We start from the raw sequence: 144,179 nt of genomic DNA, 5'->3' as shown, positions 1-144,179 counted from the left end.
TGTGACTGGAGATGACCAGTCACCTCCATGCAGCTTACAAGAGGATCCTTACATCCACACCACACGGGCATAAAAATATCACTCATAATAACAAAAAAATGCGTGATCACACCTGCGAAGGCAAAACCTACCAACGGTTAGCAATCCTATAGTAAATGCATGCAAGGTTAGAACAATTGAAAAAGGTAAGCATGCAATGAGTTGTCCTAGCAAGTGAAGCCATTAATTTTAATAATCGAGACACCGTTGCCAGGCGCGCAGATAGGAATCAAGGCTAGATGGGGTTTTAGGAGCAACTAATGCTGGGGGTATAGAGTACGGGAGGTGCGAGTACCCTCTCCCAGAAATTTTTTAAGATAAATGGTTCAAAATGGTGAATTTAGTTATTTTCTGAGGGGTATTTTATTAATCCTTACACTATTCTATTAGTAATATTTATTCAATTAATTGAAATGGATTAAATTTTAAAATTTCTCTGAGTTCTGGGGTGGGGCGGTAATCCCCAAAACCCCCCTCGCTGCGCCACTGGCCGTTGCTATCACTGATAGTACGAGTAAAGAATTACATTTTTAAATCTCTCTGTAATACAGTCTATTTCCTTTATTTCCTTCTCGCCTACTGCAGTACGGCGGTATATGAAGGCTATTTTACACGTAGCCGGAGAAAAACTTTTCCCCGACTTTACAAATTAAATTTAGCCTGTATTTTGCTCTACGTTCCAATAAGGGTTCCCATCAAGTAAAGGTCAAACTTAAAAGTGCATTTTCGCAAACACTGTTGCTAATTATTTTTTACCCATTATTTTATTAACTTGTCTTTGAAAGGGTTTTAGTTGTCGATTATAATCGAATTGTTAATTTTATTACTAAATAATTATTCGCAGGGATTAGCTCGAGAAGTAGGCGTCCAATAAAAAAAGGGAATTTTACGGGTCTCTTTTCAGACTCCAAAAAAACATCGACCTCGTTGGAAGAAGGCCCGCGAAAGACCTGAAAGCCGACATTCACGCAGTGTTTGTGTCACATTTGCTCGAAATTTAAGTAAAGCAAAAACTCAGAAAACATTTGAATGCACTTATTTCGTGTCCTCCACCGGGATAGTTGGATAAAGAGCTCTTTCACGAAACTAAAAACATTGTACGTTTATTACGATGTAGTTTTACTGTTCATTCAACTTATTTAAACGTTTCTAACCCAGAGCTGCTTCTGGGAGAAATAATATTTCAAGACATCTCATTTTAAAAATGTTAACATTTTATACCCAAGCATAATTATTGTGGCAGCCATATATTTCGCCATTAAACTTTGCAGCACAAAAGAACACGTGGTTTAAATATTTCATGAATAGAGCTGAACATGTCCACACATTTGATGTTGCGACTAAGTAAAATTGGGTTATTTATAAGCTTTCGCGGTAGAAGGCGTACCCTAACGGAAGATTACGGCAGGATGAATAATTTTGTCAAAATAGCGCCACGCTGAGTGCATCATGTTGAGATCGTATTCGATTGACGTCATGGATGCGACTTTAAAAAAAGTCTTGGAGGCAAACAACGTATAGTCGGTCGTAAAGGTAAAGAACGTTTTACGTGTTAGTTCTGTCGTGAATTTATCCCCGAAGTCGTTCCGAACGATTTTCGTATTTCAACACGCCTTTGCCCTCTCAGACCAATGGGAGGATCTCAGCATGTTTGGTCCGCCATCTATCTCTTGAAACGTATCAACGGCTTCCGAAATAGATTCAGGCCCCTAGTCCCTAACCGCAAGTCGCTCTATCTCCGCGTGGGGTTCAGTGGATCTTCAAGCCCCCCTTCCAGAAATGTTTCCGAAAAAACCTGGAGCCGCTGTAACCCAGGAAGAGGAGGATGTTGACTCAAGTGCTTTCAAAAGTCTTGTGTTTGTCGAAGAGCCTAGGGAATAATAAACGGACCTCGGGAAGTTTTCTGGACCCCCTATTTTCGAGTAGATTTTTCAGACGTGCGTGTATGAGTGCCCACTCAAATCTCTCTCTCAAGGGGTTCTCAATAGCCTCCTTCCGCGAGCTGCCTTTGAATGTGGATTTTTAGAGGATATTTATCGCATGCGCTACCCACGCATAATCTTACAAGGTCGTCACGCTGTTTCTAAATGAGGTAAATAAATATCGTGATTGGTCTTAATTTAGACTATTCCGCCTGCAAAATGTTCGCGAAGAAAAAGGAGTGGTAAAGAAGCAATTTCCATTCGTATTGGGAGTAAGCTAAAGAGGCTATTAGTATGTCCAGATTTTTTTTGTTGGAAACTACTTTGCTTCTTTATGAAGCAAGACCGAAAGGATTATTTTACCCTCAGTGTCAATTAGGTCTCTAACATAATTTCGCAAATAGGCGTGTTATCACAAATGACAAAACGATTTCGTTTTCTTCCACGGATTTATTTTTTTAGTACGGCAAGTTTCAACCTCAAGAGGTCATTTTCAAGTACCTCTTGCGATTGAAACATGTTGTACCAAGAAAGTAAATCCGTGGAAGAAAACGAAGTCATTTTATTATTTGTGAATTTCAACTTCCACAAAGTTGTGCCGGAAACCATTGAATATAATAGGCGTGTTATATTTTTTTAGCAATTGATGATTAATTACACTGCAATATTTCAATTGGCAGTCCCTCATCCATTTCCGAAATATATATATTGCACTCACTCTATGTAATCCTATGGTACGATTGTTTTACCACAGCCTGCAATCCCCCTTTTTAAGACATGTCCTCAGTTTCCAGATGTTCCTCTTCCTCGTCCTTATATTGTTCCTCCACATTCCCTTTTCTTCACACATTCTTTGGTGGTAATCTCCGTTTTTCATCCTATCCGTCCATTTTAAATTAACATCCCATCAATGTAGTGTATGCAAGAATGACAACGCTACTGACGATTAAGCATTCGCCTTCTCATAAGTTCGAACCATGGTCCACATAATTCGCGTTTAGTGCTGAAATAAATACAATTATTATGGCCTCATACTCAAGAGTGGATTTTGGTGTACCTAAATGATAATTTTGGCTTCTGGACCGGTAGTTATTGGTTGATATTGATAATACCTACCTTTTCATTGAAATCTTTTAAGAGCCTAATTTACTCTTTATCAGATACTTTAACTGCATTACCCACAAGTTATACACTCTCAGTAACTCTAGAATTAGACAACACCCCGAGATTTTCTGATGTCTTAGCCGTTGAACGATTATCATATTTACATATTTAATAGAATGAAAGTGTACAATATAACGTAAGCACTAGGATTTACCCTCTTGAAGTATTTCAGTTAAACCACAAACCTTCTGGTTTTCGATTCCAGCCCGCAAGTTATATTAATTTCCCTTGAGTTTTTTTTTGTTTTGGATAGTGAATTCTAGGAAATGAGTTCCTAATAAAATTCCAATTCATTGAGTCCATTGGCAGTAGGTTTTTATGAGCACACTTCTGTTATGTAAAGAATCCAATCTGTTTTGAATTTTAGTGTATTATGAATTTACACTTTCATCCTTTGCACTTTTTTGGTGAAGCTTTTATTTAATTGCTAATCCACGTCTCTTGGTCGTAAATTTTAAAAATCTGAGCTAATTAAAAATTAAATGTTCCTGGATATCATTTGAATTGTTTGAAAGTCCCAAGGAGAAAGAAAATCTTTGGTCGGTGTGTGTATCATGAAAATAATCGTAGGAGATAGCCAATGCTCTTTTGATTGTCACAAATTTATTCAAGCATCTGCGTATTTCAACTACTTTTGGTGGTAATTTTTTCAGCAAAGCAAGTTTTTTAGAATCAAAATAATTTAGAGTTTTTTGTGGACTTTGATTTATTCTGTTGCTATCTTCAATCACTGGCCGTCGAGCCCAGGAATGAAACATTTTTTCGCTCCCTACCCTTTGGTATTCATCTGTTGATCGTCTGCGTGTTCATACTTCTAAACGCTTAAAAATAACTAGGATATAATAAGATAATATCTTCGAGAAACCATTTTTTTCGAATGCTCTCTCCACTTGTTTACCTTTGATGAAGTTCTCTGTGCCCTACCGCCCGATGATTGAGAGGACCAAAGGAGATACTCGGGAGAAACCCTTCGTGTTTGCTTTGCGCCGGTCGTAAACTTCTAAATAAAATTTGAATATCGCCGACTTTTTTCGTCTCTACGCGAAGCAGAAGTATCCACGTCAAGGACAACGGAAGTTTCCGAGTCTCTCAAATCTTCGAAGTTTGCTTTTCGCGTGCGATACTGGCTGCCAAACTCACCCTTTCCCTCCCGCTGTTTACACCGGAGGAATCATCAAGAGCCTTTATATTGACACACCTTCCTGCGGAAATGCGCAAATCACGAAGGACAAGTAAATATCTGTTGGACGGGAAAAATTCTTCGTGTCGGACGTCTTTTTCTTCACAATGAGGTGGTGAAATATGCGTCACTGTTGTCTTCCACGGTCCAAATTGCTTTACCATAGATATTCCAGCTTCTTCGCAAGCTCTCCACGTGAAAATAACATTGTTAATTTCTCCATTAGGAGAGAAGAGAAGCCTCATGGAAACCTTAATAAGAAGACGGAGCAACCTTATAGGCCACATCTTCAGACATGATGGCTTGATGAAGATAATCGTCGAGGGACAATTGGAGGCAAGAACGGAAAAGGAAGACCTCGAACAAAATATATGGAACAAGTAAAGAAGGATGTGAAAGAGAAGAAATACGTAGGTGTGAAAATATTAGCTGATAGGAGAACTGAGTGGAGAGCCGAGTCAAACCTATCTTAGGATTGTTGACTGGTATTGATGATGGATTTCTCCATGTTTTATGTATAATTTTGCTGTCATGTTTTTAAAGATAGTATCTGTTTCTCTCTCTAGATGAGCTATGATTATTTATATATTATTTATAAAATTATATATTTATTTATAGATTATTTATATAACGCAATGATTATTTTATATAGTTCTTTAACCGCCATGTTTTTGGACTTCTTTAATGGAGTCCCCTTGCAATGATGGCTCAATTAATCGGGCGAAGGGTGGGAAGGGCGTACACTTCGGGATTGGAACACGGCCATAGATCCACCTCTATGCGAAAGCTGTTGAGGAACAGGGAGGTTTAAGCACGCGTGGAGAAGCCTTTTTTTCAATGTGTCACTAGCCGAGGGTTAGAGGGGAATAGGAATATGAGACAGAAAGGAGGTGAGGTTCACAGTACAAGCGGGAATCGAAGAAGGAGAGGGCGGGAAGGATAAGAAGAGAAGCTCGTTCCCGCTCCGTAAAAAGTTGTCCGGGGGTAATTAGCTTTTACCCTTAGGATCATCAGAGATTAAGGATTTCAGTTTTAGTGGGAACCGGAGAGGAATACTTAGGAAGTCAGGAGAAAGGAGAGAAAAAAGGGATGTACTGAGGGGGGAAAAAGTTACCGAAACTTGAGTTACGCCGAGTGAGTAAAGCTCCACTAACAGCAACTTAGGTTGGCGTGACGAGACCTCTAATTGACCACAGCACTTGATGGCACATTAATTTAATCTCAACAATAACTGCAAATTCAGTAGGTAATTTATAATCTAATAGGCGAGGTAAGACGAAGATCGATATCCAGGGGAGGGCAGTATTTCAAATACAAGTATCTAAAAATACGTATTTGAAATTCAATTGTAATTTGTATTTTATATTTTAAATATCGATTTTTGGTATTTTCCCGTCCTAAAAAAATTCATTTTAAAAAAACTATTAAAGTAGCTCTAGTAACACTTCTGTAACATGCTTCAGAGATTACTTCGTTTCCATCAGAATCGTTTTCTTCATGTTTGCAGCTATCCATAACGCTCCAAGGCAAGTTATGTATTTTTAGATGTCTTAGTTTCCATGCAAATGTATTATGTATTTTAGAAGGCATTGAAAATACTATTTTGTAGTTTGTTTTTCAAATATCCAAGTCAAAGGTATTTTGTATTTTGAATTTCAAATAGATTTGGAGCGGTATTTTGTATTTCAAATACTCCTCGACCTGTATTTCGTCCAAACCTGCCTATATCCCACTGGAGGGATTTAAAGAAGCTTTTCTAAAGGATGAAGGTTCAGGACTTTGGTATTCAAAATCAATACTTTTCGCAAAATAACGTTTTGTTTTCATAGAATTCTATCGAGGATAAAAATAAAAACAAGAGGATGCAGGTAATGTGGATAATTTTATCCTTATATTTTTGAGTCTTCACTAAAGGCCGCTATACACAGGGTGAATGGTCATGCGAAGGATCATGATGAATGATGATGCGAATGAAATCATTCGCCGTGTATAACGGAAAATTTCGCGAATGAACCGTCATGCGAATGATCATTCAATGAACATTAGAACTTTTTCTATTTTACTCGCGTGATCCCGTGATTGGTGGTATGATCATTCAGCATGATCATTCGCATGATCATTCACCGTGTATAGCGGCCTTTAAGCTATATTTACGCGATTTTCATGTAACTTACGTGATTCGACTTCAGGAAAATCATAAATTTAATTATTGCTCCAAAAGTCATTCCTAACGAGCCTAATTATAAAGCTCATTTTAAGTCTTAAAGGATAATGAAAACATGATAGTCTTTTTCAAGACGACGTATTTATATTTCAGCATTAATCAACAATATTCCTAAGTGCAAAAGTATAACCAAGTGGCCGCTAAAGTGGATTTACAAACAAAATTTCCAACAAATATAGCACGGATAGCATATTTTTATCGACCGTCCGGCGAAGAAGTAAAATTAAAAGTGTTTATTGAAATTTTTGTTAAGTTCACTTATGCTTTATTTTTCGACCAATACCCTTAAAATGCCACTTGAATGGACTACTTCCTCTTTATCTCTAGCTCTGAGGAAAGCCCGCTTTCCGAAACTTAAAAGTCAATAAAAGGCTAAACAACCTGAATTACTGGAGATCTGGCTATCCGATCGGCGTGGTTGGTAGAGTATTCCTGCCATGTAGGTCCGGGATCCAAACTCGGAAGAGGCGAAAATTTTTCATAGTATGCCCGATGCCAGCTGGAGTTCTTTTGGAGTGCAATTGAAGTACAGCACTCATTTCGTCGTGAGGGACGTTAAAGCCATGATCCCCTTGGCGCCTTTAAGCAAGAGCAGGGTAATGCCGACAACGGGTATGGTGTGGTATTTGGAGCAGGTGACCGACGTTTAAGGTAATTTCCACCATGAGGGAAGTGTATGGTAGGAAGGGTGGAGAGAAACCCGACGTCAGCATTGGCCAACTCCTAACGAAAGGCGCCAATGGGACCACGGCTTAACGTCCCATCCGGCGGACGGCGTACTGCACTTGAATAACCTTCCATAAAGCACTCAAGCAGTGACCTCTGAAAAGTTTTTGGCACCGCCGGGATTTGAATCCGAACCATCTGGATCGTAATTCAGCACTATTTATGCCAACACCGGGTTCCATCCATCCTTATTTACTTTACGCTTCCATCATGGCACAATTTGCCTGAGTGTGGGTCGCCCCTTCCAAATATCGTACTATACCTCACTCAATCCTGCTGAAAGCTCGCATCAGGAGCAATTAGCCTTCAGAGCATCAGGTCTGACTGCACTTCTTCAGCCATTATGTTTGCGGACAATGGGGTGCAGCAGGGCGCAATTTTGTCCCGCATTCCATTAAAGACGCGAGTAAGTGGCAAGGCCCTCTCCACTCATGAATGGGCCATGGGCAGGAAATGGTGGCTTCTGAAGGGGTCTCCGCTATGTACGGCTTCCGAGCACCCACTCGTGGACGGAGTGTCCGATACTTTAGTTGGCCTCGGTGGTAATCATGGCTCATTGAGCGTGCATGTTAATAATTTCCCCAGTATGCCAGGAAAATTCAACGACCTCATTTTTTCCCTAAGAGAGGTTGGAGTGTTTAAGTGGAGCATTATTTCCCAGGGTCTGGTCCCCGTATAAATATTTCAAAAGTCTTAAAAAATAACTTTTTTCAAAAATCTTAAGTATTCCTGGTCATAAAATATTTTAGTATTCTTGCTATAGCATTAACCTTCCGGTGGAAGAATATTTGAATTACTGAGAATGAATTCAGGCGCAATGTGCTTGTTGCGTACACATCTGAAAAAATAATTAACTCCCACACTTGTTAATATAACCGACATTAAAGTGATACTGAGTTATAATTCATTTTTGTAGCCAAAATGTATCATGTGTATGTCAGCCTCTCTCGTATTGTACGTAAGTTTTTAACATTCCGACAGTTACAATTTGTGAATCATTGATGTAGAGTTGGAACGCAATGTGTTTGGTAGGGAAACCTCAGAAAAAATAACCATTCCACCAATACCCATAATCGTAGACATGCGCATTAGGGTGGGCCGAAAAAAGGTTTTTTTTCCTGATCAAATTTGCCCTATGCGGGAAAGTTGCGAAATGATATAAGGATCTCGCACACAAAATTTTTTTCAAATCGGATAATATTAACCACTGCCGCCCGAGCTCTAAAGTTTAAAATTTTGCGAAAAATCAGGCTGATTTCAGAATCAAACGGCTATGAAGACGAATTTTATGAAAATATGGGATAATGGATTATATCAAAGAGTGGATACATGTTTATAGTTTATGAAAATGAAATTTGAAGTTTTTTTGACAAAATCTATGGCTAAAAAAATGTCTATGAATTAACAACAAAATAAGAGTATAGATCACCCGCACAACACAACTCATTTTTGCCTACATTTCTAAAACTCCATTTTGGGTGCTAAAATGCAGGTAAAATAATATTTATTTCGATTGAATTTCATTTCTTATCAAATAAGTCATCATATGGTAGTAAATAATCCCACAAAAAGTAATAATAAGGTAAATTATTTGAAATTAACATCAATCATAATGACGAATAACGTACCTGTGGAGCTATTTTCAACAAGAAATTCAGCCAAGGCTTAGAAAAAACAGAACCTGAACACCAAGCATTTCACTGAGTAGCTCTCTGCTAGTTTCGTAAAGAAACTACCCAGAACTCACCACGAGGAAGAGGCTACCATCGAGTTCCACCCGTGTCCCCCAACCAACCTTCCAAAGGATTACGGGAGGATTGACGCAATGGTTAGAATAGAGGGAAAGCGTACCAGGTGTGGAGTGAAGTGCGTGATATTTGTTGCACCCGAAAATTTCATGGGTAATGATTTGCCTACTTATGAAGAGATGATGAAAATGTCTTTGTACTCTCGGTACATTGAAGAAGAAAGTTAAAATACCATTATTTCTCTGTCGGGAATCGCGGATACAGTGGCCTATGCCATTGAAGGCATTTGGCATAGATCCTCTATCCCAGTTGTTGGATATAGGTAAATTGTATGACAAATTATTCAATATCATGGAAATAATCGGAATATTCTTCTATCTGTCAACAAGAATGCTTTCATTGATCTAAAGCAAGACTTTCTTCGTCACGCACGCCAGCTTTTTGATGTTGCGGCATGTAAATTGCTTTAGTGAGACTGATTCTGTTTGTGATATTCTTTCGAAAATACCTTGTTTAGAATGGGAATTCCCTAAGGACAGAGAATTGGCAGGAAAATGAAGAAAGGCGCCATCGATGTGCAGGAGACCAAAAATAGGAAGACGAGGCTTTGCAGGTTAGAAGGAACAAAGGAACACCCGAATGTTCCACCCTATTTTGTCATAACACTTCTGTTCGGAAGACTCAGGTGATGAAATGACATTGAACGGAGAGTTATGTGATGCAAGTGAAGGAGAGGATTTCATGGAAAAAGGTTAGTGTAAGTAATTTGAAATTGCCAAGATTTGCATCATCCTGTGAATAATTCTGCATGTCAAACCATACCTCTGCAGCACTTGCATCTGCGCACCTAATAGATATCGGGTTGGTTACTCAAGGAGTCAATGTACTTTTTGTTGAAAAGAACAAAGTTAGAAGGGAAAGAGAAAGATTGCGCACGACTCTTCGGAGGAATGTGGGAACTTTTAAACTGCAAGCTCTTTACTTCGACGAGAGGAAAGACATACCTCTTCATGACTTGATAATCCTTAACATGAACATTAGAGCTATCTTGCCCTCCACCACTGACCGTGATACCTGCAACCGATTTCTTTAAACTTCCGAAAGGAGTCTTCATGTGTGCATAGAACCAATTTAATGAGATCAGGTGCAATGTGCCTGCTAGGCACACATCCAAAAAAATAATGAACGCCTAAACTAAAGTTTTGTGAAATATTTCAAAGAGATTTGTTTCGCACCACATAATTTTAATTAAAATTTACACATAGTTTTCCGATCCATACTTCAATGAAAATGCTTTAGGACGAAGTGCATTCGTATAACTCTCTGCGTATGAATAAACAGCAATTTTTCTCGTTGAGTTCGAGACTTAAAATATCACTTTTATACTCCAAGTACTCCAATTAACATTTTTAGTATTTGCGCTGAAGCATAAATCTTCTGTCCAGAGAAATATTTGAATTACAGAGTATAAGATCGGGCGCAATGTGCCTGCTAGGCATTCATCAAAATAATAATTAACTCCTAAACTTGCAAATATATACCACCTTAAAGTAATAAATACCAATGTTAGGATTATGTAACCCTCGTAGGTGAGAGAGCAACTCCGCTGAATATTTATAATTCCGGGTTACGTTTCCGGGTCTTTGAGAACTACTACTAAGTTAAAGTTCACTTTTTGCAGCTTAAATGTCTCTCATGTGTGTCAGCTTCGCCTTTATTCTGTGTGAGTTTTTGGTAATCCGTCAGGTGCAATATTTGAATCGCTGACTAAAGAGTTGAGATGCAATGAGTTCGATAGGGATACGTCAGAAAAATAACCATACGATAATCCTAGGCATGAGCGTTAGGGTGGGCCGAAAAAGGTTTTTTTTCCTGACCAAATTTGCCATGTGCGGGAAAGTTGCGAAATGATATAAGGATCTCGCACACAAATTTTTTTTCAAATCGGATGATATTAACCACCGCCGCCCGAGCACTAAAGTTTAAAATTTTGCGAAAATTTAGGCTGATTTCAGAATCAAACGGGTATGAAGACGAATTTTATGAAAATATGGGATAATGGATAATGGATAATATTAAAGAGTGAATACATATTTACAGTTTATAAAAATGAAATTTTAAGTTTGTTCGACAAAATCTATGGTCCAAACAATGTCTATGAATTAACAACAAAATATAGTACAGACCAACCGCGCAGCACAACTCATGTCTGCCTACGTTTCTAAAATTCCATTTTTGGGACTAAATCGCAGATAAAATAATATTTATTTCGATTGAATTTAAGTTTTTAGCAAATAAGTCATTATATGGCAGTAAATAATCCCACAAAAAGTAATAGTAATGTAAAATATTTTAAATTAGCATCAATCGCAATGACGAATTACGTACCTGTGGAGCTATTTTCAACAAGAAATTCAGCCAAGGCTGAGAAAGAACAGAAGCTGAACACTAAGCATTTCACAAAGTAGCTCTCTGCTAGTTTCCTGAAGAATCTACCCAGAACTCACCACGAGGAAGATAGTATGGTAATAGATAGAATCGATAGAATGGTAATTTTTTTCGACTCCCACTACTGCTGGAATTTTAACCCCCAATTAGCCCCCCCCATGTTCATATCCTGGATCCACCACTGGAGCCACTGTACTGTCATCAATGACCAAAACCATCGATAATTGTTCCGATCAATTTAGTGATAAATGAATCGAAAATCTATGCCCGCACCTTCGGCAACCACCAAAAAATGTAATCATCCAATACCAGAAGTCGTTTCTAATATTCATGCCTTGAAAATATTGCACTCTTGGTACTCTATGAACCGACGCACAGTGGCCGGAACGGTCGGTCTGGCTGGACAAAAGTATGTTGGGCGCTTATTTTGCACGTAGAAGCGCCCAATTTCTTGAAAATATCTTCAATATCAATAACATCACTTGAATGAATGATTAAAATTCATTTTCTCGTGGCCTGGGGCGTAAAGAGAGGGGGGAGGGAATTTCCCAGATTTTTCTTACATCGCTTAAATAATAAATTATGGGGTGAAATTACTATCTCTCCGTGCGAACGAATGCTTAAGCTCTCAAATATTTTATCATTTTCCATCTGTATTAGTTTAATTTTTTCCATCCTTCGCGCTGGAACTTATTGAGGGCTACTTTATGTGTTCAAAGAACCAATTTAGCATGCTGCTTCAACGTGATTTTTAGAGTATTTATCATTGACATTCAATTTATTTTAAAATGCTTACAAAAGGGCTTGTAGAGAATAGGGCGCAGGCATGAGTATTAGAAATCCTTGGCGCTGACGTCGCGACGTCAGCGCCAAGGGAGGAATTGGCCATTGTGTGACCATAAAAATACGATATCAGTACATGCACCTAAAATGAATCGCCCCCTCACCTGGGCGACTCGAAATGGAAAATGGAACGGGTCGGGGTTTGGAATCGTGGGAATAATGAGGGATTCGTGAATAATTGGACGGACGTCGATCGTTCCCCGACTGTCACGCAGCTAAAAAGGAGAACGCTTCAGGGGGTGGTAAATGGAAGGGAATATTACGAGGGACATGCCCTTTTTCCGCCGTTGCAACGGGGCAAAGGGGCTGGGAGGTTAATCGCCATTCAAAGTTTCGGAGTGAATGAAAGGGAGATTTTCGCGCGTCCGTGCGCACTTCCTTCCTCGTATATTCCCCTTTCTGTTTCGCTCGCACGCGACTCTTTTCACGTGCCGCCACCCGCATAGGGTGGAGCGGAACAAAATAAGGTCACGTTAAAAATCCAGGGACTTGCATTTTCAGGGTTTCCTGGCGTAGAAGCCCACGGAACCATAAAAGTGGAAGGATTACGCCGAGACAGTCATCTGTTTTCTCTTTCCATTCCTAGCCTGCTTCGTCCTGTGTGGATCTAACCCTTCTCGATCCCTCAATACAATGGTACTGCATAGAGGTGGGCCAAATCTATCCACTAGAACAGGGGTGCATCCAGGAATTAAGGCTAGGGGGGTTTCAGGGTAACTAATACTTACGGGTGGGAAGGTATTGCATACCCACCAGGGTAAGCAGGAGTTGCGGGGGCCCTCCTAATTTTAAGAATAATGGCTCAAAATGGCTAGTTTTACGGCTTTCTAAGGGATATTTGATAAATCCTAACTCTATTCTATAAGTAATACTGATCCAAATAAGTAAAATGGATTAAACCTAAAAATTTCTCTGAGCTCTGGGGGGGGGAGGGGGTTTATCCCCCAAAATCCCCTCCCCTCGCTGCGCCACTGCACTGCGCGTGTGTACTGCACACTGCAGTACACACGCGCAGTTATATTTACTGTTAAAATTTGACACGCTTGTTTATAAAGCTTCGCGTGTTATCGGCGTAGTATAACGCCACGCAAAATCCTTCGATTTTTGCTGAGGTCGTAATATTACGCCATCCGTCTTTTGAAAAATCGTAGTTTGCCATTTTTTAACAAAGTGGTGCTAGCATTATTTTGTGTGCTATTTTTATTAAGTGGTAATACAAATGGAAAAACAAAAGCAAAATTCATTACTAAAAAGATTTCAAGCACCTATTCCCCGCATCAAAGTGTGGTTGTTAAGAAATAACACAAAGGTATTGAAAGTGATCAGCAATGGGGCACAGATCTACAGTACTAAGGTCAGCACTGTAAGTGATAGAATTATGTGCTCTCCCCTTGGACAAAGTAACTCAATTGAACTGCATTATGTGGGCAGTTCATATTATTATTAGTTTTTAATGGAATGAACTTTAAAAAACAACCCAAAAAGTTCCTTCCACACGACATGTTATCTGATAGCAATTCGATGAAATAGTAATTAAATCATGTTAGAACCAACATAAACAATATTGAGTCGCTTTGAAGGAAAAAAATTCGATACCCATGCATTTAGCCTAAACAAAGTAGCCGGGAAAAAATATTGAGTGACCTCGAAAAACATCTTGTACCATAAATAATGGAAAAAGGTAAAAAATAACATTTGCCATTTTAAGGGAAGAAAAATAAGACGTTGTGGTACGCTTTTTCCGAAAGTCATCTGAGACGGTTTTAAGACGCTTTAACCCTTCCGTGACTGTGCCTAGAAAACTTGCGCGAATGACTGTGCGGGGTATCTCAGGTACCCCATTTACAATGCATAAATTATACGATGTAATTTAGTATTTCCTGTAACTGAACACTATGGCTCTTTTTTAATGATATAACACCTTGTTTTGTATAATTTATTAACAAATTGTAAGCTACATTTAGTTTTTTACATTGATTTTGTGCAAAATGGCAGGAATCTTTCATAATTTGCTATTGTAACTGTAGATTGCTAAAATGCTATGTAAAAACAAGTACAAAAGGTGCCATTAAGCAGAATATTGGCGTTATTGAAGTTATTATGCATTAAAATTTATTGTATTCAACTTTTATACCTACAATCATATAACAAACAAGTTGTTTTCTTCTTTCCAACAGCTGTGCCGGGCAACTCGGTTAACCCACCAATAAAAATTAAAGTTTTCAAAAACAATTTGAATGTTAAAAAAATCATTCGTCGCCTAAATTACGATAAAGTGGTTGAGCTCAAGTGCAAAAAATATCAAAGTACAGAATAAAAAATAAAAGAATTATTCTACATTAACATAATTTGGGGTAACTGAGTTACCCCGCACAGTCACAGAAGAGTTAAGACTGCTCTTTCTTCGTTGCGTACTACTTTTAGGAGACTTAAATTTTTCACAGAATATATTGATATCTAGGGTATCAAATAGAATAAGACTAGATTGTCCATGGCCTGTGTGACCCTTCGCCTTTATCAAAAATTTGAAAATATTGCCTCAGTTTTATTTCAGAAGTAATATTTCAATATTTTTGATATCCTGGTAAATTATAACAAGAGTTTTTATAATATTGAGATTTTAATGTAAGATTTAAACATTTAACACGTCAATAAAATAGAGAAAATACGACCGGATTAGAAGGAATGGTTATTCTTCCTCTTACTAACATGGTTACATATTAGTAAGAGAGTGAATTACATGATTAGTATACAAACGTTACTACATCATGGTTACTCTTTATACCTTACTCCTGTAAGGGGAGTTTTCATTTGATTAGGTCGTTGTAAGCACCACGTAAGCACCTCCATTCCCCCTCATTAAGAAGGAAATATTTACTTAAATATTTAGTAGGGTTGTCATTTCGAGATCAAATTTTCTTTCTACGCAATTCCCTTCCAAAAATCTCTGCTGAAGGTCAGAAATATATTATCCGAGCGAGAAGTCATGCCTGGTTTGATACATTATTGGCATGCCTTTTTGAGAGTTGTTCACTGCCTTATCCAAAAGCGTGTGACCGATACCGAGACAGAATCAATCATGCCGTTGCGATGACGACGCTTTAAATTCCAGGCAAGGCAGCGCGAGAGACTGCTTTCTTCTGCTGAAGGAATAAAAAATTCGATCAAAATGGCTGGGCCGTGGCCTTGTCCCAACTTGGAATAGTTCCCAAGGTCGCTGAGAAAGATCGAGGCGTTAGCACGCACCATCTTTGTTGGGGGGAGCTTGGGAAAATGTTTCTCCTCGTTGTGCCAAATTGCTGTTGCCTCTTTCGGTAAGATGCCGGAAGCGTACTAAAGGGAAAAAAGGCATAATATCAAGATAATTTTATGCACGAATGAAACGTACGCCAGCCATGGGTGAGGCGTTTAAGTTCAAAGGAAGACAGTGAGGTACGTTCTAAGTAAACATTGTAAGACTGAAAGCATGACAGATATGGTGAGAATTGTTGGATGGTTAGTCTATAGTGCATGTGGAATAGAGGTTGTATTTTCGATTTATATTGAAAAATTTTTGCATAAGTATGAAACAGTATGGAGTGAGCATCTAGCAAAATTCGAAGGGTCATCCTTCATCAGCAAGAATGATCATAAGTGCGCAATTAAATTAAGATCCCAAAAATTATTTAAGAAATATTTATTACTCAAAGAAACAATAAAAAATGTAATCGGGTACGCGGAGAGTTGTTTTAACATTTAGCATCTTCCAAATATTCATTCCAAATAAATATTTTAAAATCCAAGCAAAGGCGTTAATGCACACAATTCCTGCAATTTTATCGGTGAGTTTTGAGTGACCGAGTTGATTCATTTTATCGTGTGAGTTTTTCTTTTTATGTGTTTGTGTTTTGGAGACAGTGACTCGCTTTGAAAACATCAATTTTATCTGCTATATGCATCACTTTTTTACATCATTGTGAGTGTTTCATACCCCTAATTCATTCACACGACGCCTTAAGTGCAAACATACTAATAAAGTCATTTAGATGGAAAGAAAGGGATAAGAACACATAATGGAAAATGGACGAGGACAACGGTGCTGTGGAAGATGAAAAACACCAGAAATCCGAGGGTAAAATGCGAAACATAATAATAATATATAATAATAATATACCTTTATTCCACTCATGCGCAACTACATTACAGCAGAAACTCCTGAATACATAGGCGGAATACATAGGTACCCCTTGTGAAATCGTTTTGGGGCTACCATCATACACTGTTTATAAAGGACTGCTGCTCTCAATACCTACATGACAAATAAATTTCTTTCATAGAATGCATTGATATTTTTTCTTATCGTTTGCATACATTTGTGATATTCCAGTAATGCACATGCACACAATACTAATACACATGGTAACTAACTAACATGATATCAGTCCCAGTCTATTTTTACCCTCTTGATTACTGGCTTTTTCCATCTACCACGGCACCGTTGTCCTCGTAATTTTTCCTTTGTATGTTCCTAATTCTTCTTTCCCACCCTATGCTTTTATGTATGTTTGCGCTTAATGCGTTTTGTGATGGTGGGGTGGCCCACCATCCTCAATGAGTGAGACAGGACCTGTCTACTGACCAGGACCTGGACCACTGCAAACAGAATGAAATGTAATGTAAAAGGAACACCCATTAAATATATCCCTCACCATTTTGTCGATTGTCTATGATTTTGCTCATTTGTCGTCACTCATGGTATATTTTGACTTTCAGTTATAGTTTATACAGTATATTTAGTTAGCTTTCAGTTATACCACTACCTTTTTTACATAAAGCAACTCGGGTTTCGATGAGTAATCATCATCATTATCAGGCGTAAAGTATTATGTGTTTATCTTATTATTGTAAATTAATCAGATACAAAACAATATTAATTATACCATAAAGAAAAACAATTAATAAGTTCTTACAATATGATTATCACTCATCGAAACATGGGTCGTTTGATCTATAAAAAAGTAGTGGTATAAGTGAAATTTAACTGACCAAGAAACCCTACAACAGAATACCACACAGTAGAGAGTGAGTGAGTGAATTTTATTTGGACTTGACCTAAAAGTACCACCTGACCTTTATCGTTTCTCACTGATCTTCGGAAATAAAAATTAGAGATTGATGGTCATTGAATTGCCCCTTTCAGGTCTCTGATCTCTTTCGTGGTCTGGAATTCATTTATAAAGCGTCAATTTTGTATTTCACAGCCCGGTTAACTTATATTTTGATTTTATTTCTGCGGAATGCTCGCGAAATTCAAACGGTAAAACATTCAAAGCTATACATAAACATGAAAGAATTAAATTCTCTTTTTGTTTAAAATACCTATAAAATGGAATGTAGGCGCTGGGAATATTTGAAATAACGAACTGGTATTTTCACCGATAAAATTATGAGCGGTGCTCCTCCACTGAAGGAGCGATGGATAGGTTTTCATCGGATCGGGACCAGATGCCCGCTGTGATTATCGCTTGCGCGCATCAGAAATAAAGTTGGGAGAAAATTGTGTACCATTGTTGGTAAAATTTATGCACATATTTAATTCAAATTCGGGGTGTGTGTTCAAAGGTTTTCATGGCTAGTTTTTTTGTGGTTACCTTTACATCGTTACTCTTTCAGTTTTTTTTTTCAAAATATAGCCACGGTAATGTATGAAATATTTTGGACATAATTGAGAATTTTTCTAAGGAATTTATTTTAGCTCATATGGAAAATGATTTTTATTAATGCTTTTCCAAAATTTATTCTTTGATGAGAAATGTTTTCGAAAGGAAGAGGCGTTAAAACGGTGGGATGCATGAAATACGTAATTTTTTCGTTTGGAATGGACACTATTAACATACTGTTTAGCACGCAAAACCGTGGATGCAATGAAAAACAAGGCGCTGATGCCTTTCATCTCCAGAAAGTGGAGTAACGAAATTTACTACTTTAGGTTTGGTATTTTAAAACTCAAAGGCCCAGAGAAGCAGTGTATATTATGTAAAGGCACTGGGAAAATTTAAAACAACTAACTTGTATTTTATGATTGGTCGCTTGACAGAGGATTAATCACGACGGCCGTTAATTATTCCTTAGCAGAATGTGATCTCGATATAACCATAGAGTAAGTATATATAGAGGGCTCACCGCACGTACAAAAATCGTATACGTTTTTGGCGTAGTTCTAGAGCGGTTAACCAGACGTCACTAGAAGAATTTTGGCAATTTTTTTAATTTGCTCGTTCCACAAGTATAAAAATATATTCTGAAGCAGAAAGGGTTGCTACGTTTAGTGGAGACATTTATTCTTCGATTTTGTTTATAACAATTGTTATAAAAAATATTTTCTCGAATTTCGGCTAGTTACTTGACTTTTCCGAGTTTATATTCCTAATCCATTTTCCGGCAGACTGTTCTTAGTATAAAGTTGAAACTTGCAGGAAATGTTTATAGTACATTTTTTTCGATACTGGTAAACTTTAATTTGTTCAAAACTTAGTTACAACTTTGTTATGTGTGTTTATATATCTTTCGGACGAAAAATTTGGAATTTTGCAGGGTAAAAATCAATCGCCTGCTAACTTTCGTATCTTACGATATAGGTCCATATATGCTGCGTATGAAATTTGGACAAAACTATAAATTTATTTTTGGTGAAAGAATTGTAACTTTATCTCGATTACAAGGGGAGTTATGAATTTTTAATGGCCGCGCCTCGTCAGGCTTTCCTTACTGGCCTGGGTCTACGCAGAAAGCTCCCGCCTCCTAAGGAGTTCGTTTTGCCATCAGATAGGTTGGCGAAGTGAGGGTTTTGTTTTGACGAGGAAGAGATTTTCTGCGTGAGGGAAGACCTTTTCGCTTCAAGAGAAAATATAAATCTTATTGATGGTCATCGCATCGCTGAACGATCAACATATCGAATGAAATACATTTCGCGTAGTGTGCTTCAGAACTTCAGTTAGGAAATACCTCACTTTGGTGAAGTGTAAATGCTATTTACAACACCAAGTGCCGGAAAATTACAATAAAAATGAAATGCGAGATTGGATCTCTACACTGAACAGCAATGCACTGTTAGCCTTTCGCTATCGGTCATAGCCTCTTCACCACAGTTGGTAACTAAAGCTTAAAAGTAGTTGGTAAGGAATTCTTAAGCGCGCAGCTGCAAACGAACACAAAGAGGTATGGATCACCAGTAGCATTTTTGGGAATAGGGGTGGTCAGTGACCTTGATTTGTTTGCTCGATAGCGGGATGAGTAATGGCCTATTCTGTTACCACGTCGAATATGGAAAGATATCTTTCGGCTCTACCAGTTTCCTACTTCGGATCTTACGTATGGGGCCGGGGATCATCTAATATATGTTTTTGTCTTACCTTGAGACCTTATTCTGATCGTAGTTATGATAATCGTCGTCTCGTCAATAACAAGACGCATAATCGTTTGAGGAAAGTTTTGTTTTAAGCGTTAGCATTTAGTTGAGGTTCTTAAAAGTAAAACAAATAGCGGCTGCAATTGGGCCCGGGTTCACTCATTGCTTAAATTCTTACCTCATTATATGAATGAATCCCTTCTCCCAGGTGCCGAAAAACTAAGTATGTAAAGATACATTTTACGCGGTGAGTATTTATACAGCAATATCGAATGGAGTATTTTTGGCATATTCCGATTTAAGTTGCTGCGGCACTAGAAAAATATGGCGATTCAAAACTATCCGCCCTCCTCTCTTTCGGAATTAAACCTCCTATTATGCAGTTTTGTGAATCGAAACTGCTAGCAAAGTTTGCTTCGTAGGCCTTATGGGGAATCCTAATCCGTAGGCTAAAATATGTTATCGCGTTAGAATCTTGAGTTATACATTCATTAATTGTTATAAAACATTTGATTCTATGTATACTATGTATAATATATATATTAGATATTGATTGCTTTTCGTACACAATTTAACAACCCAAAACCTATTTTTTTTTGTCTTTGATAACAAGTTATTCATTTAAATACAGATTTTGAACACTACTACAGGATTTGTTATAATCATGCAACATAAAGTAGGTTCGAAGATTTTCGCGGCGTTGATCAGATAATCTCTGCATTCTCTTCGGGTTTCCACCGCGTCCGTTGGCTTTTGTCGAAACTGTTCTCGCCAAAAGGCAACGGACGCGGTGGAAACCCGAAGAGAAGGCAGAGATCATGCAACATAAAGTTTTAAGTCCAAACTTCGAACTGCAACCGACCTATTGACGAGCCTTTCCGGAGATACTTCCTCTGAGTGCCTGAAATGTCATCTATCAATGATTTTCCCGAGGTGTAACCCTCATTTTCCTCCATTGTTGGGGACTTATGTCCCGACGAGTAAAAAGTAGTGATGTGTTTTTAGAAGGTTAAAAAACTTCCATCTGATGTAAAAAAATTTCGACGGAGTCGACGTACAAGTAGCCTTCCGGCGCGAGAATGTAGGAAAACTAAATTGTGCGATACATATAATTATATTACCTTTGCTAATCCAAGTACATCTCACCGTATGAAAGTTAATCAAAACCAAGTTGATTTTGATCAATCAATTAGAAGGTAAACGAAGAAGATTTGATTATTTCCAAAGCAGAAAAAAGGAACTGTGTGCTAACCCGTAATAAGGTATAATGCATCGCCAAATGTGATGATGTGTTGGAGGATACTTCATTCGTGATTCTTCCCCGTGATCCAACGGATAGATTCCAAAAAAGTGTTAAAAAAGCTTTATCTTCCTGCTGTAATTTATAAATTAGCTCCCAAATTAAATATCATCTTTAGGCAATTGCCTGGTTTTTCACCAAAATGTAATATTAATAGCCCCATCATTTTGCCACAGAAACTTCAACACCTCATACGTCACCATCCAACTCCAAGCTAGTTTCTTTTGACGTAAAAAATCTATTTACTTCTGTACCTGTACAAACAACTTTGTTACTTATGAGAGACTTACTGAGAGACCACAACATTAAAAACAGTGAGTCTTGTGAACTTCATTGTCTAATGGAACAGTGTGCCAGCCAAAATTAGTTTTTGCACAATAAGAATATTCATCACCAAACAGACGGCCTTGAGATGTGGTATTCCCTTTCACCTGAAATAGCCGAAACATTTACGGACAATTCAAAACGCCAATTATTTGATTCGGGCATTCTATCTCATCTAACATCTTCTGGTACCGTTATGTTGACTACATCATTTGCCGCTGGACCGGAATTGTCAGACAATAGAGTAGTTTCCTTCATCAAAGAAAACGATAGGCATTGATTGCGATTCGTTACCCACCATTAGTGTATTCGTAATACACAAATTATTTGGTTCTTGAAATACCGGTTTAGACGAATGGCAACCGTCAAATTTTATCCTCATTTGAAAAAGGACAGATTGGCGCCCATGCGATTCCACTCCACGAGACGTCACAGGGACCTAGTTTCTACACGAGAGGATAGGAGTTATACATCGTCTGAGGTTACCAATACATGCATGAGGCACAGAGCTCAGGGAAACATGTCTTAACAATCACCTATTAAAACTGGCTAAGGTCGGAAAGTTTTCTTCGTTTGATAAGGTATTAATAAACCTTTTTTAAGCCAAGCGCTACCAGCCAGCAAGGTACTCAGCTATCCGCTAGCATCCTGCGTCCTATCAGCGCTCAGAGCCTCGATCAAGGTCACTTCACAAGGAGAGAGGGGGAACCAGAAATGCGTCTCACGGACTTTCCTACTTACGCGTAGCGTTTTTGCGCGCTTGAAAATTTTCACTTTTCATTTAATCGCGAAAAATAGATATCGTCATTTAAAAATCTAAAAGCGCGAAATACGTACTCCAGGAGTAATAATCTTTCGATTTAGGCAATAAAAAAATAATAGGAAACCACCCTATTAGATAATTTTCTGAATCTTTTAAATCCTCGACATCCTAATATTACCTTCGTAGTAGAAATAGAATCCAAAAAGCACCTAAACTTTCTCGATCTCTCCATATCCATAGTTGATCACAAACATGAATTTGGTATTTACAGAAACCCTTGTTATGGTGATACAATCATTCAGAGTTACTGATGCCATCCAACCACCCAAAAGTTATCCTCCTTTCATTCTATGTTACATAGATTAATCAATTTACCTTCAAATGCAGTCAATTTTAATTGTGAACTTCCCACAATGAAATCAATTGCAATTTCAAATGGCTACAGCTTAAATACTTAAACTAGAATCCTTCAGAGAAAGTTGAAAACGCGAGCCATTCCCCGAAAATTAATTCAATATTTCTTTCTGCAACCCTTGCACTCTCGGTGAAGTTCTGTGTCGTAACAAAGACAAAATGGAACCCGGCATCCGGAATCAATGCATCATTTACAAAGTTAATTGTAAATCATGCAACTTGCGTTACATTGGTCAAACATGCAGAAGTTTCATTATCAGAATGAAAGAACATAGAAGGTGCAGGACAATTGGGATAAAACGTTACTTCTCGCCAAAAATTTGGTACACACTTTACATTCTTGTCATTTTCAACCAGAATTTTCTCCACCCCTTCAGTAAGCGCACAAGGCTTGATGTTTTAGAGCAATTTGAAATAGTAAAAATTGATACAAATATTCTAATGAATGAACAAGGGTTTGTCACCCACTCTCATCTCCTTAGCAGCCCCTTCCCGAAAACAAATGGTCAAATTCTTTCTTCGCCCACTCCTTAACCAACTCCAACCTCCACATTGTTTTTTTCCGTCCGCCCACCCTCTCTCCCGTATTGTGTTGACCATTTTCATCCGCCTGCAATCCCTTCTTAGTACTCCTGCTAATTCTCACTCCTTTCTCAGCTTCCCTTTGGCTACTCCTCTTCCCCGCTTCTTTCCTGCTTCGCTACTTACTCCCACCACTCCATTTCTAACGAAAGCCGCATAGTGGTCCCAAATCGAAAAAAGCTGGCCAAAAGTCATTTTTTCGACTTTTTACGAGGAAGTTTTGAATTATGCATTCGGATTCCACAGGATATGGCCTATAATATTTCGTACCCGATAGGTCTGTGTGATCATTATGTTGACCTGTGTAACCCGTCAAACATGGGCGTGTTCAGCCAAAAACGCCCGAGGCGTAGAAATAGTCGATTTTAGAGTAATTCAACTTAATACATGACTATTTAAATTCATGGGATTCCACAATGAAATCAATTGCAAACATAACTATTTAAATTCATGGGATTCATCTGTCAATTTTACTACGGTAAGTTTGCATATTTTTTCATAATACTTTGGTATTTTCTGCTCGTTTCAGAATTTATTATAACAATATTAAGTTATTTATAATGTTTGCTATTTTTGGGCCTATTTTTAGTCAAATGTGTCGATATAGTTTTGTGCTCCCGTGCTCCTCAAAGATTCCTATGCTGAATCCTTGGAAAGAGTATGTACAACAAGGTGGAGAAAAAAATCCTGCTTATTCTGGCCTATCCGACATCTAGAGGGTTTTAAGTTGAGCGGTGCACGCTCCGCTGAGGGCGGCTGGCCGGCGGGAGGCAGTGGCATTATCGCTCAAATATACCTATATCGGTGGTCAAACTTGCATGGTGTATACTTAGCATAATTCTACATCCTGTAAGATTACATACATCGAGTGCTTCACGCCTATCGTATGCACACTTCTCGTTTGTGCACTCACCTTCAAATATTCATGAAAACAATGAGGGCCGGTTTTCATTCTCTTAATAAGAAACATATTGAGTGATCAAAAGCGACTACTTACGTCACTATGCGATACTCTTACAGTAACCACAAGATGCTTTTCTCTGCAAAACCTTCCTCATATTTTTAGAGAAGAGATCCCTTACATGCTGTACAGTGTTGTAGGCACGTTATTCTGAAATATGATCTTAGAGGTAAGAGAAATAAATGCTCCCTAATGAATTATTCATAGGATCATTTCAACAGCCCATAGACGTAGATAGGATGAAATTCGGAGGGAGAAATTCGCCTAAACCACCCAAGGAAGCGTGCATCTTGCAAGTGCATTTTTTAATAATAATGGAATGAGGATGACGGCCTCCCTCACCAGAGCCATTGCATGGATGTGGTGAATATTTCCCACTCAGTTTTATTTAATGATTTTCTTAGTGAATAAGTGCTGTGCTCCAAACTGTGTTAACACGGCGAACTCGAGAAACTTCTTCTGTGCAGATAATTAAAGCACTTGATTTGCCACTGTTTGGCATTCAAATTTCAGGATGCGCCGGAAACTCAAAAGCAAGTCTATATAAGCTTGTATATCTTTTATTCAGTATCAACTCATAGTTTCCGGTTTGTTATTGGTTAGAAATAGACAACTTTTATAAATTACATTAATCGTTTCAACCGTAAATACACCTCTTAAATTTGAATTCTGGGTGCCGCCATTTTTTTCGTACCTTGCGGTGTACAATACAAATACAGAGAGAAAAGAATATTCATAAGCAAAGAAGAAGGAATATGTCGTGGAATATTTTTAACTAAGATTTCGACTGAATGAAATCAGGCATGCCAAAAATATTCTGACACGTTTTGTGCGAAGAATGTTTTCTTGAAATAACCGAGAAAGTGGAATAAAAGCTCAGGACAGATGAGCATTTCAAAGAGACGTTCAAAAGCTGGTTGTAGAAAGATATGAAGTACTAAAATGAAGAGATATCGTAAAAATAATGCCAAAATCAGATTCAGACGATCGAAATCACTTTTGATGCAATTTTAGATAAAATTACGCCGTTAATTATTTTGGCCAGCTTTTTTCAATTTGGGACCACTTTGCGCCGCCTCTCTTTTTACCCTAACCCTCTTACTCCTCTCAACCCCCCCGTGGATTTCACGTAACTCTTCACTTGTATCTTTCCTCACTTTCTCCACTCTGTACACCTGTTTCCCACCCCTTCTTCAAGCATGTCAAATCCTCACAAACCCCTTTTCTCAAAGGTAAAAATGTTATGTTTATATGTAAGATACTGTCTTGAGCTAGATGATGGCTCTGTGAGCCGAAACGCGTCGTAGGCATTAAAATGTTTTGGAAGATAGCTACCAGATTTTATTTAAATAAATGTGAATTCTTTTGTGTATTTCTTTTCGCATGTTGTTGTTCGCAAACTTTTACGTTTTATATGTCCTTTATTCCTGAAATAAGAATCTCCAAACCAACAACTCCTATTATCATAAATGTGTCCCCGCTTTTGCAACAAATTTTCAGCGTGGAACTAATTCACGGGTAATATTTCCTTGCCTTATTAAAATGAGTGCAGAAAGTTTCACAAAGTGGCTCAGCATCATGTCTGCCGACAAAATACCATCGGCGATATTATCTCTCAAATTTGCCATTGTTCCATTAACGCATTGCGGACGGCTGTAGCACCTCGTCAAAGGAATCATTCTGTATCACATTGTATTACACTGCTAAATGTAAAACCTGGTAAAACCCCTCCAAAGTCCATTCGATATTCGAGCATATCTCCTCTCACAATTTCATCAACATCTGTGGTGGTTAAGTGAATACTTCCGTAACTCTGTGTAATTGATAGCCTATTCGTTTAGTTTTGCGAATATACATATATTTATAGGGCCTGGGACCCCCTGAAAATTCCCTTTCTCTCCTGCTTGGCTTTCGGACAGCAATCTTTGAAGTGCATGAGACAGTTAAAACACTTATTCACACTGCATGTTGTAAAAGTGTTTTCAGTAGTGATGGGGAAAGCCAAGCAGAGAGAAGAGGGAAGATTCGTGGAAGACGCAGCTCACCAGGCGAAAAAGAAATCCCTCCTGTAGGACCCATACTATTGCCCGATTCCGCTTTCTGGTATACGAGTGAGCCTATCGAGCCTATCCTCTCAGCCCGATGTAAACATCGTCTTCCCTCGATGCTTGGGAGAGTTAGGAAGAGGGGAGGGCGGGAAGGAAAGGAGACAGGCGAGGGAAAGAGAGAGACCTTGAACGCGCTCTCTCTCGCACCTTGTGTGCCCCTCTGATGCCATCTATCTGCTGTGGGAGAATTAAAACTGTCGATACGCTTTCCTCCTATGCCGTGAGCCCTCTATAATATACTTACTCTATGATATAACTTATCGATCTTTTCTTATTAACTAAAAAGCAGTTGAAAGCATAGCTAATGTTTTTCTCGCTGTCTTCTTCAATGACCGTAACCCATTACGGCGTCAAAAATTGCGTTTGTTCCTCTATGACCAACATCTGATGTAACTAAAACTTATTTAACCAGGTTAACTTCTCACCTTATTTTTCAAGCCAATACCTCTCGAGGTTTGGTCATTTCTTCTTTCCCCTTCGATAGTATTCATTTCTGTCAAAACATCAATTTTGTATTTATTCAGAATGAGGACAAGCATACGATTTAAAATTAGTGTTATCTCTCCCTACGATGGTATCCATGGTGGCTGAAATCGCTCTCTTTGAATTTACGAAAGGCGACTTTATGTGTTCAAAGAACCAATTTAGCATGCTGTTTCAACGTGCTTTTTAAGTACTTAATATTTACAATCAATTTATTTTAAAACGTGGAGTGCATCCGTAAAACTCTCCTGTTTAAGAATAAGCAGCAATTTCTCCGTTGATTTCGAGACTTAAAGCGTGTATTTTCTTGCGTCATATACATGGATTTTCATTTTGAACCGATTATTTTCTTCAAGTACATTTCAAACCTGAGAAATAGTCTCTGATTGTGCGCTGTTGATGAGGCATCACAATATTTTATCTTTCAACTCCGCAGTCGAGACTTATAGCGTATATTTTCTTGCGTCAAGCAAGTGGATTTTCAGTTTGAACCGATTTGTTTCTTCAAATACATTTCAAACCTGTGAAATAGTCCCAGGTTATGGGCAGTCGATGAGACATCACAACATTTTATCTTTCAAGTCCGCAGTCGAGACTTATAGCGTCTATTTTCATGCGTCATATACATGGATTTTTATTTTGATCCGATTTGTTCCTTCAAGTGCATTTCAAGCCTAATAAATAGCCTCCGGTAGTGAACAGTTGATGAGGCATCACAACACAAATTTTATTTTTCAAATTCGCAGTTTTCCTCACACCGACTCTTTTATTGACCACCATTCAAGGGAAATGGGAGGATCGTGCTATTTTGTTTATTTCATGCCCTTTACGATCCGAAACTTCACCGATCCGAATCACCTTTCAGGGTCACCGCTCTAGATAACCGAATCTCGTAAATATTGGATCGCAGGTTGTGGAATGCCTTTCTTTCTTCTCCTTATTGACGTTGGGTCTCCAGATTTTTAGTCCGGGGTCACCAGAGACCCGCAATACCTATGCATGCTATGATTGAGGAGAGCGGAGTAGACTGCTAAATATCACCTGGTTCGTGTCATAGACGTATTTAAAGGGGAGTGACACGGGGGATAGCGCCTCCCTCCCCCTCCAGACGCTCAAATAAATAGACAAGATTTTTAGTACGGTTCCGTTATCATTACGTTCGTTTTGGCTTGTGTAATCAGTAATAGAGTTAAATTTAGATAGAATTTGAAAATCTTTTTTTTCACACGAATATTTTCAGGTATCAAAAGCTATATCCCTCGTAAAATAAAAAAAAGAAAGTAGCGATCCAAGATGGTAAGACGCGAAAGTCAGAAAATCACTAAGGCGGCAGAGAGCATGCCATGCAAATACGAAAATAATCCGTACTGATTTATCCGCTATTAAATGATAGTTAATAATGAAAAAAATATGAACTGTCTAAAGGAAACATATTAGAAAAAATTATTTATAATTTATGTAACTTATTAATATTTTCATATTAATTGAATCCGCCCTTGGTTTGTATCAACTTTCCATTTTCAACGTCCCTTACCATATATACAGTCTGATTGTTTTGAAATTCCCCTGAATTTATATGACGAGGCGAGAAACTTTGGACGTGAATTGAGTCTCCATGATCAATCCTGGGGACTTGCCGCTGCAATTTGGCATCTGAATTCTTTTCGATCTGATTTCCCGCAGTTGTTTGCCCCATTGCTCAGAGCGTGGATATGACAAGATAATACATTATCAAAAGCATTTTTTTTTTACTCCTTAGGATCATTATTAGTATGAGTTCAGCCGATTCCGACGTGATATAGTAGATGTTCGATATATTGAAATGAACGGTAGTTTCACTTTTCCAAAATTATTTAATGTTTACGCCGCGTTTCGGCTCATAGGGTCATCATCCGGTACAAGACAGAAATACGGCATACGTATTAAATAATTGAGGAAGATGCTTTTACCTTTCATTTCAACACTTAGAATGTTTTATAATCATGTCGGCCAGCTTTTAGTCGAGCCAAGTGAAGTCGTAAACGTCCAATCAGCGTATGCAATTGCTTTGATTTTTAAATCAATTTTTATGCGTTTTGTAGACAGATAGAGAGGAAAAAACACGCATTTGCAATTTAATATAACGGTAAATGAACATTTACAAGTGGCATTCCGCTATTCCTGGACTGCCGTCATTGATATAACTCTATAAATAATTCATTTAAATATCGATCAATAATTCAATGACTATGATCGACCTTGTTAGTCAGAATAGTAGTAAAGTGTTGTCGGGAATGAATAGGTAACAGCAAAACGCACACTTGAGGACATTAATATCGGTGGAGTTGAAAGTACTTGCGTAATGTGTTGAAAGTACTGTTATGAGAGTCGCTCTTGAGTTCAATTCGTTATGGAAAATCTGCTGATGAAAACCAAGGATATTTGCCCCGAAGGAACACATTTAGAATGCTTATAATCAGGTAAAATAAAATCGGCCTCTTAAAAATTCTTGATAGTACAATCAACGTCCTCATTTGTTATATTAATTAATACGTTTCTTTAAGCTATTTATGCCGAGACTGAGAGAAAAATAACACATATTAGCTGTGTAATGCAATTATTGCATATAGCAGTCCAGTCGTAGGCCCTCTCCATCACAGCTCGATATATTTGTTCACAGCTGTGAATAAATATATTGTGACATACTGACCTTATGTCACGTATTTTCTCTCGTTATGTAATGACCCGAGTAGGGGATGATCACATATGTGTGGATGAGCGTGGGTATGTCTGAGTGTGTGCGTAATAGTGTGTCATGCCCCGGGCATGAGGTAAAAGTGACTCACAAATGTTCAGTGTTTGGTCAGCTCGGACCGGTGATTGCCCCACCCAACAGTGAGGCCCAAGTGCAACCCCTCCTGTCCCAAAAAAACCCATCCCCTGTGTATCATCCCCCTCCAATATCACTATAAAGCGGCGGACGGAGAGAGCCTCCAGGCGAGAAATTCTAGTACGGTCGACGGGCGAGAAACGCTATCCTGATCGACGCAGAAAGGGATTGATGACGTGCCAGATTGGTCGTCATCTATCTGGGTGTGCAGAAAGAGTGCTGTTAGCGGGACGAGATTGTCTACGGAGGTAGCCAGCAGCGGAGAGCAACATTGCAGACGAGCGACAAGCAGGACCAACGCCCAGAGGTCGGGAGGAAAAGTACCCCCGATCCCACGGACATTTGGGGTCCAACGTGTCGCATCATCGACGGCTCCTACTGCTCAAGGCTCCGAGAAACCGTAAGAACGTCGCAGTCAGCGACCCGTCCCCGTGCTCGTTCACCCAGACCCGATTTAATCCCCAAACTGTGTATCCAAATTATTTGGGTATTTTCTCTCCATCCCGGTGCGCCGTATGTAATCACCAAACTGTTGACTCCTTGTCAGAAATCTAATTCAGTGTTACCACGAGAGCAGCCTAAAAACTTAATTTGGGCAAATTGTAAACTCGGCCCACGAATCCTACCAATCACAAATTGTTGCTTTTTTTTGTATTTCTTTTGGAGGGGGGGCAATCGAACCATATCATCTTGTGCACTTGTCGTTCACCCCATTCTCATCAGGGTATTTAATTTCAATAAGTGTGTGTGTATGCTATGTTCAAAGTGGAAAATATATTTTTTTTATGTTTCAAAGTACTCAATAATCGTTCGATCATTCCGTACTCGGGACCATTGATGCCCTCCCCACCCAGTAAAAAAGGTGGCGTTTTCATGTTCCGCCACATATAAATGGCGCCCAACGTGGGGCACGATTGGTAATGCGTATAGTACGCAAAATAAATAAAAGGCGTCTTAACCCTGGCAAGGAACACCTTCACAAGGTTGGCATTGTTTTGTATTTTTAAGGGATATTTTGTTTTATCGAGGTTATTTTTCGCATGCCACTATGGCAGAACTTGGGAATAAAGAATCGGCATTTTCAAAGTATCGGGAGAAGGAAAGCGAAGATGACGAGTCTGATGCGGGCAGCGGTCGGTCGGAAACCAATTGCATAACAACTGGTTTAGCAGGCATGGTGTTGCGTACCCCAAACGAGCGTGAGGTAGCATCATCGACCGCCCGTATTAGTGACCATATGGGGGAGTTATTACCGGAAGATTCGAGGGATGGCACTCTTAAGACCCTCGTGTCCTTGATTCAAGATTTAACCAGTAAAACTAAGTCGATGCATGACGAGTTAACAAGTAAAACTGAGTCGATGCATGATGATTTAACAAGTAAAACTAAGTCGATGCATAATGATTTAACAAGTAAAATTACCGGCATCGAACTTAAAACTGAGTCGATGCATGATGATTTAACAAGTAAAACTAAGTCGATGCATGATGAGCTAAAGGCTGACAATGCTGCGTTACGCGAAGAGTTTAAACTCAATAATGAGAGAATACAAGTCGAGATTCAAACTTGGAAGGAGACTCTCTCTCAGGAGGTGTCTCAAATGAATAGAAATATAGGTGAGGTAGAAACTCGTTGTGAAATAAAAATAGATGAAACCGCCAGGAAGGTGCGCGAACAATGTCGAGAGGTGGTAATTTCCGAAGTAGGGTATGTTAAGGTTCGTACCGAGGTGTTGGAAAAGAACGTTGAGGAAGTGGTAGCGACACAGAAAAGCGAGCAGGATAGTTTCAAAGCACGCGACGAAAAAATTAAATCGCTTGAAAATGAAATTGTCACTCTTAAAGAAAAGGGCATAACCTCGCAGGTAGTTTCTGTGCCTGCCCAGTCTTTCACAAAGCCAAGCTTCTCTGCCCTCAGTCACGAACATCCCATTGCCTTCATAAAGGAAGTTCATGATCACTTCTCGGTGGTAAATATTCCGCACGCATTACAACCGCAAGTTTTCTTTCAAATGTTAGAAGGAGATGCCAAAACGTGGGGGAAGTCCTTATTTCCGCTTCCGGCCACACTTGCGGAATGTAAAGAAAAGTTTTTGTCGAATTTCTGGGATGCCGATACTCAATACAATTTTCGTATGCATGTAATCACAGGCAAGTATGTAAGAACGAAGATGAACACGATGAAACAATTCGCGACGGAGAAAGTAGCGTTAGCGAGATTGTGTTCTCCACCTATGTCTGAAGGGGAAATTATTTATTCATTAATCCGACAATTTCCCATAAATGTGCAAAATATGCTAAAATCTGTAGAACAGCTGACGGTCGATCGGTTAATAATGCTGCTTGGGTTATATGATCAAACGTATCAGTCAAGCGCGCCACCAGTGGGTAATGCTAATCCCCAAGGTTCGCAGCACGGGTCGAGTAACACGAGGCCGTCGACAGCTGATAACGAGTACCGAGTGAACTCAGTCACATTCAAAGGGGGACGCGGGCGAGGCAACTTGCCATCAGAAAAACAATCCTCCCTTCAACCGCATCGTAGTGGGTCCCCATTAAACCAGGAGGAAGGTTTAAACTCGCGCCGGCTGGTCTAGACTCCCTCCGGTGTCCAGCCGACGCGGAAAAAGCGGAGGTTTTATGTCAGATCATCGCGACTTACGAAATTGAGGTAGAAGGCGCAGGGGACGAAAGGAAAGGAATTATTTATGCCGAGAGGCGTTGCTGTCCGATCGTGAATTGTTCCGCGAACAGCGTTCAGAGTAAAGCGCTGTTAGACACGGGCAGCGAAATTTCCGCAATCTCGGAGGAATATTTCAAAGATTTAAATATCAAAACCATGATACCTTGCTTTCCCCTGAACCGATCTTGTATCATATGTGCTGATAGTCGGAAGTCTCCTCCCATCACTCGTCAGGTTTTACTTACGATCACTATAGAATGCATTGAGTTCGAGGTAATTTGCCTGGTTGTAAAGGAATCTAAAGAAGTATTTTTTTCCATTTTTTATTCCAAATTTCTTGTTCTCGTGAGAATTTAATCTGTTCTCCACCTGTGTGATTTATTTTGTTCATCCATGTAACACGAACTCATTTTTCTTTGCGGGGCCCCTTTCATCCCTCGCAATGAAAAATTCCTTCGTGTTGGGGGGCAATTGTGACATACTGACCTTATGTCACGTATTTTCTCTCGTTATGTAATGACCCGAGTAGGGGATGATCACATATGTGTGGATGAGCGTGGGTATGTCTGAGTGTGTGCGTAATAGTGTGTCATGCCCCGGGCATGAGGTAAAAGTGACTCACAAATGTTCAGTGTTTGGTCAGCTCGGACCGGTGATTGCCCCACCCAACAGTGAGGCCCAAGTGCAACCCCTCCTGTCCCAAAAAAACCCATCCCCTGTGTATCATCCCCCTCCAATATCACTATAAAGCGGCGGACGGAGAGAGCCTCCAGGCGAGAAATTCTAGTACGGTCGACGGGCGAGAAACGCTATCCTGATCGACGCAGAAAGGGATTGATGACGTGCCAGATTGGTCGTCATCTATCTGGGTGTGCAGAAAGAGTGCTGTTAGCGGGACGAGATTGTCTACGGAGGTAGCCAGCAGCGGAGAGCAACATTGCAGACGAGCGACAAGCAGGACCAACGCCCAGAGGTCGGGAGGAAAAGTACCCCCGATCCCACGGACATTTGGGGTCCAACGTGTCGCATCATCGACGGCTCCTACTGCTCAAGGCTCCGAGAAACCGTAAGAACGTCGCAGTCAGCGACCCGTCCCCGTGCTCGTTCACCCAGACCCGATTTAATCCCCAAACTGTGTATCCAAATTATTTGGGTATTTTCTCTCCATCCCGGTGCGCCGTATGTAATCACCAAACTGTTGACTCCTTGTCAGAAATCTAATTCAGTGTTACCACGAGAGCAGCCTAAAAACTTAATTTGGGCAAATTGTAAACTCGGCCCACGAATCCTACCAATCACAAATTGTTGCTTTTTTTTGTATTTCTTTTGGAGGGGGGGCAATCGAACCATATCATCTTGTGCACTTGTCGTTCACCCCATTCTCATCAGGGTATTTAATTTCAATAAGTGTGTGTGTATGCTATGTTCAAAGTGGAAAATATATTTTTTTTATGTTTCAAAGTACTCAATAATCGTTCGATCATTCCGTACTCGGGACCATTGATGCCCTCCCCACCCAGTAAAAAAGGTGGCGTTTTCATGTTCCGCCACAATATCGATTAATATTTTTAAGTTAATTTATACCAATTATTTTGAATATAATCATGCCGAGTATCATCTGGAATATATAGCAAGCACATGGTTGAGGAGGTAAGGTCGGCGGAGTTTGAAGTACCCGGTGAGCCGCACGTACGACCACTCTCAGGTTCTGTTTGTTATGAACAACCTCATCAAATAAAAGGATAATTATTCCTGAGGAACATATTTAACATTTTTTATAATCAGGTCGGCCAGCTTCATAAAAAGTCATGAAGATCCAATCAAAGCAATAAGTGCTTCAATTTTTTTTTAATCTATCAGTTTAAGTTTCGTGGAGCGATGCTGATTATACAATTCACATTAGCAGCGTAATGCACTGGTAATTGTACCTAGCAGTCCGGTTTTCATAAATATCTAAATCATAATACACTCCATATATATTGATTCTAGTAAATAGGGAATAGCAAAGGTAATAACAATTCACATTAGGAGCGTAATGCACTGGTAATTGTACCTAGCAGTCCGGTTTTCAAAAATATCTAAATCATAATACACTCCATATATATTGATTCTAGTAAATAGGAAATAGCAAAGGTAATAACTTTTCGGAGTCACCTGCAACACAAAAATATGCGAAATTCCAGTGCTTTAACCAGTTAAGCTACCGAGACGTCAATACCCTCGTAAATCCGAAAGGGATCCGAGTTCGAATCCCGGTCAAGGCGATTGAGTATTTCTATGTGGAATAGGTTGGTTTCCTATTTTTTTTAATTGCCTAAATCGAAAGATTATTACTCCTGGAGAACGTATTTCACGCTTTTAGATTTTTAAATGACGAAATCTATTTTTCGCGATTCAAGGAAAATTAAAAATTTTCAAGCGCGCGAAAACGCGGCGGCTAATTATGAATGCTGGGAAAAGCCCGTGTGACGTCATTCTGGTTCCAGCTGCCACCGTGTGAGTCCACCTTGGTGCAAGGCTATAAGCGACGATACTATGTGGGCTGCTAGCAGGTCGCGCTTGGCTTAAATAAGGATTATTTATACCCTATCAAAGGAAGGAAACTTTCCGACCATAGGCAATTTTAATAAGTGATTATTAAGAAATTTTACCGTGAGCTCTGTGCCACATACATGCATTGGTAATCTCAGACGATGTAAAACTCCTGACTACTCGTATAGATTCTAGGTCCCTGCGACGTCATGTGGAGTGGCATCGCATGGGCGCTAATCCGGCCTTTTCCAAATGAGGTTAAAATTGACCATTAGCATTCGTCTACACTGGATTTTCTAAAACCAAATAATTTGTGTATTATGAATACACTGATGGTGGGTAACGAATCGCAATCAATGCCTTTCGTTTTCTTTGATGAAGGAAACTACCCTATTCCGCACATTTGACCACAAATATTATATAGAAATATCGATCAATATTTCTAGATTATTTTCTACAACGATCGTCATCCTCATTAGTTTGAATAGCAGTCGAGTGTCCTCGGGAATGGATAGGGTATAAGCAAACACGCAGTTGAGGACATTAAGGTCGGCGCGCAGTTGGAAGTACATGGTGAGCCTCACGTACGACCGCTCTTTGAGTTCAATATTGCTCCCTTCCAACCCTTCCACATCCATCGGGCGCAATTGGAAAGAATTGCAGCGTGAGCGCTCTCTCCTCGACCCAGACGGTTTTCAATCGAGACGCAGAGACGGTCGCTGATAATCGAATATACAGTCCGTAATGGGTTTTCTCGTACGTCCTCAAGAGAATTCACCATCGTATACAGAGAGGAGAATCGCGGAGATAAAAATAAGGACAATGTTTTAGGTCATCCTACAATATCTTTGGTCTTCGGTTCGTGATAATGTTTAAATTGAACGGAGTTGAATTCCTTTTTTTCTCTGGTTGCCTTCAGCATCAATCCCACGAGAGCGTGACGAAACGAGTGGAAGGAAATATCCTCTTCTTAACGACGTTTTGCACACAACCTATAACCTATATAAAATAGCTTTGAGTAATCCCATATTCCCGAATTATTTCATGTCTATTACACGACTTTGCGAAATAGGATTACGGAAAATCTATTCAAGAATTTTGAGTTGCACTAAAGGTCTTGGCCATGTTGTTTGCGTTGTCCTTTGATAACTACTGCCAACTACTTCAGAAATTTTCTGGTACCACCATCAGGCGTAGAATCGTCAGGAAAATTTTAATAATCACGAAATCCTATACCCAGTGGAAAACAATGAAGACGGAAATTACTTCACATTCACATAGCACTGTGACAGATTGGAAAATAGAGCGCTTGGACATCCTCCGCCTACGCGAAATCATCTCCACAGTAGGTAGGTATACATATCAATACGCTATCGAAGCTCACTTGAGTTGTGAGATTGCACCTCATAAAGGATATAGGCTCCTTTTCTCTCCCTTTTTCTATGTGTTATTTTTTTGAGCCAATCAAACTGATGTGCTTCAAAGACCTCTAGCCTGTTTCCTACCTCCTTCTAGCCAGTTTTTCTTGGGGCTTAAACCTTCCTCAAACGTACAAATAGTCCTACAAAATTGGATGTATCACATTAATAATGAAAGACACTTCGTTTCTTTCACAGGTTTTCTTCCACAACACCCTTTAATCTAAATTCAAAAAATCTTGTCTCTTTTTTATACTACGCACTTCCCCACCTAGGTAGTATTTAATACTTACATATGGTAAGTACTTCATCGAAGAATATAAAGAAATAGTATAGATCATACATAGTATTTAAAGAATACGTGGATTGGTAATTACGATCTTGAAATAGAAAAGAACTTGTGGAAGAAACAAAGTGTCTTTCATTATTAATATGGATCCCTTCCACTACGTACAAGCTTCTAGTTTCGATTTAATGGATGTATCACTTTAAAAATTAAAATAAATATTATCGATTTTTTTCAATTTACTTCATTGTTAATTAATATACTGCTAAAATGAAGTCGTGAGTAATAGAAACGAGAATCATCTCTTATCCATATTTTTCATTTATAACAATAAGTTTTTATAACAATTTTACGAGTTCAGTGACTGGCGATTTAATTAAGCTTCAAATATTTGCAGAAAGTACTTGGGAGACGCTGTGAGATATATATGATCGAGAGAAAGAATGAATTTTGGTGAAGGCCTATCTGAGACATGTGTATACATTTCCTTGCGTCAACACCATTCAATCTTAATTTTTAAAAACGTGTGTCTCTTTTTTTACGCTGTGCATTTCCCAACCTGGGTAATATTTAATTATTAAATATGGTAAATACTTCATCGAAGAATATCAATAAATAGCATAGAATATCATATTATTAAAGCTAATTATAGCTATTGTAAAGAATACGTGGATTGGTAATTACGATCTTGAAATAAAAAGAGAATTTAATGAATCTTTGAATTTTTCCGTACACAGCTATGCTAAGAAAAAGTATCCAGAATCTTTAAGGTTGCCTTTTGTACGCCCTAATTTGTCTGATCGATTCTTGATAAAGGAATAGTAAACGCCTTAACCTATGGAAAAAAGTCTCTTAGCTTGGTGATTATGGTATGGTAGTTTTCATTCCACGTTTTCTGCAGGTGCAAGTTAGCGATCAACTACCTCTTCGTAGGTTATCTATGAAACAATCATCAGTCGAATAAGACCATGCTCAAGGCTGTGAGTGAGGCAGAAGCCAATAGGTCAGTTCCTAAGAAGGATATAGAGTGACCGACTTGCCTTGCCGCCTCACAGCGTGTCTGCGGACGAAAACAGAAGAAAGTGGTTATGCGACGTTTTCCCCCATTACCGATTTGTCGGAAGTATTCAGAGCAAGTGGCTATAAATGGCCAAACACTTTCTTATGGAAGGAGGCTGGAGAAAAAAACGATCGAATTTCATGTGGGAAACCCAACAAATAGCTCGAAACTCCATTTTCGTTTCGTGCTGCTGTGCAAGACATTTACGAGAGCGAACTATTTTTCCAGCCTTTATATCAACTCACCAACCTGTCTGTTTGTTTGTCTGTTTGTTTGTCTGGTACAAATCTTGTAACTCAAATTTGACTCACTTCCTGTGAAGCAAAAACGCTGAAATTTTGCACACTTCTTCATTTCCGATGACACTACATGAAAATATAACTTTTTCTCTCCAACCCCCCTTTAACCACCCCCCAGTCAACCTATAGCCCCCCAAAACATGTTTTTGATCTAAGAAGTTCCAAATGGTCGATTTTCGTGCATACATTTAATTTGTGAAAACTGTACAACAGCTAATTATGATCTTCATATATTTATTAACAATTGTAAGGTTTTGTAAATGTTTGAATATTGTTTTACCGTTACATAAAACGTACGGGGTGGCATTTTTAACATAGGGGGGTGGCATTTTTAACATAGGGGTAGGCATTTAAAAGCATAGGGGTGGCATTTTGAAACATAGGGGGCTTACCATTCACTGAAAATTTAATAAATATAGTGACTTTTTTAATACGTCACTTTTGGTTTTTCGGGGTCACTGAGTTTTTTTGCTTTGTGTCATATATAAACGTTGCTCATCCCCTGTAATCTAAATATAAAGGCTGGTTTTTAAAAAAAATTTTTTTATAAGAGCTTATTACATACTTAAAAAACCAATATGCCTGACCTTACCTGACACCAATAAAACTACAGGTGTATTTCCATCGAGTGGTGTTCTCTATTTCATCAGTATGACATTATTAGCAAAAAGTGTTTTTGAATGTATGCTTTTGTCTCTGCTATCAATGTTTTCTGCGGGAATATTTTTCAACAAATAGACTACAGAGTTTCTACAGCAATCGCTGCATCATTCAACTTTTCATCAGTACGATGTTAGTAGCAAAATTTTTTGTTAAAGGTACGCTTTTGTCCCTGCTATCAATGAGGTTTTCTGCGGGAAAAGTTGGAAACAAAGGGACTACAGAGTTTCAGACTACCATTATGTCAGTGCCACTAACAGCAATCGCTGCATCCTCTACCAAGTACAGCCGAAAATAATTAACCGTGTTCCAGTGATAGGAGAAGAAAATTTTTACTTGGGAGCAGTATCTATAATTATTGCTTAGATTTCTGTTCATATAATATTAGTAAGCTCTCTAGTAGAGTTGATGTATTAGTAGTCGCCAGACAACATAAATAGTGAGTCAAATACGTCTTGAATTTCCAAAATATTAGCTACACCAACCTATCGTGAGGAGATCTGAGTTTTTTTTTCGCGATTCTTTCGTAAAGATGAATTCTTTTTTTTTGTATCTTTCACAAAACTCGCAGTAATTGCATTATTTTTTATATACTTCATAAGTATAAGTCTACATAATATCCTGCGAGCCACCTCTAGGGTGTTTGGCAGGGGGTGATCAATCACCAGCATGCAACATGCAAGAGGATTCCCACATGCATACCACAAGGACAGAAAAATGTGACGCATACTAACACATTATTCTTCCAAACAAAACATGCCAACTTCCCATCTGAACTACAAGTCATTTAATCTATTTTTAAGTTCTAAAGCTGTCGTTATAGTCTTTTATTGATCGTGGAAAAAGGGAAATCCTGAATCTATCTGTTCTACAGTCTATCTCTTTTATTTTATTTATATTATCTGATTTACTGAAGTAATGTCATATTGATGACTTGGAAGTGTGTTTTGGGGAGTTGACCTTGGCAAAGCAAGAACAACACCCGTACGTTTGTGTTTGAAGACGCATAACTGCTTGATTCTGAAGCAAACCCTCAGAGGATGTTCTCAAAAGAGATGGTTCACATAATCAAAACACCTATTGCATGTACTAACAGAATTTTATAACAGAAATTATTTACGGTACAAAATAATCTCATGTGTTCGTAACATAAATAAATAATTGATCTTCATGGTAGAGCACAAAAGCATAGTACAGTTCTTCAAACTTATGGTGCTGCTTAGTTTCAACGGCTATAGCGTCATTCTCAAGATAAATAATGACGCAATAGCCGTCGACAGCACCATAAGTTTGCAGAACTGTACTCTGTTTTTTTTTTTGTTCTACCATGAATATCGCCTCGTTCCACAAAGTCACGCCAAAATCAGTTGATTTCGTAACTAATTTATCGTAACCATTTAAGTTTCAGATAATATTCACCAACTAATTTAAAAAAGCACGTTTTTATATGGTCTATTTTTAATGAGTACAATTTTTATTTGGTTTATTCGTTTTCAGCGAAGTATTTTGATGAAATTTAACCTAGCTAAAGACGAAGACTTTTTTCAAAATGTTTCACGATAGATAAGTGTAAAATAAATCCAATCTTCATGCATGTTTGAATAACCCGAATAGCAAGCCTTACCGTGTGTAGTATACGCCATAGCCCTTAGAAAGCCTTAATAAAAGAGGCGAAAAAGTGGCTGAAATTGGTGCTAATCGTCCAAATGCTCCATGAAAAATTCTCTCGCTGGGCAAATGTAAATACGCTATGATTATTTTATTCCTTCCCTCAGGTTTGTTAAATAACCTGCGAGCGCGAATAAAATTCAAGAAAGAACTCAAGGTTGCGAAATTATCACTCAACTTGTGTCATCCATTAAAGTTGTTGCGCTGATGGACGAGGGAATTCGCGGCCCCGGAGAAAGAAGAGTCACGTTTAGGTTCTCTGCTGAGTGTTCTCTGAAAAAAATTATATTCAAGGATTTTCTTTTTCCCCTGAAAGCTACATTGGTGAGTGAGTAAGATATGAAACTCTGTAGCCTCAAAGAGAGCCTCTTGTGAAATCTGGGACAGCACCATTTTTTTACGAAATTCTTAATTTGGATTTCACGTCTCTCAAAAAAGCATTGATGTCTATGCTAATTACACGCAAATGTACAACACGTTTTTGACACCTTTGCTTCAAACCATGGCATGCTGTTCAAAGTAAAATATCTATCGATAGTCACTTCAACATACCTCATAGGGAAATAGAGATTCTTTATTTTTTTACCTTGGGGGAATGAATTGATTAATAGGTTTAATGGATGTGATTTTATTTTGCTTAGTCATTTATATGATTTTTGGTTACGAGTTTATTATTCCTACAGTCTCTGTAGATCTCTAGTAATCGCATTTGGTTGGTATTTTTCACTTCTAGGATTTCTGCTGCCAAAAATTGTTTCCTTAAAGGTTTGAGAGGTTATCAGTAAAACTAACTGATCATTCCAATCTTTTCCTCCAAAACCGCGGTTGGCTCAGTTGACTCAGAAGCATCACATCTACAGCTCTATCCATCTATCAACAATGGTTGGGGTCTTATTTTTGTGCCCTGAAAATTTAAAGATGATCCCTTGTATGTTTTAAACAATAAATGTACGGATAAAAATGCAATTTGAGCGGGATTGATGGGGTCTCCTGATTATTTCTTGAGGAATCGAGTAATCCGTGCTTGAGTTAAGGAACCGGGTATTTTTTATCATGGGATTTCACAACGCTTCATGTTTATGTTTCCCGATTTCTTTCCATGTGCACCATACGCTTAATTCATCTTTAATGCATGAATGCGGGTTGATATCGATACATTTTTCAACCAAGACAATGAAATTCTCTCATTAATGCTATAAAATATTCAACTCTTTTCCTTTAGGAATCCCAAAAGATTTGTTGGCTGCGTCCAAACTGATTGTTAAGTTCATTTCCCCTGATATTATGAATTATTTTTAAGAAAGTTATACGTCATTTAGTAATTGAAGAGTCATCTATCTGTAAATCACCCTTATTACCGGACTTAAATATTCTTTTCAAAAATTGAAACCAGAATCCGAAGTGTTTTTTTTTCTTACGGACAAACGAGCAATAGTGACGTCAACAATACAAACGACGGTGATTCATGTATTATAAAACCTGGTATCAAACTCAACTCCATTGTAATAGCATCATATATGTGTAACTTACATCATTATTTTGCATTTATAGTGATTTTTTTCATTTGGATTTCACTTGACTTTGGCTGCTTTTGGTTAATACTTGACAGGAACGATCTACCAGCAAAGCTTCTCGAACCCTACCCAAAAAATATAAATATATTTAATAATAGATTAAAGAAGGATGTTTTTATCATGTAATTATAGGGTATTGTCAACCAGGGCATGGATGTATATTGTTCGTACCATGTTTATCTATGTTACCACCGGGTCAAATGCCTACTAGTAACATATTTGATATAACATATAGGTTATATACAATTACCCTTCACAGAGAATAGTTTTTCCCATTTGAAAGAGTATTCCTCTGGTGAGGTACGTGAAAAAATCGAGCTTAAACTCTTTCGTCGGTTTTAGAAGTTTTTGGGGCCTTTTCCTGTGGCACCGAGATGTTTCCTCAAATGAAAACGAATTGAAGAGTAGCTCGTGTGTGTCTGCTTTCCCCTTAGGCGGAAAACCTCGATGGTCTACGTGTCACTTTAGTGATGTGGGAACGTTTTCAAGGTTGCCCCTGCTGTTTTCCCTTTTCATCTTCAAGACGAGCCGTCCGCCACGTCCATAAGATCACCTTGACTTCTCCCAGGGTCGAACTGACTGACTGTCTCATTGGAGACGCTCTGCCTCGCGTCTGCACCCAAGTGTATGTGCCATATGGCGCCTCGCTTGGTCAAGCTCTTAGCCTGCACCTGCGGGAAGCAGCGACTCTTCAAAAGACACTTTCACCACCACCACCGCGTTCACTTTTCATACGGTCGCGGTATCCCCCCCGTGTTCAAACGGCTGTAATGGGAAGCTCGATGTTTCTCAAGTTTAGATATATTAAAGTGGTCTTCTTCATGATGTTCAGATTAGCGTGAAAATTTGTGTGTTTATTTTGAGGTATCCCTGGATAAAATAAAAAATATTATACTTTGTCCATTTAGTTTTATAGATATTCCACGGAGTACGAACTTGCAGTGTTTTGGATAATGAAATAACTCAATCTATCAATGAATTATGAGCACTCAGATCTTCTCAATGGAGAAAATTACTTGGGATTCCAAACAAATTAAGGAACAAAACCAAAGTTTGTCAGAAAAAGATGGTTTTATATTTTTGCTGGCGTGAGAATAGTATGTCAAACCTTGATTTTAAAGAAGACAAAAATGATAGATAAAATTCTTCGGCGGCTTCCACTGCTCAGAGATCAATATCTTACAAATTCCATTTATCTTCCCTTACATGTTATATGAACCTACTAGTATTTTAAGGACTCGAGTGAGTCTTCGCGAAAATTATGTATTCACATGCTGTGATAAGTGAGGGTGAAAATGAAGCCCTGGCTACTGGAACACCTAATTAAATTAATACAGTTTATAGTTATAGATAGGCTTAAATTATAGTTATAGATAGGCTTGAATTATAGTGCTAGCGGTATAATCGTAAGCTACAAGATGCGGTTCAGGTAAAGGTGGATTATTTTTCTTAATGGTATTTCTACGATCAAATTTACCGACTCGTCAGATTTGATAGCATAAATGACTTTAACATCCAATTGACAAAAAAAGAAATAATGCTTTTGTAGATGATCCATCCAAGTGACGTGTAATAGATATTTACAGTATTTTTTGTGATTATAGTTATAAAAATTGGTATATTAGGTAGCTTTTAAAGCCATCATTCAAAATTATTTTATCGTGTGCGCCGGTGAATGGACCACGAATGTATCGCAGAAGGTAGGAAATACCTTCAAGGTCGGCTACTTCATCCTACGCCACGCTTCCTGCCACAGAAAAAGTTAACGTGATTATAAAACCAGTAGTGACGAAATGAAAAACGTAACGCGTAGCTTCTCACTTATTTTGCTCCAGGAATGGAGTTACAAATAGTGTACGCATTGAATTCGACACATTTCGTCACTGCTGATGCAGAGAAGAATTATCTCTTTGCTCATAGCGGAGGCAAAAACTAGTTATATGTACTGAGTGACCTCGCGCGCTAGATTATCAGGTTTTCGCGAAATATTCTATGACTCGTTGCAGAATAAGTTCCTCATTTCTACCGCCACATTTAGTGGTTTTCCTTCTCGGGTGATTGATTATTGTACGCGTAGCATTTCTGGTCGTGACTAACGAAACGAAATTACAAAATAGGTGGTATAATCGATTATTTAAACCATATGTGCGTAACCCAAAGACTAGGAAAAAAATGTAATATCACGGCGCTAAGTAGGCTAGTATAATGAGTGGGGTATGTTGTATGTTTTTTTTGGCAGAACGCTATGAAATTGTGGAAATTTGCGATGCTGAAAAACTGATGTGAAAAGAGGTATAAGATGAAAAACCAGCGTGTTTTAAATCTCTGCAAGTGACTATTGGCAGTGTGTCCCTTTCAGTTCCAGAGGTACATATATGTACCACTCGGTCTTTTTTCCGTGAACTCAATCCCTTCTTTTGTACATCAAATTGGATTTCAGGGATACATTCCTGATACATATTACTAGCCACCTGGTTAAAATATTCCTCAAAAGAGTGCGCTAGACGAAAGGACTTACAAAAACTTACCGAACCTACTTTAAAAATTTTGGACCGCAAGCACTTTATTTTCAAAATATTACAGTGGATGGAGTATTGAAAAATGTGTTCTACTTTTGACATATTATTAACTTTGCATTAATATTTATTTTCAATAACAAACCCAACCAAAGAAATCCTCCCTAAGAAACGTACACCACTATGAATAAAATGGACAGAATTGTACCGCTAGGACACTGTGGTCATAAACCATCATATTGTCGCGTTGACCTGTTCCCCTGTGATATATTGGAAGAAGCAGGTAAATATGTAACCGCTTATGTACTTCTTTGTTATAATTTATCAGAGCAAAAGTGCCCATATGTACATTCCCCTTATAATTCCGTAAGAACGTTATTTTATTTGACACCATCGTTAGACAAGAAAAAGAAAATGAGTGCATAATTTATTTTTTATTTTTAGTATGCTTCGAGTCTTAAGAAACAAGGAAATTGAGCACATTTTACTCGAAGAATTACCTTCTGACATAGGGGAAGACAGCAATATAGGTATATATTTGTTTCAATATTTGTTTCAAAAAATTTGTTGGTCGTTTTATTATATTTTGCGCGCTGAGACAAGGTTCCTCATAATTATGGGTGTAATTTTGCAGATGTTGATGAATTAGAAACTCCTGAGGCATCAAAAAATTCTGCAATTGAGGATCTTGATGAGGAAACTATTCAGAATGCACCTTATGACGAGGAACCGGATGGGACGCCCTTTCAATGTACTTAAAGTATCCGAGTTTTGGAAAAATCGAAACAGCAGGATATTTATACGCCAAGCAGAAAGGGCATATATTGAAACTGAAACGAAAGGAGCTTATTTCCTTCGAAGGAGTGTATTTCCTCATGGGCTATCACCAACTACCGAGTATAAAACATTTTTGGTCTACTCAGCCTGATGCCTACTGGGCGTCTCTGTCGTAAAACAGACAATGTCAAGAATCAGATTTCAATAAATTTTGAGATATTTACACATAAATGACAATTCAAAGATAACACCACAGTGTAAAAATAAATGTTTCAAATTACGCCCCATTATAGACTCACTCAATGCTACATTTTGTTCAGTTTATAGAGGGACGAGAGAGTGGAGTATGGATGAAAGTATGACCCTTTCCAATGAAACAACACCACCCTAAGAAACCAATCAAAAGGGGATACAAAATTTGGGCAATCAGTGATATGAATGGATGCATAAAAAAACTTTAGGATATATCAAGGGAAAGATGAGGAATTGGAAAAACATTTTAATAACTATGGCCTAGGAGAACAGGTTCCTCTCCTCCTCACGCAAAATATATGGGGTAAAAGATATAAAGTTTTTTTATAGCTATTTTATATCACTGCGTCTTCTTGAACGACTTAGGTTTGAAATGACATTATCATGTGGAACTGTGAGAGTCCACAGCAAAGAATCACGTTGCCTAAAGGGAGACAAAGAGTTAAAAAAGGGGGAAATTTGATTTTTCACTCACTTCCACAGGTCTAGGAGTGTATAAGTGGAAGGGCACTAAATGTGTGCTGTTAGCTTATAATTACCATGTTTCAGAAGAAACAACGGTACAGAGGACTGATCGCACCGGAAGGAAAACTGATGTACCCTGTCCTGCCCTAATTAAATCCTATAATGATCACATGGGATGCGTACATAAAGCTGATCAGTTAAGAACATTATATGCGGTCAATAGGATAGCAAATAAATGGTGGCACAGACTTTTTTGGACATTAATGGATATGTAATTTTTTTATTCATATGTGATATACTGTGAGGTTGTGGAGAAGATTCCCCTCCTAGAATTTCGTGGGGAAGTAACTATTCGAATGATGGGAATGTCTTACGAAAGAGAGATACCATCACCCGATTCTATCAGGATTTCTCAGTGTAAGAAGGCTGAAAAAAGATGTGGAGTTCCCCAGTTGCAAAAATTATTGATTTAGCCAGAAAGAAAATAAGAGCACCAGGAAAATATTCCGTGCCCAAAGGTGTACGAATTACAGGCCTATGAGTCCATTGGCCAGTTCATGACGCAGAAAGGGGTCGTTGTGAGCTGTGTAGTCTTAATAAAAGGCGATCTAAGCCGTACACAAAGTTTTCTCACTGTGCTTTATACTTGTGCCTTAATTCCGCATGAAATTGTTTTTAAAATTACAATATCTAACCACAGCTAATAATTCTAAATTTTACTCAATTTTGTATGAGAGTTCCTAAAAAAACGGAAAATTATTGTTTATCACTATATTTTATATTGAACGAAAAATTGTTGAAATCATAAAATTGTGTTCTTATAAGATTTATGAGTAAAAATTCATAAATAAGGAGTTAAAAAAAAGAAAAATCACTGGTTTATCTTATTTTGGGAATATTAGATGAGAGAAAAGAAGTGCTCTAAAGTCCCAGCTGTACATTTCTGTCCATTATTTAAAAAATTGTGTAAAAAAGTATGTCAGTGTATAAAATAAGATCCTTGAATACTATCCGTGTTACAAAGTGTAAGAAGTCCCGTGTAATGAATTTCAGCGAAATAATTTGAAATTAAAGAAAGGTGGGACTGAAAGGGGTATTTGCAACGAAGAAAATCTAGTGTTCAGCATGCGCTAATTCACAACAACATGAGTCACTTACGTGCTTCCCTGCACGAAGGCGTGATTGTGGACAGTGAGCGTATAAACGGAGTTGGGTGCTACTAGAAGTGATTGATCAGTGACTTAAACGTAATTCTCTTAATACATGGCACGAGGTACAGATCTGTTAGCGATCATTAGCGAGGCACAGATCAATATTCGCAGTCACTGATCAACAGGAGGTACCTCCTGTTACTTGCGATTGTAGTACCCAAAATCAACATTCAAGTCAATAAATTGCGTCATACCTAGGTACAATAGATTTTTGATTGAGTGGTTATTACTAATCTTCTTCATTGAATTTCATCCAAATGGAAACCATCCTTAAAACCATCGAGAAATTACTTTTGCTTATTTTAAGGGAAACTACTACAGCAATTCATCAAAACATGCGGGAAATTAGGACGAAAACCGAAATATATTTTAAAGGTGGAAAAGCGTAATGAAAACGACGAGGGAAATTTTGGGTACTTATGAATGTCGTTATAATATTTGTCCGGCCTATCTTGATGAGCATGCCGAATATTAAAGATATTAATGTCGCTATAAACGCAGGATGAAAAAGTTGAGGTTGCCGTGGAGTAATGATGAGGAGATATTTACTCCGAAGGCCGTGCTTAATTATATTTCATAGCCCAAAACACGTATGATCCCACTACAGTAGTATGTTTAAATGAATGACATATATATTTTCGTAACTAAATATAACAATACTTGACTGAAACGATCTACCAGCAAAGCTTCTCGAACATTTCCCAAAAAATACAAATATATTTAATAATAGGCTGAAGAAGGATGTTTTCATCATTTAATATGAAAAGAGGTATTGAGATGAAAAACCAAGTGAACTTATTTTAAATCTCTACACGTGACTATTGGCTGCAACGAAGAAAATTTAGTGTTACGCGTACGCCAATTCACAACAATATGAGTCACTTATGTGCTTCGCTGCACGAGGGTGGACAGTGGAAGTATAAACGGAGTTGGGTATTTTTAACCAGCGTAAAAATGTATATTGTTCGTGCCATTTTTAAATATGTTATCACCGGACGAATTTCCCACTAGTAACATATTTGATATAATAATAATAATATATTATTTTTATAGCAACGCGCCACAAGACCCATTTAACGCGTTCGTGCCCAGATAATAGGTACAGAGGGCCTTATCATTTCGACTACACTCTGAAGAACTCTTTCTCGGTATTGCATTTGAAGGATGCGACCGACAGCTTAGGTCATTTGCGTCATGAGTGAACGGTAGTTAAGGAAGGGTGGAGAGAAATCCGGCGTCGGAATCAGCCTGCTCTTAACGAAAGGCGCCAAGGGGACCACGGCTCAACGTCTCATCCGACAGACGGAGTGTTGCGCTTGAAATGCCATCCACATATCTACATCTATCTACATCTACATAATACCCCGCAAGCCGCCTAAAAGGCGTGTGGCAGGGGTTGTTAGGACACCAGCCGTTTACAGCTTAAAAAAATGAAGTGCTCTAACGAAGTTGGGACTGTTATTAAAGTCCTGTATGGTTCGGGGGAAAAACGAATTCCCGTATCTATCCGTTCGGCAAAACATCTCTCTTAATTTATCGCTTCTATCGGACCTGGAAATATAGTGTGGCTCTAATATTATGTTCTCTGTGTCGCTCCAAAGATATCCATTCTTAATTGTTCAAGCAATCTAAGCCTAGCGCGCAGCCTCCGAGTCTCCGACGGCTCCCAGCCTAATTCGCTTAACATCTGGGTAACTGTCTGTAGTAGGGATCGGGCAGTCTCTGAAAATTCTCTACCAGCGTCGGGATTTGAACCCGAGTACACGGAGTGGGAAGCCAATACTCAGGCACCACACTAACCCGAAACCCCATTCTCATTCTCTTATTGCCAGTAATCTTCGTTTGATATGGTATTTGGAGGAGGTGACCGACAGGTAAGTTCATTTGCGCAATAAGTACGGTTAGGTAGGAAGGGCGGAGAGAAAGCCAGCTTCGGCATTAGGCTGCTCTCAAGGAAAAGCGCCAAGGGGACCGCTGCTTAACGTCCCATCCGACGGACGGTGTAATTCACTTGAAGTGCTCTCCGCAAAGCACTCAAGCAGGGATCGGGATGTCTCCGAAAAATATCCGCCACCGGCGCGCCGGTATTTGATGACTTGCTCACGGAGTGGGAAACCAACACTTCAGGCACCACGCTCACTCGAACTCCCGTTTTAATATTCTGTTGTTTCAATCGTAAACTAAAGCTATTTTAATTTTTTAAAGCCATATTTTCAGTTGGGTTCGACATTTCTCGAATACCCTTGATTGCATCAATAGGACCTCAACCAGGAATGATTAATTTAGGGAAAGGCATTGATAAATAGACTAGTCATTCTACGTCCTCGGTAAGCTTTCATTATATCTCAAGGTTCCAAATGTGAAGGAGAAAACGACAATTTTTAGTTCAAGAAGGGAGGAAATAATGGATTAAGACACGATATGCGCGCCTTATATATTGATTGATTGGCGTTCGTTGATAAGCTGGAAATTTTTCTGAAATTGAGAGCATATTTGTTATCGTAAGGAAAGAGTGCTGTTCACAATATATGTCTCACTTTACATCCCAGTTTTCGTGTACTTTCATTGGTATTTCTATGGTTAAGAATCCAGTCTTGCAGGCTCATTCACAAAAATTAGTTGAAGTTTTGATAAGTGTTTATTGCGATAAATACTTCATCTTCTATTTGGAGAATTTTTGGACTCAGATGCTTGAAGCATTTATAGCCGAGCAAAAATAATGAACATTTCAAATTGTTGTAAAATATATACAGGCGGAACCACACAAATATTTCACACCCTAAGGACTATGACGGTACTTCATCCGGATAATTACGTCAGAGAGAGCTGTAGAAACGTCGTGAAAGGAGACAAGACCTGTCGGAGTAGAATTCTGAGTGATATTAACCATCGCAAACCGCCGGAATAGTCTTTCCTCAGTTTTCTGCATTCAGAAAAAAGTCTCGATATGGTGTTAATGGGAACTTTGTAAATGGTTCTGAAGTAGACGGGCATACTCTAGTGGAGAAAACTGTCGTAATTTGAGGAATGAGGCATAAGAACAAAGAATGAACAAAAAGAGATTTCTCCTTCCTTACTCTCTTACCGATGTGTTGCCAAAAAGTATGGGTGATCGAATTGATTCGCAGTTCACGATGCCTCGAATTACTTGGATGTATTGCGTCGTGTTCGTTCTTGTATGTACCTCTTGTGAATCATATTTTAACCCTCTAATTCCAGTTGATACTTTAAAGATTCCGACCCCTTTTAATCTTACATTTTCCACTGTAAAGTAGCTTCCTGCCGACCTGCGAGAAGCGTCGATAAGTTGAAATACAATAAAGCAACGGCATCTCAATCTATAATGCTGTTAACTGTTATTAAATACATATATTGTGAGTGAAGTAGAACTGTTATTTTGAAAATGTAAAGTAAAAATGGTCATGAAGCGAGATTATTGAGTATGACTTATGCACATTTCATTCTAATTATTGTAAAAAAACGCTAAGGCATTATTATTCGTGGCAAACATAGGTTTTCCCATTTAAAATTGCGGCCCGCAGACATTACAAGGGACCGATCCCAGTTCTACGACATACTTTTCATTTCTATGTCAAGAAGAAATGTATTTCACAACTATGCATTAAATTCACCAGGCTAAAATTTTGTTAATATAAATCTGTACGGGTCCTCCTCATATGTGCTTTTGTTTTCTATCATTTTTTCCTCTAACTCATCAAATTTCAAATTAAAAATATTCATTAGTTCGAAGCCTCAAATCACCGAGCGGATCCTCGTTATTTATTTTCATTTCAACAATGCAATAATTCCGCCCTCTCAGGATTTTGATGGTTGGAACAAATTTCAAATCCTAATTCGCATATCCTTTTCTTTGGTGTACAAAACACAGATATTTACGGGTAACAGCTATTATTCAGTGATTTGAATAAAATGCGCCAATTTTAATGTTTCTCACTCGTAATTTTGTCCATTTGGATTTGGATTTTTTTAAATTAGAACTTGATAATGCAATAACGGGCGTTAATAAATGCAACTGATAAATTATAAACTTGAAATTTAACTAAATTTCCCTTTATTCTTGAAAAAATCTATGAAATATCTTACCAGTGGCGACTGGAATAGCCAATTCCCAGATATGGTTGCTTCAAAAATGTTTTTTAATGCTTTCCCGACTAATGTTTTCTTCTTTTTAGGCTAGCTACTTATTTCCACACCGAGAGCTATTCCGAGTAATTATATCCTTCTAATGAGGGTGCTAAAAAATCTGTCGAAATGGCTGGGTTGCTACACGTGCAAATGGTAAGGAATGAAATAATGGTAGCTGTCATACCAGTTTTGTACCCTACTTGTGTTAACATCTCTAAAGTGATGCAACAATGCTGTGAGATGGTTATTGGAGGAATGTGGCAGAGGGACTTCTCAAACTTGATCATCGCGAACGAGAAATTCAATCTCGCGAGGGTGGACAAGAACGTAAAAAAACTTTGATGTTACGTAAATACCGTCTTCCAATCCTTTGAGTAGTGTGAATTATCTGTAAAGACGGAACGGATATTAGTTCTAGTCGTTCCTTTTTTCCTATCTATTCAACTACGACACTTTCAGATTTTTTTTCAGAGTATTCGCCCGTTACCACCAAGTTAGAGGGTTATGTTTGGCGATTTCACGATCGAAGGCATTTAAGAAACGGGGAGATAGACAAATCGCTATTCGCGAGGCACCTATGGGAGAGTGACCACAGGAGCGACTTTGTTCCGGAAATTCTCCACATTGATGTAAAGGGAAGAAGGATGGACTGCTTGGAGGAGTTGAAGATTAGGAAGCACAGCAGGAATGGAATTTTGGCAAATGAGAATATTTTTGTCAACTATTCCCCCCTCTTGGAAATTCCCCTGAAGTTGAGTAACGCTCCAGCACTAACACAACCCTCCCCTACCAACGCGTAATAGCAACCAAATAAACAACAGAATAGCTATAAAAATAACCATTTCTGTACCTGAAGATGTCGCCTCAGCGACGAAACCGGTCGTCTTAAATAAATTGTGCGAAAAAGTACCATACCTTTTTATTGTTTACAATGGATTTTCACAAAGTAAAGCCTGAAACAATCGAGTTTACCCACAAATCATACTAAAATACCAAATAAATCATCCATTAAAACGCAGATTTGAAAATATATTGGATATCAAACAACTTTTACGCCATCTAGTTCAGTGAATATAATTATTATCTTTTATACATTTTTAGCTATTCGGATCTAGGTTGTAAAAATATTCGATATTCATGAAGCAAAATATCTCATTTTCAAGGTTGTTTGAGTGCCGGGTTGTGTTTGTATCATTCAGGACAACACTTACAGATCGTATTTATTTTACCTCAATCTTCTATTATTAAACCTCGCTTCGCGGAGATCTCTAATTAACTATACTTTCCATCTTACGTCAGTCAAGGAGAACTAAACGTATATGCAGCGCCAAGGTTGTCATTAGGCAACAGATCACCCATGAGTTAACGGTGTCACGCATATGGCCTGCTGCCTTCCGGAAATGGGCAAGTTGAAGGAATTGCTCGAGAACAGCTGACAGTGGCACGATCTCTCAGTGGTCCATATTCTGATTTTTCACTCGAAGACTTCGCTTTGGAGGTAGCCACGTGACGAGGGCACTGCTAGTTCAATAACACTAATCCAGACCAAAGCAGTCTCAATGAAAGTCGACGTGTGCATTCACACATAGCGACGTAATTCACATAGGGGGATGAGGGAAAAGGGGAAATTGATGACGAAATAGAAAGAGGAAAAGTGAATCTAGGAGCACCTATGACGCCTAATTCTTTACTGAATGAATGAATGAATGGTTTTATTTATGCTCCAGGAAACCCATAAGAGTAAAAAATAATTACACATAAAATTCTGCTCAGAATACAATAATTATGAAATAAGCTTAGCATGAACACAAGAGTAATTGAATACAAATGTTTTTAAAAAATCAAATTAATCAGAACACAGATACTTAAATTTCAAAACAAGAGTGCTGATGTTTTAAATATTCATGCAATTTCCTCTTAAAAGATTCCGGGCTTGAGGAGAATTTTATTGGAGGGGGTGATGAATTCCAAAACTTTGATGCTATAATAGGGAAGGAGGCACTCGTTGGTACGGGCTTAAGGTATGTGGACAAGGCTGAGGTCTACCCGTGTTTTTCTGGCGGAAACAGTAGTTCTGGGGGTGAATAGACTGTAGAGGTATTCAGGAATGTGAGTTTGAAAGATTCACGCATATATTAAGGGATTCGTGAATTCTTTTCTTCGTTTTTCAAAGATATTCTTGAAGGCATCTGAAATTTTCTTATTCCTAGTGATTTAAATCAGCTGAAATGGTGAGATATAATGTCATCCTTACAACATTCTTTGCTTTGCTTTTATGCCTAAATTTTGACATCAAAATGTCACATCGTCATGTTATTTCGTGGAAACCGGATTCCAAGAATATAAAAATATACCTAAGACATTGAGCATGCATGGGATTCATTTTCTAAGTAATTATATGAGGAAAAACCGTATGTATCAAATTCAAACTTCTCCTCATAGTCTTAAGAAATGGTAGGGGAGACCGGGGCACGTTGGCCATAGGGGCAGGATGGCCCAGTCGAGCTAATTCATACAATAGACGCTGAATCGTGCTAGGAATCAATCAGAAGGTTAGTAGCACACTTCCCCTTTCTCCACAACACCATCATGACTGGCGGAGCAGTTTTTGACAAGTTATAGCGATTAATTGTATTTGCGCGTGTTTCAGTAAAATTCTACTCCCAGGTTAAATGTGTGTTATTTAAGTTTTGATCAATTTGGGCCCAATAGTTGAGTACTATAATTAAAAATCATAGTTTAAGGATAACTTCTGTGTGGCATACAATCTAAATTGCAGCAGTGAGTTTTGTAACAAATAGAATTTATTGTAAACATGGCGATGGGGCAGGTTGGCCCAGCGACGACGAGGCACGTTGGCCACCCGGGCCAGCATGCCCTGTCCTATGCAATCCTTCGTCAAAAATGGCCTAATTTTGAATAGACGGTCACTTTCATCATCAAATGAGCTGTCATTCAGATGTAAATGACTTGTTATTGCTTCAAATCGGTTACAATGCATGCTTGCCGACAAGAGTGTGGGGATCGGTGGGGATGTACCTTTTGTTAAGCTTTGTTACCTTTTTGGGCCAACACATACGTTTATTATTGTATTTATCGTAGCATGACATTAGCATTACATGTCATATTGCCTGACTTTATCATGTCATACGTTACTCCTTCTCCAAAGCTAGATTTACATTTTTCTGGTTCGCATGTATGCCATTGTTTATGCAAATGTGCTTAAGCTGTTCTTCCGAGAAAAATGATAAAAAAGTCGAGTGGACTTACGCATTTTATTGCCTCTTCAGTAGGAAGAATTGGAATACAATTTAAAGTGAGCTCGAAAGCTGGATTACCCCTTCCCCACTTACATGAATTATTTTCTGTTACATTGTAGGGTAAGCTTGCATCAATAGGCAACTCCAGAGGTGCCGCTGGGTCTGTTAGCATGGTGTTTCTTCTTTCATTTTCCGTAATCTTAGAGAATATCCTCGATAAATTATTACCGTGCAGTTACAAAATGGTGGATACTGTTTTTCGACAAAGTTTCACATTGAGGTAGAGTTTCAAATAGGTTTTCGGCAAAGTCACGCGGAGTAACTTATATTAGAGCATTCTTTGAAGATTTCTTGAGGTGTTTATGCAGTTATCTTTGAAATAAGTTTGCGTTTAAGTTGAATTAAGGTTAATAAGGTATAATTAAATAAGGTAAATTACCTTTCTGTTGATCACTGTCAGTAGTAAACAGGACTTTATTACGTAAATTCCAGAGTTAAAATCATTAAGGTCATCCTCCTGCCTTTAATTATAATGTTTTTTTTCTGATTTTGTAACTTCTTTTGTCTCTTATTTAATTATACCTTATTAACCTTAATATTACCTTAATTACCTTATTTTCCTATTTTTATCTTAATCTTAATGCGGATATCATTTATTATCGTACAGAGAAGTATAGTCATTTCGAAATTAAGAAAAACGATTGTTTTTAGTTTGCAACACACTGACGGACTGCTGAATCATGAGGTACTAAATCTGCGGAGCAAGAGCGTCGGGTATGAATAACTTAAGAGATGCAAAATATCGCACACATGATATCCATAAATATTCTGTTGGTTTGTCTACGCTGCACTGCCACATACGATTTTTTGAATTGATATTGGATGTATCGTATAGATTGGAATTGAAACAGTGGCATTTGATAATTAAGTTTTAATTTATTTTAGTTTAGAAAGGAATGATAAGAAATTTTCAAGTTAAAATTAGTAATTTAAATTAAAATAACTATTTTGAAAAAGATGTTAAGGGATTTATTCATAAACGTACTTACGGGCACGTGGAAGTTTGAAATTTCTACGTTCCAAAAACCAATTAAAATCACTTTCACAAATTCTGGGCACTCAAAAGAACTTAAATTTCTTTCACAACAGTCAAATTAGAACTATGGGTAAATGAGGGTATGATACACGTTTTAAAAACGCTAGAAGTTTCCGTGGAAATACCCCGTTTAGACGGTCAAAGACTCCGCTCCGCGGTGTCATAAAACGACCGTTTTCGCAGTAGAATCCTGGGGGTCAGGTATCGGAGAGTAAAGGATGTCTAAGGGTCTCAGCTGGTGTCCTTCTGGGAGGTCTTTTTGTATGATTCCCAGAAAAACAACTCACTTTTTCGAGGTTTGTACGCTTTTAATAGACGCATGGTCTTCGATCGTATCCTAAGAAAACGAAATGAACTTCAATGAAACGTGCACTCACCTCGGCTGAAAAACCTCCACTGTCTTCACCATATAACATTTGAGAATTGGTGTCTTGAAGAAAAACATAAAAACGGTGAATGCTGAGCGTTAAAACCCATACAGTTACAATAACCTTACCGCGTCGCGGCTAATCCAACTCCCGACGCACGGAGACGAACCCTGCCGCGCGATCTAAAAATCAATGTAATTTCCGGCGACGCAAACTTATTTCAAAGATAACTGCATAAACACCTCAAGAAATCTTCAAAGAATTCTCTCATATAAGTTACTCCGCGTGACTTTGCCGAAAACCTATTTGAAACTCTACCTCAATGTGAAACTTTGTCGAAAAACAGTATCCGCCATTTTGTAACTGCACGGTAAGAATTTATCGATGATATTCTCTAAGATTACGGAAAATTAAAGAAAATACACCATGCCAACAGATTATGCGGTATTTTATTCTGCGAGAATCCACCTATAACTTCACCTACTACTTACTTTGGAAGATTTTCAGTGAAAATTGAAGGCGGCTGTTTTTATGGAAATTTGCTCACGTTTGAGCCTGTGTATCTCAGAAACGGGTTGGATCTTTGTCAAATTAAGTACATATCCTTCAATTTCAATCATTTTTGAGTATACCTGCGAAGTTTCAAGTTTATAACTCAAAAAAAGTCATTTTGTAATTTTGTTCGGCTTTTTCCGATTCCCGCTGTAACGCCACCTTTGCTATTATCGCTCTCTAGTAGATTTCACTGGAAATATCACGCGCGTATACGAATTGGTTCCAACAACTAAACTTTTAAAATGCTCTTTTATTTGATATATATTCGTAACGCGACACAATCTCTCTCATTTTTCCAGTCAACAACCCACAACAACCACAATACCCGTAGCAACAACTTTATCAATAAACATTAAGTCAATAAACACAAATATGACGGCGTTACAGCCTTCTTCCCCCTTAAGAACTAACTAATTTCAAAGAAGTTCTGTTTAATTTAATCTGAAAGGCAAGTGCCCAAGCCCGACACCGTCTCTACCTCAGTGACGTTTCTCTGAATAGATCTACTTAAGCTATCAGCATTTTGATTATCTCTGCCTTTCCTGTATTCGATACTGTAATTATAGTTTTGTAATGTTAACGCCCATCTCATTAATCTTGGGTTACTACTGGCGGCTGAGTGAAGCCAAGTAATCGGGTTATGATCCGTCTGAATACGAAATTTTTCTTGTCCATCAAAGTTTTGGTGGTGCAATTTGTAGTTATGTACATTCTGGGTTGCTCCATCTAAAGATCTTTCTTCCATGCAGCTAACCTCTTCAACTAGTGCAAGAATTCTGTTCTTAATATTCTTAACCATTTCGCAGTGTTTCAACCTGTAATCTTGCCATGATGCATCTGATTCCCCAGTTCTTTCTGCTATCTTCATGCATTCTCTTTTTTCTAGCTTAAGAGCCTCCCTCTCCTCTTCAAGTTCCGATTTTTTCCTATCTATAACAGATGTCATGGATAAGAGTTCTTTCTTTTGTTGCTCAACTTGACTGATTTCAGTGTTAATTTCACTTACTCTTGTTAGTACAGTTGTTTTCAACTCATCAAGATGGATCCTCTCACTCTGAAGGGAAATACGTTCATCGCTTATACATTTTCTTTCTTCTTCCAATTCTTTGAATTGAATGTCTATTTCATATTCTTTTTCTTTTATTTTCTTCCATGCAGTTTCAAGCATCATCATCTTCTCATCATTAGTTGCCTTAATGATTCCCAGAGCCATTTTCTCCTTTTCTAACTGTATCCATTCATCCTGAACCTCATCTTTCTCCCTGGCAATGCACATTCTTTCCCAATGTGCATCGCATATTAGCCTGGCTTTATACAAATCGTGATGCTCAATCATCAACATTTCCCGCTTTTTCTCCAAGTTCCTTTGCTCTTCTATGATTCCTGAGGTGCGTTTTTCGTCTACCTTCTTCTGTATCTCCTCTCCAACTCTCATCTCTTCCTTGAATATTTCTCTTCTGTTTTCCAACTCTTTCCTTTGAATTTCAATACATTTTATCATTTCTTTTAGCTTTTCTTTGTCCTTTTCCATTGAGGCTCTCTCAGTTTTAATTTTTTCTTTTTCAAGAGTTATATGTTTCCACTCCGCCTCAGCAGTGCGCTTCTCATTTTCTATCTTTGTCAAATCATCTTTATAAAGAATTTCTTTCTGCTCCAGTACCATCTTTGCTGTTGCTATGTTATTTTCAAGCTCATGTAGTTTACATTGGTGCATTTGAATTTTCTTGTATGCTTCTTTAATTTCTATCCACTCTTTGCTTATGTTTTCTACTGCCATTTGACAAGATTCTCTAATTTGATGTCCTACCATTTCTCGGTGTTCCATCCGGTAATTCATTAATAATTTTTCATTCTCTACTGTTTTTTTCCAACTTTCCATGAATTGTTCAAGCTCACTTAACTTTTCCTCGTGCACCAATATAATTTCATCAGCCTTTGCTTCTGCTAACTGTTGCAATTCATCATCCAGTTTTTGTGATGGCAGATCATTTTCATCCATGCCTGTGAATTTTTCATCGTTTTGTTTGTAGGATGACATGTCCTCCTTTTCTTTGTCTGTCTCCAATGATTCATTATCTGTCTTTTCCTCTAAAATTATTTCACTTTCTTTTTTATCGACTGGCATCTTTGCTGTACATTCTTCCTTCTGAATGACTTCTTTCACTGCACCTTGTGTAATCCTGTTCCTGTGAGTTTTCTGAATTCTCTCATTCATTAGTGTCCCATTCACTCTCATCAGCTAATAGATTCCTCAGCTCTAGTTCAATTTTTCTTTTGTCATTTCCCAGCTTGTTCTTTTCATCCTCTAATTGGCACCTTAACTTTTCTAGCTCACTTCTTTCCATTTGAAGTTGGAGCTCTTTTGTATTTAGCTCTTCTTTCTGTTTCATCAGTCCTTCTTTCTCTTCATTTCTTTTCATTGCCCTGGTCTGAACCGCACACACCCACTCTGGCTCTGGCATTCGCTTCCTTGCCTATTCTACAAGCTTTGCCGTTTGGTTTCCCAGCAAATATATGCCGCGATCCAGCTCGCGTCTGACTACAGCTGCCTTCCCAAACACGCGTCCAAATTTACCTACTAGTTCGACTTCCGCCAGGGGAAGTGTAATAGGGTTCTGGGAAAAAGGAGTCATTACACATATTGTCTCGCCAGTCAGCATTTCCGGGGCTACAAAATCTTGAGATATGATGTCTATTGACGAGCCAGTATCTCGTAAAATCGGCATTTTGTATCCATTTACCAAACCTTCAGATATAAAATCTTTCATTAACTCATCACTTTCGAATGTCATTACGCGTCCCACCACCTCTTTTGTTCTCTGCGTGGGGGACCTTAGCTTAGGGCATTCAGCTTTTAGGTGATCAGTCGACCGACAGATTTAACACTTACGAAGGGCTCTTTGTTCAAAAGCATTTTCAATTTCTTTGGAGTATTCTTTGATATTCGGTGAGTTATCTTCTCTATTCCAATTATCTTTCTGTCGGGGAAACCAGCGGTTCTCACTATACTCAAACTTTTTTTTCTGATCTTCTCTAATTGTCTTCCTGCTGAATAATTCACGTACGTTAGCATAATCATCCTGCTTCTTTGCCAAAATATCAGCGTCTTTAAACGAAGACCATTCATCAAGGAAATGGTCTCTCACTTCTGCTGGAACCTTCCTTTTTATTTGTTCCGTCACCATTAAATCACTAAGTTGCTCGAATGTCTTTATTCCCAAACCAGAAATCCAACCATTCCAATAATTCCTCAACTTATACGTAAATTCCTTCCACGATGTTTCAGCTGTCTTCAAATTGTTGAAAAATAGCTGTCTAAATTTTTCTGAACTTAACTTGAACCTCTCCAGCAATAGTGTTTTTACATAATCAAAATCGTTCGCAGCTTCTTCTGGTTCCCTGGCAATTAATTCCGCAATGCCACGCGGCATAAGCCCTATGAGATGCACAACCCATTCCTCTACGGGAACTTGCGCCCTTTTTGCCTGCCTTTCGAAAGTGACCAAATACAGACTAATGTCATTTTCCTTGGAGTCAAAGCATGGCATGACATCTGATAATTTAAACTTTGGTCTAACTGGCATGTTTTGATCTGACACACCATCGCATAGTCCATTATTTTGAATTTTTAGCCTTTCTAACTCAAACTGCGTCTCCTCCCTTCGTCTTCTTTCTTCAATTTCTTCTTTTTGTAACCTTTCTCGAAATTGAAGCCATTCTTTACAGAATTCTTCTTCATAATTGCAGCTGTTAGTTATCAATTTTTTTATCGAAAAAATCTTTGCATCTTCGGGAACTGTTTCTCCCAACTCTTCCGCCAACAACAACAAATCTTTCTTTAAATATCGAGCTAAATAGCTCATCGTAATATTTCAAGATCTAACTAGCACTACACCCGAAAAAAAAATTTTTTTCGTCACTGAGGTAAAACACGCTGCCAATCCAGGCACTTACCTCTGAAATTCTGCGTGGTTACTTCAGTCTTGACTCTTCTTTTTTTTTATATTTTTTTAACTCCCTGCAGCCGAAGTATATCTCCTTCCACCGTTCCGATTTTCCTTCTCTGCAGCCGAAGTATATCTCCTTCCACCGTTCCGGTTTTTTTTTAGGAGACTTTTAATGCCGAGTCGCCGAAGCACCAGTTACGTCGTATCCCACCGTTAAGCCACCAATTTAAATGTCTGTAACGCCACCTTTTCTATTATCGCTCTCTAGTAGATTTCACTGGAAATATCACACGCGTATACGAATTGGTTCCAACAACTAAACTTTTAAAATGCTCTTTTATTTCATATATATTTGTAACGCGACTAGAGCTGTGCGAGAGTCTCGTCTCGACGGTCGAGACGAGAGTTTCATTTCTCGGCATTGTCGGGACGAGACTCTCGGCGCGGCGAGAGTCTCGCCTGGGTCGAGAGTCTTGACGAGAGTCGAGAAGTCTCGCCCCTTCGAGATTTCTCGACACCCGTCGAGACTCCCGGGCAAGGTGAGAATTTCCGATGAATACCGCAATCAGTCGTTAATAGAGATTACTGGGGTATCCCTTACTACTTTTATGGATTTATTCACACTATAAAAATATGTTATTTAATTGACAATTTAAGCATATTTTATTATTTTATCAAGCAAAATTGACTGGTAACCATGAGCATTAGTTACCATAAATAAACATTCCAAAAAGATATATATAATTCTATTGAATTCTATAGAAAAAATAAAATATGCTTAAATTGTCAATGTCGATCTTATATTACAACTATTTTTAGTTTTGGATATATATAATATAAAATTTGAATCATGGAGTGTAGGTCTTTAAATTGAAAAGTAAATTGTGCCGACGTTTCCGTTTATTTACAATCCATTATCCGGGCTTATAATGAAATTGAACAAATAATTTTGATACACAGGCATGTTAAAGGGTTACATCAATGTTAAATATTATAGTAATATAGTAGAAAAGAAACATTCACTTGATAATTAAAAAAGTATAGATCATAGTTTAATTCAATAGATTTTTTTTTAATGTTTATTTATGGTAACTAAGGTTCATGGTTACCAGTCAATTTTGCTTGATTAAATATTAAAATATGCTTAAATTGTCGATGTCGATCTTATATTACAACTATTTTTAGTTTTGGAAATATATATGATGTCTTAAATAATCTTTTTGCTAAATTATTTTCAATGTCTAAAATAGAAATAGTGTTATTTTTTCTGGGAGCCGGGAGTCTCGACGGGTGTCGAGAAATCTCGATGGGGCGAGACTTCTCGACTCTCGTCAAGACTCTCGACCACGGTCTTAGAATATGAGAAGGTCTGGACACTCTCCGTTCAGGCATGGTCATTTAATGAAGCCGTTTCCCGTTGAGGCCGGTAGGGGCGCCACCTATCCTGAAGGGCAAGTTTCCTACGTATCTGTATAAGATACTTCAGTAATTATGAACTAATTTATGGAAAAAATGAATATAAACACATCGACAGTGGTTACTAGTTAACAAGTTCATATGCACTTAACATCTTATAACGAAAAATACCTAGAAATCGTTCTCATACGTGAGTATTAATCAAATGGAAGGCGTTGGATTTCAGCTTCGTCTGCTTCCATACCTTTGTAAAATCAGTTACAGCCATAACGAAAGATTGTCAGCAGTTAAAACCTTATGTAGTGAGGAAAGGTATTTTTAAGGAAATAATTATTTATAGCTATCTTGTGGTAAACGTTAATATAAGTTGTCATAGAAGCTACGTACGCACCATTGCCTCTGAGCCCATCGGCATATGTTTCCACGGCCTTATAAGAATATAGATATAAGAATATAGATATATATGTTTCCTTGCTTTCAAACACTATTAACAAATATAATATCAGAAACTCAAACGGCTTCTTACCAAGGCCGAAGTGAAATACTTCTAATGAAGTGACGTATGTTAATGTTTTTAATCTCCTGAGTCTCGATCAAGTGATAATAATAATGGCAGGGCACAGCAAACCTAAAAAAATGATTCTATCCTACGGACGTTTTGCGGGTATAGAATAGGCATATTTAATCGTTGAACAGGGTGAATAATTTCCGGAAGTACCATTATTACCGTTAAAGGCTATTTTATAACGATGCTTGCCTGCTCACCAAAGGAATAATTTGAGATTTAAGGAAGTAAAATACCATATGAAAGATAAAAACGAAAGAGATTTTGCAAATAATTTCCGAATAAACTTCCACGAAAACAGTGCAATGGATATAATCCGAGGGATTTGCGAATGTCTGATCACTTTCAGGTGCTGGTAAATCTGAAATATTATCCCTCGCCCAAAAATAAGATGAGTAGTACGACAGAAACCACAGGCTAATACTGCTAATACGCGGTAAATTTACTTTTCATGAGAGTTGCACGCACCATCGATAACAGCTGCATTAAAAGAAATCATCGAAAGAGGTATATTAAGAATGAAAACGATTCACATTTTTCCAACTTATATAATGTACACACACATCAAATCTACATTTCCAGAATGATTACACAATGCTATTGAAACTGAGATTATTTATATACAATCAATGCAAGGTAATGTCATGAAAAATAAATTTTAAGTACTCACAATTTAACATTTCTATTAATTCTTTCTATTACTAATTTCTATTTCTAATTACTAATCATTCTAAGAGATTCAATTAAGTAGGAGAGAATGATGAATAGTTGATGAAAGCCGTCGCACATCTTGCATTGTCTCAGTGATACTTCATTCCTCCACTGTGAATGACATTGACCACTGGAACAGCAGAACCTGTAATTTAAAATATGTATAAATTTTGGAGCTTTAGCACACCAAAAAAAGGAATCGTACAGCTATTTCATCGCTTCTCAGGGTCCTTGGGGACTCTAAAAAGCGAAATCCCCGAAGTCTTGTGGCCATAACCAGTGGTGCAACGCGGTACCACACACGTCCACGGCATTTTCCTTTTTTCAGTAAATCCGCGAAATATATCCACGAAATATTAATGTAGAACAATAAGGAAATAATGCAGAAGACTAACATTCGAAAATAAATGAAAACTAAATCTTAATTAATTTCAAAAATGACTATTTCCACTCACCTGTAGTATGCGCTCAACAATACGGAAATTAACTTACCCGCTAATTCTTGCCCTCCAGAATACGTGGCGCCGCCCCGGCAAACGTGCGGCAGGTTGAGGAAACGACTTCAATAAAAGACCATGGGTTTCCAATGGAGTGGGATAGGAAGTGTCATGGGGCTGCTCTCGACCCAGGCGAGACTCTCGCCGTGCCGAGAGTCTCGTCCCGACAATGCCGAGAAATGAAATTCTCGTCTCGACCGTCGAGACTCTCGGGCGTTCGAGAGTCTCGCACAGCCCTAAACGCGACACAATCTCTCTCATTTTTCCAGTCAACAACCCACAACAACCACAATACCCGTAGCAACAACTTTATCAATAAACATAAAGTCAATAAACACAAATATAACGGCGTTACACCGCCCACTGTGCGTCGCCCAGGTTTTGCTTGGGGAGTACTGTCGCCCGGGTGGTTAATTATACTGACGGAAAACGTCAACACAGAATGTCACGATGTCCTACATCATTACGCGGCCATTTCCACCTTTTCCGTCAATACAGACCTTCATTTTTGTAAATAGAAAAAATGTACCTAATTCAGAAAAAAACTAATTAAGAATAGTACTTGAATGATGGTAAAATAATAGCACAATCTGTTTTCTTTTTCTTGAAAAACAATAACGATATAATGACGATTAATGATAGTGCCATTATGAATTGAATTCATAACAATGTAAGTGCATTCGGAGTACCCTTACTTTTACGCAGATGAGTTTTTACTTCGGCATTAGTTTCATTAGCATATGATGAGGTTAAACTGACTTCCCAGTAACGTTTTATTTCGCTTTTCGACATGATTTCATGAAATTTCTGTACTCAAAATGAAATATATTACGCAATAGAGGGATGTATCGATCTTCCTCCGTTTGTTGAAAACAGTTTGCAATTTTGAATTTGAGAATTTAAAACTATAATAACGAATAAGCATATTTTGAGTGATCTCACTTGCGTGTACACGGCCCGATGTTGGTGAAATATATTCCAAACATGTGTGTATCTATACTGCATCTTGTTCGGAGATTATTTTATGAATCGCAAATAAGGCACATTATAACTATAGAGTCACTCATTTATGAAAAACAAGCAAACAAGAAAAAGAAAAAAAAGGTCGAGAGGACAAGAAGAGAAGGTTGTTCCAATGGATATTACACATAAAAATTCAAAGGATTAACTCTTCAATTGAACGTGCATAACATTTTACAACCAGAGGATTTTTACTTGAAACTATAAAATAAGACCATTAAGGAAGGTGAAAAATCAATAATGTCAGTTATTTCTTTTCTCCTAAAAATTAATTTGGACCAGAGTACTTGAATTAAAAAAAACTTGCAAAGGGTTTCAGACAGTTGTAAATGCTTGCCAGCATCTCAAATTCGATGATTTCCCTCATGTCCTTTTATTATTACCCTATGAAATTTTTTTAGCATTTGAATATTCCATCATCTTGAAATTTTCAAAGCATGTAAAGTAGACCGTTTTCCTGAATCCAAAACATTAAAAAATTACATCTGAGGAAATTATAAAAATGTAAGAGGCTAAATTATCAAATTTGAGACGCAGGAAAATTTTGTAATCGGTCAACTTTATATTTCCCGAAATTTTCAAGATGATGGAATAAGTTCTAATTGTAAGTAAGTAATGCGTCATTAAAACTCGTCGGTCGAGCAGGAGGTACACGTCCTGTTAATACCAGGGATGGCAAGTGAAACGTTACGAAAATATTTCGTTTCGACCCGAAAATAGGAGGCCTAGGTTTAGTTTCGTTCCCACACGAAATTAAAATCACCAATGAGGTTAGTTTCGACCCCGGACGAAACTTAACTCCCGGGAACGAAACTAAATTAATCGAAAATCCGCTGCTCATAGTTAAGTTTCGATCCCAGAAGTTCAGCGGATGGTGATAGAGGTATTAGTTTTGACCCGTTTCATGACAAAATATGAATAGGTTAAAACACTGAGCTTAAAAATCGAAAGGAAGTTTGCGTCCACCGTTCTTTTGATTGTGGTAAAAATATGAGTACCCCCTGCGATAGGCCGAACCTCTACTTCATTCAACCATACTTTGTACTCGGTGTGCGGATCGATACTAAACTGTTCAAAGGTGAAGCACTTGGTCCATCCGGTGCGAAACATAATCTGTGTTTCGTTTCGCCCCAGAGGTTTAGTTTAGTTTCGACCCGAAGTAGTTTTGACTCCGATTTATGACTCCGACCATGAGTGTTTCATTCTTTTTCCTCCTCCTCGTGTTTCATTCTTTTTCGTTTCGTTTCTACATTTCGCTCCCGGGAACGAAACTATTGAAATGTTACTGGTTTTGACTTTCGTCCAGTTCCAGATTGCAATCCCAGATCTCGTAAAACCCTCCAGACAAAACGCGGGTGGACTCTTAATTGCTTCGCAATGCTTTACACATTTGTTGATAATGATGATGACACGATAAGCAATATCGCCGAGCAGTCGACGAATACTACAACATCCTGCGACTAAGCCATATCGTATAATCCGCGACTTGATTACGTTTCGCAATACCCGTTGGAGGTCGTTCATCGCCCGGCACACTTGGCACGCGCGACAACAAAAGCCGAAGAGCAGACCTCTGTGAAACCCTCCACCCCACCCTCCTCTCCTCCCCACCTCCGACCACCCCCTCCTCTCGATATTGCAACAGGTTGCCGCGCCGTGGAGGTGGGGAGGAAAGAGAGTGCATGCATGACTGCGGGTGGAATGGGACGCGAGGGGAAGTGCCATTCGACGGAGGAGATGACTGGATCCGTGTCGTTCATGACTGAATCGTTCATCGTGAACGATTCTTTGTCGGAAGCCGAATGAATTTTTATCACGCTGACTAAAACTGATCGTTTTGGGTGAGGTATGGGTGAATCGTTCTATTACAACTAAATTCCTTGGTGATTTTTATATCTTGCGGGAACGAAACTAAACCTGGGCCTCGTATTTTTGTTTCCCTCCGGGTCGAAAGGAAACATTTTCGTTTCGTTTCACTTGCCATCCCTGGTATTAATAGGACGTATAGCTCCTGCTCGACCGGCCGGTTTTGATTACAAACGGCGGCAGATACAGAATGAGCTCAAAAGGGGGACGCAAAATATATTTTGAACTACCTTTACTTTTAACTTAATAAAAAAATAATCAAATCACATGCAAAGTTTAATAACTTTTTATTTAAACTGATTATGCACATATATAAAGCAATGCCATCTTATGATTTAAAAAAAATAAAAATTTTGGCTCTGTAATGTTCGACAATGCGGACGGACCCATAAGAGGGGGAGGGGGTGCACTCCCCCTGCGCCCCCCATGTGTATCCGCCACGTGGTATATGTGATTGTAAATGATAGAGATTTTGTAGGTTTCACTTTAAGAATTTACGACGCGAGTCGACGTTTCCACATGTTCTTGTTGCTGGTGTCATGGGACACGCGAATGATATGAAAGATTCGGAACTCGTCATGCAATGTAAAGAATAGAGTTTGTAAGTAGACCCTGCAAAATCTCTTTAATTATGGTTGAATCACGTTATTGTTGGTCTCGGTGGCGGCGGGGATAAGTTCTCGCCCACCACACCCGAGGTCGCGGGTTCGAGTCCCGCATGGATAGGTTGCCCCTTTTATCTATCTTCCATGGGTAGTAATACCACTTTTATAAAATGCTGAAAAGTCCCCATCGATCCCATGTGTGCAAAAAAATTATTCAAGGTCACAAAAAAGCTATTTTTGTATTTTGTGGGCAAACAGTAAATTTTACGATAAAAATTGCTCAGACTAAAATTGTAGATCAAGAAATTGTCTACAATATTGTCTCTATACTTTTCTCTCTAAGAATGACCATTTCTGAGAAAAAGCCATTCGAAAGTTGGCTTGAGTTGTCCAATAATGTTCGGAGAGCGCAACAATATAGTCATGCGTATTATGGAGAATAATGATCCAGCTAACTTGAATGCATGAAGAGAAGTTGGCCCATGATAATATTTCAAACTAACTGGACCTAATGGGTAGATAAATTAAAAAAAAAGAATCGCACAGAAGAGTGTAAACAACAACGAATAACGCGAGGCCCCTGTAAAAAACTGAGGAGCCTAAGCGGAGAGACAGTCGTGTCGTCATCAACTTATCTCCGAAAGAGTTATGGCCACCGATTTTCCACCAGGAGCAGTAAAACGTGGATATTTCTACCAGGAGCAAAATTCCAAAATTTTGCAAAAAAAACATGGATAACGGGTGCTTAACACTTACTTACAACAAAAAAACTAGGTAGGTACAGAAGAAGAATTGTTGAAAAGGTTATTTAAAGAAATTTTTCATATAAATAAAAATAAAAATTCATTTAAAAAAACAGACATCTGTAATTTAATTAAAATATATCGTCATTTAAAAACAGAAACTGATAATACCTAAAAAATTAACCCCTAGCAAGAAATTTGTAAAAAATTCATTGAGCATAAAAAATAGACCCAATGAAAATCAACTTTGTTTATTTTGCCTTAATCCATGTCCAAAATTAAATGTAAAAGCATTTTCTGAATTGATAATTGACTGTTAACCTTTCCTACTCATGATCATTTTTATTTTACTCCATTTTTATCCCTAATGATGGAAAATTCAATTTTTGAAGCGCCGGCCAATTACCTTTTGTTTCATGATATTTTGTGGGGCTCCCTTGGATACAGGAATACCAGACCCTAACCTCATTGGATCGCGACCCATATCACGACCCTTCCTGGAGAAATGAGAGATAACCCGGACGGCCATCAAAGAGTCAGTTTTCCCCAGCCGATATGACCTGTCGTAGTACATTTTTTACTCTTCTAACTCCAATACTTAAGAGGTAAATAAGTACACTAATCGTACTCCTCACGGTGGAGCGATCAAGTACGTCTTTCGATCGAGATCATCTTTTTTATTTATTTTAGATGTGGATCTAAACGCCCGTACAATGGTGTAACTAGGAATATTCTCTGGGGGTATGCGGGAATCAGGGGGGGGAGGGGTGACCACAACGGGGAGGGGTCCGGGGAAAATTTCTGAAAAATGACATGCCTGGAAATACATTTTACATCATTTTGGCACTTCAAATTTGGTTTTCCCTCGTAATTCCGCGGGAAACAACAGGGAAAACAATAGTATGCTATTAAATTCTCTGAGGCTTTGGGGGGGGATCTATCACCCTCATAGACTATACCTTTTAGATAAATACCTATATAGGCTAAACCTTTTAGATAAATTCAAGAGCAGTGTCTTTTCTGACGAAGTAAACCATATCTTGCGGACGCCAACGTACTACGGAAGATCAGACCATATAAATAAAATAAGAGAGATAGATTGCAGAACAGACAGATTCCGAATGTCATTTTTTCCTCGATCAATAAGAGATTATAACGGCAGCAATAGACCTCGTAAATAGATTGCATGACTTGTAGTGTAGCCTACTAACCTATGTAAAACATAAAGCATGTTTCTGAATTTCTATTCTATATTCTATTTCTAACAGCATATAGTAGTATAGTTTGTTATTATACGGGACGTTTTTTGGACGGTGTGGTGTTCATGTGGGAGTCCAAATGCATGCTGCATGCTGGTGATTGATCACCCCCTGCCAAACACCCTAGAGGTGGCTCGCAGGGTATTATGTAGATGTAGATGTAGATAGCTACGCGACTGGTTATACTTAAAAAAATTGAGTTTCTATCTCAGACGATTTGAAAGAACGATTCATCTGCATGAATCAAATCGCATGAACGAAACACCATAGTGAATCGAAAATCCCGCCTCTATAGAGACCGCGACAGTGGTCGCGGAGGAAGAGGGGTGGGGAAAGAGAGAGGAGGGGTGGGGTAAAGGAGGAAAGTAGGGGTTGATAGGAGTGAGGAGGTCTTTAAACTACGCGCGCGAAGCGAAGGTTACGTACGTATCAAGGGGTTGCGGAGCCTTCCTCTTCTCAACTCGGGGGGCTGACTGTGTGAGTTTACTAGTCGTGCTTCGCTGGGGGGGGGGGGGGGGGGAGGGGGTCAGGAAGGAAAGGTACAAAAACAACGGGCGGTCCCCACGCGGGCATCAGTTCGCGCACAGCCGTGTCGAGGATCGGAGTAGTCTTTTATTACTTCTCACGCGAGGGATATAAGAGAAGACAGATACTACCCGTTCGCGAAAGAGGTTTTGGATCGAACTTGATTCCAGTCCCGTTCAGTTCTGTGTCCCGGTTGCTGCATTTGTTCCAGACTGTGCACCTTTCGAAGGATTTCAGCCCCGTAAAAACCCCTCAGAAGAAGAGTTCAAGTCTTCGGATTTTTTTTTAACGATTGGAGCGCATTGGACTATACTTACGACATGGATGCAGTGATTGCTCAGACGGTGAGTTATGATTGACGACAGTGACCCAAGTTCTCCCCATGACGACGTTGTGTTGATTATTCCCGACTAAGGGTAAATTACGGTTGAAGGGCTGAACGAAACATTCCGTTGTGAGGAGAAATAAATAGTTTCATATGCCTTATCATGTGGAACTTCGGGAGACACTTTGTGAAATCTTTTGCGGCGGAATGGATTGCGTTATTGGCAGTGTTGGTAAAAGTACCGAGAAAACGTAACTGGGATCAATTGCAGTTACTTCGTACAAAAAGTAATCAATTTCCAGTAAAATTACAGATTTTAAAAAGTAATCGGTAAAATTATAGCCACAATTAATTCTTGTAAGATTGTCCACTCCTGAGACCTCCTGCCAAATGTCGAATTGCAGAAAAATGTGGTATGATTGAGTAATAAAAATTATTGGCTAATTGAAATATCACGGGCGATACATACAATTATAACTGGTGTAAAAACGCAACGGGTGTCATATACCCATCATAAGTAGGCTACAAGAGAGGCTGACACTAAACAAGGAAATTATGGTGCTCGGGGACTATAAGTTATCTGTAGGCCTAGATAAATCAGTGAAATGAGTAAAGTAATCCTCGATTAAGAGCAAGGAACGATTACAACGAAATTAACGATTCCACTTTCACTGTAAGGACGAAATAACAGACACATCTTAGGATCGTAACGGCAGAAAATGTAACATTTCCGATCGGGCGAAACACAACGGTAAATGCTGCATAAATTGATCGGTATCCCCGCAAACATGTTCGGATAAATTTTATTTCATATATTCGCGAGTAACCATTTTTCATTTGTGGTAAAAAAAGGAGAAAAATAAATTATTTTCCATGGCCAGTATTTTAGCCAACGTCTACCATTCAGGTGTGACGCTCAAGATATATTACAGATGTGTAGCTATAACCATGGAGATTGGGATCACAGCCAACCATGCGAGATGATTCTTTAGGGAGATAGTTACTTAGATTAACGATAGATCAGACAATTGCGAGATAAATCATTTCGTAAGCATGATGGCTCCCAAATAAAACGAAAAGATTACAGAATTAGAGCCCATGAAGCCTGTTGATTGATCTCAGATAAATTTGAAAATTTAAAACATTGTTGCACCGATAGGTATCGAGCACACCGGCCAGTATGTCTGTACCAAGATCATCCTTCTTCATATTAAGGTTGGGTTTCTTTTTATTTCGAAATCCTTCCCAATGCTTTTATATAGTGCCTGGATGATTTATAGACGCCTAATAGTGAAAATCTGTACTGGAGTTTTTCCTTGTTTGTCAACTGCTATGTCATCCAAAAGTGAGATAGCTAAGTCAGATCGCACTTCCACGGTGTTATTGTCAGAATAGATCTTGATGCATAATCTTCGAATGACTCAAATCACTTGTACATATGTTTTTGTGTACGTTATCTTTGTGTTTGATTTTTTTGTGTTCATTTGTTGTTTTTTTAAAGTTTCATTTTGGTTCTTTAGTGTTGTTTTGGTTGAGTTGGCGTCTTGAAGATAGAAATAAAAATAAAGGGTTGTTGCATGGGAAGATTCATGGAGAAATAAGGAAATTAAGAAAACATAATGTGAGTGAAGAGACATTGAAGTTATTATAATCGCTTTGATACGTTAATCTGTCGATCAGTATCAGTCGTGCTGCTTGCAGTGCTCGATCATACTTGACATACCTGTAGAATTATACTTAAGGAACCGATTTTCCCATGGCAAAGGTGGTTTGATGTAGAGAAATGGACATTCAAGGTTGAAAAGAATTAAAAAACAGTCGTAAAAACAGTTCTTTTCTGACTTAAGTACCTCTAAAGACGGAGAAATCTTTTCACACGTATCCAAGCTCTCCCCACCCTATCCTCAGCCCAATGTGTCCTTCAGAATCGGGCGAGACCACTCTCAAATTCCGAAGGCTTTTTGAAAGCTCAGTGGTCTCCTGGGAAGCACCTTTTTGGAGGTTGGTTTGGGACGGTTTCTCTCAAATCAGTATCAAACACGCAGTAGAATCCATAAGTTTTACTTGTAGACCAACGATTTGTTGCGGATGTAATTAGTTACTTTTCTTTCAAAATTATCGCATCTGAGAGTAAAATCAATTATAGCCTAGTTTACTTATTGGTATCGTGCCAACATTAAGAAAAAAATATATGGCCCACAAACATTTTTATGACGCTTTACCGGTCATTTAATCGAGAAAACAGCTAAAAAAATATGTTCAAAAAGTACTGCTTCCATGGTAACATATGTATTTGAGAGGATGGATAAACAGAGAACGGATAGTGGTAGGTGCTGAGGATGAGGTCTGAAGAGGCCGAAAGTGGTAGTGACATGTGTCTCAAACACCTATCTTAAATCAGTATCAAAACACAGTAGAATCTATAAGTTTTACCGGTAGAGCAACGATTTGTTGTGGATGTAATTAGTTGCTTATTTTTTATTTCAAAATCATCACAACTGAGAGTTAAATTAATTTTTGACGCGAATGTAATTATTGAAAACACGTTGTCCTATCCCACGAATATTTTTTTTTTTTCACACACCACCGAAAACAGCACTGTTCGGCCTTTACATCGGGGTTGATAACATTTAACAATCACAAACATCCATGCCCTGGATAAGGGTAACTTACCCAGGCGAGACTCGAACTCGCGACCTTCGGTTTGGCAGGCGAGGACTTTACCCCGCCGCCACCGAGGCCGGCAAATATATTAATGGCACTCTACCGGTTTCGGCTTCTTCTGCCCATTATATCGGGAATACAGCTTAAAAATTTGTTCGATAAGTACTGCTTCGATAGGAACATGTGTAGGGTAGATATAGTACAATGTGTTGTTATTTGTATTTGCAATTTTCAGTTGTGTTCGTAGATTGGCAACCAAATATATTTTTTATGTACTCTGTGTAACAATACTCTTCTCATCTTATGTTCATTAAATTAAGTGTCGATCAGATTTGAAGTCATATTATTCATTTACGCTTAACCAGTGTCTTATTTAAGTTCACGTCAAGGAACTAAACCATGGAAATAGAGAAAAGATAGTGAGCAGTGTTGAGGATTAGGTCTGAAGAGGCCGAAAGTGGTAGTGGCATAAATAAAAATTTTTAATACAACAGTGTATTTCACATTTAAATTAATTCAGTGAGTCTACTCTTATTTACTGCGTACTGATGTGATGGAAAACGCATCTGACGACTATTCGGAAGTTGATGGTGGAAATTATTGGTATATTACCAATTTATAACTAAAGACGTTCTTTTGGGTCAATTCGACATTTATATGGGAACATTACAATTTATATTTAATTACACTGGTCAACAAAAAAATAAACTTTTTACCCTAGACATTTTTGGGTGATCCTAGAGATGTTTTTCGTGCTAATTCCGAATCTGGGCTCAGATTTTTTTCCGTCGCGTCAAGTTTTCTTACGACGAGCGGATTAAATAAGGGCTCAAGGACGTATCAGCATATAAATCTTCATTTTCAAAAATGTTAAAAAGCGAGAACTTTATTAGGACCTTCTCGCATATTAACATCAAGAGTGAATTTTTAAATTGATATTGCAGCCCATTTTTTGGTACTATTTGGCGAGATCGATGCATGAAAATTTTCGTATTTGGATCCAGCAATTTCCGATCCTTTAATCATGATCTTAAGATTTCACTCTGCGTTTTGGACTGATTTATATCCTGTAATAGATAATTAATTTCATTCGGTGAGAGAAACTACATTTGCATTTAAAACTTAAAGAACAAATCAGATATAATCGGTGATTCTTTGTTGACTGATTTAGGTATTACGAATATTCCGGTAAATCTCGTGAGGACTCCTTTTCATCTTGCGCTGAAAATTTTAATACTCGGGAAGAAATGTTCAGAGATCCATGGCTTCAGGTTAGACTTGCAGTTGAAAGTTACTGATGGGAGTGGATATATCGCCTTGCTCACGAAATAGGTACGAGTTCCGATGAGTATTATCGGCTCATGCCAATAAATATTCTCGGAAAACATCTCGATTCCATCGTCGAATATTCTCCTTATCCAAATTTTAACGTATGATTTTGAAATCAAAGTTTTTGGCAATGGCAAAAGAAGGTGCTTGCCAAAAGGGCTGCTTAGCGCTACTATTTTAGAGAACAAAATATATTGTTCTTCTCACCCAGATGCACTGGGGTTTAGATATCATCATGATATATTGTTGATTAACAATCGTCGCCCGACTGAACGGTATTTTACCGCAAGGCAATGTCTGCCTTGTTAGCTATTATGTAAATAACAGCAAGCCATGTAACATTTCATCGATGATGAACACACTCCCTGACAAACCTGCTCCGGCCATCGAGAGGTAAACGCATAATTTTCCTAAGAAACTAGTTTTCTGCGAGAAAACATTTTGAACCGCACGAAAGTGTCCAGCATACGTACACGATCAATTATCATTCCTGAATGAATTTTTTTCTCGAATTAGCAAACCCATTATCCTTGTGAACTTCCTCAATGAAAACAGATATTGCGTTATCACTCTTGGAGTATTAATGAGGCCGATCGCCTTCTGCCATTTCGCTTACGCATTGGTCAACTGATCGCGATTCATTTGTGGGTTTGAAGCGACAAGCAAGGCAAACAGTTATCGTCACTGCTCTGCCTGATCGATTTCCTACGGTCCAATACGTTTCTCAGGCTTAAAGGCTTAAGAATAATTTTTTAATATTTTGTCTAGATTAGATTTTTTAAACTAATATTTTCGGTTTTTTTATTCGATTCGAAAACATCACGGTATTAAAATAATTAGGAGATAGTATTCTTGGTATTCAGTGACTAAGTACCCGGTAGGTTTTCGGCAACCTATCTCCTGTTACTAACTACTATATCACCTAGCATATAAACGGCTGATACATTCATTATCTACGCACGAGTTACGATTCACCCAGGAAAGTTGGAGGTTTTACTCAGCGGATGGCCACTTCAACATCTTTATCGAAGAATACCAATTCGTACAGGCCAAAGATGAAAGACCTGTTTGTATGTGTGCGTGAATTTGCTACTTTTCACATTTTATAATAGATATATTATCGTCTCCGCCTGATAAACTGAATGGTCAAAAGTAGTCATGCATTTTAGTGAAGTTCATCGTTATCGATTTATAGAGCGTACATTCCAGTCAACACGGTATGAATTCAGGGATTTTTAATGTTATAAATTGATTCTAAATCAAGCTCTGATATTAAATCAAACTCTTGTAAAATAAACTGATTAGATCAAGATGTGATTGCAATTGTACACTTTTTGACAATGCGCTCTTAAATTTTACGTTTTAATAATTCGAATTTAATGACCAAGTGTATCTTTGTATCGAGGTTCTCCATCGATATGTTTATCCTTATTAAATTTATCAACTTTTCCCTCATTGTTTCTCTCATTTTGAAGGTTAATTACTCCGCAAGTCTTAACAAATATTATTCAATATTTATCGCCGAAATTTTGTCCATTTTCAAACTTAATTTAGTGGAATTGCCTTAAGAAATATTTATAAAACCTAAAACTTTTTCAATTCCACAAGACCTGGTCGATCTTGTCGTTTTTTGGAACCCTTGATATCGTAGATATTGCGTGAAAATTATTTTTGTACCTTATGTCTGAGTTGAGCTAGTGTTCAGGTTTGTGCGTACCTACTGTCTAATCTGATGTATCCATTATCAATGTAGGTGCAAAATCTTTTGGAATCTCAAATCGCGGATCTTTCATTACTTAATTTCGTTTTCGAGCCTAGAGACGAATCATTCTTGGAAACTCTAGCGCACCCATGGTTTCTGTGTGAAGCAATAGTGCATTGATCTCTCCCACGCTGAGAACGATACCTTTCAATTTTATTCCGCCGCGCATTCGGAATGTATGGACGGTGTGCGCTTGCGAAATGCGGTCTTCGGTCAGCGGGGGCGGGCGGAGTTTCACTCGGCACATTAAGACGGTTGGGTAAGACGAGAGCGAAAGTTCATCCGCAGCGTGTTTTCGTGATGGCACGCACGGTCCTTCGGCCTTGAATGATGATTACTCTTTCGGACCTCACATTTCGCAGGATGAAATGCCTAATGGATTATACAGTTGCAGTTACTGCAGTACTGAGATCTGCAGCGCGCACTGATTATTATCCTTTGGGAGCCGATATTAATGTAAGGTTAGGTTTGGTAATTCAAAATAAGGACTCGTTTTCGCTCGCCTCCCCAAACATGAATAGGTGGTCGTAAGTGGATTTCATAGTATAGAAACACCTCATGAGATTTTAACTCTTATTTTATATTAATGATTAAATAATTCCTGGAGTATTGGTCATATATGATGCAAAAAGTTGCATATAAATTGTTGTAGTTGTTAGGTACTCTCTTCTCAATTTTTTAAATCTTATTATTGTAAAATAACTTTTTGCAACCTTTACTTGCGTATCAATATTGTATATTATTGTATTTAATTGTACTCTCATTTTTTCATTCATAGCCCTGATGAAGATGTTAAAATAAACCGAAACGTTGGAAAACAACTTTTTGCATTATGCATGACCTATACTCCAGGAATTATTTAATCATATATTAAATGGGGTAAAGATAAGAGAAAAAAGAAAATCTAATTTTATATTAATGTGAAATTAAAAAAAAGATGTACGATAGTACTAGAACACGGAAAGGAAGTACTTCGATATCTCTATCCGGGAAGATGTAGACAGCTTAAGCGATTAAAAATGTCCTAAAATTGGGGGTGGGGGAGAAGAAGGGCGGACTCCTTCTCCCTTTATTCTCGTCCCTGATTGAGATCCATGTATGGCACCGTATTCGCTGAGGAACAAACGCGCTGAAGTATCAAAATTTTTGAGAGCGTGACGTCCCATCTTTGGTCAATCTGAACTCTTTTTTACTTCAAGCTTTGATATTTGCGAATCCTTGATAACAAAATCGCGTAATCGTCGTTGGTACAAACATTTCTTCCTGCATGTAAGTCTTCTAGAAAGCTTGTTTTCGCTGAGAAAAACTGTGTGTTTTTCCGGCATAAGTAAAGAAGAGTCCGGGGGAGCGTTGCAGAGCAAATCTGAACGGCGTAACTTCACTAATCCTTGAGAAATTAGAATTAATAAATCTTGGTGAATCTAATCACGTCTACTTCGATTATTATGTAGTTTATCAGGGGCGAAGATGAGCCACAGTTGAGGCTAATTTTGTTTCGTTTCAGATTCAAATTAAACAAACTGATTAGAATTAGATTCGATTGATTAAACAAACTAATTAGAGCAACATTAAATGGTGAATTTGCGTTTATAGGAAAAACGCTCTGAATTTTATGTTTCATTACATTAAAAAGTTAAGAAAAAATATTTAATACTCATTCCAAGCCTACCAGAGTGTCGCGAGCCGCGAGAGCTTCTGAGTCATTTTAATCTTATACCCATTTAGGACAGGATTCAAGGCGCGAGCCATGCATGAGATTTCCTTTTATAGGAACAGAGTAAGGCGTTTTGCCTTGCAAGCCATAATTCCACTCCCAGCTGGCCACATAACTCGGTTGCACGAGAAGAGCTTTCGCGGCGTGAACTGGATCAGCTGGCAACTCAAATGCTCTCGAAAGGAGTTAAAGGATGCAATTAGTTTATGATATTTTTAATATTATTATTATCGTTTTTATATTATTATTTCTGCTTCTCTTTATTTTAAATTTTTTCAATGATATATTTTGTTGCCCTTACAATATTTTATACTTTGAAATGAAATTTTCATTTTTCTCTGTGCGTGAGCAATTTTTAAACGAAATGTTACCGCTATTGATAACGGACTTCCGGACTTATTGTCTTAGTGCCTTGTGTTCACTAACTTTGTCGTTATAAAAGCTGGAAATCCGTTTAAAATTCCACAATGCTTAAAAAAAAATGCTAGTGATTCTTTTAGAAGAGTCAATTATTGAAAATGCAATATTTGGTTTAAAAACGCTAGTAACGCAATAAGCTGACCGTGGATCCGTGCTGAGGTAGGTTTAAAGGGTCTAGTCCAGTGGCTGGGGTAAAGGACGGGCACACTGTTGAGTTTGGTCCCAAATATGAGGGACGGAAATTCTAGGATGAATCCACCCCAAAAAAGTGCTCCGTACAAAGAGGTTTCAAATATTCTTGTGCTACTCGTAGCTCGGACAAGGTTTTCCTATCGTAGGCGCTGGCAGGAAAGGGTAAAAGGATACAATTAGTTTGTATTTTTTTTTTAATATTACTACTGCCGTTTTTAATTTTATTTCAGTTTCTTCTTCTCATTTTCAATCGCCGCGAAGAATTATGCTCCCACAGAGAACGAGAAGAATTGCGAACTACTCAAAATATTCGATTTACATTTGAGGCATACGTACTTATTTTATGTCCCCCACAAAATGCGAGTTAATTGCACTATGGGGGATGAATCTAATGCGCATTCCAATGCATCTAAAAAACAAATTGAGAATGTATTCTACGTGTGTCTGGAAAGCAAATACTCCTTACAATTTTTTACGTGAGTAATTATTACGCATGGGCATTACGCCCATTCGATTCACCCAGATGATTGAACTCATTAAAAATTAGCACTTTAAATATATTTTAATAATTAAGTCAACATCGAATGCTGATTATGCATTTACAGGCAAAGAGCTCTGCATTTTACGCTAATTCAAAATTTGAAAAAAAAAATTGTGACAGATTACAGTTCGATTTAAAGTTGTTGGCTCTTGAGTGCAAACAATTTTTTCACGAATAGTTTACTTGGGAAATTTCACCCGATAAAATTTGGTGTGGCTGAAAATTGTATATATCATCTATGTCATGGTATACTCATATAACCTCCACTAATGTATGATGAAGCATTTTTCCCGGCTTTTTGCTTTGCAGAAGTTTTCTCGGGCTCCCGTCCGGGTGAAACGAAAAAGTTATCCATCGTCATCAGGGCTTCTGAAACCGGTTGGAGATTCGGGTGATCAGGTATCAAACCGAAGGCGATTGGTCGATCCGTTTTATCCTCGCGGGCCTTAACTTTCCGGCCCTTGAGGCCGTGACCCACGATTTGACATTCATTTATACGTTACCGCGCCGCCGCAGGAGCCATAAAAAAATATGCACAGCGTCCCTAACCGTTGATTGCTCTGCTCTCTCGTTTTGAATGTCAAAACACGCATGCAAATTGCATGACACTTGTGAAAACTGTTTCATTCTCAACTGAATATACATGTGGAAAACCAAAACTTTTCCCTCTAAACTTCGTGGATTTAAAAGCATTTCTTACTTTTCCTGAACATGTTTGAATGGAAAGTTTTGTTTCAATGGTTCTTCTACCGATAATTATATATGATTAATCCATTTTGAGTCAATTTTGTTGCCTTCGTATAGTACGTAAAAGTCAAATGCTTAAGAGGTAATTCTATACGGCCCGAACCCACCGAAATAAGCTTTTACTTTGTAATCGAACCTTCCTAGTGCATCACTTCAATGGAAATTATGTAAAGGGTTATTTTACATACTGTAATCAATATTAGCGTAATTCCGTTAAACTATCCAACGTGGTACTATTTACTCACAGATTTGGGGAGCTAACGACGACACACGCTGCCATAATGATAATGAAGCAGGTCGAATTAATGTGACATAAGGAGAAATATCCATTTCCTGCCATAACTGGCGTCTCTGCCGTTGCCTTTTTGGGGTCCTTGGGAAGTAAAGAGAGAAAGAATGAATAGCTCGTTTCACGGATGAAAGTTATTCTTTGCGAGTCAAGGCTCTTTTCCGATTTTCCTCGACTAATTCAACTTCAAGGGTGGATATCTTGCAGCGGCAGTGTTGAATCTCATGTCAACATCTCCTCAGATGGTTTATCTTAGCTACCAGTGCCTCACCGATGGCCTTAACAATATATTCTCAAAATATGTAAAGTTATTATTAAAATACAAAGTAAACAGTTAACTTTCCGTTTTACTATCAACTTTCATAACAGTCTACCCTCATAGTAAGTTATGTTATTATTAAAATAATAACGATACACCGACAATAAGATTGACACACCGATATCTCGTTGAGTTGATCCCAATACTTATTCCTGACGATGAAATTGAAGTTAGAACTTTAATCTGTAAACCAGATTATTTTATTAAACTTAAAATTCTGGTAATAAATAATAACCTCATTCTTGTTTGTCTCATTGAGAGAGAGAAAGCGAGGATCAGTGAGTGCCCTAGCCAGAAAAAACCGAAATGTCACAAAGTGACCCGCCAAAATAAAACTTAATGACAATGAACTCATCGTATTTGAAATAAAATAGATTTTTTTCATCGAGTCGTTATATATGCTGATAGATTGTTTTTAATTCTCACGTATAGTAAAAATAATGATAATAATAAATATTGTCATCTGAATTTAATAAGTTCATGGTAATTGTATTTTCATCTAATATTTATACAGCCTTAGCTCACGTATTTACATAATGACACTTTATCATCAAATTGCCATTTAGTGGTATTTCAATCAATATCTGCATTATGAATGGAAACCATAGTACAAGACAGAAACTTTGGCTAAAATTTGTTTGAATATACAATTATGTTAAGAAGCTAAAAATAGCTTGACGAAGTTACGATGTGTCATGGGTCCTAAAGACGTGCATGAAACCAATGAATTCTCTTCAAAGCACTGGAGGAAACAATGTTAACACCACATGTTTATTCTGCGCCAGCAAATTCCTGAATTTTACTGCAAAGATGTCAGCTAAACTACGTCGTATGTGTATATTATTTAGGTTAAGACTCCTCATACTGAGCGCTATGAGTAAACAGAAGTCAGATAAGCGTTGGCATCTCAATGAAAATACAGAGACCGCAATAAATGGAGTCGTTGTTCCCCTTCGTGTGCACGATAGTCACGTTAGCGATAACCCTCGCGTTGGGCTGTTTGCAGTTTTATTAGTTCCTAACTTCCACGCGAACGATCAGTCAATAGCAGGAAAACGGGGTCACGTTCTTAAAATGACGGGAAGTAGTTATACCCTAAGAATTTCTAATCAAAGGAAAAAGCAGGTACTCGGCATGCGATGTGCGAATTTGAAGCATCTATTGACTTGAGCAAGCAAGCACGCATGAATCGCACCAAATGGTTCCGATTAAAAGTGTGAAGTACTCATAAATTTGAAAAATGGTAATCCGTCCAACGATTAGGAAAAATAATGTGGCCTCGACATGTATGACGAAAAAGAAATTATAAAAAAACTCCAATAATTACCCAAATATAAAATAGAATCTTTTCAGGAATAGCGGCTCAATTTCTCTGACCACAAGGTCATTTTTTTCTTCCTCTAATTCCATAATTTTCGTTGACCTTCCTCTAATATTATCTCAATTTCCTCATATTTTAGTCCCATTGAAAGCCACACGTGGCGCTAAATTGGCCTCATTCAACGTGCAATAATTTTTTTCCACCGGCACTGACTTGATTTATTTGTTAATGTATCCTTAGCTGACGTACAGCCGTGACATTGGCGGCCGTATGCTCTGATTGATTCAATTACGGGCCCGTCTCGTCATCAGGGTTGGAAAAAGGGACAGGATACAAGTAATTGCAAGAATCCTTTTGGCTTTGATGAAGGTTTGAAAGTTTTCCCGGCGAAATATCTGCAGATAGGCTCCTTGGAATCCCAACTGGATGACAGCCTCCATGATTTTCGACGTTTCGCTCTCCGTCATCAGTCCATGATAAAAAACTACGAATGGTAATGCCCACACTTTCATATAAAACTATTACAATACCTATACAATTTTCGAAGTACCTCGAAAATGTCATAGAATGTCGAAACCACGGTAGGTAGTGCAATAGGTTTATCTTTTAAAGCATGGAAATTTACATTTTTAGTTTTTGTCATGGATATATCGCATATGCAACAAGTAATACCTGAAACGATTTTATACGCACCGTAATCAGTGCTGATGATATCGTGTATTTATTTGCAACTGTCGCTTGTATACCATCGTTGATAAAATTTTCGGAATTCCCACAGGGTGGAATTCTGTATTTTAGCCGGCGTTTCGAGCCACGAGCCGAGGAGAATTTAAATCACGTGGAAAATACGAAAAACTTTTACCAACATTATTCGCCGGGAAATCATCAAATCTTAATGGTGGACATTGATATTGTTGGCTTCTTAACGTATTTCTTTCTGAGCAGGTCGAGAAGGATAATCAGCTGGTATGGGTATCATCGTGTGATTGAAAACTTGCACCCTTCAAGTGACACAATCTCCATCGTCATTGGAAATTGAGAAGGATATGAGAGTATGAAGGGCCCCTTATCCATTGGAGGGGCATATCCGTTGGCACATAGCCAGAATCTTTTGAGCATCCGCGCTCAATAGGTATCGCAATCCTCATAACTTGATCTATAAGAATTATTTTGATACCAACTTGGGCTATTTTTTTATCTTGCGTCACTAGTCAACGGAAGTTACATATTCGCTTTCAAATTCAACCTTTCATTTCCCGATATTTTGATTGGATAACCTCAAGGGTGATTATGTAATAATCGTATCACCCTTCCTGTTTCGCGTTAAGACAGCAAGTCCGAAAATGTTAGCGATAAAAGCTGCTGAACGAATCCTAAACTACACCTATTTAAGCTAGCGAACACATACCTGTTTCATTTTTTTTTTCAGGATATTTTCCAGCAAAATTGAATTAGTTCCTTTTTTTCATATATATGCGTAATCCACTTATTGGGGGGAGACTAGGCTGCACAGGGGTTTAATGCATTGTGAGATTAAAGGAAGTAGGTCGTAAGAGGAATATTATCATACGGAGGTGGACAAGAGGGGACTATCTTAATCGATTAGTTATTTATTTTTATTATTATTTTTATTATAGTTATTAGTTATTACTCAGATTAAATAAATGTCCAAATAGGTCCAAATCCTCTGAACCTAAGGACTGAAAAATATTCGAGTTCCAAAAATTTGTACTCTTAGCTGAAGTCAGATGAAACCGTAGCGGCAGAAATCCTTTGTATTAGCAATTAAACCGGTGAAATCCGCAAACTAATACAGTAATCCAAATTATCCATTTTCTATTAAAAATATTATTCTCACCAATTGAGATAACTTTTTAAACATCATTTATTCTCTTGAATGTTTAACATACACCCACATCTCTGCCCCACTATATTTAGTATGTATAAATATTCATCGAACTGAGATCATTTTTTAAAAATCAAATGTTCAGTTGAAATAGGAAATTCTGGAATATTCATTGAAAACAGTTAAGAACAAGTGCTTGAACAGCATGGTTGTGTTGACGGCAATTGAAGTCTCCCTGGATAGTACCTTGCCCTTTACTTTATCAATCTCATTCTTTCTATCAATTTCTGTGAACAAAATATTCTCTGTAGTTTTTTAGAACGATGTGATATCAACTAGAAACCTTAATTAAAAACACTATTCCACGAAAAGTTTTCATGTTTTTGCAAACCTGAACTTGGTCCCAATATTTTGGTACATTAATTTTATAATAATTTATTTCCTTCAAATATTTTTCAGTGCCTATGTTTAGAGGATTTGTTCATTTTATTTGAGTATCCTAACGGTTAAGATATGCATGCACGAAATACATCGCTTACTGTCCCCTCTTATCTACCTCCCACTATTACTTCCTACTTCCTTTTATTCTCCTAGAAATTGCCCCACTGTGCACACGGCTATATGTATTTTGGTATTTTATATATTTATAATCCTTCAAGTTTTCTCACCCTCACTGATTTGAAATTTCGTTTCCTCTAATCCATCTAACAGTGCAGCGTGGTCGCCTTCGCAATGGTGACGGTGTGGGCCATCGTGGCGGCTGAGAAGAGCAAGGAAGACCTCGAGTTGGAGCAGGGGAAGGGGGCGCCCCGCTGCGCGCCCGACATGTGCGAGAAAACCCGGTGCCGGGGCATCACGGAGGAGAGCGCCATCAACCCGCAAGGCGGCTACTGCGGATACTAAAGAACGCCCTGTGAACATGTACGTGAACGGATCACGACCGGTTTGCCTCACCACACTCCACCAGAATTCCCTTGTCGGCTCATTCGATGAGTAGCTCATTCATCGCGCTGCGATTGTAAGATTAAGATGTTTTGGGTAAATATTGTTAAAGAAATGTCGGGAAATTTCCTATCCACCGATAATCTCCAAAATTCATTACAATTTTATTACTACCGTATTGTACTAAGCGTAGCTAAATGGTACGTGTCACGTTTTAGCAATTGATTGGTGTTTCGCTAATTAACCTCAAAGCTGGCATCTCGAATGAATTGGTTTAATACAGTTTGCCCTCATGAACAGTCTAAACGTTTGAACTCCAAATTTTACAAGTTTTAAAAGCTGATATATCCGCAAGCCAAGCTGATTTTTCCAATTTAATATAATTACGACCAGAAAGATGAGAGATTTTTAATAATAGCTAACATTTTGTGAGCAGCACTACCAGTTCAGTACTACTTCGTGGGACTGCGTAATACTAAGACCAGAATTCTCCAAATATTCAGCTGTTTGAGCAAAACCGTTTCTAATATTCACGCAGAAACTAATATGAAGCTCAACAAAATGTTTCTACAACTGGATTTTCTTTCTTATAATGCTGCTTCGAAACTTTTGGACAGTCGAAATCATCTATATATGTCCTAAATAGCTTTTTGTAAAAATATTTTTTAATTCATTTTTATTCTTGAAATTCCTCCCAACTTTTAAAAGCCTTTCAACGGCATTAGTAAGAGATAACTATCTTACATCACATTTAGAAATATTTTAATCCATAAGCATCAAAATTTTAAAAAAAAGTTTAATATCTAATTTTGTTTAGCAGAGCAGGAAAAGTAATATCGCTACAGAGCATCAAGCATATTTTCTTTAAAAAAACGCATCGCGAAAGTCTTCTAGGTAAACATTTGTAAGTACCTATCTCAAATTTGATGATTTCACCTTCTGCCTTAAAATTGTTCTTTCATATGTATTTTTAACTATCTGAGATACAGACAAATGTTGTGCACGGTCTACTCATCATGTCCTGAAAACGTCAAGATGATAGTGGGAGTTTTACGCGAATAGTTCGCACCAAAAAAGGCCAGTCGAGAAGGAGATATGCGTCTTAACTTCGGTTTAGCATAAAACCGTATCGATATATTGTTTCCTATTTTACCAGCACTTTCAATCGTAGTTAAAATATAAATAGAAATCATTAAGAAAGACAATCATAGCCGAAAATTACTTTCAGTTTATATTTGCTACTTCTATTTCCATCGAAAAACACGATGTGAATATAATCCTGAAATTGAACCATCACTAAATTAAAATTCTTCATCTGAATTTTTTTGCAAATACATTATTATTAGAGATAAAAATAGAAAATAATAATGAAAGAATAAAGGGAGAAATTTCTCCATCCGAAATGTGGTTAACAACTAAATTGTCATCATTCCTGTTGCAGTTTATATAAAAAAATTATTATTCAAATAACTTTCACTCATTTTAAACGAGCTCTATTTTATTAGCTTTTCATTTTAGCATTTTTAGCATTCCCTGCCCTTGCATCTAAAACGTTTCCTCTATTACAGGATGGACTTCCTCTTCAAAGCAGGGCTTGAGTCTACAGTTAGACTGAAATGTATTCCAGGATGCTGAAGCAGTGAAGCTTCGTGAAGACATCGGCATATTATCCCAACAATGCAACGATTTTTCATGCCTGTGGCATTACAATAAGACTGTGATTTTTTAACCAATGTTATCACTAAACAGTATTAGCATTGGGAATCGTCCCACCTGAATAGTTTCTCTAAATGTGAGTAAAATAGATTGAAATATAAATGGTAACAATACAAAAGTAATAAAATGTATTCGCTTAAGGCGAAGGTTTATTTAATAAAACGGAATTAAGTAAAATGCAGACTTTTTCATTTAATAATTTACTGTCGTGTCAAGGTCCTAAAGAATTTAAAGAATTGAAATTTCAACTTTTTTGAAATGAAACTGATGATCTTTAAAAATTAAATAATTAATGACATCCAACTATATATTTCAATAATGAGATGACGAAAGCATTGCTAGAAAGCTATTTGTCGTAAAAATAAAGCGCAGGATGGGGAAGCAGCCACTACATGTATCCGGTGCGCTGTAAAGGTAAGGCTGCAAAGTAAAACATTTATGATTCTCCAGAGGGACGTGATGCGTTCTCTGTTGACCGGCTTGAGATAAATGTTAAAATTTGAAGGTGGAAAGTAACATAAAAAATGGTTTTAATTATTTTGCAAGATTAATTTAATTGATCAGAAAGTAATAGATGCTATGCTCCTAATAACATGATTATTTAAGGCCAATTGCTGATAGTAATGCATCGGCAGCTTAAATCCAAAAATACTTTTAGGTTTAAATTATTGATTTAAAGCAAGTAAAAATATTAAAATGGCATCAAAACCATTATGTCGGCTATTATTCACTGGAATGAGAGTAATTTATCAGAATCGACCGCAAAAAAGACTATATACCTCGTAAAGAAAATATATAAACCTAAGTTGGCTCATTTGGCTGTCTTCTGCGCCGAAATTTTATCCAGATAGTAACAAGCAAACATAACGTATCAGGAGGTGTTCTCGTGGAAGGCCCAACTTAATTTTTAACTCCTACGACTGGTATTCAATACCTTCCATTAGCGACTATGATGCTATCTTTACGCATCGACACCTCCTTACCCTCCCAGTGAGCGCCGATGCTCGTAAATAAATGCGGCCCGCCAAACGTGCGAAGTAAAATCGAGTGGGCCCTTGAGTGTCGAGATGAAGAACACCTCCTCACGCGTTATGTTAGCCCGGTAGAGAAGCCTCAATTCAAGCCAAAAATTCGGTTTTATGAGCGTTTTCCAGCAATTTAGTCCGACATTTTATCCAGCTATTGCCAGGAAAACATAACGTATCAGAAGGTGTTCTCGTGGAAGGCCCCACTTAATTTTTAACTCCACGGACTGGTTTCAATACCTCCCATTAGCGACTATGATGTTATCTTCACGCTTCGACACCTCTCCTTACCCTCCCAGTGAGCGCCGATGCTCGTAAATAAATGCGGCCCGCCAAACGTGCGAAGTAAAATCGAGTGGGCCCTTGAGTGACGAGATGAAGAACACCTCCTCACGCGTTATGTTAGCCCGGTAGCGAAGCCTCAATTCATGCCAAAAACTCGGTTTTATGACCGTTTTCTAGCAATTTAGTCCGACATTTTATCCAGCTATTGCCAGGCAAACATAACGTATCAGGAGGTGCTCTCGTGGAAGGCCCCACTTAATTTTTAACTCCTGCGACTGGTATTCAATACCTTCCATTAGCGACTATGATGTTATCTTCACGCTTCGACACCTCTCCTTATCCAGTGAGCGATTACTTCAGATGAATGCCGACCGCCAAGCATGCGAAGTAAAATGGAGCGGCCCCTAAAAAACCCTAGGATGGGCAGTATCACAGAACACACAAGATAAAGATTAAAAACTCACATTAATAACTGAATTTTCGGTGGCATAACCACCTTCCTCGGAGTTAGTTTCAAATTTACCTTATTTCGATGAAAGTGTCACCATACGATGAAATTTCCTTGAAAAAAGTAGTATGGGTGACATTTACAATCTTTAGGCCCCAAAACCATCACAGATCCCGCTGACAGCATCAAAACAGCAGCAACATCCACCAGAATGCTGTCTCTGTATCCATAATGCTTGCAATTGATGAAAAAGTAGGGTGACCAGATCCCAAGAGATGAAAAAGAGGACAGCACCCTGTGAAAGAGGAGGACAAATAAGGAAAAATAGGACTCTTGAAAAATAATGACAATTTCATAATTAAGAATAGTACAAATTTATTAGGAATATGCTATAATATATTTTTCAGTGGATCCAATATTTTCAAGCATGAAAAGCATTTTTTACTGAAAACTATAAAATTCCATACAAAAATATTGTTTGAAATTGTAATTGACCATTATTGAGACCCTATACCGAGGCATTTTTTAATTTGTATTTATTCTAAGTCCTAAAATTGTTTTATGCCAGAAGTGGCAATGTGCTGAGTGGATGTGGTAAGTATAAATATAATTTAAGGAGCGAGTCATTTGTAGTAACAAACAGACCAAGGTTAACATTATATAAATGTTGTTTTCTTTACATGGGGCCCAAGTTATTTCATTTAAGGCCCGCTAAAATTTAAAAAAAATTGAAGCCTCAAATAAAATGTTAAGGCTTGTCTAAGACTTGCTTTCCTCACAGTAAATAACATTTATTTTGATGGTATTTTTTTCAAACACTCATGTATTATTTACTGCATTATTATTTTCTTTTATTGGAATACATTTTTGTTATTTGATGGTGGCTCAATTCTGGTCCTATGACCTCGAAGACCACCTAAAGCTCTTTCTCTTTGTTATTCAGCTGTGAAATCAAAATCTAGGAGTAAATAAACTTGTTATTATTAAAGTATCATTCATATATTTTCTCTCATCAGTCCAAGGATATGAAATAAGAGAAAGTACCCTTTCTGCATTTGCATTTTGCCGCTATGCTGAAGAAATATTCGGAAAATTGAGAAGTTCTGAATGGCACTTAACAGATTTACTATACATATAATCATAATGACCAGAAGGGAGGACATTATTCAATACTTGAAAAAATCTGCCCAGACACCGGACAAGCATCTAACAAGGAGGGCACATCCGGATTAATCAGGACATCTGGTCACCTTGTGAATGAGAAGTTCCGTGAAAGCCTGTAAAATCAAAATGTAGGAGTAAATAAACTTATTATTATTAAATTATCATTATTATATTTTCTCTATATATATATACGATATACATATAGAGAAAATATAATATAAAATAATATAGAAAATATAATATAAAAATATATTGCTAACATAAATTGCACTACTCCACACATTGGGTTACGTAACAAATGAAGCTATGTGTAACAAATAATTATTTTCCTAAACTAACCATCAATTTGAACTGAAAAGTAAGGGAAAGGATTAGATGCACTACTGACCCTTAAGTTGTAATAGTTGGAAGATTTGCAGTAATTCCTGTAGAGACCACCCAAACCACCAATTGGGGTTGAACAGAAGGTGCCAAATTATCCACGGGATGGTGTCACGTAAAATCTATATGGGTGGGCATGGGAAACCTAATCACCTCTTTCCTGAATACATAAAGCAGAATCAAATGAGCCTCGGAAACTAATTCACAAGAAGTTGGTCCATTAAAGGCAGCCAGAGTAGCAACATCCTCAAGTCCTCTTGTAACGTAACTTCCCAGAAAGTAGGTACTTATCTTAAACATCTTTGAAAGAAGAAAAAGACACATAATGAAATAGAACAATGAGGCAGGTTGTTTGACATGCACCGTTTAAACGTAGTCATTAAGGTTTGATGGGCAGCACTCCTAGCTTCTAGAAAATTGTCATCTATGTTCAGTGTGGATGTATCATCAGCGTATAAGATAACTTCACTCTTTTGTAGTTTATCATGGAGATCATTAATGAATATTTTGAATAAATTTATTGAACGTAAATTGAAGAAAGAAAGGAAGGAAAGATTTATTGGGAATGTGCAGGGTGGGAGGAAACTACAGGAGTGAAATGGTAGGAATGAAAGTGAATGAGGTTAGGGTTTAGTTATGAATGGGAAATGTTACATAAGTAAAAATTGACCAGGTATACAACACTTTTCTATAGGCAGAAATATAATAACATCCCACCAATGTTGCTATGATTCAGGTAGTGGCCTAACTAGAAATATGCTTTGGGGGGAAAGGGGGTGACTTCCCCCCCAGACAATGGGGTCCCCCGGTCACTTCACCTCAAAAATTTTCTTGAGTCACCGGTTGGCAAACAGTGACTCGCCTCACTACCATGATATGACTAAGTGAATTTTAACTTTAAGTAGATGCAGTTATTATATGTCATTACTACACAACAGTTCAAAATAATATTTTTATTCCTCTGAAGCTTTGCAGGGGGATTTATTCGCATCATCCCTCCATAGTTACATCACTGGGTTCAGGTAAACATGGTGATCAGGAGGCACTAAGTAGATGGGGCATATGAACACCTAGAGAGAATAATAAGGGAGGTCGAAAAAAACTAATAGTAATAGATAGGATGACTAATACACTTTAGGAGGAAACATAGGAATTAAAATAAATTGAAAAATTTGTATTAGAAATGAAAACGATCAGGGGAAGAATTTTTTAGGAGGAACAAACTACAGCAAAAACATGGTTTGAATATCACTTTCCCCAGAACTACATACGGAAGAGTTCAGGGAATATGGGTGAATCAGATGAATTACATAATGGTGAAACAAATATTGAGAGACTGCATTACAAATTCATACAGCTTCCAGGCAGTAAACGGCAGATTGGACAAAAACATAGACCTAGTGGGATGTAAAGTAAGGTTCAGGAGCCTTGTGAAAAGCAGAAGAAACAGGAAGGGTTCCGTTAGTGAAGATAGTATTGCTTGATATGATTGCTTAAAATGACCCCAGTGGAACAAGTTGTTGACCCTTTGCAATCAGATTTAGGCAGTCTGTAATCCATGTGGGTTTGCTTTAGTATTAAATGGGAAGATGGGTAAGCGTGAGGTAGGTATAGACCAGACCAGATAGGTTTCTGATCATAGAAATTGAGGCATGACCTACCAACCTTGTGGTGGTCCAAGTTTACATGCCAGCTAGCAAACATAGAAGGGAAGAAGCAGATGAGGTATATGAACAGCTGGAGGAAATAATTAGAGAAACTCCAGGGAAGAAAAATTTGGCAGTGATAGGGGACTGACCTCAGTCCCAGAATAGAGGGATGGAAACGAAGTAGAATTGGGATTAAGAATGCAGAACAACAGGGGGGATAAATCAGCAGAATTTTTCAGAAGAAGCAAGTTATTCATCCCAAACACAAGGTTCAATCATCATAATATGACCGCCTCAGTGGCGGTGAGGTAAAGTCCTCGCCTGCCAGACCGAAGGTCGCGGATTTGAGTCCCGCCTGGGTAGTTGCCCCTATCCAGGGCATGGTTGTTTGTGATTTTCCTCCGTTATTTGTTGTTGTTAAAACTTCCCTGTTGTAAAGGCCTATGTGCTGTTTTAAGGGTGATGAAAAATGATGGGGACTATCAGGAAAGAATATCAGAAACAAGGGGAGAATAGTTAGCGAGAGATTGAAGAGAGGGAGACTATTACGGGTGGTATAATATTAAAATCGTAATACATAGAATAGTCAATTGGCTACATTGCCAGAAAAATGATGAAGAGGCATTGGATAATGGAGGAGAGAAGGCAATGGAAGAATATGGACATTGAACAGGTCAAAAGGAGATAAATAATGGATTATGGTGTGAAACTACTAAAGCAAGGGAGGCTTGGCGGAAAAGACTGTGTGAGGAAATAGAAGAGTTTCAGAAGGATAGGTAGGCACTCTGTGCACCAATGTAAAGTCACCATTGGAGGCAAAAGAGAGTAAGTCATGTCAAAAATTAAGGCTAAAGATGGAAGGATGCTCTCAGAGCAAGAATAGTTTCAGAGTAGATAATGAATGATTTAATTTAAAAACAATATTATTGGCAGCTAGTGAGCAAGCCCCAGTACAAATAGCGATGCCACTAGAACACACAGAATATGTGATGCTATCATCTGCAAGGGGCCATATTTTATTAGCTCTACAGCATGAAACTAAAGTTATTAGAGTCCTCACCACAATAAATTTTTAACTAAACATATACCACATGAAATATGACAATCAAAGAACGTATCCCTGAAAAACATTGGCAATGCACTCCATTGAGCTGTTGTCTGCTATGCCTAGGAGTCCCAGCTAAAAGGTTATTCTGAATGGGAAAATACGCATTAGCAACAATGACCTCCTATAAACTGTGAATAGGCCAACTAAAATATGTAATCCTTAGCAGGCAAAAACATAGAGGATACATAAGGTTATCTCATATAAAGATTTTATGAAATGCACAATGGAAACAATTTGCCCAATTATAATTTTTATTCTTAGCAGAATTACACTTACACATTAAGACTAGATCAGTCTAAACAATAACCATTTGATAGGAAGTGTGGACCAGTTGAAAGAACGACAGCTCTTAAATTTGAAATGCATTTATTCATAAAATCATAGAGCAATGAATATTTGTAAACACTGTACACATGAACTAAATGGGTGAGGACATAACCAGGATGCATTAAAAATGTAAACAAAACTGAAATTTGAAGTTCTCCAAGGTAGAGGCAGCTTCACTTCCACCAACATGATCTGGAGATTGACTATCTAGAATGTGAAAAAAAAATTTAGATGTAGATAGATGTGAAAAAATAGCATTTGCATTCCCAGGTAATTTAAGTAATAATTACATATTTAAGAAAGGAATATGTAAATAAATCTTGTCTTACAAGCTAACAAAACCTTAAATTATAGTCTTCTTGTCATTAGGGGGTTAAATTAGACCAGCATACACATCAATACTTTCACCATGATGAACACATCAGTAATGTGCTACTGCCCAAACACATCACATCACTCTGACAACCATTTCCGAGTCACTGTATCAAAGAGTGGAATCATCTTTTGGAATCCTTGTACCTGCTAAAAAAATAATATTTATAAAAGACAATGAACTTCGTTCATTAAAACATGGGAGAATCTCACAGGTTTATGGAAACTTACCCACTTATCACAGCTTCACTTTCTTTCTTCGTAGCCTAGTGAGTGTTTGCAGCAGTATTGGCTTGCCAGCAAGCAAAATACACTCTAGTGCAACAAATAAAGTAGCTTCAGTGAGAGCATGGCAGTGTGAGTCACAATCCGTCAGTGGTTATGACTGCTCCTCAATAGCTGTGGATATTTGGAAGAGTATATCCACGCTCAGTTCTTCTGCCATCGGTACTGAAAGAGTGACTTCCTCCGGCTTACTTCATTGGGAAAGAAGTTGGTCTAAGGCAAAGATAAAATGGCCCTTGCTCTGCCACGCAAAAACATAGCTTTCCTGGCAATGCTTCATGAGCACCCATTTCAGTGGTGAGCACTTCTGCACCACACAGAACTCCCTGCTGGTGGTTTTACTATGTGCTAATGAGACGGAAAATAAATACAAATAAATTTGAGTCTGGATGATCATTGCAACCACCAGCTGGCCTGATCATATCAAAGAACTTCTGAAAAGCATACAGAAAAACTAGAAATATACATTTTCCCCCACCAATCTTACTAATTTCATTGAGAACATTTATTTATTAGCACACAAAATACCTCCAATGCATCCTGGTTAAACCTAGAATTCAATAGATACGTGAAAATACATTCAGATTCCAGAAAAGGAATAACTCCAAGGTGGCTGTCAGAGTGGCACTCAGCCTCCCATAGTAGCAAATAATCATGTAAATTGGTGATATCCTGAAAAAAGTCAAATATATGAAAGATATACCTCCAACACCAATGACTGCAACTTTAATTCCAAAAATAGTTACCCTCCACAGCTCCTACTCCCTTCTCAGGGCATCCCTGGCCAACTTGGTGTTGATATCAGCAATAAGACCTTTCATATTCTCACTCGGTGCAATGGAAGGGTCGCAGTCTTCAAGACCAGCATGGAAATTTTTGTAATACAGCACAACCGCTGTAACATTATAACTGAAAAGTAATCAAACAAGAAGTAAATATATTTTCAAAAACGATGCATAATATAAGCACAAAACCATTATCGGGAATGAAATTGGATACTTTTAGTGCACCTAAAGCCTCAGCCAAATTCATCTTTTGCTGAGCCTTAGGACGAATTTAGTCACTCGTTAGCTAAAGGCAAGGCTTTAACTTGAATTTCAGCCATAAATAAAATTCAACAACAGCAACTCAGTGCTTGAGGTTCACCACTACATCTGGGGTCTGCAGGACAGAATTAATAAATAGAGAAAAAAGAACACTGATTCAGCATTTCTACCTATCCATGTTTCTTCATAAAATGTCAAGAAATTCCTCATGTTATTAACAAGATGAGGAAATTCAGACATACACCAGAGTTCCCTAGTGGGGCTGAAGGGATGCCCGCAGCTGAAGTATCAATGCAAAATTGCTTCCACACATTCCTATTCCACTGAGCACCATCACAAGCAGCAACACAACATAGTTATTGGCTTGTTCAGGTAGAATAATGCACTCCCTGTTGAGATGGTTTAATATTTTTCCAGTTGTATAGCCTCTATTCAGAAAGCAAGCAAGAACATTGACTCTTTCACAGTCCGGAAGAACTGGAATATCATGAAGAGTGCATGATCACCAATTTGTTTTTATTGGTGATCAGGAGTATGAGCACCCATATCAGTGAAGGCGTTCACCTGAAAAGTGCTCTGATCAAAGGTGACACCTGATGACAGCTTCATCTCATCCAGGAACAAAGTTCCTAAAGAGGGTAAACCAGAAGTTCGGTTGAACATTGGTTTTCACAAATATAAATAGGAATCTACACTTCATTGCATCAAAACATTGCTGTTACCTCTTCTTTTTCCAGGGGCCATTTCCATAGATTTTTCTTTGAGACAAGTATAAGAGACTAGCTGAAAACTAAAGGACCTTTTAATATTCTTAACGTATAGCCCGAAGATGGCCATAAACTTTTCAGCCATATTTTGGCAGCAGGAGACACTCATAAGTGCAATTCAAAAGGTAGCATCTACCCTTTGTGCCCATAACCTGGGAAACAGCAACCTACCCCACACAATCAAAATCAATTTAAAAACTGTCATCTTACCACCCCAATGTGTGACAATTAAGCACAGATCTTCAACCAATTCACAAGACTTGCAAGCCCACTTGCCTCCTCCGGATTCATCACACAGTCAATCCCTAAGCTGCTCTCTGAAGTGTACAGCATGAGCTAGAAAATGAAGTGATTTGTCCTAAAGCAATGAATGTGAAATAATTGCTTACACATCACAGAACATTTCTGGCTCTTACCAGGCACATTTATGCAAATAAAAATTGACATCTACATGCAAAGTAGATGAATGAAACACGTTTATGCACGAACTTAATGCAGTGAAGGAACAAAAACCACTAAAATGATAAATTTCTATCAACTGATTAACTTCGAATAAAACACATTTTCAATCAAATGATCGAGTTCACTGAAATCTAAACTTGTGAGATAGTCACAAATTAACAATATAAAGAGTCTTGAAAGTAACATTGGTAACCCATCGCATTTTGAATACTTACCTCTGCCTTGAACAAGCTTTAATTTTTTTATTCCCAGCTCAACGTTCTTCTTCTTCGTTTCCGCATACCCTGTTGAATAATTAGGCACAAAACAAGGCAAAAATGAACGGCTTTTAAAAAATTGAACACCTCCCGTTCTTCGACCTTTCCCGGCTCACTGTTGAAATGAACGTGACAGCTCCGCGACACCGATATGTAACATCAGCGCCACCGTTTCGAAACTAAAACAAATGAATAGCGAGGATTTTGGGGCCAGCCAATCAGCGGCACAGCAGCTGAGTTGTTGTTATCGTTGTTATATATCCAAACGTGGAAAATGTATTAAGTCTTCTCAATGAATTGAATTTGTACTCTAATGTCAAAAGTAATGGAATCCGAAGGTAAATACTTCCGTTTCCATCATTAACGAAGAGGCAGTAATCCTAAACACATGACTATTTCAGAGATGCATCGCCAGCAAACGCGGATTTTTTTCCTCTTCACGGCCAATGTAAAAATCCAGCAAAAAGTGTTTTTCTCTATTACTTGATGACCACATTTAGACGAACACAGAAGGATTTTAGCGTGGATTTTCAAACCTCCATGCATGTATTCGATTCTTTGACTGGCGTTTACACGTTAGCTACCCGTTGGAGACTCGAGCAGGGAAAAAATATACATGGACAAAATATCTTGTAGAATAAAGGGAAATAGAAATTCAGAGAACGCTCAAGTAAGAGATGGCTATTCTGGCAGACATCGTCAAGCAGTAGATAGCAGCACCGAAACACTGCATGTCGTTTTTTCCCATGAGCGCTTCAAAGTCAGCCGCAATAACCGAGTAAATCGAGGAAGAAAGGGGATTTCCAATAATTAAGTGAGGTGATTTGGGCGACTTTAGACCCCCCCCCCCCCCCGTGAGATATCGTGAGATTTGACTCGACCCCGTCCCTCTAATCTCGCATGCGATTGTTCTAAATGCGTATTTTCAGTGGATTTTTACGTTTTTTTATTTTTACGTTACATACGTTAATGTAAGATTCATTGCGTTGGATTTATTTTTAAAAATTGTTAAATTATTTTTATTTAAGATAAGTTGCATTTCTAATCATTTATTCTGCAGTTATCGTCATCTTCCCTCAATATACCTCTAGCGACCGCAGAGTCAACTTTTCGATGTTCTAGGGAAGCATTCTGTTTCCCTAGAACAGGTTTCCAAGTTGTTTAAAGTGCGTATAATAGTCAAAGTTGTTTCTTTTGTCTTTTGAGGTGAATTGCAGACCGTGGATGTGAGTTGTGATTATTATCTTGATTTTATTAGTAATTATGCCACGCATGAGTGAAAATCATCCTGATCGCTTCTGCTACGTATGCGGGGAATTGACTTTGCGATCGCAACGAAAACCCCTTTCTTTTATTCTTAAAGCTGCTTATAAATTTTACTTTGGCTGCTAAGTCAGCGATAAGGAAAATGATTGGGCTTCAAGAGTTTGCTGCACCACTCGTTACAGTAGTTTGACTACATATACCATATAGGGTTCAAAGGTACGCATAAAAAATGCAATTTCCTGGGTCCATGGTTTGGCATCTCTTAAAAAAGGGCGTAAAAATCTCTTCCTATTGGGCCAGACGTAAACACGGAAATTGCTTTCAAGCACATTAGCGAATTTGAAAGTAGATTTTCAGGGAAGTGGAATGCAGGTATGCTGACAGAGTACTTATGGTTTTTGGGACGAGAAGCTTCTATTTCAGGGTAAAAAAGGAAATCAAATACCAAATGGTACTTGTGGCATTCATCGTTCTGTACATTTATTATTTTACTATGCATTGATACGTGCCGGGTATTAAGAGCGACACCGTATCTTTTGAACTGCTACTTCATATTTTAATTATTGTAGCTATGCAGAGTTGCTAAAGATTTTTATTAATGCCGATGCATGTAGTTAATATATATAATTTCATCATAATGGGATTATGCAATTACGTTTTTCCACTATATTTAATGAGAAAATACGGCTGACGCACCTTCTCTGTTACTGTAAATAGATTATTGCTTCTTCCAGATGACTAATCCAGATAAAGCAAATTGTCGTATCATGAAAAAATTGGTATTTGTTCAGGGACGTACAGTAACGTTGACACGGATTGTGCCGTATATTTTTTCGAATAGCACAAGATGAAAATTTATAAGGTGAATAGGATACCAGCATTGAGATCCATTGAGCTGAAACGATGATTGACAAAAATTTGCCGAGGAAGAACTTTATTTCAATTTTAAATACACATCATTAAAACGAACACTGCGCCACAAGTTATTATACTGTAAACACTAGAACATCGACATAGGATTCATTCACCAAATATTTACAACACTCGTCTATTATAATCTCTGTCCTCGGTGGCTTGATAAGACATTTTGAGCAATTAATTATTGATAAAGGTTCTCACTTCTTACGGTCTGGGATCTGCACCAACAGACCTCGTTCGCCATAAAAATAGAGTGGTGCTCCAAAGGCCTCCACATCCCTCAAGATGTAGGCATTCTTGTCAGGAACAGAATTGTCAGGGATGAGGAATTGATACGCAGATCGATGAGGAACTTGTTGACTAGGTTGCTGCGGTAGTAAGACGTAGTAAGCTGGTTCAGACAGCTTAGCCGCGACAAGCCTGTTTCTTGCACCTGCGGGGATGGATAGCTCGGCCTTTTCAGGGAGAAAAAAAGATAAAAAGGGTTATCAATCGAAGGTTCGACCCGACTGAGTTAAAATGAAAAGTTTGAACAAAATTCACTTATTCTTGATTTACTTAGTGGTATAATTCCATTATAAGTTTTCCTGGATATCAGACAATTACTTATACCACTTATTTTTTATCAGAGCGCGACCCGGGTTTCAATGAATTATCATCATCTTCAGGCGCAAATTGATTTGTTTCAAAACATCATTTGTTTGTTTTTGTTTCAACAAATCAATTAGCGCCTGAAAATGATGATAATTCACTGAAACCCGGGTCGCGCTCTGATAAAAAAATAAGTGGTATAAGTAATTGTCTGATATCCAGGAAAACTAAAAAGATTGAGCTAAAAAGGGTTCCTATCGTGTTTGTGAAGAATTCGTTAAAAAATAAAACAAACATTTTCGCATCTTAATGTGTAGTAGAGGTTATCTCCCGACGTTTCGCGGCCCCTGCTAGTCGCTTCTTCAACGCTGAAAACATCACAACGCATCAAGCGACCTGCAGGGGTTGCGAAACATCGGGAGATAACCTGTGCCACGCGGTATGGCCCGAAAAAGTTTACTTAATCAGTATTTCTGTACAGAAAAAGTAAATTTTATCCAAGTTTATTTATAATCGCGAAAGCCTCAATAATGTATTCATAAAAATTGCTGCAAGCACCATGAAGGTGGGTGTACAACAGGGATTCTAAAACCGTATTAGCCTGCGGAAAATCACTTAGTATAATCACTACGCCTTATATTGAACCAAGAACCAACCCCATCTGCTGCCATACTCCCTTGTCAGTTGCAATCCTTCTATCAACATTTTTCTCGTATTACACTCGAAGGAAACCGAGTGAAAAAGCTGCTAGAACATTTAAAAGCTATCATGTATGAAAACATCTTCATTTGGAAAATTTATCACAAAAACTTTTTTCTTGCGAAGCTGTGACAATGTGTGACTTATGGTAATAGAGAAAGATAATGAATTGGATAATTTTGAGAAATCAAGGGAAATTCGCGCCACAACGCAATTTAATCTGTGGATGTAACTGTACAGAGGACACAGTTACTTGCATGTTAGTTCTACATTAAGACCCATCTTGCCACACCCTCGATTGCTCCCCATATTTGCAAGATCCACAGTTACTGGTGACATTTCTGACACTGCCAATTTGACATGCAGACCACGACCAAAGTGTTGGTACGCCATTAGGCGAATTAAAGTATTCCGCGACTAGCCACGGTGATAAATTTACGGTTCATCCGCAATGCACAAATTATGTGAGAATTCCATAGAGAATAAAAATCATCCGCCTTGACCGGGATTCGAATACCCATACCCCCCGATTTCCTGTCGAGTGCTTCAGCCAGCTAAGCTACCGAGACATGATTCCACTCTGTGGAAATTTGTAGACCATACCGGACTAGATTTTATCAACTGCAGAGCATATTATGTGACTAGCAGTCCAAGACGCTTGCACTGCGCCACAGCCGAAGACCAAAACCCGAACTTTGAACTAGCACAATTAAAGGTGTTCACTCTTGACTAATTTAAATGTACCGGACTAGCCATGATGATAACTGTACGGAGTCACCGGCAATGCACAAATTATGCGAAAATTCCACAGAGAAATAAAATCACCCGCCTTCAACGTGATTCGAACCCGGATCCATCGCGGTAGTTGAAAAAAAAACAACCCACCTCTGGCTCAGTTTCTTCCGCAGCGGTCGTTGTAGTCTCCGCGGGTGCCTCGGTGGTGGTGGTGAAGACTTCAGCATCAGCTTCCGTGGTCACTTCCTCCCCGGGTAAGTTGAAGGGCTTGTCGGGCTTCCAGCCGCTTGGAGGGTAAGGAGGCTCCTGTGGCGCCGCTTCCACCTGTCTCAACGAGACACTGCGGAACCTCTGGTAGCCCCCGCGAGGTTGTGCAGCACTTGCCATCGATGCGAACACCAAGGCTGCTGAGAGTACGACGACCGATACCTGTTCATATTAAACAATGAAAACTTAGATATTTTAGTTTAGAAATATTTTTTTAAGAAAAATTACCAATTTAACCCATTGTAACCAAATGTTGCTTCTAAATAACATCCGAAATGTATACATTTTCAGCTCTATTCAGGAAAGATTTGAACTACGTATTCTGCTGTGCCATAAAGTTAAATTGCGATATAAGTCGCAAACACAATAATTATTAATGATTAGAAAATTTTCATATTTTTAAAATAATATTAAATTTCGCCCAGAAGCTCTGGGATATAAAGGGTTAATAAACTTAGAGATATTTATTATAATAAAGAAATAATTTTATCGGGAAAAATATTTTTAGAAGATTACACTATAAAAAACTGCAATAGAAATGTTAATTGGGAACCGTTTGGGGGACCAGGGGCGCAGCTAGGAATTAAGGATAGGGGGGTTTAGGTGCAACTAATACCGGGGTGTGTGAATGTATTGCATACCATCCTGGATAAACGGTAGGTGCGAGATTATTAAATTGCGGAATTTTAAGATAAACGGCTCAAAATGGTGAGTTTTACGGCTTTCTGAGGGATATTTTATTAATTCTTACACTATTATATTAGTAATATTAATCCAATTAAGTAAAATGGATTAAACTTAAAAAAATTTCTCAGCTCTGGGGGGGTTTTAACCCCCAAACCCCCCCCCCCTCGCTGCGCCACTGTGGGGGACGTCGCACTCGTAGCACAGAGGTGCTAATCGCTCCAGGGTAAAGAGATACGCGTATGTTCCGCACAAATCCGGAAAAGGCTTGAATAAGAAAATCAGCTGCATTAGTAAAAACTTCAGTAAAAACTTTATCGACGTACTTCCATCTCTAGGAAATCTAGTTTCACATAGCAATTCCACGGTGAAAACAATCCCAAAAAATAATCTTATTACCTTCACAATATCCAGCACTCAACCGCAAAACATAGCAGAGAAAGAATTCGAAATTAAGAAATCAATATGATTTCATAAACAATTTTGTAAAAATAATAATACCTCACTTCGCATTACGTCGGTTGCCCACAATATATTTATATTATACGCATAATAATTAGAAGAAAAAATCAGTCAGACTTCCTGTCAGGTAATACGCTAATCATAATAAATCATGATGGCTCCAATTCAGAAGGTAGGTGGGGAAAAACCTCAAAAAACAGTAACTGCAGTGACCCTTTTTGGAAAAACTACGTAAAAAACGGCACGCAAAAGCATGAAATTGCAATCAGAACAGAACCATAATACATCCGATGAGGAAACAGAGCACAGATTGATTTACACGCTGTGATTCACTATGGACTATAAGCATATTTTACACTTTGTTCAAAACAGGACGGATTACTTTCCCTCGAGAGGAGCATTCACTCGTGTACATTCCGGTAGGATCCGCGCAACTTCGTGAGGTCAAAACCGCAGGGCAATCCTTGGCCGTTCGCAAAATAACTTCGATAACTCCACTCTACAGAGCCGCCCACTGAGTAAGTAGCACGGATGCACGAAGCCAAAGTGTTTACTCGCACATACCTTCATTTTAACAAAGTTAGCTCCAACGCCTTCTCCTCAATCTCTTGGTGGGGTCTCCGGGATTATCCGCGGGCTGTGACGAGTGTCGTATCAAGAGATGGAGAGGAACTCCTGAGACGATTGGATCGATACTTGAAGCTGACTGATGACTTCACGACACCGCCCCGGCTATATTTATACCAAACCTAAACATGAGGGACGAGCTGTATTATTATACGTGCATGTCCAGCGCACCCATGGCACGCGGTTGCAAGGGTGTAGGACAAAGGCGACCCAGAAAGCGGGGTCTCATCCGAAAATGGCCGAGGACCCCCTTCGGAGGACAAATGTCCATTGTCGCGTCACCGGTGGACGTGATCGGGTCGTTACGTAACATCGCGGCGGACCGTAGCCACCGAGAGACAAGGCCTCCGCAAGCGAGCAGAGAACGCCGGTGACGTCAGGACGAGTGGGGTTACAAATGTTGTTAGGGAGTTGTTGATGGAAGGATAGTGGCATTGTCGAAGAGATAAACAGAAGTCACTTGAATAAGTGAGACGTGCAGAAATAAACCTACTATTTGAGGAAAATAAGGAGGTTTTTAGCTGCGGTTCTATTTATGATAGCTGTGGATTTTACTTAAGTTCTTCGTAAGTGTAAAAGTGGTAAAATATGCCTAACTGCTGCAGTGTTCCTAATTGCCGAGGGAATTACAAGACGGGGCCCAAGGTGTCCGTTTTTAATTTTCCGAGCGATCCTGAACTTTTGAGGAAAATGGATTCGTGTGATTATGAGAGATTTTGAGCCTACAAAGAACAGCAAGGTACGTATAATAAATGTATTACTGAAAGTGTGTTCAAAAGAATTTTCTGATTTGTTGAAGTTGCCTACTAATTAATTATCTTGATAAAGTTGACGAGTTTAAATTTTACGGTCATGAATAGATGGATACTCTTAGTCTCCTGAGTGATATAAAATTTATTAAACGCTCCTGTATTACGTAATGGGTTTATTTTCATATTGATCGCAGCGAGGGATAAGTTATTGCTTGTTAACTTAGTGATTCTGGATATTTAATTTAGTCATGACTCGCATTTTGCTGGATCGAAGGATATCATTTAAGTCAGATTGCTATTGTTTTACGCGATTACTGAAAGATTGTTTATAAGTGAAGGAAGCACAGTCATGGTGAAATTACGTCAATATAAACAAAGAGCTTTGTTTATATGCCACTTTTAAAATGAAATACTTTTTATACGGCTCTCTACCATTAATCTTGAGGGTTAGAAATAAATAAATGAAGAGTTAAATAGCAAGCTCCATTGAAGTAGAATTTATTTTAATTTAATTGACAGTAGTCCAAAATTTCCTGTGCGTGGCATTGTGTGAATTGTTTTCATTTTACTGTTTGGTGGAGTCGAAAAGTATCAATTTAGTCTTGCTTGCCAATTATAATAGTCATTACTGACATACTCCGAAATAAAATTGTTAGAGTAAAGTAAATATGTTCTCAGGTTACTATGTAATTGACAACAATAATGTTTATATGTGAAGTAAATAAATGTTTATGGATTCCTAGTGAAGTCCAGAGTCTAAGTAATTCTACCACAAATTAAAGTAAAAACCCAAAAGGTTATGGGCTCACGGCAAGAATTGCAGTAAAAAAAAAGGAAATTTTGAAGAATAAAAGAAGGAAAAAAACGGAAAAAAGAGATGGCGATGTCAAGCGAAGATATTACGCACATACAAAAATTGAAGGACACAACAACTTACTCTATGTGGTCTTTCCAAATTAAAATCCTGTTCCGAGCCAAGGAAATGATAGAAGTAATTGAAGGTGAAGATTTAAAGGAGAAAAAAGATATGAATCAAGAAGAGACGCGGAGATGGAACATGAAAGACGCCAAGGCCCAATATTGGATAGTCTCAACAATAGATAGATCCGTGGTCCATCATATAATGACCTGTAAAACAGCTAAAGAAATGTTCCAGAAACTTAAATTAATATACGAAAAGGACACAGAGACTCAGAAATGTCAACTCCTACAAGAATTTTACGCATACAAATATGACAGTTCGAAGGACGTCATGACAAACATGAGCAATCTGCAAAACATTGCTTATAGACTGAACGGACTAAAACAACCCGTCGACGATCTCATGATAATGACGAAAATGATGTCCATCCTGCCAGACAATTTCCGGCATTTCTCGAGCGCATGGGATTCCGTGAGAGGACCAGATAAAACAATTGAGGACCTTTGCGCACGTCTTCAAATAGAAGAGTCGAAGCTGAAGACGGAAAACGAAACAGATGTGGTATCATTCGCGGCAAATTACAAAAACGGTAAAATTAATTATAAAATAGATACAGTGTGTTTTTTATGCAAAGAAAAGGGTCATGTAAAATCCAGATGTCCTAAAAGAGGGTGTACAATATGCAAACGCACAAATCATAATGAAAAGGACTGTTTCTTTCGATAAAAATCTTGCAAAATATGTAAGAAAACAAATCATGACGAAAAAAATTGTTTTTTTTTAAATAAGGGTCAGAATAATGAAAAAAGGTATAGAGACAGGGACTCAAGAAAAGATAAATTAGCATTTTTTGCGGATTCTGAGGCTAACCTTAATCATAATAATATCTTTGAATTTGTGATCGATAGTGGCGCAACGAAACACATGGTAAATTCCATCGAAATGGTTAAAAATTTGCGTAAGTGCAATGAAAATGTAAAGGTTGCTAAAAAAGATTCAACTATGACAGTCAAAGGAGTAGGAACTCTAGATCTAAATAAATGTAAATTAAAAGAGGTGTTGTGTGTACCGGAACTTACTAAAAATTTAATGTCTGTTTCTGAAATCACAGAGAATAATGGAACCGTATTATTTACGCTATTATGCACGCTAGTTTTTTCAAGCTTAAAATTGAAAGATAGAATAGATAGAACGAGAGATAGAATAGCAAAATATACCAGATTAGAGAATTATAAATGCTTTAAAATAAAAAAGAGTAGTCCAAAATATGCTGTTCAAGGAAGTGAGCTATTCCATTTTTAATATGAGAGTAAATATGTAAAATTTTAACCTTGATTGTTGTATTGAGACCTGATGGTAATTGCATCGCTTTTACAGGTGTGTGAAGAGCATTTCGCTCCTCATGACATTGTTCGTGAAGTTGAGGAGTACGATGAGAGGACAGGGCAGCTATTCTCTGCACCACTGAAATGGCCACGGCTTAGACCTGGAGCTGTCCCATCCGTACTTCCCAATTGCCCCAGCTACCTGTCTTCCCAGGCCAACATACGGGAGAGTCCAGAAAAACGGAGAAAGGCGAGGGAATTTTCCACGTTGGAAAAGGCGGTGGAGGATAGCATAAGGGAGAAGGAGATATATGACCAAGAGAGATCGATATTAAGCTTAGCGGATCTTGGAGAAAAGCTAAGGTTTTTTGATTTGGGCAAATTTTGGACAGTGGTTCATAAGGATGACAGTATTCTTTTTCTTAACATTGTCCTCAACCCCACACCTGTAATTCAGTATTCTGTTGTGGTTAACGAGGCTCTCAATGCTAGTATTTATTTGGAAAAAGCTCAAATTTTGAAATTGGGGAAGTTTAGGTTACCTATAAAAATTGAGAATGTTGGAACCTTAGACTATATTTTGTCAAAAATTTCTTGCTCTGCCTCTTCCGATAGGCATAGCAGTGACTCCTTGGTCATTGCTACTGATTTTCTAAAGTCTGTCATGCCAGAAAGTGACCCATGTTATCAGTTTATCGGGTAACAGCTGTCCTTGAAATCTTCTAATAAGCCTCAATATTCCACAGATATGTGGATATTTAGTGCAATTGTGCACTCTCTCTCACCTGCTGCATATAAATATATTAGGCAAACAGGGAAATGTCTATTGCCCCATCCAAGCACCATTCAGAGAATGTCCTCTGGATTAAGCCTAAACCCCATGAGTGAGCAACAAGATAATAATTTTTTGAAATACCTTCAGCGAAAGTATCACTACCTTAAGCCTCAAGACAAAAATATCATTTTAATGTTAGATGAAATTCACCTGAAATCATTTTTGGACTATAGAGGTGGTAACATTGTTGGCATGGCGTACGACAGTGATAAAGTAGCTTCCAGTGCTCATGTGTTTATGATATCTAGTGTCTCGTCATCATATAAGGATGTGGCACATGTTCTTCCAGTGAGGTCCATGACATATGTTGAAATACATCATTTCATTAAAAAGATAATTGTCCGCTTGGAAGACATAGGGTTTCATGTTTTTGCAGTTGTCACTGATAATAACTCCATCAATCGTAAGTCAATGTCCCAGTTTTCCACTCCACCTAATTTTCAAATTGTTTACCCTCACCCAGTCAATAGGACAAAACCTCTATTTTATATTATTGACCCGGTGCACCTGATAAAGAGTATACGGAATAACTGGCTTAACCAGAAAAATGATGGTAAATGTATGTTTTTCCCTTCTTTCCCTGATTTCACCCCAGAAAAAGAGTTTCACTCTGCATCATTTATGTCACTAAAAAAACTGCATAACCAGGAATCTGACTGCCTAGCAAAATTTGGTTATTCTCTAAGCCTTAAAGCTCTGTCTCCATCTAGCCTTGAGAGGCAAAATGTGAAATTGGTGCTCCAAATTTTTAATGATTATCTTATTGCTGCTCTTCTTGATGTGGGGAATAAATATGATATTCCTAATTCGAATAGTACAGCAGCATATTTAAAAATCATGCTGACATGGTGGAAAATCATGAATGTGAAAACTTTGAATGCTGGACTCAGGCTTAATGATAAGTTTAAGCGTCCTCTGACCGCTGCCCCCGATGATGACAAATATCTGTTCCTCAATAAGTTTTTAGATTGGTTGGATAGGTGGGAATCCATAAAATGTTCAACAGGGGCACTCACCAGGGAAACCTTGTCTGCTCTAAAATTAAGCACATACGCCATCTTGGAAATTTTGTCCTATTGCGTGGGTGAATTGAAAATGACATTCATTTTACCTGGTAAATTCCAAACTGACAACTTAGAAGGTCGCTTTAGTTTGTACAGACAAATGAGTGGTAGTAACTACCACATATCTGTGAGGCAGTTATATGAGTGTGAAAATAAGCTGAGGGTGCAAGAGAGCATGAGGTTGGGAATACTGTCCAGGAAGAAGGGTATGATAAACATTACCGATATTAATTTTGATGGAAATTATGAAGGCATGGAGAAGAGCATTGAAGGTGTCTCCAATTTTGAGATTACCATAGGGGATGATGACATTGCGAAAGTAGAGAGGTTGTTGCCCGTTCTAGCATACATTGCTGGATATTGTGTGTTTTGTGCAGTGAGAAAACTACGCTGTGATGCATGTAAGGAAGTACTAACTGTGGAGAAGGATCTTCAATTCGATAGTACCTTCAGTTATATTATTAAATTGGATCGAGGTCAGTTGTTGTGCCCTTCGCCAAATGTGCTTAATCTCATTTTATATAATTATTTAACAATTTTGAAACTGTGTGGTAGTGAGGAAGAAGAGTTTTTAAAGGTTTCCTCTCAAAGGCTACTGGCTGTAGCTCTTACTGAGGAGCTGGTAGATTGTGAAAACCTTTTCTTAGATACGTGTCCTTTGGGACACACAGCCAGTGATGTCTCAAAAATGCTATTGTGGTCCTCCACAAACATTTTTTTGAATAATTATTGTAAAAAAAGAAATGATTCAGAACTGGAAGAAAAGACAAAAAAAGTGAGAGGGCTGAAAAAATAAGACCTAAGTATGTACAGCCGCACGGTTACGCACTTTTTTTCAATGTTTATAATAAATTTCTTCACACACATCTGTTGACATCTTTTTTTATGCATCACCTTTCCTGTCCTATGTTTCAAAATTTTAAACAGGTCCATGGTATCCAGAAAAATCAATTTCGGAGTGGAACTCGTCAAGTAAGTGAGCTCTCTAAAACTACGGGTGTGATTAGCCAAGAATTGTTGTTCAAATCTTTGCCAGATACTCTATTACGTTTTGATTTTTAAACATTGTATTAATTAATTAATCGTGGAATAATTCATCATATTTTTAAAAAACGAATGTGTTGTAGCTTTTCAAAGAATTCCCCGCGACAAAAAAGTGATATTGAATAAGAAGCTTGTGCATTGCGCTTGCTTACTTTCCGTGGTTTAGGTTGCATTTCGTGAATACGTGGGAAGTAAATAACTGAATAAAGTAAATCCAAAATATTTAATAGTACAGTTTTACATTTAGCAAAGCATAGCAAAGTAAGTGCGAAGGAATTCGGAAATCTAATTAGAATCACGCTCAGTCCAGTTGCGATCGTTCAAGCGAACGACGAGTGGCAAGAATCTAACCCTTCTTGTCGTGACGTCACGGCTGGTTGCGTAGGCCTTGTCTCTCGGTGGCTACGGACGGACCCGCTCATACCCTTGCCGCTTTGACAGACACCTCCTGCGCGCCACGCGATTGCTTCCCATTGTTTCATTTCATTTCGCCCGCGAAGGTTGATCGCGTGCGAAGACGTCATGGCTCGTGCTTCTATCGGCAAATGTCTCTCGGACGTGGTAGCATCACATGCCCGGCACGTCGACAACCTTTTCCGGCCAGTGTCATTCAAGGCCTCGTGTATTTTTCCAAAGAGGTTTCGAAGATGGTCACAAAGTCCCGTGCCGCACCGGCGAATACCTCGACCCCAAACATCCCAAGTCTCTACCTGACGAGACGCTAATTTGCCGATGAGACCTACTCATCAATGAGACTGACGCGATAAGGGGGCTTAAGAGCCTTTTAATGTTTCTTTTTGTGATGTCTAAATGATTTAATCTGATGGAATTCTAAAATACTAGTAAATAAGAAGTTAATTTGAACGCTATACTAAATGTATAGAGGCCGGTTGTGAAGCAAAATAATAATTGGGTTACATTTCGAGTAACTTTACCTAATAACATGTATTTTTTATTGTTGTCCTATTTTTAAGGCAGGCACATTGCCATAAATTTACTTACTGTTAGCAAATAACACAATACCTGACGAGATGCTAATTCGCCGATCACGCCAACTCATCAATGAGACTGACGCAATACGGCAGCTTAAAAGCCATTTGATGGTTTTTGTAATGGCCTCAAACGATAATGAGGGTTTTCTCACGCTTAATCTGGTGTTCTTCTAAAATATTAGTAAATGAAAAGTTACTCTGAAACATGATACAAAATGTGTTGAGGCCGGCTGTGAAGTACAATTTTAAGTATTTGAGTAAAATTTCAAGTAACTTTGCCTTATCACATGTTTTTTTATATTATTGTAGTGTTTAAGGCAGGCACCTAGCCATGAATTTATTCTTTGTTACTCTTCTACACATCAACCATCGCTTTTCAAATAGAAGCTTTCCGTACCGATGACCAGCGAGAGACAAATAATAAAATTAATTGCATTGGTATGGAAGAATTGCGTTCTTGAGTGACAGAAAATAAAGCGGATAGGCTTCGAATGCAACGAGTTCGTGCAGATAAAACAGAACAGCAACGGGCACAATACAATGTAATTCAGCGATTACGCAGACGCAGTGCTCCTGGCGCAGAATAAGCGAAATCTATCATGCCGTAGAAGGCTTTTTGTCAAGAGACCCCGAAGATTGGCTTTTCGATGAAAGGTACCTGAAAGGATTTAATGTTATAAAACATATTAAAGTCGTCCATGACACCGCCGAAAGGGGTGTGTCCCTCATCAAAAAATATCTGTTATAAGTATGGAAAAAAAAGGTTGTAAAATTTATGTAAACCATTTTTAACGAATTAATAATAAAATAACTGATTTTTAATAATAATTGTTATCAACAAGTATTGTATTTATTCTATTTAACAACAATTTCTGCAGCAAATACCGGAGAAAACGGAAAATAGCCACTGTAAAGTAGGCAAAATGCCTTACATCCTAGCCGAAAATGTTTAAACGCGTTTCGGCAGCGTCAAATATTGTGCAATCGAGCCGAATTTTTTTGTGGGTCGTTTATACATGAAATTGCACCATAAAATGAAGTCGCCCCACAAACTTTCAAAAAAAAGTTTTTTTTGGGCCACCCTAGAGTATAGCATTCAACTGCGATCCGAAGTAGATTATTGTAGCGACAAATCAGTAATAATTGGGGAAATAAAAATCATTTGTAAATATTACGAGGCGTTAAAATACAGCGGTGAACCGACTGGATTATGTTGTGCTGGTGGAAAAGTAAAATTGCCTCCATTGGTGCCACCACCAGATCCATTACGCTCATTAGTTTCTGGGCTGGGAAATGATTTAAAATACTTCTTGGTCAAGATTCAACATTATAACAGCTGTTTTCAAATGATTTCGTTTGGCGCAATGCATATTGTGCTCAAGAAAATTTCATGCCCACTCACAAGGTATTATACCATAATATTATCTGATAAAATTCAAATTTGTATTCGTATAAAAAATAATTTTACAAATTTAAAATAACTGCAAATACTTGGACAAATTCATCACTTGATGGGAGCCCTGATGCCTCTTTCAGATGCAGATAATCAACTCTTACTTTACAGATGAAGGTTATACGGAGTTCACCGGGTCGTCTAGTAATAAAAATAATAATACAACAGCCAGACTTCCTTTCTGGACACGCTGATCGTACCAATCTCCTGATGGCTCAATTTCTGAGGACTGGATCTCAAAAAAACAGACCGATACATAAATTTCAAATCACATCATCCATTCCAACAGAATTGTACTTGTTCATTGCCCATCGGTCAATTCTACAGCGTTAATGGACCTTGATTTGAATTAGCCCTAATAAATCCATCTCTGGATCGATAGCCACAAAGCTTAAGGGATGCCTCCGTTACCAATTTCACACACGGCTCCATTGCTTGCGTGTGATATGGGAAGATAATATCCCAATCTTGTTTATCGCCAGATTCAATGAAGGAAGCTATTTCTTCATTAGTAATTATTCTCATAAGAAGAGGTGGAGTAGATAGTTTGACTACATTCCAGTCAATCAATTCAATATGGTCAGTTATTTTGAAGTTCATGGTAGGAGTAATGAAGTTTACGATAGGTTTGCCTTTTGGTTAAGTCTGTCTGGCTTTAAATACTCTTTTTAGCCCTAGCTCTCTAATGTGCCTTCTGTAATCAAAAACCATCGCCATCAATACATTCTCTTCGTCATCAAAGTTAGAGTTCCGTTCAATAACAGGGAAAACTACTTTCTTTTAATATCCAGGTATGTATCGAGAGGTTTCCTTTGCTCTGTTCACACGAGCCATCTAGCATGTGAAAATGGTCCAGTATCCCGGTTTGCTAAGTCATTTGGAAAGTCGCCACTTGTGATTGCTTGACTAATGTCAATAAGGTATCTTAGGTCCTTGCTCAAAATTTATCTATCAACTTGTAGAATTTCACATTCAATTGTTTGAAAATGCAGTTTGGAAGCTTTCCATAGCCATTCATATTAGTCCAATTGGCCCACTAAATGATTTTTGGCCACTTGTTCCACCATCTAAATACTGAAAAATATGACGAAAGTAATTCAATGAAATGAAGTAACCCAACTACCCAATGCAGCGGGTGTCATTGGTGTTTTACGAACTTTCTAATAGTGCAACCTTTCCATCTAATGTTGATGTTCGTGCCATCACAGCAAACTAGCTCTAAGAACTCTAATGATACTCCTTGATCAGAGAGATAAGATAGTATGGAGACCACTATATCTTTAGCAGACCCATAGCTTGGAGAAACATGACTCAAATACATAAAAGCCGGTTCTTTTATTAGAGAATGGTGTTCCGCTATAACTGTCCGACAGTACTCCTTCGATTCAATCATTTCTATTACTATGGTATTTTCTACCCTTCCGTCAAAGTATAACCGTGTAGCTCACCTAAATCAAGATGGATTTGCAGTAAATCGCTTATAATATTTTTCTTTTCCCTTTTAATTCTACATCGGTCAATGAACTTAGAAGTATATTCTTCAGTTATAACACCAATGTCTACAAGTACACTTGATGCTATAGTAGCAGCTGCACGGTCAGACACCCAGCTGCACGTAACAGTCACAATGCAAAGGTGTAGTTTATAATTTAACCATCGGTAGCCATGGTGATTTCTTGGATGTACTAAGCATGTAATCATCAAATTGCACCTTGATTGCTGAACTTTGCGTTGCTTCATTTAAAGTCTCAAAATCTTCACTTTCGGTTTCAACTGGGTACATGTACTGCCTCATCAAAGTGTAATTTTGCCTTAAAAAACTAGTGGTCAATTTTTTTGTCTTTTTTGATCCACAGGGCTAGCTAAAGCTTCATTAAAATTTATCTTTCGTAATTAATACATAACTTTGAAAAATCGGCTAAATTACAAGATTCATAAATTTTTAATGATCTTGTGCAATCGTAAATCATTGTTTTAAACCATCAGTATGCATATTAATAATAACCAATAGTATTTGTAATAATTTTTTGCTAAAGCGTTCAGAAATATACGTCAAATTTTTTTATTACGAAAGAAAAACAATTTTTTTCACTTTTGTCAACTTTTTAGGTGCTTTGCGGGATCGGAAGATGACGTCCGATTTTAATTATTCTTTTATTGTTTTCCTTCTACTAACGTATCGCAAATTTTCCGAGTTATAGTGACACGACGTTTCTAGCTTGAGTTTTTCGCACCACCCTAATGTATTGAGGCATAAGACACAGCAGCCAGATCTTTCATGATAAGAATATTAATATAGTAAAAAATTCTCAAAAGGGCTTGTAGGAAAAATCCAACACAGTAGTGACTTCACTTCTTCAAAATGATCTAGAAACTTAACGAATAATAGACGGAATGTAAGTTCGTTAAAGAAGCAGGTGGGCACCAAACAAGTGTAGGAGCATGATTAATTTCAGCATGGCCTCAGAACAAACCGCCAAAATAATAGGATTCAGATTTCAGATTTGGCAAAACAAAAAAAAGCAACACAAAAGTTTAACGTTTCCTATTAATGCCTAAATGCAATATGATCTTATAAAGTCCATTCTGTCCAATAACTGCGATAACTTATATACTTGTATATATTTTTCGTATTTTCTTTTGTATTTTCGCTACTAGTAGTAGTAGTGTTTCTTTTAATGGGTGCGTCGGCGGCTAAGGCCATTTTGCACCACTCACTGACTGGTAGTAGTAGTGTTTATTTTATAGGGTGCGTCGGCGGCTAAGGCCATTTTGCACCACTCACTGACTGGTATTGATAAAGGGGATTAGGCCCGTTCTGAAATTAACGTGTCAATAATTTACAAGAGGTATCATTTATATTTTATTGAAAAGTCGAGTTGAGTGTAGGAATGCTATCAGTCGGGAAATGTTTTCGGGAGTGTCTCCTAGTACCTCAGCTAGGTTGACTCCGAGGTTGTGATTCACCCGTGCAGTACGATATCTTGCACAGTCCGTCAGGATATGTCGCACTGTTAGTGGACAATCGCAATTTAAGCATTGGGGCTGTATTCTCTCTTCGGTGAAGAGGTATGAATGGGTTAATAAGCAGTGACCAATTCTTAAGCGTGTTAAAACCACTTCCTCCCTGCGGACATTTCTTATAGAGGTCTGCCACGCAGTTATTACGGGCTTTATTTCCCGAAGTTTGTTATTTTGGATTTCGAGCCATTGCGTCTTCCAATTTTGTCTAATCATACCCCTCATGGCATTCCCTAAATCTTCCGCTGGCATTAACTGAAAATCTGTATCCGGAGACCTGAGCGCATCTTTGGCTGCAGAGTCTGCTTTCTCATTCCCTGGTATGCCCGCATGTCCAGGGACCCAAGCGAAGCTTATAGTGGTCCCTTTTTTACTCAGGGATAACAGAGTGCTTTGTATGTCCTGAACAATGGGGTGACAAGGAGAATAAAGGGATATGGATTGGAGAGCACTGTAAGAATCTGTACAGATCATAAATGACGCAACACTGTTTTTAATGGATCGGAGAGCAATCCTAATGGCAGTGAGCTCAGCCGTAAAAATGGAACAGTACGGATGCAATTTTGCCTTAAGGACTCCATGATATGGGGATACCACAGCGCACCCACAGGCGGTATCCGATTTCGAACCGTCAGTGTATACGAACGTAGATTCGGAGTTTTCGGCGCGGAATTTCTTGAAAAGTTGTTGGTATTCTCCCGGCATAGTAGTAGATTTAGAGCAGCGAGTAAGATCAAGTCTCAAAGCTGGCCGGGGAATTAACCACGGCGGCACGTTGCTGTACCCAGTGGGGTACGTGGCGGGCAAGGTAAAATTGCGTTCTGCGATTAGGTTTCTGAAGCGAACACTTAGAGGTTTAGTGGATCTTGTCTTTCGGTTAAAAAGGTCTAAAAGCAGTGGGTGAGAAATAATGTTAAAACAGGGGTGGTTCGGCGCGGATAAAATTTTTGTGGCATAATTGCACATCAACATCTCTCTGCGATTGACTAGGGGAGGCTCTCCTGTATCGGCGTAAATGCTCAAGACAGGGGAGGTCCTGAAGGCACCGGTTGCTAAACGCAGTCCCGTATTATGAACCGTCGAGAGCGGTTTCATGTAGGTCTCACGGGCGGATGAGTACACAATCGATCCGTAGTCTAGCCTTGAACGTACTAATGCTCGATACAGCATAAGCATTGAGGTACGATCCGCGCCCCATGTCGAATGTGACAGAAACCGTAAAATGTTCAGAACTTTGAAGCATTTGTCTCTTAGAGCTCGGAAATGTTCGCGCCAATTCAGGCGCCGGTCCAATGTCATACCCAGAAATCGGGCGTTCTCAACGTAAGGAAGCTCATTACCATTGAGATATAGGGACGGTGGGGCTTGTACACCCCGTCCTCGGTAAAAGTGAATGCATTTCGTTTTCTCAGTAGAGAAACGGAATCCATTCCTCTGAGACCAAACGGAGAGCTTATTCAGAGTCAGCTGGATCAGCCTAGAGGCATTCGTTAATTTTGATGACCTGCAGAAAATTGCGGGGTCATCAACAAACAAGGAGCCCATAACTGGGGAGCGGATACACTCGGTCACATCGTTTATCGCAATGGCAAATAGGGTCACGCTCAGTACGGACCCCTGGGGTACTCCATTTTCTTGTGGATATAAGGTAGATAGATATTCACCTATTCTAACTTTAAAAACTCGGGCATACAGAAAATTATTAATGAAAATAGGTAGATTTCCTTTAAACCCCCATTTATCAAGTGTCTTCAGAATTTTGTACCGCCAAACACGGTCATACGCTTTCTCTAAGTCGAAGAACACGCCAATTACGTTTTGCCGCAAGAGAAATGCTTCCTGAATGAAACTGTCAGTCCTGACGAGATGGTCGGAGGTTGACCTACCCCGTCGAAAGCCGCACTGGATATCCGAAAGAAGGTTCCGCCGCTCCAACCACCAAACGAGACGACGGTTGACCATTCTTTCCATCACCTTGCATACGCAGCTGGTGAGAGATATCGGTCTATAGTTGTTTGGGTCCGATCCATCTTTTCCTTGTTTAAGGATGGGTACGACTATGGACTCCCTCCAAGGGTCTGGAAAACTACCCTCTGACCAAATTTGGTTAAGGGATCGCAGCATATGGGGGAGTGCTTCTTTGGGAAGATTTCTTAGAAAAGCGTTATGCACCTTATCTATTCCTGGTGAGCCGTCACGGGATTCGAGGATGGCAGAGGTCAACTCCCACAGAGAAAAGGGGTCGTTGTAAACCTCGCCAGAGTCTCTCGGGTTAAAGGTAAGAGGTATCGTCTCATTCTGCTCTTTCAGTGTTCTAAATGGTTCGTCGTAGCTGCCGTTACGACTCGTCTCCGCAAGTCGACGTCCAAAGCACTCGCTTATTTCGGGAGGTGTCGTCAGAACTCGGTCAGTCTCCTTCAGGGATGAAATTGCAGGGTTGTGGTTAGAGCCAGAGATGCTTTTAATCTTCCTCCAGATGTTGGATATGGGAGTCCTGTGGTTTATAGAACACACAAACTCCTCCCACGAAGCTTTCTTGGCCTCCTTAACCACTTGCCGAGCTTTCGCTCTGAGGCGCCGGAAGGCGGTGAGATTTGTCGCCGTAGGATATTTGCTAAAGATTCGGAGTGCCCTCTTTCGCACCTGTATAGCTTTTGCGCACTCCTCGTTCCACCAAGGAACTGTGGGCCTGTGAGATTTGCATTTAGAACGGGGTACGGTGGAATTTGCGGCTTCTAGAATGTTATCTGTGAGTACTTTTATGTTCCCCACACCATTCACATTGTCGTCGTGGTTAAAATAAAAATTTCTTTTAAAAAGAGACCAATTGGCCTTGCGGACAACCCAATTGCTTGGTTGAGTCGGACGGTGGATAAAACCGCCACCTTTAGTTATTAAAATAGGGTAGTGGTCGCTACCGCATAAATCTTTATGTACGGACCACTCAAGCCTACGCATTAGGCCACCTGTCGTAATACTTAAGTCGATACACGAGAAGGTACCGTTGAAGCTGTTGAATCGAGTTTTTTCACCGGTGTTTAATAAAAACAAGTTAAGGTCATTGATAAAATTTGTGACTATGTGTCCCCTTTGATTGCACTGAGTTCTTGAGCTACCCCATAGGGTGTCGTGTGCGTTGAAGTCACCCATTAAAACATAGGGCCGAGGTAACTGACGAACGAGGGATTCTAAATTAACTCGACTCACAGGTGCACCTTCCGGCAGATATACGTTGCAGAGAGTAATTGCCTCGAGTGCGTGTACTGTCACTGCAATTGCCTGCAGCGGAGTGTCCAATTGCACTCGTGAGGTGTATAGGGCCTCCCGAATAGCAATTGCCACTCCACCCTGGGCTCGCTGACCACTGGTGTCGTCAAGTCTAAAAAATTTAAAACCTTTTAAAACAGTCTTGTCTGTCAGCTTAAAATGCGTCTCTTGCAGGCATATGCAGACGGGGTTATAGTCTCTAATTAAAACAACCAGCTCCTCCTTGTGCCTATAAAAACCATTCATATTCCATTGTAGAATAAAATTCATGGTTTAAATTGTTAAAATAAATAAATAAATAGGTTAAAATCTGGAAATGTACGTATGTACACAGTGAGCGGAGGATCAACGTTTTAACCGCTGTTTCCTCTGCTTTATCCTGGCCTGGAACACTTCTGTGTCCGAGACACAGAGGTCTTCTTCCATGGCATCATATTTTGCATCTTTAGAGGATGTGGGTGGGGGTGTTTTATCCCGCTTATTCCCAGCATCCTCAGAAGTAGATTTTGGGTTTTTCTTAGGGGAAACCGCCTTAGAATGACTTTTCCTGTCTGTGACTTTATTAATTTGCTTTTCTGTTTTTTTTTTGTTCTCGTGTGGGCATCTTCGTGCTCTCAATGCGAAAATCATTATAAGTCTGAGTAGAGATGGTACATGTAGTTTTTTTAGTGGTGGTTGCGACTATTTGCGAATACGATTTTGAAAATGTTGGGGCCATCTGTGACCGGTATTTCATTCGTGCCTCGGAGTAGGGGATTCTTTCCAGGGTCTTTATTTCCATTATCCTCCTTTCATCTTTCATGACGGGACAATCTCGGGAGTACGATGGATGCGTGCCCTCGCAGTTGACGCAGTAAGGCTCCGATGAACATTTCTCACCGTCATGCTTGTCCTTGCCACAGCGCGGGCAGGTGTTCTTGCCCTCACATCGCGGCGCGATGTGGCCGAATTTTTGGCATTGAAAGCAACGCATCGGGTTGGGAAAGAAAGGTCTCACAGGTACCGATTCATAGCCTAGGTAGACTTTGCTCGGGATTTTATCCAAACCGAACGTGAGGATTACCGAGGTAGTATTAATCACTTCACCGTTACGCTTCGTTGTAAGTCGTCGACAATCAATGACACCCTGGGAAGCCATCTCCTTCTTAATTTCGTCTGGTTCGACATATAGTAGGTCGTAGTGGCTTATCACACCCCTAGATGTATTTAGAGTACGGTGGATCTCGACATTGATTGGTATATCGTGCAACTTTTCTACTTTTAATAATTTTTCGGCTTGTACGTTATTGGCTGTTTCGATTAATAGGGAACCATCTCTAAGTTTCTTTACTGAGTTTGGCTCTCCAGGAATGATGGCTTGAAGTGCTTTTTTAATGAAGAAGGGAGAAACCTTTTTCAAATTTTCGCCGTCCTTGGAGCATTTCAATGACAGAAACCGTTTTGCTCTTTCGAATAACTGTTCTCCTCCGCCCGTGTCCGGGCGGGACCTCTTTGGTGGAGGAAGAATTTCAGACTCCATGCTACGTTATATTTCATCCCCTGGGCTCCCCACCCACCACGGAGCCACACATTCGGGACGCCACACCGAGATTCGGTGTGGTCGCCAGGGCTACCCAAGGGACATAGGAACCTTCGAAAGGGGGTCTCTTTCGGGTTAGAACCTCCAGCGCGGGGGCCCTCCGAACCCACACGCCTTCAGCCGCCCTACGGAGACCCCCATATCTCCAGCACTAACCCGTCCTGGCGTACGCTCGGAAGGAGCCGCCAAGCTCCCCAGCCGCCAGGAGCCGATTGACCGAGCTGGGCTCTTCTCGGCCGCCCGTTTTGCGGGGAATCCAGGGCCGAAGTGGGGTGTTGAACTCCGGCCCATACCGGGTTTCCGACGCCCAGCTGGGAGCCGGAGAACTCACCCACCAGGATCCCCTTCTCCCCCACGTACGGGTCTCCACGCACGGCAAACACGTGGGTGATTCTGGACGCCAGATCTTACGGCTACTCAGAGCAGCAGAGTCACATGCTGTCTGGACACTATCCAAGCGAGCGACGGGGTTTTTTAACGAGCTTTTCTCCTCGGTGGGCTCGGGTCCGTGGGGGCGCGGCTCCCCAAAGGAAGAGATAACTCTCCTCCCCCCGTGCGGGGCACTGACTGGTATTGATAAAGCAATGCAATTTTGCCTTAAGGACTCCATGATATGGGGATATCACAGCGCACCCACAGGCGGTATCCGATTTGGAACCGTCAGTGTATACGAACGTAAATTCGGAGTTTTCGGCGCGGAATTCCTTAAAAAGTTGTTGGTATACTCCCGGCATAGTAGTAGATTTAGAGCAACGAGTAAGGTCAAGTCTCAAAGCTGGCCGGGGAATTAACCACGGCGGCACGTTACTGTACCCAGTGGGGTACGTGGCGGGCAAGGTAAAATTGCGTTCTGCGATTAGGTTTCTGAAGCGAACACTTAGAGGTTTAGTGGATCTTGTCTTTCGGTTAAAAAGGTCTAAAAGCAGTGGGTGAGAAATAATGTTAAAACAGGGGTGGTTCGGCGCAGATAAAATTTTTGTGGCATAATTGCACATCAACGTCTCTCTACGATTGACTAGGGGAGGCTCTCCTTTATCGGCGTAAATGCTCAAGACAGGGGAGGTCCTGAAGGCACCGGTTGCTAAACGCAGTCCAGTATTATGAACCGTCGAGAGCGGCTTCATGTAGGTCTCACGGGCGGATGAGTACACAATCGATCCGTAGTCTAGCCTAGAACGTACTAATGCTCGATACAGCATTAGCATTGAGGTACGATCCGCGCCCCATGTCGAATGTGACAGAAACCGTAAAATGTTCAGAACTTTGAAGCAATTGTCTCTTAGAGTTCGGAAATGTTCGCGCCAATTCAGGCGCCAGTCCAACGTAAGGAAGCTCATTACCATTGAGATATAGGGACGGTGGGGCTTGTACACCCCGTCCTCGGTAAAAGTGAATGCATTTCGTTTTCTCAGTAGAGAAACGGAATCCATTCCTCTGAGACCAAACGGAGAGCTTATTCAGAGTCAGCTGGATCAGCCTAGAGGCATTCGTTAATTTTGATGACCTGCAGAAAATAGCAAGGTCATCAACAAACAATGAGCCCATAACAGGGGAGCGGATACACTCGGCCACATCGTTTATCGCAATGGCAAATAGGGTCACGCTCAGTACGGACCCCTGGGGTACTCCATTTTCTTGTGGGTATAAGGTAGATAGATATTCACCTATTCTAACTTTGAAAACTCGGGCAGACAGAAAATTTTTAATGAAAATAGGTAGATTTCCTTTAAACCCCCATTTATCAAGTGTCTTTAGAATTTTGTACCGCCAAACACGGTCATACGCTTTCTCTAAGTCGAAGAACACGCCAATTACGTTTTGCCGCAAGAGAAATGCTTCCTGAATGAAATTGTCAGTCCTGACGAGATGGTCGGAAGTTGACCTACCTCGTCGAAAGCCGCACTGGATATCTGAAAGTAGGTTCCGCCGCTCCAACCACCAAACGAGACGACGGTTTACCATTCTTTCCATCCCCTTGCATACGCAGCTGGTGAGAGATATCGGTCTATAGTTGTTTGGGTCCGATCGATCTTTTCCTTGTTTAAGGATTGGTACGACTATGGACTCCCTCCAAGGCTCTGGAAAACTACCCTCTGACCAAATTTGGTTAAGGGATCGCAGCATATGGGGGAGTGCTTCTTTGGGAAGATTTCTTAGAAAAGCGTTATGCACCGTATCTATACCTGGAGAGCCGTCACGGGGTTCGAGGATGGCGGAGGTCAACTCCCACAGAGAAAAGGGGCCGTTGTAAACCTCGCCAGTCTCTCGGGTTAAAGGTGAGAGGTATCGTCTCATTCTGTTCTTTCAGTGTTCTAAATGGTTCGTCGTAGCTGCCGTTACAACTCGTCTCCGCAAGTCGACGTCCGAAGCACTCGCTTATTTCGGGAGGTGTCGTCAGGACTCGGTCAGTCTCCTTCAGGGATGAAACTGCAAGGTTGTGGTTAAGGCCAGAGATGCTTTTAATCTTCCTCCAGATGTCGGATATGGGAATCCTGTGGTTCATAGAACACACAAACTCCTCCCATGATGCTTTCTTGGCCTCCTTAACTACTTGCCGAGCTTTCGCTCTGAGGCGCCGGAAGGCGGTGAGATTTGTCGCCGTAGGATATTTGCTAAATATTCGGAGTGCCCTCTTTCGCACCTGTATAGCTTTTGCGCACTCCTCGTTCCACCACGGAACTGTGGGCCTGTGAGATTTGCATTTAGAACGGGGTACGGTGGAATTTGCGGCTTCTAGAATTTTATCTGTGAATACTTTTATGTTCCCCACACCATTCACATTGTCGTCGTGTTTAAAATAAAATTTTCTTTTAAAAAGAGACCAATTGGCCTTGCGGACAACCCAATTGCTTGGTTGAGTCGGACGGTGGATAAAACCGCCACCTTTAGTAATTAAAATAGGGTAGTGGTCGCTACCGCATAAATCTTTATGTACGGACCACTCAAGCCTACGCATTAGGCCACCTGTCGAAATACTTAAGTCAATACACGAGAAGGTACCGTTGAAGCTGTTGAAGCGAGTTTTTTCACCGGTGTTTAGTAAACACAAGTTAAGGTCATTGATAAAATTTGTAACTATGTGTCCCCTTTGATTGCATTGGGTTCTTATGCTACCCCATAGGGTGTCGTGTGCGTTGAAGTCACCCATTAAAACATAGTGCCGAGGTAACTGACGAACGAGGGATTCTAAATTAACTCGACTCACAGGTGCACCTTCCGGCAGATATACATTGCAGAGAGTAATTGCCTCGGGTGCGTGTACTGTCACTGCAATTGCCTGCAGCGGAGTGTTCAATTGCACTCTTGAGGTGTATAGGGCCTCCCGAATAGCAATTGCCACTCCACCCTGGGCTCGCTGACCACTGGTGTCGTCAAGTCTAAAAAATTTAAAACCTTTTCAAACGGTCTTGTCTGTCAGCTTAAAATGCGTCTCTTGCAGGCAGATGCAGACGGGGTTATAGTCTCTAATTAAAACAACCAGCTCCTCCTTGTGCCTATAAAAACCATTCATATTCAATTGTAGAATAAAATACATGGTTTAAATTGTTAAAATTAATAAATAAATAAATAGGTTAAAATCTGGAAATGTACTGTAACGTTTTTTATTTTCCTTTGGTTTACTCCACTTTCAAATACACTTTAAATAAATCAATCTCGGGAGAGACACCCGTCGGCCATCACTCTTACAATGCAACTCCTCTTTCCATACACCTCCTCCCGCGCCGTCCACAACCACAACAATCACCTCCCTCCACCTCTGCTGCTTATTATTACCTTCCCCGGTTCACGTCACAAAAAAATCCACAACAAACAACTTAAATTTATATGTTACAGTACGTATGTACACAGTGAGCGGAGGATCAACGTTTTAACCGCTGTTTCCTCTGCTTTATCCTGGCCTGGAACACTTCTGTGTCCGAGACACAGAGGTCTTCTTCCATGGCATCATATTGTGCATCTTTAGAGGATGTGGGTGGGGGTGTTTTATCCCGCTTATTCCCAGCATCCTCAGAAGTAGATTTTGGGTTTTTCTTAGGGGAAACCGCCTTAGAATGACTTTTCCTGTCTGTGACTTTATTAATTTGCTTTTCTGTTTTTTTTTTGTTCTCGTGTGGGCATCTTCGTGCTCTCAATGCGAAAATCATTATAAGTCTGAGTAGAGATGGTACATGTAGTTTTTTTAGTGGTGGTTGCGACTATTTGCGAATACGATTTTGAAAATGTTGGGGCCATCTGTGACCGGTATTTCATTCGTGCCTCGGAGTAGGGGATTCTTTCCAGGGTCTTTATTTCCATTATCCTCCTTTCATCTTTCATGACGGGACAATCTCGGGAGTACGATGGATGCGTGCCCTCGCAGTTGACGCAGTAAGGCTCCGATGAACATTTCTCACCGTCATGCTTGTCCTTGCCACAGCGCGGGCAGGTGTTCTTGCCCTCACATCGCGGCGCGATGTGGCCGAATTTTTGGCATTGAAAGCAACGCATCGGGTTGGGAAAGAAAGGTCTCACAGGTACCGATTCATAGCCTAGGTAGACTTTGCTCGGGATTTTATCCAAACCGAACGTGAGGATTACCGAGGTAGTATTAATCACTTCACCGTTACGCTTCGTTGTAAGTCGTCGACAATCAATGACACCCTGGGAAGCCATCTCCTTCTTAATTTCGTCTGGTTCGACATATAGTAGGTCGTAGTGGCTTATCACACCCCTAGATGTATTTAGAGTACGGTGGATCTCGACATTGATTGGTATATCGTGCAACTTTTCTACTTTTAATAATTTTTCGGCTTGTACGTTATTGGCTGTTTCGATTAATAGGGAACCATCTCTAAGTTTCTTTACTGAGTTTGGCTCTCCAGGAATGATGGCTTGAAGTGCTTTTTTAATGAAGAAGGGAGAAACCTTTTTCAAATTTTCGCCGTCCTTGGAGCATTTCAATGACAGAAACCGTTTTGCTCTTTCGAATAACTGTTCTCCTCCGCCCGTGTCCGGGCGGGACCTCTTTGGTGGAGGAAGAATTTCAGACTCCATGCTACGTTATATTTCATCCCCTGGGCTCCCCACCCACCACGGAGCCACACATTCGGGACGCCACACCGAGATTCGGTGTGGTCGCCAGGGCTACCCAAGGGACATAGGAACCTTCGAAAGGGGGTCTCTTTCGGGTTAGAACCTCCAGCGCGGGGGCCCTCCGAACCCACACGCCTTCAGCCGCCCTACGGAGACCCCCATATCTCCAGCACTAACCCGTCCTGGCGTACGCTCGGAAGGAGCCGCCAGCTCCCCAGCCGCCAGGAGCCGATTGACCGAGCTGGGCTCTTCTCGGCCGCCCGTTTTGCGGGGAATCCAGGGCCGAAGTGGGGTGTTGAACTCCGGCCCATACCGGGTTTCCGACGCCCAGCTGGGAGCCGGAGAACTCACCCACCAGGATCCCCTTCTCCCCCACGTACGGGTCTCCACGCACGGCAAACACGTGGGTGATTCTGGACGCCAGATCTTACGGCTACTCAGAGCAGCAGAGTCACATGCTGTCTGGACACTATCCAAGCGAGCGACGGGGTTTTTTAACGAGCTTTTCTCCTCGGTGGGCTCGGGTCCGTGGGGGCGCGGCTCCCCAAAGGAAGAGATAACTCTCCTCCCCCCGTGCGGGGTTTTCGCTGCTTTAATATTTACATTGTATATATACTTTACTTAGTTGCTGCCTTTCCTGAATTGTAAACTGGCTGGTTGTGATAAACATGGTTTACCTGTACAGCTTTGAACGCGCCTTCGGCGCGTCAGATAATGTGATGTCAGGTAATGTGCCTTTCCTTAGATTCGATTCTACTCTAGAATGACTCCATATGCTTATGAAAAGAGTTTGGGGACTCGTACTTGGTTAACCCTTAGGTGCACGCGCCCGCAAGTATAGCGCCAGTGCACGCTAGCGGCTTTTTTTCCGCAATTTTACATTTTTGATTTTCCCAAGTATACATTTAAATTTGAGGGTGTTTTAACGCATTTGGGTAACTTCTAATAAATAAAAGCACTTAAAATATTTTTCCCATTCATTTATAAACAAAACAATGACATAAGTATATATATGCAAATTTCTTGATAAATACTTCAACTAATTTTTCTAAAGGAATTGCAGACGACAATCTAGACACTATAAAGTCAAAAAAAACACGCACAAAAAAGGAAATTGATATGCCAAATCGTTAATACAATCATTTAAATTTTAAAAATAACAAACTATGCAAGCAAAATTAATTTTTCAATTTTTTCATCCTTATTGGCCATCACTGCCTCTGAAATGACATTCGTGACATTTTTTAACGCATGTGGAACGATTATTGCATATAAATATAAAACATTCTTATATTTACCGTCTCATAATTTTTAGATTTTTCACGTGTAAAACAATGACCCGCCCTACATTGAGGTTCATGAGCAGAAGCAGATAATTCAGGAATTTTCCCAAGTCTCATTGCTAGAAAAGCCTATGTGTCTGCTGGAAGAGTACCTTTTTCACCCTGGACTTAAATTGTTCATCTACAAGGCTAAACGTGAGAGCTTCCATGAGCTCCATTCTTGGTCTTCGATGGATTTTTTTCAAAATTCTTAGCTACAAAAATCACGTGGTCGCTAAGAGTAGCCATATAAAAAAACCGGAGAAATTGTGACAGAGACCACCTTCGTGTTCGTCTTGAAGAGGAGTAATTTACACACTTCTGGTCCACAGAATCGACACCTCCCTTGGTTGAGTTGTAGTTCAGGATCATTTCAGGTTTTACAGTTCGTTTCGATGTCCTCTTTGCAGTGCAACGTAGAAAGCACTTCAAAAGAATTCCACATTTGTTTGGTTTAGTGCAGTACGAAACAAGAGTGCAGGTATCCTCTGGAAACCAAGAAATGAAGTAGCAGCCTATCGAGTTTTACAGGGTAGAAACTCTCTGTGGGTTTAACTATTTTTTTCACGGTACCTAATAAAGTTAGACCATTTTATAGCAAATAAATGGCTAAATCAAGACTTGAATAGTAATGTTTTGCTGTTATTTTCCCATTCGAATTCATTCTATCCCAAACGCTGTTCTTCAAATCATCATGCCTGTTCCATCTGTTTTACAAGCTCTTTTTGCATCTGCCTTGCAACTTTTATTTACAGAGAGAGTGTATTTAATTCCAAATAAAGATATTATTTCTACACAGGAAGTAGTGATGCAATCTTTGATTCTCGAGTGCAGATGAGATACCAGTTTTCCTTTAATATACAATTTGCTATTCTCGACACTTTTTTCAATCACGTTCAGTAAAATCGTTTTCGGCAACAATTCGAGTTCGGTTGCGGCATTCTTAGGAAATTATGCTGATCCTGGTGAAACACGAACAATGTATTTAGCGTTTGTTTGGGTGTTTGCAAATTGTATCTAAGAGTTCAGCCAAAACCTTTCACCGTTTTCCGTTGATCTAGATAAACGTTGAAATTATGTGGGCGGCTAACAATATTATAATCATCAGACTGCCAACTCTCGCTGGAATGTAATGCGTCTTCAAAAACATTCTTCTTCCCCTTCACTTTCATGTGAGAAATCAAAATAATATTTTCCATATCGTGGTTTACCTGCCCTTCCCTCCCATCTTCATTATCAAGCTTTTCAAGCACTCGTTAGAACTCATCAGGGTGATAAATACGTTCTCACCTTGGAATATCATATACTCTACATTAGTCACCACCGGCTCTATTTGTTCACAATTCGATAAAATCATAATACAATTTACATCCATAAGGAGGTTACGATTCCTAAATCTTGTTATAATGCCTTTTCAGCATTATGTTCTTTTCTCGCAGGTAGATATACCAAGTGCCGACTCTTCGCCTTCAAACTCCAATGCATAATATATTATGAAGAACGTGCATAACTTATTTTCTCGGTCACTAGTAAAGTGTAAATAGCGCATTTTTACACCAATGTAATTCATATTTGAGTATGAAGATGAAATTTTTAAATTATGACTTGTGGTTTGAGGTTGAGATAAATTTTACAAATAATAATAGTGAAGAAATGATAATGCAAATGCTTACAAAAAATATAATAAATACGAGACAACATAGTGTTGCAAAAAGGATTATGCTTCCAAGTTTCCACGGTAACGACATATTATCAGAAGTTCCTTATGATATCAGAAGTTCACATTACGATCGTCCTAGCCGTCGTCGGAACTATCGTGCATTCACACAACCATGATTAATACATTACACAGGTTAGTTGTCTTGCTGCCCGTTTTAATCTGAAAGCGCTGTGGTCCGACTCCCGCGTCTATTAGTTCCCACTTTTGCCACTTGCCGCGCCAAAAATATTCTCTGGGTTGCTTAGTCATTACCAGTCATTACATTCCAACGCTAGGCAACGGACGCTTGTGTGCAGAGCTCCGGAATTCATCAATTTGTGAGATTTTGTTTGAAAAATATTTGCAATTCTCGAACTTGTTATGTGTGGGGATGCACGACCGCTTACAAGAAGACGCAAAAAGTGAACACTTCGGTAGATATATGGAAGAAAGCAGGTCCAAGGCTATGGCATGGTGTGGCTACGGTGAGTACCATTTTAGTTGGTAAGAGGGATTGATCAACTTTAGCCGATTTTATTTAAATTGTCAGTTATTAGACGTTAATCTACATATCTTGTGATGAGATAACAATTGGTTATCATTATCATATAATGTATTCTCCATGCACACAACGATGGTCGAACCTGTGCTGCCCTCCAGTGCCGAAATCAAAGGAAACAAGTGACTGGCGGTAAACAAAGCGGTTGATTTAAGTAGGTTGCCGATATCACTGTGTATTTAAGAAATTATTATATATTTCATCGTGTATTTTAGGCATTATTTTACATTTCAACGCGTATTTAAGGTATTACATGCGCGAAAACGTATATCATAAGGAGGGGGAAGTACATGTATCTCTGAAAAAATATGTTATTCCGATCATGTAGGTTGCCGAAGTGAGACCAAAGAAAGATGGACGCCCTTATTCTGCACTTGATGGCCGGATACCAAAGGTACATCGATATCCGAAACAGACGGCTTCACCTCCTTGCGAGGATGATCGATATTGATGAGGCGATAGTAATGCGAATGCGGCGGAGGGCTGCGAGAAGGGCCTGGAGGTTTGGGCGCGCCCAAGGTTTTTTGGGAGAGAGATGTGCCAGCCTGGCCAGAGGATGTCTTTCAGAAAACTTTTCGGCTGTGCAGGGAAACTTTCAGGATAATATGCAGAGACTTGGGGGAAACTTTGGCCAGGCAGGACACACAGATGAGGGAGGCTATCCCGGTGAGGAAGAAGGTGGCCATAGCCCTCTACTTCCTCAAGTCGGGGTCGGATTATGGGGTGGTGGGCATGACTTTCGGCGTGGGACGGTCTACGGTGTCGGCGATCGTAGAAGAATTTTGTGCCGCCGTCCGCCGGCAGTACCACCCCAGAATTCGATTCCCGGCGACGGAGGAGGATATGAGGGCCACCGCAAACGAATTCCAATATAGATGGGACTTCCCAGGAGTCATCGGGGTCGTGGATGGGTGCCATAAACGCGAATATCGCCAAATCTCAGTAAACAACAAAAATGGACGGTAAGAGGTTGTCGGCTAATGAGAAAGAGTTATTAGTGGATCTGGTGGGAGAAAAAAAGAATGTAGGTGAGAGCAGGAAGACGGATTGTGTGGCTCTCAGCCAAAAAACCACGGCATGGAGGGAGATTGCAGCAGATTTTAATGGGCGGGAAAGAGTTACGAAGGCATGTACTAGTTCTGCAATTATTGCAGTGTTATCGTGTGTGTGCTTTATAGTATTGTGTTCGTATCTTCAAATGCAGTAGAACTTAGAAGAATTGTATTATCGTGATTGAATAAAGTGTTTACTTAATCAACAGCGGACGTGGCAACAACTGAAAAGGTCGTGGGAAAACCTAAAGGCGAAAAGGAAGAGGGATTTAGCTGCTCTAAACCAGCAGAGGATGGCAACTGGGGGAGGCCCATACGTCCCGCAGGTCGTGGACACGACTCCGGAGTTGGGAGTCGTTTTCCCGTCCATTGAGCACAATATACCCAACACGGGAGATTCGGACGAGGTGCCAACGGTAGAGGGTATGTAATCGAATCTTGACCGGTTTGGCACGTGTAATCTCTGCTTTTATAATGAATTCGAAGAAGATTGTACATAATTATGAGTGTGCGATTTTTATAATTACGACATTTCCTGCATCGAGACTTCTTAGTACATTCATATTCATTAAAATAGCCTAATTGCTTTATAAACAGCTATAATATCAGTTAAAGAAGGTTATCATTATTTTGAAACTTTTTGTCCAATGGTCACTTAATTTAGGATTTAATGCTTATTCCACATTCTAATCAATACAAGAATATAGGAAAACGCTACAATTAGTTAAATATGATAATCTGCATCAGTGGAACTGTACCCCACATGACAATTGCCATTTGAGTCTTATTATCTTTCTCTGGAAAAAAAATAATTTTTCTTTTAATATGCTGGATGTAATTAATGAACATTCCAATACCAAGGGTCAGTGATTCCAGTGTCACTTGAATTGATTCCATTACAATAAAAAGAAGTGAATTGGATGTAAAATACCACATTCTCCTTGCAGCTGCTGCTGTGCCAGAGGTACAACATGAAGTACCTCCTCCTACGTCTAAGAACCGTAAAGGGAGTAAAAGGAGTGTAGTTGAGAGAGAGGCTGAAGAGAGGTTGGCGAAAGTCCGTTGCCTCAGGGAAAAAGAAGCCTACATCTGCCAGATGAGGTGGGAGCTGCTGATGATGGATATGAAAGTGAAGGAGGATGAAAGTGCTGCCACAGCTGCTAAGCGCCTCTCAGCCGAGAATGAAGCTGCTGCCTCGGCCAGCCTACGTGCAGCTGCAGATGCTCAGGAGGTAGCAGCTAAATTGCAGGTTGAGGAGGCAAGGCAGAGTACATTCATATGCGGCGTGTTGCGGCAGCTACAAAGTTAGCAGCCAATGCTGAGGCTGCCGACAGACAGCAGCGAGAGCTCTTTGAGCTCCAGAAAGAGGAGTTAATGAGGAAGATGGTAAATTTAAACTTGCATTTATTTATAATATTTATTGTTTGGGGTTTGGCAAACCTCAGTTATTATTAATGGTATCTATAACAGAATAAATTGGCGTGTGAAATTGGGATAGATAAGTTTCATGAGATGCGTAGGATTGTCATGAGAGTGCCCAGCCGGCAAAAAACCATCAAATTTCCTTTTGGCAGCTGGATGGCATCCAGATGCAAAGAGTATGAGTGCATCCTTTTATATAGATGCCATCCATATGCCGGACCGCTGCCTAGGGGATGCGGAAAAGAGATACCGCCGCACTTAAAGAGATGCCGAGAGGATGCACGAACAAGTGTACGAATGTGCTGCCCTCTAACGGCCGAAAATTGAACTCGGTCAAAATCGCATTTCTGTATTGCTTGCTTGGTTGTCTTTATCTCAGGATAGTTTTTAACAACTCAGGATAAATCAGAGCACGTTTATTTCAAAAGTATAACTTAAATGACTCAGCATAAAACAAGAGACAGACGAACACTGGACTACATATGAGCAATACAGGCGTAAACAATACAACATGAGAACTTCAGTACAACATTGCTTTCCATCGGAGTCCAAAACAAACGCAGAGTTCAAATCCAGGAGAGTAGAGGCCAATGAGTGAGCGAGGGTCGATACCGGGAGATGAGTCAAAATTGCTGCAATGGTCAGAATTAAAAAAAAGTCACAATAAAACACGACAAACGCAACACTCAATTTACGAGGCTCCAACACGTCGAGAAAGGGAAAGATGGCTACCAGACCTACTGCTGTAGTCATTGGCAGTTCTGTATGTTCGTGAAAATTTTGAATACAGTGATTATAATAATTCTTAATATTTTATAATAATTAATGCGAGGATTTGTAGATATTATTAAGTATTAAACCACATCACGAAAAATATGGCATACATAGGTGCAACTAGCAAAGGATGGCAAAAGGGTATTTGGTACCTAGCGCATCCTGTCACACATTGCATCCACTTCACATATAGATGCAGTATGGGCTGTGCCGGCTGGGTAGTTTATCTCAAAAGGACTTATTTTTCTTGCTTATCCTCCAGAGTCCATTTAAATATTTGGAAATATATCATAATAATGCTATCCAACATATTTCCAGATATGACTGCTGTTGCTATAAATTTTACAATGCTGCTATGTTGAGGATTTTCCAAAGGAATTTGCTTTTTCATGCTTATGAGTACTAAACTTTTCCAAAGTGACCATTTAAAAACATAGTCAGCATCGAAAACAAAATTAGGCAAATAGTACAATATAATTGACTGTTTTGGAATAGTTTGTTGATAAAATGACGTAAAATTGTCACTTACTAGTTATGTTATCGGTGTCCGGTAACAAGTAAGGGACTGCCAGTGGGACACTGAATAATTAAAATGAAATTTATAGGCCTGCTCCTTGAGTAGAATGTAAATCTGAGGTTGCTCCTATTATTTTACTGTGTCATCATAACTTACAGAAGTTAATATTATTGAAAATTTCAACTTTTCTGTATTTAGGCTTATACTTATAGGTGATGCCTTCTGAGTTTCCATTGGCCAGTATTGGCTCCCAAAATTGTAGTGCCCACAATCACTCAAAAGTTCAATTAATGTTAAATGCTAGACTATGTACTTAGAACTATTTCTGCTATCAAACATCATATTAGTGTCCAGTTCAAAGGTATCACCAAAACATGGATTAATGCTTCTAAAACTTGCTACTGAAAATACCCATGATTTATTATCAAATACTGGCTGAGAAAAGAAGCAAACTTTGTATAAAGCCATGATAGAATTTTCAATTCTTACCGTGATGGATAGTTTAGATGGATATGTCTAGTAAGTACTTAATTCTTTTTTCCTGTTTTCGCTATGCAAGGCAACCCATATTCATTCATTATGCCTTTTCCCCCCCACAGGGCCATCCTCCTCGCTGATGTCTGCTGCTCCACTTCATATCCATCATCACCAGTTTTTGGCTGAGGGCTTCTCTTACCCCCCCTCTCTCTCTGCTTCACTCCTTTCCTTGGCACCTATGTTGGGTTATTGTGCTTGTTGCCCTTTATTCCGGAATCGGGTCCTCGGTCTGCAAGGATTCTCTCATTCCCACCTCCTGGTTTACCACCCAGATGAGACATTGTTTTCCCACAACCTTTGATCTGCATGCTTGTGAATACTATGTGCTTATGTCCTTCCATGCCTATGTTGTCATCAAGTTTTTTTTATATTCTTGTTTGTTGTTTATGGAATTAAATGTTTATGCTTGAAAATTTGGTCTGCTACATGCATGCGTATTAGGTGAAGGGTTTATTGTTCATGCATGGGTCTTGAAGCCAGCCATCACTGCAGTTAGGTTAATCAATGACATATTATTCATATTATTTAGCACAGGAATTTATTTTGCTTTAGATTCACATAGATTGCAACATACTACATAACACAACACAGAAAAGTTTAGTAATAATTGATGATTTTTTTGTTCACAATAAGAATTAACTTTGTATTAAGGCATGGGTAAAATGAAGTTACTGATACGAGAAATATAACATCACCATAATACATGTTCAATATCGCATAACAGTGTAAGTAATGAAGTAGGTAAAAGCGTATTCAATACCTCATTTGTGTGTCGTATGGATATCCCTTGTCAGAAATATTATATTTTATATTTAGGTAAAGTTAGTTAGTTAGTTATTATTGTTTTTAGGGTGCGTCGACATCTTAGGTCATTTTGCACCGCATCATTCCATTCGTAAAGATTCATTTTGAGAGGATCACGTTATAAACCTTAACCTGAAGGTATCTGGATATTTATTTCCTCGGAATATAAAATAACAGGTGAGAAAGGTGTGTGCGTGAATACAAATTGTGTAACGAGGTTAGATTTCATTCAGCAGACCAATAGTTTTCAGAAATTTTATTACCCGACTAAGACGTTCGGGGTCGTCACGAAGCATGTCGTTTAGTCCTCCAACAAGGTTCATCCTGTATCGCAATACCCGATATAGGTCACATTCCGTCAGGATATGTCTCACACTGATTATAGAGTCACATTCCTCACACTGAGGCGGGATTTTCTCTTCTGTGAATAGATAGGAGTGAGTCATGGCGCAGTGCCCTATCCTCAGTCGTGTGATGACTACCTCCTCTCTCCGAGTATTCCTGACCGAAGAGGCCCACTCTGACACGTCAGGTTTCACGCTACGGAGTTTGTTCCCCGCTTGGGAACACCAGCGTTCTTTCCACTGATTTAGAACGATTCTCTTCCACGCTACCTGGAGATCACCTGCAGGTACTGGCAGTGTATTGCGTTCTATATCGGATAGAGCCTCTTTCGCCGCTCTGTCTGCCTTTTCGTTTCCGCGTATTCCCATATGCCCTGGTATCCACATGAAACTGATTTTCGCACCCCTCATTTGGAGGGAGTGGAGGGCAACATGAATTTCGTTTGCAATGGGATGCGACGGAGAGAAACGGAGTATGGTCTGCAGAGAGTTCATTGAGTCAGTGCAGATGACATAAGGTGTGTCATTTTGATAAATTCCCTTAAGGGCCATCCACAGAGCAATCAATTCAGCCGTGAAAATACCGCACAGAGGGCTGAGCTTCCGCTTGATGACACCGCGGTGATTTGAGACCACGGCACATGCACACGCCGAATCAGTTTTCGACCCGTCCGTGTACACGGGAATTAACTCTGGGTTGAGGACTAAGAATTCGTTAATGAGCTGCTTGACCTCGGCGGCCGAGGTGGAACTCTTGAGACGTCTGTGGAGTTGCGTATCGCATAACGGTCTCGTCTTCTCCCATGGAGGTAGTCTAGAAGTAGTAGCGGGGAATAGTACGGGAACGTTGAACGGACATTCGTCTAAGAAGTTTCTTAGCCGTACGCTTACTGGTGAGGTGGCTTTCCGTCGTCGGTTAAATATTTCTAAAAATCGTTGTTTGAAAATGGCATTATGCGCTGGGTGATTTCTCGTCGCTAAAATTTTTGCAGCGTAGTTGCACATTAGAAACTTCCGTCGCGTTTCGAGAGATGGTTCTCCAGCTTCAGCACACAAACTCAGGATGGGTGACGTCCTGAAAGCCCCAGTTGCCAAGCGCAGGCCAGCATGGTGTACGGTTGATAGTGGTTTCAGGTAGGAGTCACGTCCGGACGAGTAGACTATGGACCCGTAATCTAATCTGGAGTAGTAGTAGTATTTGGATTTAGGGTGCGTCGACGGCAAGGTCATTTTGCACCACTACTGTGCTATTTAATTACAAAAGTTATGTATAAAGTAATCTACTGCATCTGATGTCTTCGTTGAAAGTGTACATAATTAGACTTTATTAAAAATGTTTATTTCTCTGAGAAACCGAAATGTACAGATTAAGTTGGTAGGGTGGTCTCCTAAAAGGGTTTTTAGGTCTCCCCCTAGATTATTTCGTCTTCGCGCTTCGCGGTACTTAACACAATCTAGCATGATGTGTCTAATACTTAATGGACATCTACAATCCCCACATTGGGGAGGTTCCTTCTCTTCAGTAAAGAGATACGCATGGGTCAGGGGGCTGTGCCCTATCCTCAATCGTGTAAGTACTACTTCCTCTCTCCGATTACTACGAGCTGAGGAGGGCCACGCTGCTACCATGTCCTTGATGCCACGGAGCTTGTTGTTATTTAGAATCCTCCATGACTCCCTCCATTTTCCAAATACCACGTTTCTTAGAGATGCTCGTAAGTCCTCGTGGGGAACCAGCGTTGAGACAAGAACTTCGTTATTCAGAGCTTCCTTGGCCATAGCGTCTGCTATCTCATTCCCGGCTATCCCCTCATGTCCCGGTACCCACAGAAAATGGATATTCAAACCCTTTCTCGAAAGGGTCAGCAGGAGAGAGTGTATTTCTTGCACGATCGGGTGCACGGGTGAGAAGCCAGAGATGGCTTGTAGCGAGCTCCTGGAGTCAGTGCATATGACAAAGGAGCCGCCGTGGTCACCTAGGGCTTCTAGAGCTGTCCTTATGGCATAAAGCTCCGCCGTGTACACACTGCACATCGGGTGAAGCTTTGCTCTGATGTTCCCGTGGATAGGGGAGAACACTGCACATGCACAAGCAGAGTTATCTTTCGAACCGTCAGTGTAAACGGGGGTAAGGTTGGGGTGATTCCATCGGAACATGGCAAACAAACGCTGGTACTCCGAGGGAGTTGTGGAAGACTTCGGTCGAGATCGTGAAAGAATATTCACCACCGGAGTGGGAGTGATCCAAGGGGGGTGTTCCGAGAATGAAACAGGATACACTTCAGGTAGCGTGAATTCGCATCCGCGAATAAAATCGTTAAAACGAACGCTTACTGGTCTGGTTGCTTTAGTCCTTCGGTTAAAAACATTAACCCATTCGCCTCTTAATTTTTCACGGATTTTCGGGGCCTAAGTTCCTATTTAATTTTCTTGAAATATTAATTTATATATTATCTTATAACTCAGGATTGCGAGCACTTATCTGAATGAAATTTGAACACGAGATTTATTTATTTATTTGTAGTGGAATCAGTGTAGTTATTTGTTGCAAAACATAATATTTATGCATTAGGTATAAACAAATTTAAAAAATGCAACTTTTGATTAACAATACCTTAATTTTTGTTTATCAAAACATGCAATATTTTTTCAACCTCATCTTCATCGTTATGATGCGGATGTTACCCCTTGAAGTTTCCATATTGATACAATTTTATATTTTTACTTTATCGCCATTTCAGTGTTGAGGCAACCTGAAAACGAATGGTGGAAATGTAATACATTAGGATTGACGTTTTCTCGTTCATCTCAAGCAAAAATTCGCTACTTATTTATTATTGCGATTATACGTACGTAAAAATATAGGTTTCAAAGATATTGTAATAATTATATAAAAGCAAAATGTTTTACATGTAAATTTATTTCTTACCTCGATGTCTCTTTTGAATGATATTTTTTGAAGCATTCCGGAAGGTGTAATGTGACTTTGCATTTTTCACATTCCCACCTACTTTCACTCTTCTTCTTCATCTGCTTACAAAGTTCACATATCCGTGATGGGTTCTTTTTCACTGCATTGGGAGGAATCCGATTGGGAAAATGAGCCCAGTTTGCTGCCTGAAATCTGATCGGTGATGGGCCAGATGTTGGTCGACCTCGTCCCCTGTATTCCAGCACATTTACTCGCTCTAGGATTTGCTCTGCTACATTTTCCCTGAAGTCATCGAACAGCAGTTTTTTGCCTCTCACTTTTTGAAATAACACATATGAATTATACAGCGCCATGTCCATAATGTAAAAAAATATTTTCCGATAACCTTTTGCATATCGGCGCATGATGGAGAATGATGCCAATTGCTGATCCTGCCGGTCTACGGCGTTCCTCTGCTTATTGTAGTCGATAACTACCTGAGGTTTTACAATAGCCTCTTTAGTTTTCATCGACATCTTTCCCGTTTTTACCATTTTTGGTTGTTTATGGTACGTTGACAAAACATGCACCTCTTTTTTGTCCTTCCACTTATAAGCGGCAATTCCTCTGCAGTACAGCACTTCCATTTCCCCTTTCTTCAAATGCATTGATTTGAACTCCTTCGGCATATTCTTCCTATTCATTCTTACCGTTCCAACCGCGTTTATTTTTTCATTTATCAATTTATGGAACAGGGTTGGTGATGTATACCAATTGTCCAATGCTACTGTGTACCCCATTTGATAATAGGGCTTCATTAGTTCGAGGACTATGGCTTCACTACATGGTAATCCATCGGCTCTTGCTGGATTTGCTCCGGTATAGATGGAAAATTGCATGCAGTAACCAGAAGCACTTTCGCAGATTTTATAAAACTTCACTCCAAATCGCGCACGTTTACTGGGATTATACTGCACATAAGATAACCTTCCGCGGAATTTCATCAAACTCTCATCTACCGCAAGATTTTGCTGTGGGTCATACATTGTTGAAAACTTTCTGTTCATATAGTCAATCACAGGAGAAACCTTTCGCAGTTTGTTATTGTTATCTAAATTTTCATTGTTGACGAAATGTAGAAATTTTGAAAGAAGTAGAAATCGTCTATATGGCATCACTTTGCTAAAAAATGGTGTTTCAGTAACTACTCGTGGACTCCAATATTTTTTTATTTTGTTTTTTCTTACTTGGGCCATCAGTACACACAATGCAAAATATGATTGTAATTCTTCGGCACTAGTGTTGAACCATTCCTTTGTCAAAGTACTTTTGCGAGTTGATGGAGACTTCAAATAGTAATCCGCATATCTGTTCGTTTCCAAACACACTGAATTCCAAAAATCAACTTCTAAAGTGTTGAAAAAAAAATCTACCTTACTCGGTTCACATCCCAGTTTTCTCAGAACAGTTGACTTCACCCCAGGTGAAGCCGTAAATTCGAAATTACTCACACCCTTTCTATTTTTGGACCAATTCCATTCTTCATTGTTATTCTTCAGATTCAACTCTGCGGACCGCGTCTCCTCATCTTCACTTTCACTATCACTGCTTGACTCTTCTTCCATAGAACCAGAAATATTATCGTCACTCTCGTCACTTTCATAATCACTTTCAAGAAGAAGATCTTCCACATCTCGATCAGCCAATGATCCACGTGCCTTATTCATTTTCAAGGGTTTACGTGCTTCCAAACCACAGAATATTTCTGAAGAACTGAGTAGTGTAGTGTGGTTCAGTAGAACGCGCGTTCTGTTTGTTAGCAGAAATTGTTTACAAAGTAATACATTATCTTCATCCCCAGCACTTCGCTTTCATACATCCTAAATTGGTAACATAGTTTCTACTTCCGAGTGCATCATCGGCAGCTTCGCACTGACTCACCGAAGCGACGGGAGATCAGATTTCTTACAACTTTGTAGCTAACCGCATAGGATGTATTACTATATCCTTATCACCAGCATTAGCTTTCATTCACAGAGACTTGATTACATAGGCTCTACTCCCGAGTGATTCATCGGCAGTTTAGCGGGGCCTACGGCTCACCAAAGCGATAGGAGATCGCTCACTCAAAAATGTGTTACAAATAAAAACATAATGTATGAAATAAAACAAAGGCATATATGTAAAGAACACACAACATACGATAGTAAGCAACAAAGTAATACCAAATTCGGAAAGAACATGCAAAAATGATGCGGTGGTAGATCACGAAAAAAGCACGTCGCCTCACCAATCACAAGCAGAGCTTAACTTTTAGAATAAATGTTAATAAAATATTTAACACCCAGATAAAAAATGTGGTAATATATACATAAACATCTACTAAAAAAAGAATAGCTTTAGGTCATTTAGGTCCCACGCCGCAGCAAGAAAAATATGCCTTTCACGCAACCGGCGATTCGCCGGCTCTTTACCTTAAGGCTAATCGAGACAGGCCGGCGAATCGCCGGCTCTTTACCCGAATGGGTTAATAAAACGGGGTTTAAAAAGTAAACTATAACATGGGTGACTCGTCATTGCTAAAATTTTGGAAACGTAGCTACAAAGAAGCCAGGTCCTTCGGTAGCATAGAGGAGGCTCGCCTGCGTCGGTATATATACTGGGAATCGGGCTGGTCCTAAACGCCCCAGTGCATAGTCGCAGACCTGCGTTGTGCACTGAATTAAGTGCTTTCAAATACGTCTCGCGAGCGGACGCATACACGAATGAGCCGTAGTCTAATTTCGACCGCACCAGTGTGCGGTAAAGTAAAATTAAGGTGGTACGGTCTGCTCCCCAAGATGCGTGGCTTAAAAACTTTAAAATGTTCAAAGACTTCAAACAGTTTACCTTGACAGAATTAATGTGCTCCTTCCAGTTGAGTTTGTGGTCGAGGGTCATCCCCAGAAAACGGACTGATTCCACAAATGGGAGGTTTCTACCACCTAGGTGTAACGTGGGATTTACATGGACGCCCCGAGTGCGAGAAAAGTGAACGCACTTTGTTTTCTCCAAAGAGAAAAGGAAGCCGTTATTTTGGGTCCATTTGTGAAGTTTATTGATGGTGAGTTGCGCGATACGCGATGCATTCACGACCCTAGATGATCTGCAGAAAATCGCGAGATCATCCACAAACAGTGACCCTAACACTGGCTCCTTGATGCAGTGACTATGTCTTTGATCGCAATAGCGAACAACGTCACGCTCAGAACGGAGCCTTGGGGAACTCCGTTGTCAAGAGGGTAAAAATTTGACAACAACTGTCCCGTCCTTACTTTAAAAACACGGTTGGTTAAAAAATTTTGTATAAAAATGGGCAAACAGCCTCTAAAACCCCACTCGCGTAATACGCGTAGAATCTTACGTCGCCAGACCCGGTCGTAAGCCTTCTCTAAGTCGAAAAATACACCGACTACGTGTTGGCGGAGAAGGAAGGCTTCTTGGATGAAATTTTCAATTCTAACCAAGTGGTCCATTGTGGAACGGTTCCGTCTGAATCCGCATTGTATCCTAGAGAGGAGTTTTCGACGCTCCAGCCACCAAATGAGACGTCGATTTACCATTCGCTCCATTAACTTGCACAGGCAGCTGGTGAGAGAAATCGGCCGGTAAGAATTCGGATCAGCTCGGTCTTTTCCATGTTTTGGGATGGGAACAATGACGGACTCCCGCCAGGACGGAGGAAAATCCCCATTGGCCCAGAGCTGATTAAAAGTTTCAAGGATTTCCAGCAACGCCGATTCCGATAGATTTCGGAGGAAGGCATTGAGGATCTCGTCGGGTCCTGGGGACGTGTCGTGCGAGTCTTGGATGGCAGATTTCAGCTCCCAAATGGTAAATGGCATATTGTAGTCTGCCGTTGTTTTAGGCTCCATAAAGGATATAGGGACGTTCTCGAGCCTTTTCTTGAGGATCGCAAAAGAAGGTTCATAGCATTCGTCGCTGCTCACTTTGGCGAGTAATTGGGCGAATACGTTCCCTATCGCAGCTGGAGAAGTGATAACCTTTCCTTCGACTTCTAGGAAGGATATATCTAGATGCTGGCTGCTACCCGATATGCTCCTCACCTTACGCCATACCTGTGCAAGTGGAGTCCTGTGGTTGACACCGGAGACAAAATTCATCCAAGAAATCCTCTTTGCGTCCTTTATTACCTGACGCGCTTTCGCTCTTAGTCGCCGAAAAGCGGAGAGATTATTTGCTGTAGGATACTTGTTGAAAATTCGGAGAGCTTTCTTACGTTTTTTAATGGCTTCTGCGCAGGTTTCATTCCACCATGGCACAGCATTTCTTGGAAGGATGCTTCGAGATCGTGGTATGCTAATTTCGGCGGCTTGAATGATGCTGGATGTCAAAAGATTTACGTTTGTTACACAGTCGTTGTTTTTATCCCACACGTAGTTAAAATTTGAGTTAAAAAGATGCCAATCAGCTTTCCGGACAATCCAACAGCCTGGTCTTATAAAATCGGGGTTTAAATCTTGCTCCCTTTTGATTAAAAGGGGAAAGTGATCGCTCCCACTAAGATCCTTATGCACAGAGAGTTTGAGTTTATTGACCAAACTAGTCGATGCAATACCCAAGTCAATGGAGGAAGAATCGCCGCTATAAGAGTTAAAACGGGTTTTCTCGCCGTTATTGAGCAAAATTAGGTTAAAATCACTAATAAAACTTGATAAAATACGTCCCCTACGGTTGCACTGTCCCGGGGTGCTTCCCCATAGACGATCGTGAGCATTGAAATCTCCGAGTAAAATAAAAGGCTGAGGTAGCTGATGAACAAGGGATTCTAGATTAAAACGGGTGACGGGTGCACCCTCCGGCAGGTAAACGTTGCACACCGTTATCGCCTCAGGAGCGTGCACCGTCACCGCTACCGCTTGGAACGGCGTGTTAAGATTTATTCGGGAGGTGTAAAGAGCCTCCCGGACAAAAACTGAAACTCCACCATGGGCTCGTTGGCCGCTGGTATCGTCCAATCTAAAAGCGTTAAAATGTTTTAAAAATCCCTTGTCCGTGTCCTTAAAACGTGTTTCCTGCAGACATATACAGGACGGGTTAAAATCTCTGATTAAAATGTCTAGCTCCTCCTTATGCCGATAAAAACCGTTACAGTTCCACTGTATGATAAAAGCCATTAAAAATTGATAAAAATTAAATAAATAAATAAATAGATTAATTAATTTAAAACTGACAGAGGGAGAGTCAACGCTTAATGCGTCTTCTCTCCTTAGCCTTCGCCCGGATGATTTCTGACTCGGAAATATATTCGTCTTCTTCCATAGACTCTGGTTGGCTACGCGTAGGCGAACCAGATGGACCCGGGGACTGAGATTTTCCACGCCTGCTTTGCGTGGCCACGGTGGGTGTTGTGGTTGGGTTCTTCTTTGAAGAGCCCTGACTAGCATCGTTTTTTTCCGGCGGTGTGCCCTTCTTCGTTGCCGGCTTGGTAGCCTTATCCGGCTTGGCTTGCTTTGCATTCTTAATAGTATGTTCTTCCTTATTTTTCTCTTGCGTGTCTGTATTGTTAGTTTTCTCACTGTCTACTACGGCAGCATACGAACGGGAAAACGTAGGCGCGATGAGTGTTCTGTATTTCTTTCGTGCTTCTTGATATGGCAGCTTTTCCACGGTCTTTATCTCCATTATTTTTTTCTCTTCTCTCATCTTTGGGCAATCTCGAGAATAAACCGGATGTGATCCCTCGCAATTCACACAGGTTGGTGCAGAGGTGCACGCGTCACCTTCGTGTTTATCTTTGCCACAGCGCGGGCAGGTGGCCTTGCCCTCACATCTGGTAGCGATGTGGCCGAAACGCTGGCATTGGAAACACCGCATGGGGCTAGGAATGAATGGCCTTACGGAAACAGATTCGTATCCCACATAGACCTTGTCAGGAAGTTTGTCACCACAGAAAGTGAGGATGACGGACGTGCTGTTGGTCAGCTCACCGTTCCTCTTTGTCTTTAGACGGCGGCAGTCTATTACACCCTGAGACGCCATCTCACTCTTTATCTCATCTTCAGAGACGTAGAGTAGGTCGTAATGCGAAATGACTCCCCGACATGTATTGAGTGTTTGGTGCACCTGGACCTTAACCGGTATTTCGTTAAATTTTGTCATTTTCAATAACTTTTCGCTTTGTGTTTCGTTGCTGGTTTTAATTAACAGAGATCCATCCCTTAATTTTTTGGCCGATTCTAAGTCACCGGGTATCGCTGCCGACAGAACTCGTCTTATTAGAAAGGGAGATACCTTTGTCAGGGTCTCACCAACATTAGCACATCTCATAACAAGGAATTTCCGACATGCGGTAGACTTACTTTCTCCCCCGCCCATTTCCGGACGGGATCTTTTCGTTGGAGGAAGAAAGTTGTTATCCATGGACTCAAAACAGAAATTCATCCCCTGGGCTCCCCACCCACCACGGAGCCACACATTCGGGACGCCACACCGAGATCCGGTGTGGTCGCCAGGGCTACCCGAGGGATATAGGAACCTTTGATAGGGGATCTCTTTTGGGTTAGAACCTCCAGCGCGGGGGCCCTCCGAACCCACGCACCTTCGGCCGCCCTACGGAGACCCCCATATCTCCAGCACTAACCCGTCCTGGCGTACGCTCGGAAGGAGCCGCCAAGCTCCCCAGCCGCCAGGAGCCGATTGACCGAGCTGGGCTCTTCTCGGCCGCCCGTTTTTCGGGGAATCCAGGGCCGAAGTGGGGTGTTGAACTCCGGCCCATACCGGGTTTCCGACTCCCAGCTGGGTGCCGGAGAACTCACCCACCAGGATCCCCTTCTCCCCCTTGTACGGGTCTCCACGCACGGCAAACACGTGGGTGAATCTGGACGCCAGATGTTTCGGCTACTCAGCACAGCAGAGTCACATGCTGTCTGGACGCTATCCTAGCGTACGAAGGGTTTTTTGACGAGGTTGTCTCCCCGGTGGGCTCGGGTCCGTGGGGGCGCGACTCCCCAAAGGAAGAGATTACTCTCTTCCCCCCGTGCGGGGAATCTAATCTGGAGCGAACTAGTGCGCGGTACAGTAAAATCATTGAGGAGCGATCCGCTCCCCAAGTCGTTCCAGTTAAAAACCGTAAAATATTTAAAATCTTCAGACATCTACCGCAAGTCCTTTGTGTGTTCACGCCAGTTTAGCCGTCGGTCAAATATCATCCCCAAGAAGCGATATGATTCAATGAAAGGGAGTACAGCATTGCCCAGGCGAAGGTTTGGTGGGAAATGAATCCCACGCAAACGGTGGAAATGCAGGCACTTAGTTTTCTCCGCAGAGAATCGAAATCCGTTTCGCTTGGACCACACGTTCAACCTGTTGAGAGTAATTTGCAACTGCCGTCCTGCTGTTGCAACTCTAGACGAACGGCAAAATATCGCCAAGTCGTCTACAAATAGAGATCCCATCACCGGTTCCAGAATACAGTCGACTACGTCGTCAATAGCAATGGCGAAGAGAGTCACGCTTAAAACTGAGCCCTGGGGTATGCCATTGTCGAATGAATAAAATTGTGAGAGATGCCTTCCTGTTCGTACCTTAACCCTTTAGCGCCTAGCGTGTTCATATGATCACAGCAAACATTTCTTGCTCCACGTAACCCTCCCTTTTTTTTTTTTAATTTTTCGGAAAATTTCGTTGTGGGTTTTTAGTAACAATATTTCGATACGTTTGTTGTCCAAATGACGAAATATTAAGTCCTTTCAACTGAATGTTTTTGATACAGAGCTTTCTTAAAGTGGTGGTCTACCCTTCACTGCTCCGCGTGAATGCATGACTTCAGTTAACTATATAGTACAAGAACATTTTTCTTTTAATTCTGATACATTCTGGTTCATGAGCTTAGAATACTTAAATGTACTCTACATAATAATATTTTTATAAAATGTTTGTAAATAATAATATTATTTAGAAGAAATTGTACCCGTGATCGTACGATCACGCTAGGCGGATACCGTAGCAATGGAGTTCCACGGGGAAGGCAGCCTTACGAACGCTTCTTTCGATAAAGGTAATAAGGTATTTCTCATTCGTGACAATGTGATAAGGTACTGGTGTTTCATAGCTTTTATGTTATTCTTTTAACTTCATGGCTGCGAGTGAAGAATTGTATACCGATTATTATTTAGCGTGTCTGCAGTGAAGCTACTTTGGATCACATTTTCACATCTGTAAATACTCTCGTTTGAAGCGTCACTACAAATTATATCTAGGTTCTCCTTTACAATGTAGCTACAAAAAAATTAGTCATGCAATACTATTATGTAAAAATATCAGTCAGAAAGCCATGAAACCGGAGTGTGGAGTTTTATAATGTAACAAAGGTGTTTCACGGTTTTTTTCTCTGTGTAATGATTCGACTGAAATTTCATTGATGTGTGGGTCCCTTCAGGAGGTAGACGTTGGCTGAGGCTACTAAAAGGCTGATTGTGAGATATAATACAATCACTCGCTTTATATTCAATATTGAACGTGATGTGTGGGATACACGTGAATCGGAGACAATGAACTCTAATAGGTAAGTATGCTTAGATTTACCACGGCAATTACAATTGAAATCTTGGTAGTAGTAGTAGTATTTGGATTTAGGGTGCGTCGACGGCAAGGTCATTTTGCACCACTACTGTGCTATTTAATTACAAAAGTTATGTATAAAGTAATCTACTGCATCTGATGTCTTCGTTGAAAGTGTACATAATTAGACTTTATTAAAAATGTTTATTTCTCTGAGAAACCGAAATGTACAGATTAAGTTGGTAGGGTGGTCTCCTAAAAGGGTTTTTAGGTCTCCCCCTAGATTATTTCGTCTTCGCGCTTCGCGGTACTTAACACAACCTAGCATGATGTGTCTAATACTTAATGGACATCTACAATCCCCACATTGGGGAGGTTCCTTCTCTTCAGTAAAGAGATACGCATGGGTCAGGGGGCTGTGCCCTATCCTCAATCGTGTAAGTACTACTTCCTCTCTCCGATTACTACGAGCTGAGGAGGGCCACGCTGCTACCATGTCCTTGATGCCACGGAGCTTGTTGTTATTTAGAATCCTCCATGACTCCCTCCATTTTCCAAATACCACGTTTCTTAGAGATGCTCGTAAGTCCTCGTGGGGAACCAGCGTTGAGACAAGAACTTCGTTATTCAGAGCTTCCTTGGCCATAGCGTCTGCTATCTCATTCCCGGCTATCCCCTCATGTCCCGGTACCCACAGAAAATGGATATTCAAACCCTTTCTCGAAAGGGTCAGCAGGAGAGAGTGTATTTCTTGCACGATCGGGTGCACGGGTGAGAAGCCAGAGATGGCTTGTAGCGAGCTCCTGGAGTCAGTGCATATGACAAAGGAGCCGCCGTGGTCACCTAGGGCTTCTAGAGCTGTCCTTATGGCATAAAGCTCCGCCGTGTACACACTGCACATCGGGTGAAGCTTTGCTCTGATGTTCCCGTGGA

The 144,179-nt window shown here is 39.4% G+C and overlaps 3 protein-coding genes and 2 long non-coding RNA genes across 6 annotated transcripts; 2 read left to right on the top strand and 3 right to left on the bottom strand.

The window, feature by feature from the left end:
• Positions 1-42,182: 42,182 nt before the first annotated feature.
• Positions 42,183-58,435, bottom strand: LOC124155188 (golgin subfamily A member 6-like protein 1). The gene is made up of 3 exons (XM_046528905.1): positions 58,207-58,435; positions 57,020-57,984; positions 42,183-42,335 (listed from the first exon to the last, which is right to left on the bottom strand). The coding sequence occupies exons 1-3, from the start codon at positions 58,433-58,435 to the stop codon at positions 42,183-42,185; spliced, it is 1,347 nt and encodes a 448-aa protein (XP_046384861.1).
• An 11,061-nt stretch (positions 58,436-69,496) lies between these two features.
• Positions 69,497-85,768, top strand: LOC124155854. The gene is made up of 3 exons (XR_006864238.1): positions 69,497-69,808; positions 83,645-83,854; positions 85,444-85,768. It is a non-coding gene; the product is annotated as an uncharacterized LOC124155854 (long non-coding RNA).
• Positions 85,769-91,634: 5,866 nt separating this feature from the next.
• Positions 91,635-95,304, bottom strand: LOC124155016. Of its 2 annotated transcripts, XR_006864095.1 has the most exons (6): positions 95,126-95,304; positions 94,404-94,784; positions 93,382-94,310; positions 92,582-93,307; positions 92,308-92,500; positions 91,635-92,185 (listed from the first exon to the last, which is right to left on the bottom strand). It is a non-coding gene; the product is annotated as an uncharacterized LOC124155016 (long non-coding RNA). The 2 variants fall into 2 exon arrangements; XR_006864094.1 differs by having other exon boundaries at positions 91,635-92,500.
• A 2,046-nt stretch (positions 95,305-97,350) lies between these two features.
• Positions 97,351-101,734, bottom strand: LOC124155015. The gene is made up of 3 exons (XM_046528760.1): positions 101,354-101,734; positions 99,527-99,805; positions 97,351-97,806 (listed from the first exon to the last, which is right to left on the bottom strand). Exons 1-3 carry the CDS (start codon positions 101,357-101,359, stop codon positions 97,549-97,551), a joined length of 543 nt encoding a protein of 180 aa, XP_046384716.1. The 5' UTR covers positions 101,360-101,734; the 3' UTR covers positions 97,351-97,548.
• A 25,237-nt stretch (positions 101,735-126,971) lies between these two features.
• On the top strand, positions 126,972-128,629 carry LOC124155187. The gene is made up of 4 exons (XM_046528904.1): positions 126,972-127,265; positions 127,585-127,798; positions 128,323-128,583; positions 128,625-128,629. The coding sequence occupies exons 1-4, from the start codon at positions 126,972-126,974 to the stop codon at positions 128,627-128,629; spliced, it is 774 nt and encodes a 257-aa protein (XP_046384860.1).
• The last annotated feature ends 15,550 nt before the right edge of the window (positions 128,630-144,179 follow it).

The sequence above is a fragment of the Ischnura elegans genome, chromosome 3 (assembly GCF_921293095.1).
Source record: "Ischnura elegans chromosome 3, ioIscEleg1.1, whole genome shotgun sequence".
Lineage (NCBI taxonomy): Eukaryota > Metazoa > Arthropoda > Insecta > Odonata > Coenagrionidae > Ischnura > Ischnura elegans.
This window is presented reverse-complemented; position numbering and strand designations above follow the sequence as displayed.

Excerpts from the sequence above, each read along its gene's own strand:
- LOC124155187 (XM_046528904.1), top strand. The coding sequence starts at position 126,972 with ATGAGGGAGGCTATCCCGGTGAGGAAGAAGGTGGCCATAGCCCTCTAC. Across the intron at positions 127,266-127,584 it reads GCGAATATCGCCAAATCTCA|CGGACGTGGCAACAACTGAA; the intron begins GTAAACAACAAA and ends CTTAATCAACAG. Across the intron at positions 127,799-128,322 it reads CGAGGTGCCAACGGTAGAGG|CTGCTGCTGTGCCAGAGGTA; the intron begins GTATGTAATCGA and ends TTCTCCTTGCAG.
- LOC124155188 (XM_046528905.1), bottom strand. The coding sequence starts at position 58,435 with ATGCCAGTCGATAAAAAAGAAAGTGAAATAATTTTAGAGGAAAAGACA. Across the intron at positions 57,985-58,206 it reads GGTGCACGAGGAAAAGTTAA|CAACAGCAAAGATGGTACTG; the intron begins GTGAGCTTGAAC and ends AAAATAACATAG. Across the intron at positions 42,336-57,019 it reads TAGATGGAGCAACCCAGAAT|GTGCAGGCTAAGAGCTTGAC; the intron begins GTACATAACTAC and ends TGCTTCCCGCAG.
- LOC124155015 (XM_046528760.1), bottom strand. Across the intron at positions 97,807-99,526 it reads CGGAAGAAACTGAGCCAGAG|GCCGAGCTATCCATCCCCGC; the intron begins GTGGGTTGTTTT and ends CTCCCTGAAAAG.